Genomic DNA, 144,179 nt, shown 5'->3' with positions numbered 1-144,179 from the left:
CGAGGAGTTCGTGGAGTTGGTGCCGATGACAGATACAACGACAGCAGCTGATATTTTTACCGCACTCGTCGGCGCGCTGGACAGGGTCAGAGTGGACTGGTCCCGCGCTGTAAGCCTGGCTACAGATGGTGCGCCCTCAATGATCGGGAAAAAAGCAGGCGTTGTGACAAAGTTCAGAGAGAAAGTGCAATCTGCAAATGGAGGACGTGATTTTTTGACTTTTCACTGTATTTTGCACCAGGAGGCTTTGTGTTGCAAGTCATTAAAGATGGATAATGTCATGAAGGTGGTCATCCAAACTGTTAATTTCATCCGATCCAGAAGCCTGAATCACCGTCAGTTTGACAGCCTTCTCAGAGAGAAAGACCACATCTATGGCCTGCCATACCACACTGAGGTAAGATGGTTAAGCCGAGTTGCTGTGCTGAGGCGTTTCTTTGATTTACGAGAAGAATTGAACAGTTCATGGAAGAAAAGGGCAAACCAGTGTTAGAATTTTATTCTGCAGAATGGATGCAGGACCTTGCATTTATGGTGGATGTTACAGAGCACCTGAATAACTTGAACAAACAGCTGCAAGGGCGCAACAAAGTTGTCACGCAGTATTATGACAGCATACGTTCTTTCAAGTTGAAGCTGTCATTGTGGGAGACGCAACTTGCCGGTGGTGATGCAGCTCACTTCCCCTGTCTGAAAAATGTGTGCGCGACCCAACATGTGGCAGACGTGAAGCGGTTCAAAGATAAAATAACGGGACTGTTACGGGAGTTTGAGCAACGCTTTCAGATTTATGTTTATATGTTTTTATGTTGATGTGCTATTGTTTTTAATTGATTTTATTTTATTTGTATATTTAACCTATTCTTGACTCTGTGGTTCTTGCACTTGTTTGGGGAACAGGATTTCATTATTTTTATCTACATTTCTGCCTGAGAAATGACACCCTGATATAGTTCTGTGATCTATGATATACTTCTGTGAATCACTGAGGCATTGTGTGTTTGTGTGTTCTTTGTCCTCAGAACTTTCAAATAACTTGAGGTGTTTTATGATTAATAGTGATGTTGTGCTTTTGGACACTGTCCTCAGGCTCCAGCTTTATGTTTATATGTTTTTATGTTGATGTGCTATTGTTTTTAATTGTTTTTATTTTATTTGTATATTTAACCTATTCTTGACTCTGTGGTTCTTGCACTTGTTTGGGGAACAGGATTTCATTATTTTTATCTACATTTCTGCCTGAGAAATGACACCTGATATAGTTCTGTGATCTGTGAAACAGTTCTGTTAATCACTGAGGCATTGTGTGTTTGTGTGTTCTTTTTCTTTAGAATTTTCAAATAAACTTGACGTGTTTTATGATTAATAGTGATGTTGTGCTTGTACTATTTTGGACACACTGTCCTCAGGCTCCAGCTTTATGTTGTATGTTGATCGTATTAAAACAAAGAAAACAATCTGAAGTTGTTGTTTTTAAGTTATATATACCATGATTTTTCCGGTCCGGCCCACTTGGGAATAGATTTTCCTCCATGTGGCCCCTGAGCTAAAATGAGTTTGACACCCCTGCCTTACACAGACCATGTGAGAACCATGGAGAGTGTGTCTGAACTTCAGCCCAGATAGACCTTCCCTGACATCCCACAGGCTAATGGCCAGGACTCTCCCTTTCTCTCCCTCCCACTACTTCCCTCAGTTCCTCTCCCTTCCTCTCCTCTCCCTCCCATTGCCTCCCTCCCTCCGTCTCCCTCCATCGCTGCACCCTGGTAACGTCTCTCTCTCTCCCGGCACCACTTAGTGATGTGTGAGCACCAACAAAGGCCTCATTCATAGGCTGTTCACACTTGCACACACACGGCTCTAGTCAAAAGAAGAACATATTTAGGGAAAGGGGTGCCACACATAATTCTGACTCCGGTCATGTTGCCAGGAGGAGAATGTTGTTTAATCTACCTCTTAATATACTCTGATAAATGTACCCTGGCACTGTAGTGAAGTATTAACTACTGCCTTCTCTCTGCTCTGGGTCAACTGCAAACATAAGAGCTCCACTCAGTGTCTCTGTGTCCAGGCTTGGAGCTCTGCCACTCAGTGTCTCCGTGTCCAGGCTTGGAGCTCTGCCACTCAGTGTCTCTGTGTCCAGGCTTGGAGCTCTGCCACTCAGTGTCTCCGTGTCCAGGCTTGGAGCTCTGCCACTCAGTGTCTCTGTGTCCAGGCTTGGAGCTCTGCCACTCAGTGTCTCCGTGTCCAGGCTTGGAGCTCTGCCACTCAGTGTCTCCGTGTCCAGGCTTGGAGCTCTGCCACTCAGTGTCTCTGTGTCCAGGCTTGGAGCTCTGCCACTCAAGTGTCTCTGTGTCCAGGCTTGGAGCTCTGCCACTCAAGTGTCTCTGTGTCCAGGCTTGGAGCTCTGCCACTCAGTGTCTCCGTGTCCAGGCTTGGAGCTCTGCCACTCAGTGTCTCCGTGTCCAGGCTTGGAGCTCTGCCACTCAGTGTCTCCGTGTCCAGGCTTGGAGCTCTGCCACTCAGTGTCTCTGTGTCCAGGCTTGGAGCTCTGCCACTCAAGTGTCTCTGTGTCCAGGCTTGGAGCTCTGCCACTCAAGTGTCTCTGTGTCCAGGCTTGGAGCTCTGCCACTCAGTGTCTCTGTGTCCAGGCTTGGAGCTCTGCCACTCAGTGTCTCTGTGTCCAGGCTTGGAGCTCTGCCACTCAGTGTCTCTGTGTCCAGGCTTGGAGCTCTGCCACTCAGTGTATCTGTGTCCAGGCTTGGAGCTCTGCCACTCAGTGTCTCTGTGTCCAGGCTTGGAGCTCTGCCACTCAGTGTCTCTGTGTCCAGGCTTGGAGCTCTGCCACTCAAGTGTCTCTGTGTCCAGGCTTGGAGCTCTGCCACTCAAGTGTCTCTGTACAAGGCAAAGGCTAGCCATGTGCCACTACCTACCACAGAGCACTGGCATAAACAATTGGCTACATGCCAATATTCAAGCTAATATAGAACTTACAATACATGTCTAATACATTTCTTCATTCTAAGTGGTATGGTATGCCAGTGTGCATATTAAAATACAGATATTGTACACACCCGTGGAACAAATGCACCCAGGACGATACCAAAATAACCCAACGTGGTTACAGACAGAACAGAGAGGTCAATAACAGAAGCTGAGTCGGTATAAACGTGGCTGGGCTGGGCATAAGACTATAGTACTATTGACACAAGTCTGTTGAAAGCACATCATACACATGCCGTTTTAAACCTGCAGGGCTGAACTGAACAGTTTCAGGATAATTGCAGTTAAAAGCTTTTCAAAGCGTCTGGTCTGGGTGGTGGAACTTTTTCACCACGGAATTAACCGGCACTGCTCCACATTGTGATAGAATCACTGCAGTACCAAGTAGGGCTGTCCCCAACAAACAAACAAAAATCTTGGTCGACAGAATGTTGTCTGTTCTTTCGATCAATCGATTGGTCAAAATGTTAAAACATGTATTTTTCCATATATAGGCACACCTTATGTGTTTTAATAAAATCAATGCACCTGAGCTCAATTTTGAGTCTCATAGCAAAGGGTTTGAATACTTATGTAAATAAGGTATTTCTGTATTATTCTTTTTTATAAATTTGCTAACATTTCTAAAAACCTCTTTTTGCTTTGTCATTATGGGGTATTGTGTGTAGATTGATGAGGGGAAAAAACAATTTAACCCATTTTAGAATAAGGCTGTAATGTAACAAAATGTGAAAAAAGTCAAGGGGTCTGAATACTTTCCGAATATACTGTATGCATTGAGCTTGTCTAATGCTTTAAGCTCACTGTTTGATTAAATAAGACACAAATGACTCAAGAAGGAGTCAGAGATCAAGATAACCAGAAGAAGAAAAACAACTTAACCTGACCATCCTCCTCCCACTCCTACTGGCTTTCGCAGATTCTGGCTTTACGCTCCTGAAATAGGCTACACGAAGAGTCGGCAACCTTTCTCATGTGGAATGGCAATTTATCTTACCATTTCTACCGATCTGCGTGCCAGTTATGATTTTCATATGCACATTTTCGTGGAACAGTTTCATTTGATATATAGTCTTCGTATCTCAACTTTATATCCAAATTCTATCCAAATCTAAATGAAAATGATACAAACCTAAAAAGTACCTTCTATTGCCATTGCTAACTATGTAAAAATAGCCTATAAAGCCAACAAATAAAAACATTGTGGCCTGCAGGTAGAGAATAACCTGAGAAAAATAAATATTCTATAAATCACATTGTCTACGCATGGCCTGTCTGCAATGAACTTGAAACATTGCATCAACTATTAACTTGGTTCCGGCCTGAAGCCCGCGCTAGCAAACTGAGCTCAGGACAGACACAGCTGTAGGCTATTTGCGTAATCAGGTAGGCCTATTTTATGATGTTTTCACTGGATCAGAGCATAACTTTTTTCCCTTTCATGCTGAGTGGTTATCGAAAGGGAGAGAGCTGAAAATATTTTTCAAATACATTGAGGAACTATTGTCATTCTCAATGGATGTAAAAACAGACTTTGTTTGCTTGCTGTTTGAGGTGAAGAAAACATTACTTTGAGAAGCTCCACAGCTCATTAGTGGTGGTGCGTTAAGCCAATCAGAAATACTATCAGATCCCCAAATGGGCACATTTATATGCCTACATTTGCGCGCAGACCAGGTAGCCTATAGGCCTACTTCCATGCAGAATCAGGTGTGCGTCGTTACTCAACATTGACAGGAGCACTCCAAACAAAAGACAATGACTAAATTTGACAAAACTCGTAAGTGGAATGAAATAATCCAAAACTTAACTCCTGCTCCAATAGCATGCAATACATGAGGTTCTTAACCCTTGCTCCAATACATGAGGTTCTTAACCCCTGCTCCAATACAGGAGGTTCTTAACCCTTGCTCCAATACATGAGGTTCTTAACCCCTGCTCCAATACATGAGGTTCTTAACCTTTGCTCCAATAGCATGAGGTTGGTTCTTAACCCCTGCTCCAATAGCATGCAATACAGGAGGTTCTTAACCCCTGCTCCAATACAGGAGGTTCTCTTAACCCCTGCTCCAATACAATCTCTGTTGAGATTATTTCCTTTTTCATTTCTAGCCAGATGTAAAATGTTCCTGTTTTGACTAATTTAATAGAGTGGGGTAGGTCTGCTTTATACCAAATTAGCAAACCCCCTTAGTCTCTTCCTGTTTCACACCTGGTAGTTTGGTGGATGGGACTACCAGCTCTCTGTAACCTAGAGGGCAACTAGTGGGTCCATCTCCTCTATACCATGTTTCTTGTAGGATAACAATGTCTGGGTTCCTGCTTTGGTGAAGTCTGGGTTCCTGCTCAGACATTGTATATTCAGACCTTGTATATTCCAGGATGAGATAGTAAAAGCTTTGTGTTCCATAGTGTCTAATGTTGTTATTGGTGTGGTTTAGGCTCGGACCATTAGGTGTGAGCAGAACATGCTGAGGCAGGATGGCGGGTGTATTAGTGGGGGTTGGGCCTGTTGCTCTGCTCACGGCCTGGGGGGCTATATAGGGTGTGGCTAGTTTTTTTTTAGGTGGGGAAATCGACTGGTTGGGGTGGGGATGTGGCTGGCGGTGCTGTGGTCTGGGTCTAGGTCCTCTTGGTGTGGATCCTCTTGGTGCAGGTCCTCCGGGAGGGGGTCTCACAGTTCTGGGAGGGCTGTCTGTTGCTTTGTTGCTCCTGTGTGAGGTGCTGGAGCTGCTGTTGAGGGTGATGTCCTTCAGGGTCCTGGCAAAGGTGGGTACTGTTGCCTTGTATAGCTGGACCTTGACGAAGAGGGTTAGGGTTAGGGGGGGCAGGAGGGGGAGTCTGCTGGGTTGATGGATCCTGCCTCGTCTGTCTTGCTGTGCTCTTATAGCAGTGTGCCATGCCCAGGGATGGTCTGTGTGGAAAATTAAGTTGCTTACGTTCCCATTTTTGTAGTAGTCAGCAAAAAGTGTCTCTGGATTGTCCATGAGGAGCTTCTCTTTGTACTCTTTCCGTGCCATGTCATTTTTTATATTCAAGGGGTACTGCAAAGGGGGAAGGCATGGAGCAGGGGGGCAAAAATGCATCTGCATTTGGGTGGGGGAGCCAATCTTGAGAGAAAGTGAATGCCAGTTAGATACCGTCTGTAGAGGTGCTATCTTTATCAGCATCGTAAAAGCTGATAGTATTTCAACCACATAAAATATGCATACAAGCCAAACTGAAATCTTATCAGAAACATGTTGGGTCGTTTACACACCTTTCTATTTCTGTACAACCGGTCAAACTGATGTCCTTTAGAAATGTTGCACTGAAAAATTTTTTTTTTGCTATTGCATTTTCTCCCCGGTCCCTAAATGTCTTTGCTCTGCGAAAGAAGCAGAGATGACAGCGAAAACTTTACCAATGTCAACTAGATTGAAGCATTAATTCTATTGATTTATGACATTATTCTGATGAGCAAGGGCTTATTTAGTCTTCTAGGACAACATATATAATGACAGAAGAGAAGCTGCATGTATCTAATTATAGACAAGTTGACTAACAGATAGCCTACCAAAATGTCGGAAATTATAAGCAGAAACATATCTAGATCAGGCAAAAAAAAAACTGCACCCCCTGTCAAAAAAATAGTTCCGCCGTCTGACTAGCCTACAGCTAGTGGGTTGGGTGTGGGCCTCAGATTTTCACATAATTACATATAGTCGGGCGGTTGCGGATGGGTAATTAGCAATTGCGGGCGGGTGAACAAACAACTGACCTACGCACCACTAACACACACACACAATGCTCACCCCGTAGTAGAGGTTCTTGGCCAGTGTGTGGATCAGGACCATCGTCCCAGTGGCAGCAGAACCGTACATAAAGATGCATGTATAGAAGTCGTTGTACCTAAACAGAGGACAAAGGAAAAAAACTATATTTATGCAAAATGATATGACTTGTATTTCTATATATAATGACTATATTGTTAAAATAATAAAGCTGTCCTCTGACGTGTGTTGTGAGGGCAAGCCAATATATACACACAGAAAAAAGATTGATTTGATACGTCTACTTCCATATCTTCTCTTGTTATACTCTGGATATTTGTTATTTATGTCTAAAATGTTGAAACAAATGTTGTCTAAATGTTTGTCTAAATGTTGAAACTAAATGTCTAAATAAACTAGAAAATGTACATTTCTCTGTGTGTTTCAAGCGTTAATACCAGAACATGGATCGTCCCGTCAGCGACACGACCAAGGCTATGATGAGCACTGTCAGCAGAGTGACCAACCAGCTGAGGATGACCACCGCCGTAGCATAGGCCAGCTCCTTTACGTACCGACCTCCTGGGAAAGAGAGAGGGACATACAGTACACAGCTAGTCAGGGCATAGGCCAGCTCCTTTACGTACCGACCTCCTGGGAAAGAGAGAGGGACATACAGTACACAGCTAGTCAGGGCATAGGCCAGCTCCTTTACGTAACGACCTCCTGGGAAAGAGAGAGGGACATACAGTACACAGCTAGTCAGGGCATAGGCCAGCTCCTTTACGTACCGACCTCCTGGGAAAGAGAGAGGGACATACAGTACACAGCTAGTCAGGGCATAGGCCAGCTCCTTTACGTACCGACCTCCTGGGAAAGAGAGAGGGACATACAGTACACAGCTAGTCAGGGCATAGGCCAGCTCCTTTACGTACCCGACCTCCTGGGAAAGAGAGAGGACATACAGTACACAGCTAGTCAGGGCATAGGCCAGCTCCTTTGCGTAACGACCTCCTGGGAAAGAGAGAGGGACATACAGTACACAGCTAGTCAGGGCATCAGGCCAGCTCCTTTCGTAACGACCTCCTGGGAAAGAGAGAGGGACATACAGTACACAGCTAGTCAGGGCATAGGCCAGCTCCTTTACGTAACGACCTCCTGGGAAAGAGAGAGGGACATACAGTACACAGCTAGTCAGGGCATAGGCCAGCTCCTTTACGTACCGACCTCCTGGGAAAGAGAGAGGGACATACAGTACACAGCTAGTCAGGGCATAGGCCAGCTCCTTTACGTACCGACCTCCTGGGAAAGAGAGAGGGACATACAGTACACAGCTAGTCAGGGCATAGGCCAGCTCCTTTACGTACCGACCTCCTGGGAAAGAGAGAGGGACATACAGTACACAGCTAGTCAGGGCATAGGCCAGCTCCTTTACGTAACGACCTCCTGGGAAAGCGAGAGGGACATACAGTACACAGCTAGTCAGGGCATAGGCCAGCTCCTTTACGTACCGACCTCCTGGGAAAGAGAGAGGGACATACAGTACACAGCTAGTCAGGGCATAGGCCAGCTCCTTTACGTACCGACCTCCTGGGAAAGAGAGGGGGACATACAGTACACAGCTAGTCAGGGTTGGGGTCAATTCAGGAAGTCAACTGAAAATATATTTTCCTCCGGAGAAAGCCAATGAGGAAAATGTACATTAAGAATTAGAATTTCTGTTTACTTCCTGAATTGAAATGGAATTGACCCCAACTCTGCTGCACACAGATAGTCATTCATCCTTTAACACACTTCAGAGGAAAATATCCAATAAAGATCCCCCACATTACATTACCAAACCAACCTGCTCTGCTCTGACACTTAGGCCATATTAACCCTCATGGGAATTGGCCTATATGGATAGGGCTTAATAGAAATGTTTCTTACAGAAGAAATATGAAAAGCATGTATAAGCATGGTAGTAATTGGAAGGGAACAGTTTGGAGACTATTGGAAAATTGTTGAAGATACAACAGTTCACCTGACAAGACTGAATCCCAACATTACATAGAGGACAACAGTTCACCTGACAAGACTGAATCCCAACATTACATAGAGGACAACAGTTCACCTGACAAGACTGAATCCCAACATTACATAGAGGACAACAGTTCACCTGACAAGACTGGAATCCCAACATTACATAGAGGACAACAGTTCACCTGACAAGACTGAATCCCAACATTACATAGAGGACAACAGTTCACCTGACAAGACTGAATCCCAACATTACATAGAGGACAACAGTTCACCGGACACCAGACTGAATCCCAACATTACATAGAGGACAACAGTTCACCTGACAAGACTGAATCCCAACATTACATAGAGGACAACAGTTCACCTGACAAGACTGAATCCCAACATTACATAGAGGACAACAGTTCACCTGACAAGACTGAATCCCAACATTACATAGAGGACAACAGTTCACCTGACAAGACTGAATCCCAACATTACATAGAGGACAACAGTTCACCTGACAAGACTGAATCCCAACATTACATAGAGGACAACAGTTCACCTGACAAGACTGAATCCCAACATTACATAGAGGACAACAGTTCACCTGACAAGACTGAATCCCAACATTACATAGAGGACAACAGTTCACCTGACACCAGACTGAATCCCAACATTACATAGAGGACAACAGTTCACCTGACACCAGACTGAATCCCAACATTACATAGAGGACAACAGTTCACCTGACAAGACTGAATCCCAACATTACATAGAGGACAACAGTTCACCTGACACCAGACTGAATCCCAACATTACATAGAGGACAACAGTTCACCTGACAAGACTGAATCCCAACATTACATAGAGGACAACAGTTCACCTGACAAGACTGAATCCCAACATTACATAGAGGACAACAGTTCACCTGACACCAGACTGAATCCCAACATTACATAGAGGACAACAGTTCACCTGACAAGACTGAATCCCAACATTACATAGAGGACAACAGTTCACCTGACAAGACTGAATCCCAACATTACATAGAGGACAACAGTTCACCTGACAAGACTGAATCCCAACATTACATAGAGGACTAACAACAGTTCACCTGACAAGACTGAATCCCAACATTACATAGAGGACAACAGTTCACCGGACACCAGACTGAATCCCAACATTACATAGAGGACAACAGTTCACCTGACAAGACTGAATCCCAACATTACATAGAGGACAACAGCTCACCGGACACCAGACTGAATCCCAACATTACATAGAGGACAACAGTTCACCTGACAAGACTGAATCCCAACATTACATAGAGGACAACAGTTCACCTGACAAGACTGAATCCCAACATTACATAGAGGACAACAGTTCACCTGACAAGACTGAATCCCAACATTACACTGTTGATTTTATGTGCATTTTACATTTACTGTACTCTTTGCTGCATTTGTTGATAACGAAATCTGAAAATACTCTGGATACATTCAGTAACATGATAAGAATATTCCTGGAAAATGTGGGGTAGGTGCAACATAAGACAAAATAAATGAGGGTTTGAGTGAAAGGACTAACTGGTGTCTCCAAGTGGCCACACACCTCTCCAAAGTGTGCACAGTTCCTAAGTAATTTCAATGCACTTTTATGACTCAAAGAAGAGTCTTCAACTATAATGTGCTTTATTGAATTCTCCTAGCCGTGCTGTTGAGGAACTAGAGCAAGCACGCAGCCCTGCATCCCCGCCTTCACACAATTACTGTTGTTGTTTGCGCAATCCTAAAACGATCCATTATAAATCGCAATCTGGGTCAGGTCGCAATCTATGCTCATGATGCCACTTACCCACATTACTGGGATGGGAGCACTTTCTAAAAAGGTAGAGGAAGGTTGCCATGGCAGTCATGTAGTTGATGATGGTACCAACGCGGGCCGGGTACGCCACCACCACCATGCCAAGCAGGTCGAAGAACACCATGTTGCCATGACGATACTCAGACGAGTCTGCCAGCTCCTCAGACATCACCAGATGCTTCAGTACAGCCAGGATGTTGTCGCCTAGGGATACGGGAAGGAGGTGATGTAAAGTAAAGTGAAGTAAAATGTGATTTATTGTACCCACTGGTGTAAATTGGGTACAAAACAGGCCTCTCGTCCAGAATAGATTTAAGGTAGAATGAAAACGTAGTTTATTATGAGATTGAGAAGGCATTTCTAAAAAACCGTTACATTTGACATTATTCAGTCTAAAGGCTCTTTGACCTAACAGTTCATATCATGGACAATAGACAAGAGGGGTTTTTTCTGTTCAAATCCCAGCTGGATTATATTGCTGTCGTGCCCTCTAGAAGGCAATAGCCTGAATGGCTGCAGGGATTCGCTGGTATATTGAGTAGAGCAATTGCCTTCAATAGAAGCATTTTCTAAACAAACACAATATATCAATCATTAAACCAACAACAAACAGACAAAGGGACCAGTGGGAGGATGAGATGCATGAATGTGCTGCATTCTATGCCAAGACAACAACAATCCCTAAACAAATACAACACAAAAGGCAGTGATACATAAACACTATTGTGTTTGTCTAGCATAGCGTTTGTGGTAAAACTCAGCGCTGGGTCAGTTGTGCTGCCAGTCTGATGTCCCCTGCTGTCTGTGGGATATGAATGATCTCAGTATGCTGCAGAGCTGGGTTCAAATAATATTCAAAATCATTTAAAAATACTTTATCTGTGCTTGATTGAGCTTGCCTGGCTCAAATGGACCAATAGAAACATCCCAAAACTGCAAATCACACACATCTGGCACTCCATGCATGGTAGGCTAGACTAGAGCAAATGCTTAAAGTATTTTAAAGATTTCCAATAGTAACTGAACCAAGGTCTGGTATGCTGCTAATGCATCTCCCTCTCTCTGTTCGCTTGAAAACACGCAAAAGCAAATCAACAGCAGCCTAGCCTGATAAAATGGCCAGCCTTGCACAAAGCTCCATTGTTCCGTTTGATATCTCCACGGAGTCCGTTCTGCCCCCAGAATGTAAACATAAAGCATTGCTTTCATCTGGTCATTGGCTGCCTGGTAACCTGGAATCCAAACTGATTTATCTTTGTTTAAACTGAAACAGTGGTGAGCAACAGCTTTCAGTCTGATTTAAGCAGGCTATCTTGGCTGGTCCTCCGGGTTGGGGGAAACTAGGCCTTGTCATACTGAAATGATTTGGTGTTCTTAAGAGTTTCACTAATCCCCTCCACCCAGTCAGAGTTAAAGAATTACACTACAAATTGAGGAAGGAATAAGTGATTTGCTTCTAATTTTGAACCAGATTACAACCAGAACTAAGAGCATACATTTATAGTAGTTTTGGACCAGATTACAACCAGAACTAACTGCATGTATGTATAGTAGTTTTGAACCAGATTACAACCAGAACTAACAGCATTTATCTATAGTAGTTTTGGACCAGATTACAAACACAATTAACAGCATGTATCTATAGTAGTTTTGAACCAGATTACAACCAGAAGTGAGAGCATTAATCTAGTTTTGGACCAGATTACAACCAGAAGTGAGAGCATTAATCTAGTTTTGGACCAGATTACAACCAGAAGTGAGAGCATTAATCTAGTTTTGGACCAGATGTGAGGAGTGACAAAGGAGAAGATGAAGACAAATGACTTCTAAAACAGATCCTGGTCCATTTATCATTGTGGTAGTGGATAGACCAATACCTAGATATGGGGAAACACTCTTTTCACACCACTTCGATACCGAAGTGACTTTTTCGCAGCAAGTTAGGAGAACTTACGCAGCAGGTTAGGAGAATTAACGTAGCAGGTTAGGAGACTGAGGTTATGGTTTAGGTTAGCGAAAATTCTCTCCTAACCTGCTACGAAAATCACTTTGTATTGAAGCGGCGTGAAAAGAGTGTGTCCCTCTAAAGACAGGGATCATCACCTTCCTTCCTTCCCCATCTGTTCCTGCTCCATTTCCTTTCCTTCTACACCAGGGGTGTCAAACGTCCGGCCCGCGGGCCGGATCAGGCCCGCAAACGGGTTTAATCCGGCCCGCGAGATGATAAAAAAAAAATATATATAATAATAATAATAATAATAATAATAATAATAATTGTAAAGTATAAAAATGAGCTGTAATTTTTCAATAAAATAAACTGCTGTTCCAATTGCGTCCACTGGATGGCGCAATAGCAATTGTGTTAAGCAAGCAAACTGTTTATACCGGGGCAGAGCAAGTAGGTCAAGCACGTGCAGCCAATGAGCTACTTTGTTTTGCCCGCGATATTTATTACGGCTTCTACTTTTAACATTGTGCTTTGGCACCCTCATTGCCCCAATATGTCTCTGTCAAAAAAGAGAAAAGTGGACGCAGAGTGCAGAGTGTTCCAAGAAAAATGGTCATCCTATTTATTCACGGAATTGAATGGGAAAGCTGTATGTTTGGTGTGTTCAGAGCATGTTGCAGTGCTGAAAGAATATAACCTTCGTCGCCACTATGTGAGTCTTCATGCCGACAAATATGACAACTTTCAAGGACAGCGGAGATGAAAGAAGGTGAATGAACTGTTGGCGGGTCTGAAGAAACAGCAGTCTGTGTTTACTCACAGCCGAGACATCAGTGACGCTGCAGTGAAAGCTAGCTACCTCATTGCTAATGAAATCGCAGTGGCTTCAAAACCATTTAGTGAGGGTGAATTTGTAAAAACATGCATGATGAAGGCAGCGGAGATTGTGTACCCTGAAAAGCGGCAGGCTTTTGCAAATATCAGCCTGACAAGAAACACAGTTGCAGACAGGATTTCCGATCTTTCAGTGGATTTGGACAGCCAGTTGAAACAAAAAGTAAAGTCATTTATTGCGTTTTCGGTTGCAATTGATGAAAGCACGGACATTACAGATGTTTCACAACTGGCCATTTTCATCCGCGGAGTTGATGACACATTGACCGTCACCGAGGAGTTCGTGGAGTTGGTGCCGACGACAGATACAACGACAGCAGCTGATATTTTTACCGCACTCGTCGGCGCGCTGGACAGGGTCGGAGTGGACTGGTCCCGCGCTGTCAGCCTGGCTACAGATGGTGCGCCCTCAATGATCGGGAAAAAAGCAGGCGTTGTGACAAAGTTCAGAGAGAAAGTGCAATCTGCAAATGGAGGACGTGATTTTTGACTTTTCACTGTATTTTGCACAAGGGAGGCTTTGTGTTGCAAGTCATTAAAGATGGATAACGTCATGAAGGTGGTCATCCAAACTGTTAATTTCATCCGATCCAGAAGCCTGAATCACCGTCAGTTTGACAGCCTTCTCAGAGAGAAAGACCACATCTATGGCCTGCCATACCACACTGAGGTAAGATGGTTAAGCCGAGGTGCTGTGCTGAGGCGTTTCTTTGATTTACGAGAAGAAATTGAACAGTTCATGGAAGAAAAGGGCAAACCAGTGTTAGAATTTCATTCCGCAGAATGGATGCAGGACCTTGCATTTATGGTGGATGTTACAGAGCACCTGAATAACTTGAACAAACAGCTGCAAGGGCGCAACAAAGTTGTCACGCAGTATTATGACAGCATACGTTCTTTCAAGTTGAAGCTGTCATTGTGGGAGACGCAACTTGCCGGTGGTGATGCAGCTCACTTCCCCTGTCTGAAAAATGTGTGCGCGACCCAACATGTGGCAGACATGAAGCGGTTCAAAGATAAAATAACGGGACTGTTACGGGAGTTTGAGCAACGCTTTCAGATTTATGTTTATATGTTTTTATGTTGATGTGCTATTGTTTTTAATTGATTTTATTTTATTTGTATATTTAACCTATTCTTGACTCTGTGGTTCTTGCACTTGTTTGGGGAACAGGATTTCATTATTTTTATCTACATTTCTGGCTGAGAAATGACACCCTGATATAGTTCTGTGATCTGTGAAACAGTTCTGTTAATCACTGAGGCATTGTGTGTTTGTGTGTTCTTTTTCTTTAGAATTTTCAAATAAACTTGACGTGTTTTATGATTAATAGTGATGTTGTGCTTGTACTATTTTGGACACACTATCCTCAGGCTCCAGCTTTATGTTGTATGTTGATCGTATTAAAACAAAGAAAACAATCTGAAGTTGTTGTTTTTAAGTTATATATACACACCATGATTTTTCCGGTCCGGCCCACTTGGGAATAGATTTTCCTCCATGTGGCCCCTGAGCTAAAATGAGTTTGACACCCCTGTTCTACACCATACAGGGTTAGACTGCTATGTTGTTCAAAATAGCTCCTCAGGCAAGTCATATTTCATGCCTGTCTTAATGGGCTGCTTCTATTTTAGTGACTTTATTTTCACCACTACTGTTTATGCTACCTGGTAGTTCGAGGTAGAATCAGTAGAATGCTTGGTTGAGCAGTATGTGTGCTGCAGACAGTAAAGGTGTTTATGCTACCTTGGCGTGAAGGTTAGAGGAGAATGATTGTTGGTAGAGGTTGAGCAATGTGAGGTGTGCTATAGCCTACAGCAGATTGTGTTTACGCTACCAGGGAGTTAAGTGCTTGGTTGAGCAGTCATTTACATTAATGGATGAAATGTGGAGAGAGAGTAGGGAGCAGAGGGTGGCTACCTGGCTGCGTTAAGGACTAGGCGGTGTGTTGCAGCCCACAGTACAGTAGAGCTGTCATTGATAAATGAGATATGGAGAGAGAGTGACGCAAGGGAGCACAAAGAAGAGGAGAGGAGAGAAGAAGAGAAGGTTATGAGAGGTGTGGATTACTCGTCTGGCCTGAGCTGAGCGTTGGAGCGTGGAGAGGAGTGAAGATGGAGGGAGGTATGGCTTGCCTGTCTGATCTGGGGGCGAGCGTTAGTGACCTCACTCAGCCTCTGGCACATGGTCACGTGAGCCAGCAGAGCGTGGTGCTGCAGTGACCTGCTGGGTTCACCTTGGGAAGAAGGCGTAGCCCACTTCCTCTTGTTTAACCCCCACCAAAGAGGACCTGAGCTGAACTGTGCCAGCCAAGCAGCTGAGCTAGCCCAACACCACGGTACCAGTCTCCTCAAACTCCCAGTGAGACATGCATCACCTCCAGCCTCAGATTGGAGATGGAGAAAACGGCCCTCTTCCCACACACAGACAACATTCTCTGTTCACATCGGAGAAGCACCTCTATGGGGCCCATAGAACTTACCTGCCCTCTGGATGGAGTCAGTCAGTATTCTGTCGGATGTGTCGTACTTGGTGTGGTAGAGGAAGCCATTCTCAATGAAGGCCAAATCAATTCCTACAGAGGCACACAGAGAGGGACAAGACGGTCAGGTCAGTGAGATTAACAGTGCTCAGATAGGGGGAATGGAAATGAACTGTTAATCTAGAGTCCAATGAGAAACATACTGAAGGATGAACTCCGATAACTTTTAATAAAGTTTAATAAACATTAAATAAAGTGAAGGCAGTGGGCTAGGCAGCGGGCTAGGCAGTGGGCTAGGCAGTGGGCTAGGCAGTGGGCTAGGCAGTGGGCTGGGCAGTGGGCTGGGCAGTGGGCTAGGCAGTGGGCTAGGCAGTGGGCTAGGCAGTGGGCTAGGCAGTGGGCTAGTCTGCCAGTAGACATGACAGCATGGTGGAGATCTAAGAAGGCAGATAGTTGATACAGAAGTTTTACCCTACCTGGAATGTTTCCAAAGTCCCTGTAGATGCGGAAGTCCGTGTCAGAAGGGATCACACCGCTCTGGAAGACTTCCTGTCCCACCACCGAGGCAAAGGGATGTTTGGCAGCATGGACATATGCCTGGACCAACCAGGGGTTCTCAGGACCTGTGTGTTTGTGTGTGTGTGTGTGTGTGTGTGTGTGTGTGTGTTAATGAAGGAGAGCCAAGAGAGGAGGGACTCGTAAAAGATGTGGAAACATCACTTTAAATTTGTACATAGAGTCCACCCTTTAAAGGATTAGGGATGTCCCCGACTAAAGAACATTTTCGTCGACCGAAAGTCGTCTTTTCTTTCGACCAATATTTAATCGTGTATTTTTCCATATACACTACCGGTCAAAGGTTTTAGAACACCTACACATTCAAGGGTTTTTCTTTATTTTTACTATTTTCTACATTGTAGAATAATAGTGAAGACATCAAAACTATGAAATAACACATATGGAATAGGTTCTTCAAATAGCCACCCTTTGCCTTGATGACAGCTTTGCACACTCTTGGCATTCTCTCAACCAGCTTCACCTGGAATGCTTTTCCGAGTGGCGCAGTGGTCTAAGGCACTGCATCGCAGTGCTAGCTGTGCCACTAGAGATCCTGGTTCGAATCCAGGCTCTGTCGTAGCCGGCCGCGACCGGGAGACCCATGGGGCGGCGCACAATTGGCCCAGCGTTGTCCAGGGTAGGGGAGGGAATGGCCGGCAGGGATGTAGCTCAGTTGGTAGAGCATGGTGTTTGCAACGCCAGGGTTGTGGGTTCGATTCCAGTAAAAAAAATAAAAAATGTATGCACCAACTGTAAGTCGCTCTGGATAAGAGCGTCTGCTAAATGACTAAAATGTAAATGTAAATGTAAGGACTTCCCACATATGCTGAGCACTTGTTGGCTGCTTTTCCTTCACTCTGCCGTCCGACTCATCCCAAACCATCTCAATTGGGTTGAGGTCGGGGGATTGTGGAGGCCAGGTCATCTGATGCAGCACTCCATCACTCTCCTTCTTGGTAAAATAGCCCTTACACAGCCTGGAGGTGTGTTGGGTCATTGTCCTGTTGAAAAACAAATGATAGTGCCACTAAGCCCAAACCAGATGGGATGGCGTATCGCTGCAGAATGCTGTGGTAGCCATGCTGGTTAAGTGTGCCTTGAATTCTAAATAAATCACGGACAGTGTCACCAGCAAAGCAGCCCCACACCATCACACCTCCTCTTCCATGCTTCACGGCGGGAACCACACATGCAGAGATCATCCGTTCACCTACTCTGCATCTCACAAAGACACGGCGGTTGGAACCAAAAATCTCAAATTTAGACACATCAGACCAAGTCTTTTCTTCTTATTGGAGTCCTTTAGGAGTGGTTTCTTTGCAGCAATTCGATGACTGACCATGAAGGCCTGATTCACACAGTCTCCTCTGAACAGTTGATGTTGAGATGTGTCTGTGACTTGAACTCTGTGAAGCATTTATTTGGGCTGCAATCTGAGGTGCAGATAACTCTAATGAACTTATCCTCTGCAGCAGAGGTAACTCTGGGTCTTCCATTCCTGTGGCGGTCCTCATGAGAGACAGTTTCATCATAGTGCTTGATGGTTTTTGAGACTGCACTTGAAGAAACGTTCAAATTTCTTGCAATTTTCCGGATTGACTGACCTTCATGTCTTAAAGTAATGATGGACTGTCATTTCTCTTTGCTTATTTGAGCTGTTCTTACCATAATATGGACTTGGTCTTTTACCAAATAGGGCTATCTTCTGTATACCACCCCTACCTTGTCACAACACAACTGATTGGCTCAAATGCATTAAGGAAAGAAATTCCACAAATTAACTTTTAACAAGGCACACCTGTTAACTGAAATGCATTCCAGGTGACTACCTCATGAAGCTGGTTGAGAGAATGCCAAGAGTGTGCAAAGCTGTCATCAAGGCAAAGGGTGGCTACTTTGAAGAATCTCAAATATGAAATATATTTTGATTTCTTTAACACTTTTCTGGTTACTACATGATTGCATATGTGTTATTTCATAGTTTTGATGTCTTCACTCTTATTCTACAATGTAGAAAATAGTAAAATTAAAGAAAAACCCTTGAATGAGTAGGTGTGTTCAAACTTTTGACTGGTACTGTATATATATATTTGTTACTGCTTGACTAAAACAATCTCGGTCAACCAACAGCCTAACGACCAAACAATCGACCAGTTGACTAATTGGGGTCATCCTTATTCAAGCATAAGATATTCACATTTACAACAGCAGCCAGTTTCTCTCTGCAGCCAGTGAATTGCTTTTCCTGAAACACCCCTCTCTCCTCAAGATGACAATGTTGTGGGTCATTTGCATTTTACCAGGTGTTCCAGTATCGTGCATCACAGCTCTATTGTGTTCCCTGAGAGCCAGGAAGGATTGTTCAGCTGCTGACACAGACACCTAGATACATCTGTTCCATTGGCCTGGGTCCAGGTCCAATCACTGGTCTAAAACACAGAGTAGGTAGAAGTTGCCCCTAACCCCTACACAACAGATCTAGGATCAGATACTACTTTATTTATTCTCCTGATCAAGGATAGGTTTGGGAGTAGGTAAACTAATCTGATCCTAGATCTGTGGTGTAGGGGGCCTGAAACACCAACCCTTTGTCCCTACTACCACCTGTGTGTGTCTCCACCTACCTGTCTGAAACACCACCTCTTTGCCCCCCACCCCTGCAGCCTCCAGGTTGATGAAGGCCCGGACCTGCTTGGCCCAGGGATGCTGAGTGATGAAGCCATGACTTGCCTATAGAGAGAGAGAGAAGAGTGAAGAGAGAAGAGAGAGAGAGAGAGAGAGAGAGAGAGAGCGAGAGAAAGAAGAGTTTTAAAAAATATATTAAAACATTCCATATTACGTCATTTAATATCATTTTACAAGAACAAGCCACCCTTACACAAAATAGGAATAGCATTTATGATTCTGGCTGAAAATTAATGTGATTGTGTGAACTTCTTAGTTGACCTCCTAACCTCCTGTCCAGTGTTCTCTACTGTCCCCCAGTGTCTCTCTCTGTCTCTACTGTCCCCCAGTGTCTCTCTCTGTCACTACTGTCCCCCAGTGTCTCTCTCTGTCACTACTGTCCCCCAGTGTCTCTCTGTCACTACTGTCCCCCAGTGTCTCTCTCTGTCACTACTGTCCAGTGTCTCTCTCTGTCACTACTGTCCCCCCAGTGTCTCTCTGTCACTACTGTCCCCCAGTGTCTCTCTGTCACTACTGTCCCCCAGTGTCTCTCTCTGTCACTACTGTCCCCCAGTGTCTCTCTCTGTCACTACTGTCCCCCAGTGTCTCTCTGTCACTACTGTCCCCCAGTGTCTCTCTGTCACTACTGTCCCCCAGTGTCTCTCTCTGTCACTACTGTCCCCCAGTGTCTCTCTCTGTCACTACTGTCCTCCAGTGTCTCTCTGTCACTACTGTCCCCCAGTGTCTCTCTCTGTCTCTACAGTCCCCCAGTGTCTCTCTCTGTCACTACTGTCCCCCAGTGTCTCTCTGTCACTACTGTCCCCCAGTGTCTCTCTGTCACTACTGTCCCCCAGTGTCTCTCTGTCACTACTGTCCCCCAGTGTCTCTCTGTCACTACTGTCCCCCAGTGTCTCTCTCTGTCACTACTGTCCTCCAGTGTCTCTCTGTCACTACTGTCCCCCAGTGTCTCTCTCTGTCACTACTGTCCTCCAGTGTCTCTCTGTCACTACTGTCCCCCAGTGTCTCTCTCTGTCACTACTGTCCTCCAGTGTCTCTCTGTCACTACTGTCCCCCAGTGTCTCTCTCTGTCACTACTGTCCTCCAGTGTCTCTCTGTCACTACTGTCCCCCAGTGTCTCTCTCTGTCTCTACAGTCCCCCAGTGTCTCTCTCTGTCACTACAGTCCCCCAGTGTCTCTCTCTGTCACTACTGTCCCCCAGTGTCTCTCTGTCACTACTGTCCCCCAGTGTCTCTCTCTGTCACTACTGTCCCCCAGTGTCTCTCTGTCACTACAGTCCCCCAGTGTCTCTCTCTGTCACTACTGTCCCCCCAGTGTTCTCTCTGTCACTACTGTCCCCCAGTGTCTCTCTCTGTCACTACTGTCCTCCAGTGTCTCTCTGTCACTACTGTCCCCCAGTGTCTCTCTCTGTCACTACTGTCCTCCAGTGTCTCTCTGTCACTACTGTCCCCCAGTGTCTCTCTCTGTCACTACTGTCCTCCAGTGTCTCTCTGTCACTACTGTCCCCCAGTGTCTCTCTCTGTCTCTACAGTCCCCCAGTGTCTCTCTCTGTCACTACAGTCCCCCAGTGTCTCTCTGTCACTACTGTCCCCCAGTGTCTCTCTGTCACTACTGTCCCCCAGTGTCTCTCTGTCACTACAGTCCTCCAGTGTCTCTGTCACTACAGTCCCCCAGTGTCTCTCTCTGTCACTACTGTCCCCCAGTGTCTCTCTGTCACTACAGTCCCCCAGTGTCTCTCTCTGTCACTACTGTCCCCCAGTGTCTCTCTGTCACTACAGTCCCCCAGTGTCTCTCTCTGTCACTACTGTCCCCCAGTGTCTCTCTCTGTCTCTACAGTCCCCCAGTGTCTCTCTGTCACTACAGTCCTCCAGTGTCTCTCTGTCACTACAGTCCCCCAGTGTCTCTCTCTGTCACTACAGTCCTCCAGTGTCTCTCTGTCACTACAGTCCCCCAGTGTCTCTCTCTGTCACTACTGTCCCCCAGTGTCTCTCTGTCACTACAGTCCCCCAGTGTCTCTGTCACTACTGTCCCCCAGTGTCTCTCTCTGTCACTACAGTCCCCCAGTGTCCCTCTCTGTCACTACATTCCCCCAGTGTCTCTCTCTTTCACTACAGTCCCCCAGTGTCTCTCTGTCACTACTGTCCCCCAGTGTCTCTCTGTCACTACTGTCCTCCAGTGTCTCTCTGTCACTACATTCCCCCAGTGTCCCTCTCTGTCACTACATTCCCCCAGTGTCTCTCTCTTTCACTACAGTCCCCCAGTGTCTCTCTCTTTCACTACTGTCCCCCAGTGTCTCTCTCTGTCCAGTGTTCTCTACTGTCCTCCAGTGTCTCTCTCTGTCACTACAGTCCCCCAGTGTCTCTCTCTTTCACTACTGTCCCCCAGTGTCTCTCTCTGTCCAGTGTTCTCTACTGTCCCCCAGTGTCTCTCTCTGTCCAGTGTTCTCTACTGTCCTCCAGTGTCTCTCTCTTTCACTACAGTCCCCCAGTGTCTTTCACTACTGTCCCCCAGTGTCTCTCTCTGTCCAGTGTTCTCTACTGTCCCCCAGTGTCTCTATTTGTCCAGTGTTCTCTACTGTCCTCCAGTGTCTCTCTCTGTCACTACAGTCCCCCAGTGTCTCTCTCTTTCACTACAGTCCCCCAGTGTCTCTTTCACTACTGTCCCCCAGTGTCTCTCTCTGTCCAGTGTTCTCTACTGTCCTCCAATGTCTCTCTCTGTCCAGTGTTCTCTACTGTCCCCCAGGGTCTCTCTCTGTCCAGCGTTCACTACTATCCCCCAGGGTCTCTCTCACCTGCAGCACATTCTCCTCAGCTCCGTTGAAGAGGAACACAACCCCGTGTCGTAGAGGTGTGGAGAGGTTGGCCAGGGAGTGGAGCACCTCCAACATCACCGCACAGCTCACCGCATCGTCACTTGCACCTGTCACACACACAGGTGACATGGGGTCAGAGACTGAGAAAGGCTGGCACAGTAACACTGTGTGTGTGTGTGTAGTCTCATAAAACCATACGGGTGTATCTCTGAATATTGGTGAGCGAGATTAGTGTGAGCGAGATTAGTGTGTGTGACAGTTAATGCTCTGCTGAAATTCCTACCTGGAGGGCTGATTGCATAATCACACAGTGGGAGCAACAGTAATCACTTACTGCCTAACCATTACTGCCTAACCATCAGACAAGCTACACCAGGGGTGTCAAACTCATTTTAGCTCAGGGCCACATGGAGGAAAATCTATTCCCAAGTGGGCCGGACCGGAAAAATCATGGTATATATAACTTAAAAACAACAACTTCAGATTGTTTTCCTTGTTTTAATACGATCAACATACAACATAAAGCTGGAGCCTGAGGACAGTGTGTCCAAAATAGTACAAGCACAACATCACTATTAATCATAAAACACGTCAGTGACTAACAGAACTGTTTCACAGATCACAGAACTATATCAGGGTGTCATTTCTCAGGCAGAAATGTAGATAAAAATAATGAAATCCTGTTCCCCAAACAAGTGCAAGAACCACAGAGTCAAGAATAGGTTAAATATACAAATAAAATAAAAACAATTAAAAACAATAGCACACCAACATAAAAACATATAAACATAAAGCTGGAGCCTGAGGACAGTGTCCAAAAGCACAACATCACTATTAATCATAAAACACGTCAAGTTTATTTGAAAGTTCTGAGGACAAAGAACACACAAACACACAATGCCTCAGTGATTCACAGAAGTATATCACAGATCACAGAACTATATCAGGGTGTCATTTCTCAGGCAGAAATGTAGATAAAAATAATGAAATCCTGTTCCCCAAACAAGTGCAAGAACCACAGAGTCAAGAATAGGTTAAATATACAAATAAAATAAAAACAATTAAAAACAATAGCACACCAACATAAAAACATATAAACATAAAGCTGAAGCCTGAGGACAGTGTCCAAAAGCACAACATCACTATTAATCATAAAACACGTCAAGTTTATTTGAAAGTTCTGAGGACAAAGAACACACAAACACACAATGCCTCAGTGATTCACAGAAGTATATCACAGATCACAGAACTATATCAGGGTGTCATTTCTCAGGCAGAAATGTAGATAAAAATAATGAAATCCTGTTCCCCAAACAAGTGCAAGAACCACAGAGTCAAGAATAGGTTAAATATACAAATAAAATCAATTAAAAACAATAGCACACCAACATAAAAACATATAAACATAAATCTGAAAGCGTTGCTCAAACTCCCGTAACAGTCCCGTTATTTTATCTTTGAACCGCTTCATGTCTGCCACATGTTGGGTCGCGCACACATTTTTCAGACAGGGGAAGTGAGCTGCATCACCACCGGCAAGTTGAGTCTCCCACAATGACAGCTTCAACTTGAAAGAACGTATGCTGTCATAATACTGCGTGACAACTTTGTTGCGCCCTTGCAGCTGTTTGTTCAAGTTATTCAGGTGCTCTGTAACATCCACCATAAATGCAAGGTCCTGCATCCATTCTGCGGAATGAAATTCTAACACTGGTTTGCCCTTTTCTTCCATGAACTGTTCAATTTCTTCTCGTAAATCAAAGAAACGCCTCAGCACAGCACCTCGGCTTAACCATCTTACCTCAGTGTGGTATGGCAGGCCATAGATGTGGTCTTTCTCTCTGAGAAGGCTGTCAAACTGACGGTGATTCAGGCTTCTGGATCGGATGAAATTAACAGTTTGGATGACCACCTTCATGACGTTATCCATCTTTAATGACTTGCAACACAAAGCCTCCTGGCGACGAGTGCGGTAAAAATATCAGCTGCTGTCGCTGTATCTGTCATCGGCACCAACTCCACGAACTCCTCGGTGACGGTCAATGTGTCATCAACTCCGCGGATGAAAATGGCCAGTTGTGCAACATCTGTAATGTCCGTGCTTTCATCAATTGCAACCGAAAACGCAATAAATGACTTTACTTTTTGCTTCAACTGGCTGTCCAAATCCACTGAAAGATCGGAAATCCTGTCTGCAACTGTGTTTCTTGTCAGGCTAATATTTGCAAAAGCCTGCCGCTTTTCAAGGCACACAATCTCCGCTGCCTTCATCATGCATGTTTTTACAAATTCACCCTCACTAAATGGTTTTGAAGCCACTGCGATTTCATTAGCAATGAGGTAGCTAGCTTTCACTGCAGCGTCACTGATGTCTCGGCTGTGAGTAAACACAGACTGCTGTTTCTTCAGACCCGCCAACAGTTCATTCACCTTCTCTCATCTCCGCTGTCCTTGAAAGTTTCATATTTGTCGGCATGACTCCTTGCCTTTTTCAGCTCTTTTTCATTCAATTCTGAATAATAGATACCATTTTTCTTGGAACACTCTGCGTCCACTTTTTCTTTTTGCAGAGACATATTGGGGCAATGAGGGTGCCAAAGCACATATGTAAAAGTAGAGCCGTAATAATATCGCGGGCCAGTAGCTCATGGCTCACGTGCTTGACCTCCTGCCCCGTAACAGTTTGCTTGCTTAACACCTTCGCCATCCAGTACAGCGTTTTTTTCAGGCTTTATTCATCTCCGTTGCGGGCCGGACGTTTGACACCCCTGAGCTACACATTTACATTACATTTACATTTTAGTCATTTAGCAGACGCTCTCATCCAGAGCGACTTACAGTTAGTGCATACATTATTTTTATATTTTTCATACTGGCCCCCCGTGGGAATCGAACCCACAACCCTGGCGTTGCAAACACCATGCTCTACCAACTGAGCTACATCCCTGCCGGCCATTCCCTCCCCTACCCTGGATGACGCTGGGCCAAATTGTGCGCCGCCCCATGGGTCTCCTGGTCACGGCCGGCTACGACAGAGCCTGGATTCGAACCAGGATCTCTAGTGGCACAGCTAGCACTGCGATGCAGTGCCTTAGACCACTGCGCCACTCGGGGTAGGGGAGTACCTAACCATCAGACAAGCTACACAATGAGAGCAACAGTACCCTAATCACTGAGTCTACTTAGGCATTCAGAACCATTCATCAGAAAAGCTACTGCCTCCTTCAGCCCAGTGTCCCTACACTGCTGCACTCAGGGTATAATGTCCCTCTCATGCCAGGCTGGTTCAGTGGTTGGAGCTGTTGACTCGGGACCACATATCACCCGGCAGGGCGCAAGGTGCAGCTGTGCCGGTCTGGCCACTAACTCTCTCTCTCTGTTGCCTTCTACTGTTCTACTCTAAAGCTATCCCCATCTAATAAAAACTTTAAAAAACACAAAAGGAGGGTGGAATTCCACTTTCTGCCCCTCTAGGCCAGCCCCATTCCCCACTAGGCCAGCCCAATTCCCCACTAGGCCAGCCCCATTCCACCACTATCAGTAGGAAATCTCTCCACAGTTAACTGTGGCTGTTGTGTTAGCCACTGTCTCACTCTGCAGTGCAATATTGTTCTTGACTGTCAGTTATTCTATATAGGAAAGAAAAACATAACAAAAAACTATGAAGGAAGGAGGAAAAGCCAAAACAAGAAGTCGAGACCTGCCTAGAGGTTTCCTGTCCAGCAGGTTTTCTTTCTGATGGAGGTAGATACACACAGTAGAATGTGGGAAAGGCTAATCCACTCCTGAAGCCTCCAGGCCAACACTGAGTATTAACCAGGCCAATGTTTTTATTGGAAACCTGAAAACACCCAACAACTACAGCAGCTAATAAGGGATTGAGGAGGATGATGTTGATTGCACGCCTAGGAACGCTGCAGAGAGAACACCATTTACTTGGAGCCTAGGCTATACTTAGTATGGGAATATTTCTACTAAACGATATGCTATATATATATATATATATATATATATATATATATATATATATATATATATATATATATATATATAACCAGTGGGGAGAACAAGTATTTGATACACTGCCGATTTTGCAGGTTTTCCTACTTACAAAGCATGTAGAGGTCTGTAATTTTTATCATAGGTACACTTCAACTGTGAGAGACGGAATCTAAAAACATGACTTAGTACTTGGTGGCAAAACCCTTGTTGGCAATCACAGAGGTCAGACGTTTCTTGTAGTTGGCCACCACGTTTGCACACATCTCAGGAGGGATTTTGTCCCACTCCTCTTTGCAGATCTTCTCCAAGTCATTAAGGTTTCGAGGCTGACGTTTGGCAACTCGAACCTTCAGCTCCCTCCACAGATTTTCTATGGGATTAAGGTCTGGAGACTGGCTAGGCCACTCCAGGACCTTAATGTGCTTCTTCTTGAGCCACTCCTTTGTTGCCTTGGCCGTGTGTTTTGGGTCATTGTCATGCTGGAATACCCATCCACTACCCATTTTCAATGCCCTGGCTGAGAGAAGGAGGTTCTCACCCAAGTTAATATGCCATTTTATAATATGCCATTTTAGCAGACGCTTTTTATCCAAAGCGACTTACAGTCATGCGTGCATAATTATAAAAAAAACAATTGTGTATGGGTGGTCCCGGGGATCGAACCCACTACCTTGGCGTTACAAGCGCCGTGCTCTACCAGCTGAGCTACAGAGGACCACGTTAACGGTACATGGTCCCCGTCCATCGTCCCTTTGATGCGGTGAAGTTGTCCTGTCCCCTTAGCAGAAAAACACCCCCAAAGCAATGTTTCCACCTCCATGTTTGACGGTGGGGATGGTGTTCTTGGGGTCATAGGCAGCATTCCTCCTTCTCCAAACATGGCGAGTTGAGTTGATGTCAAAGAGCTCGATTTTGGTCTCATCTGACCACAACACCTTCACCCAGTTCTCCTCTGAATCATTCAGATGTTCATTGACAAACTTCAGACGGCCCTGTATATGTGCTTTCTTGAGCAGGGGGACCTTGCGGGCGCTGCAGGATTTCAGTCCTTCACGGCGTAGTGTGTTACCAATTGTTTTCTTGGTGACTATGGTCCCAGCTGCCTTGAGATCATTGACAAGATCCTCCCGTGTAGTTCTGGGCTGATTCCTCACCGTTCTCATGATCATTGCAACTCCACGAGGTGAGATCTTTCATGGAGCCCCAGGCCGAAGGAGATTGACAGTTATTTTGCGTTTCTTCCATTTGCGAATATTCGCACCAACTGTTGTCACCTTCTCACCAAGCTGCTTGGCGATGGTCTTGTAGCCCATTCCAGCCTTGTGTAGGTCTACAATCTTGTCCCTGACATCCTTGGAGAGCTCTTTGGTCTTGGCCATGGTGGAGAGTTTGGAATCTGATTGATTGATTGCTTCTGTGGACAGGTGTCTTTTATACAGGTAACAAACTGAGATTAGGAGCACTCCATTTAAGAGCGTGCTCCTAATCTCAGCTCGTTACCTGTATAAAAGACACCTGGGAGCCAGAAATCTTTCTGATTGAGAGGGGGTCAAATACTTATTTCCCTCATTAAAATGCAAATCAATTTATAACATTTTTGACATGCGTTTTTCTGGATTTTTTGTTGTTGTTATTCTGTCTCTCACCGTTCAAATAAACCTAACATTAAAATTATAGACTGATAATTTCTTTGTCAGTGGGCAAACGTACAAAATCAGCACGGGATCAAATACTTTTTTCCCCTCACTGTGTGTATGTGTGTGTGTGTGTGTATATATATATATATATATATATATATATATATATATATATATATATATATATATATATATATATATATATATAGGCTATATGCTACAGTATATCCTCCCGTCGAGTAAGAAGGGAGGGAGCGAGAGCGAGAGCGAGAGCAAGAGCGAGAGCGGGAGAGTAAAAGAGAAAGTGATATAGACAGAGAATAAGAGAGAGTGAGTGGGCCTGCGTAGCGGGCAGGCCATTCAAGCGAGGAGCCAGAGACATTGTGGCCTGTTCAGCTTGAACCAGACAGACTGGAGTGCCGTGCCACGACTAATGTAGTCAAAACACATTAGTCATGTTACCCTCAGCAATGTGTGTGTGTGAGTAGTATGTGTGTGTGTTATATCGACTGCGTATATTTATGTGAGTGCGTGGGCTCGTGTGTGTGTGTGTGTGTGTGTGTGTGCGCTAAACAGAGCATTCAGATGACCGTTACTTTCTCCCTGTTCACACACATTTCACCTTTGGGCCTTGCTTGAGCACAGAGAACACCCATCATGTGGGACAATGAACCTGATCATTCTCCTCTTCTGTTATGTTTCCCACAATGTGCATGTTTTGAATTCCTGAATGCAGCTTCCTCTGTCTGAGAGTATGTGGAAGCCAGGGAGGAGGGAAACATGCCAATGCCTGGGTTGTGTTTATTTTTCCTGCTCCCCATCCAATGTATTTAACACCTCTTCTGGTATCAATTTCCTGGTTTTAGGTACAGAACTTCATGTTCAAACTCCAGAGAACATTTATTTCTCTGCAGGTGTTACGGGGAATGAGTTACAGTTGGAGAACTGTATTTAGGCTTAATCTGAGATTCAGTCTGAAACTAGTCTTGGTTGGCAATTTGCACCATGTTGGACTGTAAGCTATAGCCTGTTTAGTCCTCTCTGCTTTCAGGGATATAATGACGGTGTAATTACATTTCATGGAGAGTAAAGGCGTCAGCATGCTTCAGTTCGGCTGGCGCATAGCCGAACTCGGCTAGCTGAACCGAACGGGTGCACTCGCATACTCCCTTAAAATACTGTCATTTGAAAAACGAGAAAAAAGCGGCAATAGTACTGTTTGTCCAATTTGAGACGCCGTAGCCAGTATACACTTCCTCAAAATAGTCAGAATGAATCTAAGATAACTCATTAACTTTGACATTTTTGCTGAGGAGATCTTAGTTGAGCAATTTTACATCTAACGAAGATGTTTGGTGCCGTATTCCTCAATGAAAAAATGTGCATGAAAATGAGTCGTCTCTCGTTGAATGACAACAAAGACTTTATTGAAGAATCCCTACTGTTGACCAATCACCGACGAAACATGCAGACGGCTTGTAGAGATTTTTTTTTATTTTTATGTAATGATTTTGCATTCACGTTACAGTATGAACTAATAGGACCTCCCCACCCAACTGTGGTTAAACTACAGTACACCACCACTCCTGTACTGTTGATGTCTTGACCTAAATAAAGAACATCTCTGTCAGAATCAGTCATACACTTGACCACTTGTGCCTTACATAACATGTCTTTTAGCTATTCTCTTCAGTAATGCAACTGTAACTAACAACACTACCACACAGGCCTGGTCATAGCTAGAGATAGTGATTGTATTAGGCCTGTTGTGTGTGAAAACCATGGTTGTGTTATCATGGTTGTGTGTGTGTGTGTGTGTGTGAATAATAAATCCTAAGATATAATAAAGACTAATTGGTTGTGTTGTGTTGTATTGTACCTGGACTGTTGGCCACAGAGTCAAAGTGGCAGTTGGCCAGCATGAGGTGCTGAGCCCCAGCCTTGGGCTCCAGGCGGACAGCGATGTTGCTGACCCTGTCGTAGTAGGAGGTGAACCCTCCCAGGAAGTCGATGCTGAAGGAGCCTGTGGGTCTCTGGACGTCCACAGTGACAGAGTGGGGTCCTGAAGCGCTGTCGGCCTTGATGTGCTCGATCTGCTCCAGCAGGAAATTTACTGTTAGGACCTCATTCTCCGGGCTGCCCGTGGGACGGGGACCGAAGCTGGTGATACGCTCCAGGTGCTTCCTGGTAGACAGGGAAAGGCATGCAGGGAGTGAGTCAGCAAATCGGTAGAGGCATATTAAGTATAGGCTAGGCCTACTATGTCCTTACATCTGCAGTTTCTATCAAGTTTCACTTCAATAATTTTGATAAAGTATGCTAAGTACGAACAGTTTCTAAAGTTGTGCTTTGCTTTCAGCAAGCACACCTAATAACTTCTAAATGTAGGCTAGGCCTAATATTATCATCCTTTTTGACCTGACGTATGTTAGTATTTGTTGTGCATAATAATATTAGTAGAGTTAAAACATTGCGAGGCAGCATGGCAATGTTTTGAAGTGGGATATGACTTCTTTCATCCTGTGCTGTTGACCTAGTCATATCAGTCCTGTACACTGTAGAGCCTGTTTAGTCGTTTCATTTTGGGGTTTTCAGTGGAAAAGCCTTTCCTGTTTCCTTTCCACTTTTTCTGTTTGAGAAAACTCTGGCAGCTACAATAAGATCCATCCCAATAAGGCTTTAGGTCATTTGACACCAGTGGGAAGTTGACACTCCAGAGGACCTATGTGGCTGTTTGACATTGAGGTAGCCTATGTAGACCCTCACCCCCACCCTTTCCCTAGCCTGGTCCCAGATCTGTTTGAGCCGTCTTGCCAACGCCTATGGTTATTCCCTAGCCTGGTCCCAGATCTGTTTGAGCCGTCTTGCCAACGCCTATGGTTATTCCCTAGCCTGGTCCCAGATCTGTTTGAGCCGTCTTGCCAACGCCTATGGTTATTCCCTAGCCTGGTCCCAGATCTGTTTGAGCCGTCTTGCCAACGTCTATGGTTATTCCCTAGCCTGGTCCCAGATCTGTTTGAGCCGTCTTGCCAACGCCTATGGTTCTTCCCTAGCCTGGTCCCAGATCTGTTTGAGCCGTCTTGCCAACGCCTATGGTTATTCCCTAGCCTGGTCCCAGATCTGTTTGAGCCGTCTTGACAACGCCTATGGTTATTCCCTAGCCTGGTCCCAGATCTGTTTGAGCCGTTTTGCCAACGCCTATGGTTATTCCCTAGCCTGGTCCCAGATCTGTTTGAGCCGTCTTGCCAACTCCTATGGTCATTACCTAGTCTGGTCCCAGATCTGTTTGAGCTGTCATGCCAACTCCTATGGTTATTCCCTAGCCTGGTCCCAGATCTGTTTGAGCTATCTTGCCAAAGCCTATGGTCATTGTCACGGCGCCAGAACAGTTTTGTTACCACAGGAGTTGGCAAGACAGCACAAACAGATTTGGAACCAGGCTACCACTTCCCTTCTGCCACTAAAAGCAGGAAGAAGTTTCCATGGACTGTATGGGTGTGGCTAGGTCAACTAGACTGTAGTGTCCTAATGACTCCAGGTGTTCCTTCCTGTATGTTTGCATTAGGGCTGCCCTAAGATTATATAGCCTACTGTATGTGTCCCATCTGACACATTCATCAGGCTTATGTCTTCTACTCTCTCCCTCTCTGTCTACCTAGTAGTCAAAAAGCAGGGTTTTATCAAATAAGCATACAGCTGCTCTCTGATTAACTGAAAAGCAGCCTTGTATATGTTTATTATGGGAATGGTGGAAATAAAATAAGTAGCTAATTTAGAAAATGGTGTTATGGTACAATTCTTCAATTTAGCCTATGTACAGGATCATTGGTCGATGTGTGTCTGTGATATCTCTTTCACTATTGACATGTTCAGACAGACTAAATCAGAGCCACAAACTGTCAAGAAACAATGGAGAAGCATTATTTTAAATGTCCTCCTTCACTCCCTCCTACTATCAACCGACCGTTAGCTACACCTGACATGGGTTACCTAGAATGACAACTAGTACCGGTGGCTTGTAGCGTAGCTAGGTGGGACCGACTGAGATAAATAACTAGAGGAAAGGTTAGTTCACACACCCGGGTCGTTAACGCCATATTGCAAACTGGAAGTGATCGCAATGGAATTAATAACATTAGGCTAATATCAGAGATACTATATATGCAACTTGTTGAGAATATAGCTAGCTACAATTCAATTGACAACAGTATCAACTTACCTTGCCCTGACAGCATTGAACTCGCCAGTAGATTTTCCAATGACTAGCTGCTGTAATGACAAATGAACGACTCCCCACAGCACCAGAATGAATACAGTCACCAGTGCCACTCCGACGCCTTCGTGTAGCAGATACAAGCTCACTTCAGGCTTCTTTTTCACTTCACTGCAGCCGTTGATTCCACATTGATCCTGAGAGTCATTCTTCTTTTCCGATGCATTGTTTTGCTTCCCGTATATGGCTTTTATTCTCCTAATAGTGGTGTCGCTCTCCATCTTTGCCACTGGTACACACTGAGGTATATACGAACCGCCAACACACCAGCAACCGTCGCTTCTGGAACACGGGACAGATCACGAGGAGGGACAAACTTCTCTCTCACATCTAGCAGAGGGGAAGAGGCGAAGCGAGAGAGATAACTGGGCCCAAGATCTGTCATCTCCAGCAGGTGGCGTTTTTTCGCTCACCAGACAGACGAGTTTTGTATGGATCTCAATGAGTGTCGAATTTGGTTAACAAAAAATGTAATGTCTTATTTGCTACCTGTGGCTTATTTGCTCGAATAGAAGTTTCGTAATGATTAGGTTGTTATGAGTGTACTGATATAAGTAGTACACGTTACATCCAGGCAACTTTGAGAAAAAACACTTTGGGTGTGCTCTCAGTCATTCGTAAATTCAGAGAGTTGTAAGATTGTCTGACCTCACAACCGCAGTCAAGCACCCAAACTAACTGGATAAAGTTGTCTAGCTTGCTAACGTTAGCTACTTCCCAACACAAATGAGAGAACACCTCACTCTGACCATTTTACTCGCCCTAGCAGAGCAGGCTAGGCTGTTTTCATCTAGAGCGTTAGTGACTGTACCTGTGCTGCTGGAAACAATTTAATAACGTTTTTTTTGCTGACGTTTATTGACGCCGGTCATATTCAATGAGTGTTGCGTGTTCGTAAATTCAACAGTTACCCTGTGTTCTGCCACACAAGAGTGCTCTGAAATCAGAGTAGATAACTAGAGTGAATTTAAGAATGCACCTATCGGAGTTGTGCCTGGTCGTCACTAGTTCCATCAGCCACAAATGTCATTCTAAACTTAACCTTATGCCTAACGCTAACCTTAAATTAAGATACTCGGCCACTCGGAATATTTGGTCAATATAATATACAGTGCATTCGGAAAGTATTTAGACCCCTTGACTTTTACCACATTTTGTTACATTACAGACTTCTTCTAAAATTGATTAAATTAACATTTTACTCATCAAGCTACACACAATACCCCATAATGACAAAGCGAAAACATGTTTTTAGAAATGTTTGCTAATTTATTAAAAATAAAAAACAGAAATACCTTATTTACAGTAAGTATTCAGACACTTTGCTATGAGACTCGAAATTGAGCTCAGGTGCATCCTGTTTCCATTGATCATCCTTGAGATGTTTCTATGACTTGATTGGAGTGCACCTGTGGTAAATTAAATTGATTGGACATGATTTGGAAAGGCACACACCTGTCTATATAAGGTCCCATAGCGGACAGTGCATGTCAGAGCCATGAGGTCGAAGGAATTGTATGTAGAGCTCCGAGACAGGATTGTGTCGAGGCACAGATCTAGGGAAGGGTACCAAAAAAATTCTGCAGCATTGATGGTCCCCAAGAACACAGTGGCCTCCATCATTCTTAAATGGAAGAACTTTGGAAGCACCAAGACTCTTTGTTGGTGCTGTCATCTTCAGGACAGGAATACCGGTTTACTTAACGGAGGAATAAACACACATGTTCATCGTTGGTGTTTTAACCAGAACGGGGGACTGCCCGTTTTTATTTTCGCACATGCGCAGTTGTACATCTCTCACTGTACCAGTGTAAGAACACAATTTAATAACATTAGTCTATATGCTAACACCCCCACTTGCTCTTATACTGTACAAGTCGTATTCAACCTAACTTTATCAACACATTTAGCTTACACAGTTATACATCTCACAAATGTCAGTTTTTATATTCCAAACATATATCCCAAGAATTTTTCATTTTTGAACTTCGTTACAGGTTTAGTCAAAACATCTGCAACCATGTCTGCCTTTGGACAATATTCAATACTTATTTTACCATCACTGAGTGCAGATCGAATGAAATGATATCTGATGTCGACATGTTTACATCTCTGACGACATACTGGGTTCTTTGACAGAGCAATTGCACCTTGGTTATCTTCAAAGATTGTTACTGGTGCATATTGGCACTCACTATCCATCTCGCCCAATAACTGTACAAGGTACAAACTTTCTTGTGTAGTAGCAGCCAGTGCCATGTACTCTGTTTCACATGTAGATAAAGCTACTGTTGGCTGCTTCTTAGACCTCCATGAAATAACAAGTCCACATTTAGTTAAACTAAAACAATACCCTGTTATGCTTCGTCTGTCACTTTGATCTGCTGCCCAATCAGCATCACTATATGCTACGAGGTTGAGTTTTTCCACCCCCTTTTTGTAACACAACTCCTGATTCATTGTCCCCTTCAAATACCTCAACACATGTTTAGCTGTTATCCAGTGTTGCTCTTTTGGTTCTGATAGGTATTGTGACAGCTTGCTGACAATCCAACTGATATCCGGTCTTGTACATGTCATCACATATATCAAGCTGCCTATCACGTCAGATACCTTTTTGAATCAATAGGTTCACCATCACCATCAAAGTTTTGTTTTTGTTCACATGGTGTTGACCTTGTTTTACAGTCTGACATACCAAACCTTTCCAGTATCTTGGTTATGTACCTTGTTTGGTTCATCTTTATTTTCCCTTCACTTTGTGTAAAATCAATGCCTAGGAAAGATCTTACATTTTTCACTTAACATTTCTTTTACACTTGTGAGTGAGTCACTATCACTAGCAGTGATAATTAGATCATCGACCCAAATTATCAAAATGATCCTGTTGCAGTTTGTTTGTTATAAACACAGTGATCAGCTGGGTTCTGTGTAAAACCATTTTCACTAAGGTGATCATGCAACATTTTGTTCCAGTTCCTTCCTGACTGTTTCAGGCCGTACAGTGACTTGTTCAGTTTGCAGACTAGTTGCTCACCTGTATCTGACCTGACTTCAAAACCCTCTGGTTGCTCCATGTACACTTCACAGTCAATAGGAGCATGTAGATATGCTGTTTTGACATCCATCTGATGTAACTCTAAGTCATACTGAGCTGCTAGCTGCATCAAACAGCGTACTGATGTGATATTTACAGTTGGAGAAAAAGTCTCCTTATAGTCTATTCCTGCCACTTGACTATACCCCTTTGCAACATATCTTGCCTTGTATGTCTCAGTCTCATCTGAATTGTTTTTGACCGCATAGACCCACCTGCCCCCCACTGCATTTTTACCCTCTGGCAGTGTGGTCAATGTGAATGTATCATTTTCCCTAAGGTAATCCATCTCCTCCTTCATAGCAGTTGCCCAAATCTCTGATTTTGGTGAAATCATTGCTTCTTTGAAGGTTTGTGGTGCATTGCACATTACTCTGTAGCAGTAGTCAACACTAGGTGGTATCTGGTCATCACACTTCACTTTACACTCATAGTCTTTTAAGTACTGGGGCTTCTTCCTCGCTCTGTCTGGATAGCGTGGACTCTGACTATCTGAAGTCTCGATTTGCACATCTTGTGTCTCTTCGAATTTTGATCTGCCATCTTGGCTTTTGGCATGGGGGATTCAAATCTCTCCCCATGAAGATCATCACTCATTTCCAAATCTGTCTGAGTTTGTCGTTCGACTACACCTTTTGTAACGAACTTGACTAATCAGTTTTTAAGAACTTTTCCAGTGTCTGGGTAGTAGACTAGGTATGCTGGACTATTTTTATCATACCCGACAAAAATACCCTTTTCACATCTTGAGTCCAACTTTTTCTTGTTCTGTCTGCATGCATAGCAAACAGATCCAAATTCTTTCATCTTTGAAAGATCAGGCTTTCTCCCAGTAAACATGTAGTGTGGAGTCTGTCCTACACGCTTACTGTAAAACCTATTGTGAATTACTGCAGCAGTCATTACAGCATATGTCCACAAGTTCTTTGGTAGGTTGCTCTCAAGTAGCATGCATCTTGCCATTTCAAACAGTGTTCTCCAATTGCTCTCAGCGGTCCCATTTTGATGGGGTGAGTAAGGGGCTGAAGTTTCATGTCTTATGGCATTCTTACTGAGCAATGACTGGAACTCTTTGGCTGTGAACTCTTTGGCTGTGAACGCCATTATCTGACCTGACACACTTTATTTCCCCCATAAGGGGCCACATCAGCAATAAACTTCTCAGTAGCTTTTACAGTATCACTCTTTGTTTTTAGGAAATACACAAAAACTGCCCCTGAATAATCATCCGTAAATGCTATAGTATATCTGAACCCATCTTTCGCCTCTGGCTCTATAGGGCCAGCCAAATCAGTGTGCACAAGCTCAAGAGCCTCTTTTGCCTTTTCATCAGGCTCTCTGTTTCTGCTCTGAACACATTTTCCCTGTGTGCAGATTTCACAGTTGAGGGTAGATTTGTCAATCTTACCTGTGATTTTCATTCCCTCTGTCACATTTTCTAACTTTGACACATCCTCAAAATTACAGTGGCCAAGAATTTTGTGCCATGTGTGAATATCATAGCACCCATGACATCCATCATCATTTTCATCACTTACAGTGTTAAGATAGTAAAGTCTGTCGTACTCCTCGATGTCAAAAGTGGTACCGTTCTTGTGGATGAGCTTGTTACACCCCTGTCGAAAGTTGACTGAAGCTCCGTTGGCTGTCGCTGCTTTAACAGAGAAAATGTCCTGTGGAAACGACGGCACGTACAGCGCCTTTGTCAGCGTTGTTTTCACCCGACGACCCGTGTTGTCTCTCAGGTAAACCTCCGCTGCACCTCTCCTCTCCGCGACACCATTCGTTCTTGTTCCGTCAGCCAGCTCCACGGAATGTTTTTCCAGTTTGAAAGTCTCGTCAAACTCCTTAAACTTCCCGATGTCCGTGACTATATGTGACGTTGCTCCCGTATCAACCATCAGCCCTTTCTGTTTCAGTCCACGAACCTGACAGTCACTTATTCTGAATGCAAATATGTGGCCTTCAGCATCTGTTGCTTGTTTCACATTGTCTCTTCTTTTTCGTCTGCAATTTGCGTCAGTATGAGTGGAGCTCTTGCAAAAACTACACCACTGTCTCCGTTCTCTGTGCTCTCCAGTAACGGTACATTCCCGGGCCTTGTGCCCTTTCTGGCCACAGTTGAAGCAGGTTATCTCTGTCCTTTTATCTCTTCCTCTTGGCCAGCTAACTTTAATGTTACTTGCCTTCATCACGTTGTCGTCAGTGGAAATGGCGCTAATCTTCTCTGTGCTCCTCAACTTGGTTTTGAACTTGCCAAAAGTTGTCGGCTCGTCACTCTGCGTTATGTGGATGGCAAACGGCATAAATGAGTCGGGCAAACCTTTCAGAATCATTGCAATCAACAGCCCGTCACTTAAAGTCTCTTCAGCATTCCTCAGTGCTGTAATAGCCGTCTCAGCACGAATGATCAAGTCCGTAACACTTTCATCAGCGGCTTTCTGAAGAGAAGTTAGCTCAGTGTAGAGGCTAATCACACGTGGCTTCCCTTTACCTGCATAATGTTCCCTCAATATCTTCAACGCTTTTCTCCCATCATCTGCTGCTTCTCTCATTATCAGGGAAAGACTTTTATCATCCAAAACCTGTATCAATTCGGCATAGGCTTCTTCATTTTTCTCTCTGTCTTCTTCATCTTCATCCACGCTCAATATGGTGGCCTTAAGCCCTAGCAAACGCAAGTGCCCCAAAAACGTAGTCTCCTCTTAGTTTTTTTCATCTCCGTCGAAACATAATCTATTCCATCGGCTTCCATGTTCCCTTCTGGGCCCATAACCTGTTGGTGCTGTCATCTTCAGGACAGGAATACCGGTTTACTTAACGGAGGAATAAACACACGTTCATCGTTGGTGTTTTAACCAGAACGGGGGAATGCCCTTTTTTATTTTCGCACATGCGCAGTTGTACATCTCTCATAGGGCATGACTGTACCAGTGTAAGAACACAATTTAATAACATTAGTCTATATGTTAACACTCTTCCTAGAGCTGGCTGCCTGGCCAAACTGAGCAATTGGGGGAGAAGGGCCTTTGTCAGGGAGGTGGCCAAGAATCCAATGGTCACTCTAACAGAGCTCCAGAGTTCCTCTGTGGAGATGGGACAACTTTCCAGAAGGACAACCATCTCTGCAGCACTCCACCAAATCAGGCCTTTATGGTAGAGTGGCCAGACGGAAGCCACTCCTCAGGAAAAGGCACATGACAGCCCGCTTGGAGTTTGCCAAAAGGCACCTAAAGCACTCTCAGACCATTAGAAACAAGATTCTCTGGTCTGATGAAACCAAGATTGAACTCTTTGGCCTGAATGCCAAGCGCCACATCTGGAGGAAACCTGGAACCATCCCTACGGTGAATCATGGTGGTGGCAGCATCATGCTGTGGGGATGTTTTTCAGCAGCAGGGACTAGATGACTAGTCAGGATCGAGGGAAAGATGAACGGAGCAAAGTACAGAGAGATCATTGATGAAAACCTGCTCCAGAGCGCTCAGGACCTCTGAATGTCCTTGAATGGCCCAGCCAGAGCCCGGACTTGAACCTGATCGAACATCTCTGGAGAGACTTGAAAATAGCTGTGCAGCAACGCTCCCCATCCACTGACAGAGCTTGAGAGGATCTGCAGAGAAGAATGGGAGAAACTCCCCAAATACAGGTGTGCCAAGCTTGTAGCATCATCCTCGAGGCTGTAATACCTGGAATAGTATAAAGTAATCCTTCTACCCCCCTCCCCCACCCCCCCATAAAAAAAAGAAAAAAAAAGTGGTTGTCCCACTGGCTATCATAAGTTGAATGCACCAATTTGTAAGTAGCTCTAGATAAGAGCGTCTGCTAAATGATGTAAATGTAATCGCTGCCAAAGGTGCTTCAACAAAGTACTGAGTAAAAGGTCTGAATACTTATGTAAATGTATATTTTAAGTTTGCTTCAGCTTGATGTCACGAACAGATGGCCGGACATTCTCCTTCAGGATTTTTTGGTAGACAGCAGAATTCATGGTTCCATTTATCACAGCAAGTCTTCCAGGTCCTGAAGCAGCAAACAGGGCCAGACCATCACACTACCACCATCATATTTTACTGTTGGTATGATGTTATTTTTCTGAAATGCGGTGTTACTTTTACACCAGATGTAATGGGACACACACCTCCCAAAAAATTCTACTTTTGTCTCTTCAGTCCACAGAGTATTTTCCCAAAGGTCTTGGGGGTCATCAAGATGTTTTCTGGCAAAAATGAGATGAGCCTTAATGTTCTTTTTACTCAGCAGTGGTTTTCGTCTTGGAACTCTGCCATGCAGGCCATTTTTGCCCAGTCTCTTTCTTATGGAGTCATGAACACTGGGCCTCATTCACCAACCGTTTTTACGAATTAATGTGTTCTTAAACCGCATTTACGCACTTTTAACGAAGATTCTGACATTCACTAATGTTCTTAGCTAAGAACAAAATCCACGCACACTCCAGAGCATTCTTACTCACATTTGAGTGATGAAAGTTGGCTCCAAATAATCGGTTACTGCATTTAATTTAATTCTACAGTCGTTTGTAATGATAGTATTTTACTCTAATGCATTTCTGATCATTTGTTGAAAAAAAAAATCATAGTATGCAAAGAAACACTAACACTGCAATTTACATCAGCAATGAAGCTGATTAAATCCTGCATTATGTGGTGATTGATCGTGCTATTTATAGGGCCAAAATGGGCCTGTTTCTGCACATCAGGCATGCTATCAAAATGGCACATCTATTGCTGCTTGACGACATTGCCGAGTGTGCTCTGAGAAGGGAACGCATCTTTGAGGATCACGTTGATTTATTTGCAGAGACTGACGAGTACTTGATCGGACGGTTTAGGCTTCCAAGACACGTTTTAATGGAGCTGTGTGATACTTTGGAGCCAGCGCTGCGGAGCCATACCCAACGGTCCAATCCCGTACCACCTCATGTGCAGGTACTCTCCACCTTGGGATTTTTAGCCACTTGGACATTTCAGCGGGAGTTAGCAGACCGGGTGGGGCATATCACAGCCATCCATCAGCCGCGCTCTCCCACGAGTTGTGGATGGAATAAATCAACTGGCCACACAATATATTTTATTCCCCTACACAGCGCAACAACAGCTGCCGGTCAAGGGAGGGTTCTACTCTATTGTGGGTCTGCACAACGTAATCGGGGCAATAGAATGCACTCAGGTGCGCATTAAGGCACCCTCACCAGACCCATTCCCATACCTCAACCGCAAGCAATATCACTCAATGTACAAGTCATCTGCGACTCCGACAACCATCTCTTGAACGTGGTCTCCCGCTTCCCAGGAGGTGCACATGACTTATATTTTGCAGAACAGTTCTGTGGGAATGCGCCTGGAACAAGGAGCTGCTGGAGACGCATGGCTCATTGGTAAGCATAGTTCAGTAATTTCAAATTCCAATTGTTGGTTTCAAAAGTGGGTTTCTTCATTAATGACTTGTTTCATTAGGATATCGGGGGTATGCCCTTGCGCCCTGGCTAATGACGCCACTAACAAACCCTTAGACGCACCAAGAGGCCTCTTATAACCAGGGGCACGCACGCACGCACCCGCTCCAGCATTGCGCGAACCATTGGTATTCTGAAGGGACGCTGGATGGGTTTGGACTCAGCAGGTGGTAAGCTGCTTTACAAGCCAGAGAAGGTGAGTAGCACTACTTGTTTCATTCAAGTTAGAAAAATGGAGAACATGTAGAATAATCTAATTCCAACAATTCATTTTAGTTTTTCTAGCTTTTGATCATCTTTACACCGTTTTTAGGTTTGCAGAATGATCATGGCCTGTTGTGTTACACAACATCGCTATGAAGCGTGGTGTTCCACTTCCACTTCAGCCACCACACCAGGATGTGCGTCCTGACCCATTACTGGGACCAGACAACCGACTTGGCGTGGAAGTCAGACATCATTTCTCGTTTTTGATTTGTCCTTTTAAATACCACAAATTAAACACATGAAATGACACAGGTTTCATTGCGCGTTCTTTATATTTCTAAATGTGTGTTTAGGTCTTTGAGTGTTTCTGATATTGTGGCCAGAGTAGAAGCGATTTCACAGAGACTTTGCGCAATCCTCTCCTGGTTAGCCAAGACCGCATCGGAGATGACACGTGCAGTTGGACCGGACCTGGGGGCACGTACAGAGGCAGGCCTACTGCAGGAAGGCCGAATGGTGTCAGGTTCCTCTTCAGAGGGGTTGCCTGGATTGGAGATCTGTAAATAACAAAACTGAAAGTAAAAAACAGTCACAGTGCACTGATTTTTTTGATGTTTCAGTTTGTTCAATATAGGCCTACTGCAAAAGCAATAGGATTTCAAACTGAATAAACTAGGAATTCAGGTGAGGACTCTTCAGTCACATAGGCCCACATTTGGTTTGACAAACTGGTGTAAAATTCCTTTCCAATGGTTTCACCGTTGCTTTCAGTTAAATTATGGCATGAAATTGTATACATTCAGAAAGACTTGCTTACCGTCTGATTCACTGGTGGGAGATGGCCTTGGAAGATATGAAGCTGTTGATATAGGGCCCTGGTCAGTGTCCAGTTGCTCTGCTGATGGCACACCTGAAAGTGCCGTCTCCAATAATGGCCCCGATGCGCTGGTCAATCTCAGATAACTCAGGGCCTGCATGCCCCCCTCCAGTGGTCAGCATGTCGCTTATGTTTGGCAATGGATTTTTTTGGTCTCTGATTTTAAGTCAAACCATTTCTTTTTTACATATTCAATTGAGCGACGTTCTCCTTCCATGCCTCCGTTTTGTTGATGGCTTTAAAACCACTGGAAACACTAAATATTATGCCCCGTTTGGCATTTACCTGTTGCAGTATAATTTATTTCAGAATTACTGAAGTTCCTTTTTCGTTTGGTGATCGGTGGACCACCACAGTCTGTGCGTCTTTCGGACATTCTCCAACTTTTCTTGCACACGGCCCTGAAGTGTCATGTCCTTATATGGGAATTTGCGGGGCGTTTTCTTATGCTAATTAGGAACAACTGGCACACGCTTTCAATTAAGACATACGATTCATCAAGCCTAAAACACAGGTGCGAACATTTGTTGTTTAAGAACATGTCATGAATCCGAAGTAGACTTTTCTTAGGGAGTTTATTAAGAACAAAGTTTAGAAAATTCTTAGGTAGATATTGGTGAATGAGGCCCACTGACCTTAACTGAGGCAAGTGAGGCCTGCAGCTCTTTGGATGTTGTGGGGTCTTTGACCTCTTGGATGAGTCATCGCTGCGCTCTTGTGGTAATTTTGGTCTGCCGGCCACTCCTGGGAAGGTTCACCACTGTTCCATGTTTTCGCCATTTGTGGATAATGGCTCTCACTGTGGTTCGCTGGAGTCCCAAAGCTTTAGAAATGGCTTTATAACGTTTCCCAGACTGATCGATCTCAATTACTTTCTTTCTCATTTGTTCCTGAATTTCTTTGGATCTGGGCATGATGTCTAGCTTTTGAGGATCTTTTGGTCTACTTCACTTTGTCAGGCAGGTCCTATTTAAGTGATTCCTTGATTGAGAACAGGTGTGGCAGTAATCAGGCCTGGGTGTGGCTAGAGGAATTGAACTCAGGTGTGATAAACCACAGTTGAGTTGTGTTATAACAGGGGGGGACAAACACTTTTTCACACAGGGCCATGTAGGTTTGGATTAGATTTTCCCTTAATAATAACAACCTTAATTTCAAAACTGCATTTTGTGTTTACTTGTGTTATTTTTGACTAATATTTACATTTGTTTGATCTGAAACATTTAAGTGTTACAAACATGCAAACAAATAACAAATCAGGAAGGGGGCAAACACTTTTTCACACTCACTGTAAATCTCTCTTGGACAAGGTGACTTTTATCAATATATTCGGCTCTATTTACTCTCAGATTCGAAAATGCTAATTAGCATCAAAGTAGACATCATGCAAGACTACAAATCCCTGCAAGCTCCTGCACATCATCTCTAACTGACACCTTTGCTAACAGGTATTGGTTCAATTTAAAACTTGCACAAGACAGTTCACAGAATTGTAAATTTAAAGAAATGTTGCCAATTCATTCATTACTAAATTTGGCTAACATTAGATAGTTAATCCAGAGATTCTTACCTTTGCCTCGATTTGGCAGTCTCGTCCAGATCATCATGGCATTTGTAGTTCTTTATGATAGCCACATTAGCAGCTAATTAGCATTTTTTTTTGGGGGGGGGGAATACAGACTAATATATTGATAAAAGTCACCTTGTCCTAGAGAGATTTACACGGTTATCAAAACGTCACGCCAGGGTAAGCCAATATGAAACACAGCCCTTATTTTAAGTGTTTCTAAAATCCCCTATGGGAAAAATGAATGGTGGAAAAACAATTGGAACCATTTCCTTGTTTGACCGCTAGGTTTTTATGGGTATTATGACTCATACTGTGGTACTCTATACACTCGTATCCCCCATGGACGGTTCGTATTAAAAAACATTGTCCATTCCGGCTGCAAAGGCGTCGATTTCCTCTTTAACTCGATTTAATAGCGAGGAGTAAAAACCTTTCTTCCACCTTCTCACCAATAAATTAAGAAATCGCGTTAAGGAGGAAATCGACGGCTTTACATCCTGAATGGAGAATTAATGTTTTATGTATGAATCAGTTCACGAGGGATACGTGCGTATAGCCGGCTGCATACATCGACCTTTGGACGGTAAGATGAAATGACTCAATATCGCCATCTGCCGGCCTTTGGGATAGGTTGAAATGTTTAAACTTTCCTACCTCATTTTATCTTTTTTTGTTGTTGCATTAAACTTAGTCATTTAGTCTTTTTTTAGCAGACGCTCTTATCCAGAGTGACTTACAGTAGCTGGTTACGTTCTTTTTTATTTGTAATTATATATTTTTTAAATTGTGCTAATTGCAATGGTTTACTATTTCATTTCACTAATATACAGGAAACTACCAAAATAAAGGAAACACCAACAGCTTCAATGCGCCTTGGCATAGATTCTACAAGTGTCTAGAAAACTATTGGAGGGATCTGACATCATTCTTCCACAAGAAATTCCATAATTTAGTGTTTTGTTGATGGTGGTGGAAAACGCTGTCTCAGGCGCCGCTCCAGAATCTCCCATAAGTCTTCAATTGAGTTGAGATCTGCGCGCTAAAACACACACACCCTTTAAACCCCCTATGCTCCTTTGAGACCCTTCTTTCAAAGTCACTGAGATCTCTTCTTCTAGCCATGGTAGCCAAAATAATGGGCAACTGGGCATTTGTATACATGACCCTAAACATGATGAGATGTTAATTGCTTAATTAACTCAGGAACCACACCTGTGTGGAAGCACCTGCTTTCAATATACTCTGTATCCCTCATTTACTCAAGCGTTTCCTTTATTTTGGCAGTTAACTGTAGATCTACAGTATGTGAACTGACTGTAAGGCAGAAGGTAGTCATATTGTGCACCCTACAGACCATTTATTGATACTGCAAGATCATCTACAGTAGGCCTACTGTCCAAAACAGGCAACAAATGAAAAGGATATTATTACACTATCAAGAACATCATACTGCGTTTCCACCACAATGCAGTAAAACATGTTATCTTATTCACAGGAATTATCATAGATTAGCATGACAAAGCAATGAGCACACAACAAGACATGGAGGAGAAAACCTACTTTGTGTTTTAATATGGATTTCTTTTTGCGCTCGCTCTTTTATTTATAAAGCATATTTTGGCACCGGACCCTTTCACAATCTAATTATCCACTGTAGGTAAGATGATGCATCTTTTTTATAGAAACGCAGACCAAACACTGACTGCCTTGATGGACAGGGCCATTCAGTTATTCTTTAAGGATTTTATAAAAAAGGTATAAAATTATGACATTTTCTAAATGATCAATTGTCTCTGGATTTACATAGCCTATGACCTATATTATGCTTGATGGAATAAGATATTGATCACTTTTCAAATCAATGTAGTTTATTGTATTAATTGCATTACTGCAAAGTAATAACACTACAGTGTATATATACATACAGTATAGGGTTAGGGTTAGAAATCACATCAATTATCTCTTCTGATGTGTTAGAAATTGCTTTGAAATGGAGTGTGAAATAAACGTGCACATTTTAGGGACAAATGCTGAATCTACCAGTCTCATACTTGACCAATGGATCACAGTCTGTAATTGATGTTGCTATTAACATGTAATAACCATATCCTACAGTTTATAGCCCAACGGCATTTGCCTCATGTTCCTCAGGTGTTGAAGTTAATGGATGGTTCAAAGAGATGCCTCACGGTGACTTCAATGTTTATTTTGCAATCTAGAAGACCCCATGTCAGGGCCGAAGAGTTAGTCGATTATTATTTTTATTTTTCACTATGTTTTCTGATTATAATTATTATTTTGTAGAATAAAATAACTACAATATCACTTAATCGGTTGACCTTTTATAGGCAGGCCTAATTGAAATGTAGAAAACTTTATAAAAATTTTTTTTAAAGCTTTTGTTTTTTGTTAGGCTACATTCAATCTTAATTGATCATTTGGTGAAGGAAGTATTATTCACTCAGTGTTTTCTTTTCTTTGTGCGCCACAGGGCAGCAGGCATAGCTCAGTTGGTCTTCATACAGCCCTTCTCATCCTTGGTGCTGGTATTTTAGGAGGGGAAGCGGGTACAAAATGATTAGGGGAAGATTAGTCCAGCACTTACATTTACATTTGAGTCATTTAGCAGACGCTCTTATCCAGAGCGACTTACAGTTAGTGAGTGCATACATTTTCCATACTAATGTCCAGGGTTGTTGGCTGGATAAAAAGGATGAAGTTCCTGAGGTGTGTGTAGCTGTACTTAAAGTGAATTTGATGTGAGAGATTAGTAGAGACAGGAAGTGGCTGGGACGATCCTGTTGGCCAGGTGCAGCAGGTAGACCTGTTTGTTGAGGAACTGCTAAGTGAATGGGGTGGAACAGCTTCAGGATGCTGGGTAGGTTGTTGTTCTGGGCCTCGTCCACCGCAGTCCAACCCCAGACGTCACGCTCCAGACGGGTGGCTCCGTAATCCAGCAGCCTGGACACCATGGTCCTCTCCCTCAGCTTGACTGCAATGTGCAGCGCTGTACGGCCGTTATAGTCACTCTGATTATAGTCACACTTGCATGGCCAAGGGTGCATATTTCAATAGTCTTAATAAATGGCTTCCTCTCTACTTTCCTTAATCTGTGGTGATCTGAAGAGAATAGGCCTAGGCTTTCACCTGGCCAGTTATTTCCGATGATTATATGTCTATGGTTCAGTTAAGATAAAGGAAACAAAGGGGGATAGCTGCATTGTGATGTACATCAACTTGGCGATGGGTTTAGGGGAGCTTCCACCACACTGGTTCCTTCAGAACAGATCTGAAAACTCAAGAAGATAAGCATATGTATGGGTTGCTTTCCCAGTGAGCACAAGACGTTGAAAATATTGATTTTTAACCTCTTTTCAACCCAAAAAAAATACAATGTTTTAATGTGTTTTGCTCATCGGTTTCGACAGGGCTTCTACAGTGGGGAAAAAAAGTATTTAGTCAGCCACCAATTGTGCAAGTTCTCCCACTTAAAAAGATGAGAGAGGCCTGTAATTTTCATCATAGGTACACGTCAACTATGACAGACAAAATGAGAAAAAAAAATCCGGAAAATCACATTGTAGGATTTTTTATGAATTTATTGGCATATGATGGTGGAAAATAAGTATTTGGTCAATAACAAAAGTTTCTCAATACTTTGTTATATACCGTTTGTTGGCAATGACACAGGTCAAACGTTTTCTGTAAGTCTTCACAAGGTTTTCACACACCGTTGCTGGTATTTTGGCCCATTCCTCCATGCAGATCTCCTCTAGAGCAGTGATGTTTTGGGGCTGTCGCTGGGCAACACAGACTTTCAACTCCCCTCCAAAGATTTTCTATGGGGTTGAGATCTGGAGACTGGCTAGGCCACTCCAGGACCTTGAAATGCTTCTTACGAAGCCACTCCTTCGTTGCCCGGGCGGTGTGTTTGGGATCATTGTCATGCTGAAAGACCCAGCCACGTTTCATCTTCAATGCCCTTGCTGATGGAAGGAGGGTTTCACTCAAAATCTCACGATACATGGCCCCATTCATTCTTTCCTTTACACGGATCAGTCGTCCTGGTCCCTTTGCAGAAAAACAGCCCCAAAGCATGATGTTTCCAACCCCATGCTTCACAGTAGGTATGGTGTTCTTTGGATGCAACTCAGCATTCTTTGTCCTCCAAACATGACGAGTTTAGTTTTTACCAAAAAGTTATATTTTGGTTTCATCTGACCATATGACATTCTCCCAATCCTCTTCTGGATAATCCAAATGCACTTCAGACGGGCCTGGACATGTACTGGCTTAAGCAGGGGGGACACGTCTCGCATTGCAGGATTTGAGTCCCTGGCGGCGTAGTGTGTTACTGATGGTTGGCTTTGTTACTTTGGTCCCAGCTCTCTGCAGGTCATTCACTAGGTCCCCCCGTGTGGTTCTGGGATTTTTGCTCACCGTTCTTGTGATCATTTTGACCCCACGGGGTGAGATCTTGCGTGGAGCCCCAGATCGAGGGAGATTATCAGTGGTCTTGTATGTCTTCCATTTCCTAATAATTGCTCCCACAGTTGATTTCTTCAAACCAAGCTGCTTACCTATTGCAGATTCAGTCTTCCCAGCCTGGTGCAGGTCTACAATTTAGTTTCTGGTGTCCTTTGACAGCTCTTTGGTCTTGGCCATTGTGAAATTTGGAGTGTGACTGTTTGAGGTTGTGGACAGGTGTCTTTATACTGATAACAAGTTCAAACAGGTGCCATTAATACAGGTAACGAGAGGAGGACAGAGGAGCCTCTTAAAGAAGAAGTTACATGTCTGTGAGAGCCAGAAATCTTGCTTGTTTGTAGGTGACCAAATACTTATTTTCCACCATAATTTGCAAATAAATTCATTAAAAATCCTACAATGTGATTTTCTGGATTATTTTTTCTCAATTTGTCTGTCATAGTTGACGTGTACCTATGATGAAAATTACAGGCCTCTCTCATCTTTTTAAGTGGGAGAACTTGCACAATTGGTGGCTGACTAAATACTTTTTTTCCCCACTGTACCTCCTGTTCCCCTTATTAATGTCCCTGTTGTGTTTTCTCTACCTCTCATGTTATTCTCCCCACAGATCCCAAGATCAGGGTCCCCGCCAGGATTCAGCGGAGGACAGTTCAGCGAGGGAGGAGCCGCAGCAGAAAACAAGATGGGCGTCAGTGACCTCCGACCTTTGGTAAGACACAGGATGTACTGGGGTGGGGGGGGGGGGGCAACGGTGGTCAGGGCCCGTATTCATAAAGCATCTCAGAGTAGGACTGCTGCTCTAGGATCGGTTTTTGCCTAGTAGATCATACTGAATAAGACTACATGGGCAGGGGGGCCCTTATCCCAGATCAGCATTCCTCTTGAGGTACCCTATGAATATGGTCCCAGAGCTCTCTTTTTTCAGAGTATTTGATATGTTTTATTGAATAGAGGTGTTTTCTTACGGTTTAAATCTCTATACAAACTTAGACAGAGAAGTGAGGAGAGAGTTTGTTTATGCCAAAGTAGTGGTGGAACCAGGATTCGATCCCATGATGCAGACATGGGCAGTTATGCGCTGGAAGGCAATGGTGTAACCAACCCCAGGCCACGATCGTTCTCTTATCATAGGATACTGCATTCCTCTGACTATACAGACAGCAACACAACCATGATTGATGATGATTACAGTAATGTTGACTACTGTGCACTGTAAAAGTATGAAAAATGTATGCACTCAATAAAAACTAAGTCGCTCTGGATAAGAGCGTCTGCAAAATGACTAAAATGTCAAATGTAAAACTAAATGTAATAAAGTAAGCAAGCTCAGTTTGGTTCGGTTTGGCACAATAATGTGAAAAGGGAAATAGTATTTCAATTATCAATGAGTGGCTATTCTGCCTGTTTCCTAAATGGTGTGTGTTTGACTTGATGTGTTTCAGGTTCCCAATGCCCCTCCTGCTTATGAGACGATATCATCAGGACCTCTACCTCCTCACCCTAATAACAACAGTCCTCTGTGGATAACCAAAAATGATGAAACTATGAACTTCCTGTGTTGTGTTATTTAAACACTACATCAATTACGAAAAAAGCTTTCGATGATGAAACTACTATTTGCACTCTATATTTACAATGACAGGATTTGGCATCTTTTAGTAATGTTTTTTTCTATCTTGTATTTTTGTGTGTATTTCTCAAAACTCTAGTTGTGTGTGTTATGGTGTTCCTCAGGCTATATTTCTGAAGGCTGCTCAGAGAACAAGACCCTTCTATCAATACTCGAACAACAGTAGGTTCATAGATTACCTCAAAGTTGTCAACAAATAAATACTCCATGTACTTAGGAAATTGCTTGTTCATTTGAGATAACCAACATAAACAAATGTGTAGCTGCAATTGAGAATCCATAGTAAGTTAAAAGACAATAACATCGGCTTGATCGTTGGCTTATTATTTCAACATGTACTTTTGAAAGGATTTTAAAATGATGGAATGGTTATCCCCTATACAATTCTACAGACACATTTCAATAGAGACAGTTTACCAAGGGTCTATTTGAAATTAACACCACAAAACCCCTATGGGAGGACAGTTTCACCGTTTATTTCCAAGCAGAATTGTCCACAGTTATCCAATGAAAATGTGCCCACTAAATATTTTGAAAAATCTATATGGTAGGAAAAATAAATAAATGTAATGTCAAAAAAAAAGAAGAATATGGGCTTCATCATTTCAATAAATCATTCAGAAGTTGCATTTCAATCGTGTGAAATGCCAGTTTATTTTCCAAATAGTTGATAGTGGAAATAAGAGAGAACCAATGTAATAACATTTGGACACTGATATGCCTCTTGAGTAGGCAATACATCGGAAGAGCGTGTACAACAGGTCAGAGGGAAAGTCCTAAGAGTGTGGTAGACAGAATAAAACAAGTGTTGTACCAATCTAAGGAATTAAATGGATATCATTTCAAAATGATCATTAAATGTCAATTAAATGTATTACAATCACATTAAAATCCATTTGTCTATCCTTCAAACCTAGCAATTTACAACATATTTATTACTGGCCTAGAAAAGGTTTAGCAAAAAACAAAATGTCCAAATTGACCTTCAAACTCTGTGAGAAGGAAACCCTAAAACGCTGTTTGCTTTAAGAAATAGAACAATTTCTTGAGCAATCTGTCAACTATAGAGTTTATCTAGCATCACTTAAAGCTGCAATATGTAACTTTTTGGGCGACCTGACCAAATTCACATAGAAAAGTGTGTTATAGATCTGTCATTCTTATTGAAAGCAAGTCTAAGAAGTGGTAGATCTGTTCTATGTGTGCTATTTCTATGCTTCCCGTTCTTAAGTTTGTTTTTGCATCTTTTACTTTCGGTTTTGTACACCAGCTTCAAAAACAGCTGATAATACAATATTTTTGGTTCTGGAAAAAATATTTTACAGCCGTTTAGATGGTACAATGATCCTCTAGTCTACACTATACTTGCTTGTTTTGCCACAAACTGAAATTAGGGGAACTATTAGAATTTACCAACCAGGAAATGGCGGAGCGATTTCTGCATAGTGCATCTTTAAACACACTCAGATATGCAAAGTATAAATACAGCTCAACCAGGCAGTTTCTCAACCAACTCCCGCCTTCTACCAAAAAGATACTAGAATGTTCTAGATGCAGTCCAGAACACAAAAGTTTGCTGGAATATGTGTCTGCTTCATTACATTTACATTTTAGTCATTTAGCAGACGCTCTTATCCAGAGCGACTTACAGTTAGTGAGTGCATACATTTTTTCATACTGGCCCCCCGTGGGAAACGAACCCACAACCCTGGCGTTGCAAGCGCCATGCTCTACCAACTGAGCTACACGGGGCCACATCACAGACAATGGTACTAGATTTCAGTCTCAGTCTTTCAGTCGATAGGTCCACTTCTGTCAGCCTGGGTAGGCATTGAGGGATTGTCAGTATTTACAGGAGGCAGGGGCAGCACTCTCCAAGTGGATTTCGGAGTTACAATCAACGTAGCCAAAGGCTCGTTAGCCACCTCTGGCAGGCCTGTGTTGGCGGTAGGGCCTCTAACAGTGTTTAAAACAGCACAATCAGGACTCACTAGTATATTGGTGGTGGGGCTGGTTGTTTGCACTGCTGATGCAGGCACCTGTAAAGGCTGCAAAGGGCGTTTGCCTAGGCCCAGTATCTGCTGCTGCCGAGGATTGGATAAAACAATGGGCATGCGGATAGTCTCTGCCGACATCACCGTCCTGATAGGTTGAGCAGGTGTCATGTTCACAGTGCTGTTGGATGGAGGCACAGTTGCCACAGGAGACGTTCTGCTACCGGAGGCACCCCCAAGGGGCGGTACGGTCACCACAGGTAGAGACTGCATCCTGGAGAAGGTGCTCCCGATCGGCGGAACAGCAATCGTCGGCAGGACCTGCGTCCGGGTGGAGAGCGCTCCCATAGGTTGCACGAATGACGTTAGTTGCTGTGTTGTGAGTGGTGCGTAGTTGATGCCAAGTCCCGTGTTCAAAGGGAGCTGCTTTGTTGGGCTCTGTGGAACTCCTGCTGTTTGAGCTGCGCTGGGACTTCCTTGTACGGAGGAGAGTGACAGGCCACCCATCCCTTCCGGTTCAGTTAAAGGTGGAGCTGCCACCACATCAGCTAGGCCAGTGAGTATGGTGGCCGGAGCAGGGAGCCGGTGTGAAACTTGTGGAGAACCGTTGGTGGTGGTGCTGGTGGCCGATAGTGGAGCTCGAATCTTCATCACCTGGCGAGGGACAGTGAGAGAGACAGGGAGAGAGGGTCCAACTTTCGCAGCGGACGGCGCTGCCAGGGTTAGTGATCTAAGTGCTGCTTGTTGAGGCTGGTGTGTCCCTGGTGGTGTGGCCATTCTGGGGCCTTGTGCAGGTGTGGCTAGCCCAGGTAACGTTGGCACTCGTGGGACACCAGTGGTTGGGCTCGCTCCCCTGGGACTAGGAGCTACCACAGGCACTGCAGGGCTGGAGATTATGAGGACATGCTGGCCAGGCCCAAGGCCTTGAGGAGGAACAACAAAACGGGTGTTGTTGAGCAGAATCTGAGAGCCGCCTGCAAGTGGAGCAGTGGTGTTGATGACAATCTTCTGTTGCACAGTGGTGGTGGTGGTGCTGGTGACAGGATTGGTATTATCAGCCGGCCGCACTGGAGTGGACTGCTGAGTGGATCTAGGGGCAATTGGAGACTGTGGAGTACTTATCATTTGAGCATGTGTGGTGACCCCGCTGACACAGAGACAGTTGTGAGACTGAGAAACCTGGGCCGGTGATGTGAGAGGGGATGTTTTGACAGGGCTTAGCGGTGTAGTGACCGGCACTGGTAGTTGTGGGTTGCTGGTAATTAAACCTTGGATTATCGAAGACCGTGGTTGCCCGGTTACCTTGCTTAGATTGGGGATCACAGAGGTTGAAGGGATGCCTTGTAGTTGAGATCCAGTCAGCCGCGTGGAAGAGGGCAAATGTGCAGTGCTAGTGACAATGTGAGACAACGTGGTTGCGAGAAGGTCTGCCTGTGAGCCAGACACAGATGTGCTTTTTAAAGTAGATTGTGCAAGTTTACTTGCCTGCTGTGGTAGCCTTATTGGAGATCCTGGAAGCAGATTGATGCGCTGGACCTTATTCAAGGCTCCAAAGTTAGCACTGCTGATAGCTTGACCAAAGTTGAGTCCGATCTTCATTGCTTCATTGGGTATTGACGTGGTCAGAGGTTGTGCCCCAGACACTGATGACACTACAATCTGTTTTGGAATGCTACTTGTTGCGTGGGATGCCTGGGCTGGTGATTGGCTGATGAACATCAACCTTTGCCCTGGAAGAGCGGAGGGAGCTGTGGTGGAAGTGACTTTGGTTGCGGCCATAGATGTGATGTTGGACGAGGGAGAGACCAGGATGAACTTAGTGTATGGGGACCTCTCATCCGGATCTACCCTTTTCAGAACAGGTTTAGTGACACACTGGACCAGAGACGTCTGGGTGGCGCCTGCTGAGTTACCAGGTTCAGTGACCATGCTTTTAGGTAGTTGTGAGTTCACAGCAACTGTAGATGAGACGTTGCAGCCCTGGTTTACAGCAACGGTAACAGCAGAGGCCGCTGTCTGATCTGTGGCCATTGGAATTCCGGCAGTGATCGAAGACTGGTGTGCAGTTGTTGAACTTGTGACAGTTGAAGACCGTAATGGTGACGGTCCTGATTGCGCCTGGGCTACAGTCAAGCTTGTGACCACTGGGACTGTGGAGGCAGCAGGTGGAGAGGTCTTGGACACCAGGAAGGCTTTGAACTGTGGAGAGATGGTGATGACCGGACTGGTGGGTAACGAACCAGATGTACTTTGGTCAGACGTCTGCACCTTGACCACTCCAGTGTTGCCCCCCCTAGTGGTGACTAGGATGGACTGCGAGTCCCTTATACACACAGTCTTCAGCTCTTGTTTAGGGTCAGGAGGTTTTCTGGGATCAGTAAAAGCTGGACTGGTAGGGTTGGATGGTGATCTATTTGGTCTAACATTTTGGGTAGTGCTACTCACTTTCGGACCAGGGATTTGGACAACCTTGTAGCCTGTTGTTAGAGAGGTTGTCTGCAACCTAGGGGAGTAGGTTGGAGAGGCTGTACCTCCCTTTAGCGGTGCCACTTGTTGTATGGGGATCCGGTTGTCATGACTTTGAGGCATGGTGAATCCAGAGCTGTGTGGTAGTGGAGTGGGTGCTTTGGAGGCTGGGACCTGGATTGTCCTTGGTTGCTGGGGGTGACTCTGACCCTCTGACTTTTGAATGAGCAAGTTCGAAGGAAGGATGACCACTTGCTGCTTATCCCCCGTTATCTGGTCCAGGATTGGCTGCACTGCGATTTTCACAGGGCTTCCAGCTTTCCTGACCAGACCCATGCCCTCGGGCATCTTGTAGACAACCTGTACGGGGGTCTTTGGTATGGGCTTGGTATGGGCCATCTGTGTGTGTTGAGGTGTTGTTGTTGGTTGCGGTAACTGTTGAGAGCTTTGTGGTAAAGAATGTTTAAATTTGGTAGCATGCAGGGAAGAAGAACAGGCTATGCTTTGTGCATGACCAACATGGCTGATAACACCTGGCTGATGATGAATTAAAGTCACTTTATTGCCAACACTCTTAGCCAGCAGGGTATGTAGCTGAATGGGCTTGTGGGTCCTTTGGACACCAGCCATCGGAGTAGTTATAACCACTGGGCTTGTTTCTCCAACCTTCTGTGGTGCTGGAGTCGCTTCCCTGGGTCTGTTTTCCACTTCAGCTTCAGGGGAAGTCGTCAGCTCGTCACTGCCGATCCTGCCTCTCTTAATAAGGCTTGGGTTCTCGTCTAAATCACTCTGCAGGCGCTTCAAGCCCCGAGTGGAAGGCCTGTGCTCGTTCAAGGTCAACATCTCTTGTCTGGTTACCACGGTGAAGCTGCCTCTCAATGCCTCCGTTCCAAACTGCCCAGAGTCCTCTGAAAACAAAGAGACACATTCAATGTATTTCAATCTGCCCTGACAACAATGATTTCAATGCAATTTATAACAAAGAGCCTACACAATATATGCTTTTCCATAATGTCTTACTGTACAGCACACACAAATAAAACACAATTTACCTCCCGCCCACAGGATCCTCTGAACTGTCTGATCCTGCTGTTGCTGTTCCTCCTCTTCAGTCAGTCTGGTGTTTTCAGTGAACGAGGTGCTTCTGTCCACATCCTCTGCCACCCATTCCTCTCTGACAAAGTTGTCATAGTCAGGGTGCTTTTTGAAGTCGTCATAATCCTTTTTCAAACGTAGCCTGTGGGGACAGATTACGTTAAAAAAGGCACTGAGGAGTCAGTGATGTGTTATGCTAGACATGTTTTGTAAACATAGCTTTATGATTTTATAACTGCCTTCAGGACGAGTGTTGATACCTGTTCCTATGGAAAGCCTTGACCAGTTTGGGTTCCCATGGGGAGAGCTCGTTGAGTAGCCTTATGAGAGTGATGTGCAGATCTTTCACGGCTTCTCTCCTGAAGCACCACCTTCCCTGTAAAACCAACAAAACACACAACGTCAAGAATAAACAAGCCCGATGGTTGAGAGCATTTACCACTGTATTTCGTATTCTCCCTCTCATAGTAGACAATCCATATAGTGGGGAAAAAAGTATTTAGTCAGCCACCAATTGTGCAAGTTCTCCCACTTAAAAAGATGAGAGAGGCCTGTAATTTTCATCATAGGTACACGTCAACTATGACAGACAAAATGAGAAAAGAAAATCCAGAAAATCACATAGCAGGAATTTTAATGAATTTATTTGCAAATTATGGTGGAAAATAAGTATTTGGTCAATAACAAACGTTTCTCAATACTTTGTTATATACCCTTTGTTGGCAATGACACAGGTCAAACGTTTTCTGTAAGTCTTCACAAGGTTTTCACACACTGTTGCTGGTATTTTGGCCCATTTTGGCCCAAAAGTTCTATTTTGGTTTCATCTGACCATATGACATTCTCCCAATCCTCTTCTGGATCATCCAAATGCCCTCTAGCAAACTTCAGACGGGCCTGGACATGTACTGGCTTAAGCAGGGGGACACGTCTGGCACTGCAGGATTTAAATCCCTGGCGGCGTAGTGTGTTACTGATGGTAGGCTTTGTTACTTTGGTCCCAGCTCTCTGCAGGTCATTCACTAGGTCCCCCCGTGTGGTTCTGGGATTTTTGCTCACCGTTCTTGTGATCATTTTGACCCCACGGGGTGAGATCTTGCGTGGAGCCCCAGATCGAGGGAGATTATCAGTGGTCTTGTATGTCTTCCATTTCCTAATAATTGCTCCCACAGTTGATTTCTTCAAACCAAGCTGCTTACCTATTGCAGATTCAGTCTTCCCAGCCTGGTGCAGGTCTACAATTTTGTTTCTGGTGTCCTTTGACAGCTCTTTGGTCTTGGCCATAGTGGAGTTTGGAGTGTGACTGTTTGAGGTTGTGGACAGGTGTCTTTTATACTGATAACAAGTTCAAACAGGTGCCATTAATACAGGTAACGAGTGGAGGACAGAGGAGCCTCTTAAAGAAGAAGTTACAGGTCTGTGAGAGCCAGGAATCTTGCTTGTTTGTAGGTGACCAAATACTTATTTTCCACCATAATTTGCAAATAAATTCATTAAAAATCCTACAATGTTTTTTTCTCAATTTGTCTGTCATAGTTGACGTGTACCTATGATGAAAATTACAGACCTCTCTCATCTTTTTAAGTGGGAGAACTTGCACAATTGGTGGCTGACTAAATACTTTTTTCCCCCCCACTGTATGTGTTCCTGCCATCATCATTTTTGAACCTGTATCGATGTAATCCTTCCATACTGTATGTAATAGTTATTTCTGTTCATAAATGTATTTTTGATACAGCACAATCAAAAGCCAAAAAATAAAATAAAAATGTATTTATTACTTTACTAACAGATGTCTTTTTGGTGCTCTCCAGCTCATCCAGCTCATCCTCTGTCCTGCTGATGAGTTCCCTCAGCTCCTCTAGACTAGTGCACACCAACTGAAGAGTGAGAGAGAGCGACGAATCAGCACACATGGATTCAAATTGCATATCAATTAATATTCCATATTTTGCATCAAAAACAAACAAACAAACAAACTGTGGGGTTTACCCTGAATGCAGGTTGAACTGAGAGTTGTGGTTTCCTGGACTCAAGCTTTTTTCCTGTGAAGGAAGAAGATTATTCTATAGAGTAATTCAGACATAAGTGGGGCAAAGCATTATAGATAAGATTACATCTCATTAGGGCTGACCCCGTTTAGTCGACCGAGATTTCTTTAGTCGAGCAGTTGCCATATATATATATATATATATATATATACACACACACACACACACACACACACATATTGGGGAGAACAGGTATTTGATACACTGCCGATTTTGCAGGTTTTCCTACTTACAAAGCATGTAGAGGTCTGTAATTTTTATCATAGGTACATTTCAACTGTGAGAGACGGAATCTAAAACAAAAATTCCAGAAAATCACATTGTATGATTTTTAAGTAATTAATTAGCATTTTATAATATAAATAATAATATGCCATTTAGCAGACGCTTTTATCCAAAGCGACTTACAGTCATGCGTGCATACATTTTTTTGTGTATGGGTGGTCCCGGGGATCGAACCCACTACCTTGGCGTTACAAGCGCCGTGCTCTACCATCCCTCCAAAGATTTTATTGTATGACATAAGTATTTGATACATCAGAAAAGGAAAACGTAATATTTGGTACAGAAACCTTTGTTTGCAATTACAGAGATCATACGTTTCCTGTAGGTCTTGACCAGGTTTGCACACACTGCAGCAGGGATTTTGGCCCACTCCTCCATACAGACCTTCTCCAGATCCTTCAGGTTTCGGGGCTGTCGCTGGGCAATATGGACTTTCAGCTCCCTCCAAAGATTTTCTATTGGGTTCAGGTCTGGAGAGGTGAGATCTTGCATGGAGCCCCAGACCGAGGGTGATTGACCGTCATCTTGAACTTCTTCCATTTTCTAATAATTGCGCCAACAGTTGTTGCCTTCTCACCAAGCTGCTTGCATATTGTCCTGTAGCCCATCCCAGTCTTGTGCAGGTCTACAATTTTATCCCTGATGTCCTTACACAGCTCTCTGGTCTTGGCCATTGTGGAGAGGTTGGAGTCTGTTTGATTGAGTGTGTGGACAGGTGTCTTTTATACAGGTAACGAGTTCAAATAGGTGCAGTTAATACAGGTAATGAGTGGAGAACAGGAGGGCTTCTTAAAGAAAAACTAACAGGTCTGTGAGAGCCGGAATTCTTACTGGTTGGTAGGTGATCAAATACTTATGTCATGCAATAAAATGCAAATGAATTACTTACAAATCATTCAATGTGATTTTCTGGATTTTTGTTTTAGATTCCGTCTCACAGTTGAAGTGTACCTATGATAAAAATTACAGACCTCTACATGCTTTGTAAGTAGGAAAACCTGCAAAATCGGCAGTGTATCAAATACTTGTTCTCCCCACTGTGTATATACAGTAGGAAGCATCTCAAGGTCCTGGAGTGGCCTAGCCAGTCTCCAGACCCGAACCCAATAGAAAATCTTTGGAGGGAGCTGAAAGTCCGTATTGCCCAGCGACAGCCCCGAAACCTGAAGGATCTGGAGAAGGTCTGTATGGAGGAGTGGGCCAAAATCCCTGCTGCAGTGTGTGCAAACCTGGTCAAGATCTACAGGAAACGTATGATCTCTGTAATTGCAAACAAAGGTTTCTGTACCAAATATTAAGTTCTGCTTTTCTGATGTATCAAATACTTATGTCATGCAATAAAATGCAAATTAATTACTTAAAAATCATACAATGTGATTTTCGTTTTAGATTCCGTCTCTCACAGTTGAAGTGTACCTATGATAAAAATTACAGACCTCTACATGCTTTGTAAGTAGGCAAACCTGCAAAATCGTCAGTGTATCAAATACTTGTTCTCCCCACTGTATATATATATATATATATATATACAGGTAAAAGTCAGTAAATTAGAATATTTTGAAAAACTTGATTTATTTCAGTAATTGCATTCAAAAGGTGTAACTTGTACATTATATTTATTCATTGCACACAGACTGATGCATTCAAATGTTTATTTCATTTAATTTTGATGATTTGAAGTGGCAACAAATGAAAATCCAAAATTCCGTGTGTCACAAAATTAGAATATTACTTAAGGCTAATACAAAAAGGGATTTTTTAGAAATGTTGGCCAACTGAAAAGTATGAAAATGAAAATATGAGCATGTACAATACTCAATACTTGGTTGGAGCTCCTTTTGCCTCAATTACTGCATTAATGCGGCGTGGCATGGAGTCGATGAGTTTCTGGCACTGCTCAGGTGTTATGAGAGCCCAGGTTGCTCTGATAGTGGCCTTCAACTCTTCTGCGTTGTTGGGTCTGGCATTCTGCATCTTCCTTTTTCACAATACCCCACAGATTTTCTATGGGGCTAAGGTCAGGGGAGTTGGCTGGCCAATTTAGAACAGAAATACCATGGTCCGTAAACCAGGCACGGGTAGATTTTGCGCTGTGTGCAGGCGCCAAGTCCTGTTGGAACCTGAAATCTCCATCTCCATAGAGCAGGTCAGCAGCAGGAAGCATGAAGTGCTCTAAAACTTGCTGGTAGACGGCTGCGTTGACCCTGGATCTCAGGAAACAGAGTGGACCGACACCAGCAGATGACATGGCACCCCAAACCATCACTGATGGTGGAAACTTTACACTAGACTTCAGGCAACGTGGATCCTGTGCCTCTCCTGTCTTCCTCCAGACTCTGGGACCTCGATTTCCAAAGGAAATGCAAAATTTGCTTTCGTCAGAAAACATGACTTTAGACCACTCAGCAGCAGTCCAGCTCTTTTTTTCCCTTAGCCCAGGTGAGACGCTTTTGCGCTGTTTCTTGGTCAACAGTGGCTTGACACGAGGTATGCGGCAGTTGAAACCCATGTCTTTCAAGCGTCTCTTGGTGGTGGATCTTGAAGCCCTGACTCCAGCAGCTGTCCACTCCTTGTGAATCTCCCCCACATTTTTGAATGGTTTTTTTCACAATCTTGACTAGGGCGCGGTGATCCCTATCGCTTGTACACTTTTTTCTGACCACAGTTTTTCCTTCCCTTTGCCTCTCTATTAATGTGTTTGGACACAGAGCTCTGAGAACAGCCAGCCTCTTCTGCAATAACCTTTTGTGTCTTTCCCTCCTTGTGCAATGTGTCGATGGTCGCCTTTTGGACAGCTGTCAAATCTGAAGTCTTCCCCATGTTTGTGTAGGCTTCAGAACTGGACTGAGAGACCATTTAAAGCCCTTTGCAGGTGTTTTGAGTTAATCAGCTGATTAGTTTGTGGCACCAGGTGTCTTCAAAATGTAACCCTTACACAATATTCTAATTTTGTGACACACGGAATTTTGGATTTTCATTTGTTGCCACTTCAAATCATCAAAATTAAATGAAATAAACATTTGAATGCATCAGTCTGTGTGCAATGAATAAATATAATGTACAAGTTACACCTTTTGAATGCAATTACTGAAATAAATCAAGTTTTTCAAAATATTCTAATTTACTGACTTTTACCTGTATATATATATTCACACAGTTGAAGTCGGAAGTTTACATACACCTTCCACAAGCTTCCCATAATAAGTTGGGTGAATTTTGGCCCATTCCTCCTGACAGAGATGGTGTAACAGTCAGGTTTGTAGGCCTCCTTGCTCGCACAAGCCTTTTCAGTTCTGCCCACAAATGTTCTATCGTTTTTCTTTAAGAAGCCCTCCTGTTCTCCACTCATTACCTGTATTAACTGCACCTATTTGAACTCGTTACCTGTATAAAAGACACCTGTCCACACACTCAATCAAACAGACTCCAACCTCTCCACAATGGCCAAGACCAGAGAGCTGTGTAAGGACATCAGGGATAAAATTGTAGACCTGCACAAGGCTGGGATGGGCTACAGGACAATAGGCAAGCAGCTTGGTGAGAAGGCAACAACTGTTGGCGCAATTATTAGCAAATGGAAGTAGTTCAAGATGACGGTCAATCACCCTCGTTCTGGGGCTCCATGCAAGATCTCACCTCGTGGGGCATCAATGATCATGAGGAAGGTGAGGGATCAGCCCAGAACTACACGGCAGGACCTGGTCAATGACCTGAAGAGAGCTGGGACCACAGTCTCAAAGAAAACCGTAACACACTACGCTGTCATGGATTAAAATCCTGCAGCGCACGCAAGGTCCCCCTGCTCAAGCCAGCGCATGTCCAGGCCCGTCTGAAGTTTGCCAATCACCATCTGGATGATCCAGAGGAGGAATGGGAGAAGGTCATGTGGTCTGATGAGACAAAAATAGAGCTTTTGGCCTTAAACTCCACTCCCCGTGTTTGGAGGAAGAAGAAGGATGAGTACAACCCCAAGAACACCATCCCAACCGTGAAGCATGGAGGTGGAAACATCATTCTTTGGGGATGCTTTTCTGCAAAAGGGACAGGACGACTGCACCGTATTGAGGGGAGGATGGATGGGGCCATGTATCGCGAGATCTTGGCCAACAACCTCCTTCCCTCAGTAAGAGCATTGAAGATGGTTCGTGGCTGGGTCTTCCAGCATGACAACGTCCCGAAACACACAGCCAGGGCAACTAAGGAGTGGCTCCGTAAGAAGCATCTCAAGGTCCTGGAGTGGCCTAGCCACTCTCCAGACCTGAACCCAATAGAAAATCTTTGGAGGGAGCTGAAAGTCCGTATTGCCCAGCGACAGCCCCGAAACCTGAAGGATCTGGAGAAGGTCTGTATGGAGGAGTGGGCCAAAATCCCTGCTGCAGTGTGTGCAAACCTGGTCAAGACCTACAGGAAACGTATGATCTCTGTAATTGCAAACAAAGGTTTCTGTACCAAATATTAAGTTATGCTTTTCTGATGTATCAAATACTTATGTCATGCAATAAAATGCAAATTAATTACTTAAAAATCATACAATGTGATTTTCTGGATTTTTGTTTTAGATTCCGTCTCTCACAGTTGAAATGTACCTATGATAAAAATTACAGACCTCTACATGCTTTGTAAGTAGGAAAACCTGCAAAATCGGCAGTGTATCAAATACTTGTTCTCCCCACTGTATCCACATACTTTTCCTTCCTCATGATACCATCTATTTTGTGAAGTGCACTAGTCCCTCCTGCAGCAAAGCACCCCCACAGCATGATGCTGCCACCCCCGTGCTTCACGGTTGGGATGATGTTCTTCGGCTTGCAAGCGACCCGCTTTTTCCTCCAAACATAACAATGGTCATTATGGCCAAACAGTTCGATTTTTGTTTCATCAGACCAGAGGACATTTCTCCAAAAAGTACGATATTTGTCCCCATGTGCAGTTGCAAACTGTAGTCTGGCTTTTTTATGGCTGTTTTGGAGCAGTGGCTTCTTCCTTGCTGAGCGGCCTTTCAGGTTATGTCGATATAGGACTCGTTTTACTGTGGACATCATTTGAGTCAATTGGAGGTGTACCTGTGGATATAGATACTTTGTACCTGTTTCCTCCAGCATCTTCACAAGGTCCTTTGCTGTAGTTCTGGGATTGATTTGCACTTTTTGCACCAAAGTACGTTCATCTCTAGGAGACAGAACGCATCTCCTTCCTGAGCGGTATGACGGCTGCGTGGTCCCATGGTGTTTATACTTGCGTATGATTGTTTGTAGAGATGAACGTGGTACCTTCAGGCGTTTGGAAATTGCTCCCACAGATGAACCAGACTTGGGAGCAAGGTCTCGGCTGATTTCTTTAGATTTTCCCATGATGTCAAGCAAAGAGGCACTGAGTTTGAAGGTAGGCCTTGAAATACATCCACAGGTACACCTCCAATTGACTCAAATGATGTCAATTAGCCTATCAGAAGCTTCTAAAGCTTCTATTCATTTTCTGGAATTTTCCAAGCTGTTTAAAAGGCACAGTCAACTTAGTGTATGTAAACTTCTGACCCACTGGAATTGTGATACAGTGAATTATAAGTGAAATAATCTGTGTGTAAAGAATTGTTGGAAAAATTACTTGTGTCATGCACAAAGTACATGTCCTAACTGACTTGCCAAAACTATAGTTTGTTAACAAGAAATGTGTGGAGTGGTTGAAAAACAAGTTTTAATGACTCCAACCTAAGCGTATGTAAACTTCCGACTTCAACTATATAGCAGTACCAGTCCAAAGTTTGGACACACCTACTCATTCAAGGGTTTTTCTTAATTTTTACTATTTTCTACATTGTAGAATAATAGTGAAGACAACAACATTATGAAATAACACATATGGAATCATGTAGTAAACAAAAAAAGTGTTAAACAAATCAAAATATATTTTATATTTGACATTCTTCAAATAGCCACCCTTTGCCTTGACAGCTTTGCACACTCTTGGCATTCTCTCAACCAGCTTCACCTGGAATGCTTTTCCAACAGTCTTGAAGGAGTTCCCACATATGCTGAGCACTTGTTGGCTGCTTTTCCTTCACTCTGCCGTCTGACTCATCCCAAACCATCTCAACTGGGTTGAGGTTGGGGGATTGTGGAGGTCATTTGATGCAGCACTCCATCACTCTCCTTCTTGGTAAAATAGCCCTTACACAGCCTGGAGGTGTGTTGGGTCATTGTCCTGTTGAAAAACAAATGATAGCCCCACTAAGCCAAAACCAGATGGGATGGCGTATCGCTGCAGAACGCTGTGGTAGCCATGCTGGTTAAGTGTGCCTTGAATTCTAAATAAATCACAGAGTGTCACCAGCAAAGCATCCCCACACCATATCATCTCCTCCATGCTTTACGATGTGAACTACACATGCAGAGATCATCCGTTCACCCACACCGCGTCTCACAAAGACACGGCGGTTGGAACCCAAAATCTCAAATTTGGACTCCAGACCAAAAGACACATTTCCACCAGTCTAATGTCCATTGCTCGTGTTTCTTGGCTCAAGCAGGTCTCTTCTTATTGGTGTCCTTCAGTAGTGGTTTCTTTGCAGAAATTCGACCATGAAGGCCTGATTCACACAGTCTCCTCTGAACAGTTGATGTTGAGATGTGTCTCTTACTTGAACTCTGTGAAGGCTTTATTTGGTCTGCAATTTCTGAGGCTGGTAAATCTAATGAACTTATCCTCTGCAGCAGAGGTAACACTGGGTCTTCCATTCCTGTGGCGGTCCTCATGAGAGACAGTTTCATGATAGCGCTTGATGGTTTTTGCGACTGCACTTGAAGAAAGTTCTTGAAATGTTCCGTATTGACTGACATTCATATCTTAAAATAATGACCTTCTTGATCCAAACCAGTCAGGTTTCAGGACTGGTCATTCAACTGAGACTGCTCTTCTCTGTGTCACGGAGGCTCTCCGCACTGCTAAAGCTAACTCTCTCTCCTCTGCTCTTGTCCTTCTAGACCTGTCTGCTGCCTTTGATACTGTGAACCATCAGATCCTCCTCTCCACCCTCTCCGAGCTGGGCATCTCCGGCGCGGCTCACTCCTGGATTGCGTCCCTACCTGACCGGTCGCTCCTACCAAGTGGCGTGGCGGAAGCTGTCTCCGCACCACGTGCTCTCACCACTGGTGTCCCCCAGGGCTCAGTTCTAGGCCCTCTCCTATTCTCCCTATACACCAAGTCACTTGGCTCTGTCATATCCTCACATGGCCTCTCCTATCATTGCTATGCTGACGATACACAACTAATCTTCTCTTTTCCCCCTTCTGATAACCAGATGCGAATCGCATCTCTGCATGTCTGGCAGACATATCAGTATGGATGACGGATCACCACCTCAAGCTGAACCCTGGCAAGACGGAGCTGCTCTTCCATCACGGTTGACAACTCCGTTGTGTCCTCCTCCCAGAGTGCGAAGAGCCTTGGCGTGACCCTGGACAACACCCTGTCGTTCTCCGCTAACATCAAGGCAGTGACCCGATCCTGCAGGTTCATGCTCTACAACATTCGGAGAGTACGACCCTGCCTTACAAAGGAAGCGGCACAGGTCCTAATCCAGGCACTTGTCATCTCCCGTCTGGATTACTGCAACTCGCTGTTGGCTGGCCTCCCTGCCTGTGCCATTAAACCCCTACAACTCATCCAGAATGCCGCAGCCCGTCTGGTGTTCAACCTTCCCAAGTTCTCTCACGTCACCCCCTCCTCCGCACACTCCACTGGCTTCCAGTTGAAGCTCGCATCCGTTACAAGACCATGGTGCTTGCCTATGGAGCAGTGAGGGGAACGGCACCTCCGTACCTTCGGGCTCTGATCAGTCCCTACACCCAAACGAGGGCATTGCGTTCATCCACCTCTGGCCTGCTGGCTCCCTTCCTCTGCGGAAGCATAGTTCCCGCTCAGCCCAGTCAAAACTGTTCGCTGCTCTGGCACCCCAATGGTGGAACAAGCTCCCTCACGACGCCAGGACAGCGGAGTCGCTCACCACCTTCCGGAGACATTTGAAACCCCACCTCTTTAAAGAATACCTGGGATAGGATAAAGTAATCCTTCCACCCCCCCAAAAAAAAAAAAAAAAGTTTAAAGTGGTTATCCCACTGGCTATAGGGTGAATGCACCAATTTGTAAGTCGCTCTGGATAAGAGCGTCTGCTAAATGACGTAAATGTGCCCTTGAGCAAGGCACTTAACCCTAATTGCTCCTGTAAGTCGCTCTGGATAAGAGCGTCTGCTAAATGACTAAAATGTAAATGTAAATGTGAATGATGGACTGTCATTTCTCTTTGCTTATTTGAGCTGTTCTTGCCATAATATGGACTTGGTCTTTTACCAAATAGGGCTATCTTCTGTATACCACTACTACCTTGTCACAACACAACTGATTGGCTCAAACGCATTAAGATGGAAAGAAATTCCACAAATTAACTTTTAACAAGGCATACATGTTAATTAAAATGCATTCCAGGTGACTACCTCATGAAGCTGGTTGACAGAATGCCAAGAGTGTGCAAAGCTGTCATCAAGGCAAAGGGTGGCTATTTGAAGAATCTCAAATATAAAATATATTTTGATTTGTTTAACACTTTTTTGGTTACTACATGATTCCATATGTGTTATTTCATAGTTTTGATGTCTTCACTATTATTCTATAGTAAAAATAAAGAAAAACCCTTGAATGAGTAGGTGTGTCCAAACTTTTCACTGGTAGTGTGTGAATGTACCCTACCGTTCAAAAGTTTGGGGTCACTTAGAAATGTCCTTGTTTTCGAAAGAAAAGCAATTTTTTTGTCCATTAAAATAACATCAAATTGATCAGAAATACAGTGTAGACATTGTTAATGTTGTAAATGGCTATTGTAGCTGGAAACGGCAGATTTTTAATGGAATATCTACATAGGCGTATAGAGGCCCATTATCAGCAACCATCAGTCGTTTCTTTGCAGAGTTGCAAAGAAAAAGCCATATCTCAGACTGGCCAATAAAAATAAAAGATTAAGATGGGCAGTCTGAGATATGGCTTTTTCTTTGCAACTCTTCCTAGAAGGTCAGCATCCCGGAGTCGCCTCTTCACTGTTGACGTTGAGACCGGTGTTTTGCGGGTACTATTTAATGAAGCTGCCAGTTGAGGACCTGTGAGGCGTCTGTTTCTCAAACTAGACACTAATGTATTTGTCCTCTTGCTCAGTTGTGCACCGGGGCCTCTCACTCCTCTTTCTATTCTGGTTAGAGCCAGTCTGCACTGTTCTGTGAAGGGAGTAGTACACAGCGTTATACGAGATCATCAGTTTCTTGGCAATTTCTCGCATAGAATAGCCTTCATTTCTCAGAACAAGAATAGACTGACGAGTTTCAGAAGAAAGTTATTTGTTTCTAGCCATTTTGAGCCTGTAATCGAACCCACAATTGCTGATGCTCCAGATACTCAACTAGTCTCAAGAAGGCCAGTTTTTTTGCTTCTTTAATCAGCCCAACAGTTTTCAGCTGTGCTAACATAATTGCAAAAGGGTTTTCTAATGATCAATTAGCCTTTTAAAATGATAAACTTGGATTAGCAAACACAATGTGCCATTGGAACACCGGACTGATGGTTGCTGATAATGGGCCTCTGTACGCCCATTATTTACAACATTAACAATGTCTACACTGTATTTCTGATCAATTTGATGTTATTTTAATGGACCAAAAAAATTGCTTTTCTTTCGAAAACAAGGACATTTGTAAGTGACCCCAAACTTTTGAACGGTAGTGTATATAACATGGTGTACAAGACACCTGTCTGATTGGCGCCTGTCTGAGTGGACTGATCCATTGTGGAGGCCGTGGGGATGGCACAGTCCATCACTCTAAGACGTGTGCTGCTGAAATTATATATGGTTATATTACATAAGAACAACGGTGCAACACTAATAAAAATAATATTATTCTATAACAAATGCGCTTTCTCCCACATTGGATAGTGGTCGTTGTCTGTAGTTCTGGAACACATCTGTGCGCTGTTGAATTAGCGCCTTTTCCTAGACCATGTTGCTATGTGCATAATAGCAAAGTGAACCAGCATATTGGTGTTGAGAACAATGCGGTGGAGGCTGCAGCAGAATGAGGAGATGAGAAAACAGCCCTCGCCTTATTGTCTAAAAAAAGTGAGGAGAGAGGAAACCCAAACTTAATTAGGTCTATAATCAAAAACCTCACTGTTAAATGGGCCTGGATTTATAAATCATCCATATACATCTACAGAAATAAGACAGATCATGCTACTGTTGCCTGTTTGAGTGTTTGTTTAATAGCCTGCTGATTCCATGAGCACCAACCTTCACGCAACGTCATGTCAAGTAAACAATTTCACAAATTAGTCTGTTTTTAATCTTTGCTGTGCTGTAATAAAGGCTTTATACTTTTCTTTCCGTTAGAACAGCTTCTCTGGTATTATTTATAATTTATTTAGTGTTGTTTACACTATTCCCAATTGTCAGAAAAACAATATTTATAATAATTATGCTCCTTTTTCCTTGATCTCCTTATTGGTATTATTACTATTATTATGAATATTATGATAATCATTATAATAATAAGTAAAGTCATTATCATTAGTAGGTTTAGTATAGCAACCTTGTATAACCACCATTGAGCTGTAGGCCTAAGAGCACATCCTGTTTAGTCTTAATACCGTAACTTACTTAGGCCTTTATTCCATTACTTATATACTGTAGGCTACTGTTTCAATCGATCATTCATTTGTTCATGTCATCACACAGCATACGAGTCATTCATGATTTGAAATGAAATCAAGCATTTTAGTTTGAAAATAAAATAAAGCGAGCATTGAATAATTAGCTTAAACAATAAATAAACCGTTCCATTTCGGAAATTGCGTTTACAAATGAATGCGACTGTTTTTAGTCTTTGCTGTAATAAAAGCTTAACAAAAAAACAGACGCTTATAATTTATTTAGTGTTGTTTACGTTGTTTCAAACGGTCAGGAAAATTATATTGTAATTATAATTTATTATATTGTAATCTAACAGCACCTATTTGGCACACTTCTTCTTGATCTAAAGTATTTTCCACAACTAGTCAAATGTATTCCCCCCATCTGACTTCCCCTTTATCTCCTGAGCAACCAGTAAACATTCCCCCGTTTTGAGTTTATTCGTCACGTCCTCTGCATCCATTTTGCTGTCACGTGTTCGGTGTTCGTTATAACCAATTTATTGATGTGATTATGATATGCTATAGGTCAGGGCCTGTTGGTCACGTGCATGCAATGCATACGTGTCACGTAAAGAGAGCAAGGGTTGAGGGAATAGGGAATGTTTTTCCTAAACAAATGAGGGATTTTGGTAACAAAACTTTTCAGTCAGAAATGGCTGTAATTATGTTGCAGCTTCAGCAACACGATAAACACTGAGCAATCAAATAAATTGCTGGTCGGACTCCCTCTAGTCATTTGTGTTTCTTAATTATTTAATCAAACAGTGTGCTTAAAGCATCAGACAAGCTCAGTGAATATAGTTGATTTGATTAAAACACAGGATGTGTCTATGGAAAAATACACGTTTAAAAATCGATTGCTCTAAAGAACAAATGACTCTTGGTCGACCAAGATTTTTTTGTTGTTGTTTGGGACAGCCCTACATCTCATCACTGAACAAGTGCCAAGTCTCTCGGCTGTGGTTTTACATAGGCCTAATTTAGCCTAACAAATGTCAAATATTGATTTAGAAGACAGGCATTCCTTTTCCTTACCCATTTTTCGTTTTTTCCTCTTGTCCTTTTTCTTGATGGTGGTCGCAGCTCTCCTGAGGGTGGATTTAGCTGCCTTGGCCTTACAGAGTGGGCTCCTGTCTGGTCTGCGCTGCCCACCTGTTGCACGTAGTTCCGTCTCTTTCTTCCTTTTCTTTTTCTTGGCCCAAATCCTGTCCATCCTATTCTCTGTCAAGTTCACCTTGCGGGGGTGGCCAGCACCAGAGGCTGACGTTATTGATTTCTTGTCCGTGGCACAACGGCAGCGATGATTGTCCTCCGACTTTGTCCCCATTTTGGAGAAACATTTTGGACAAGGTCTTTGTCCCTCAGTGAGTTTGTTCCTGTCCACTTTAACATGGACATCAGTCGGTCTCATGGGTACGGCTACACCAGGCCTGCTGGTTGCCTTAGCAGGGCGAGCAGGGGACTTCCCTGTATAGCAGTGTTCCCCCACACTGAGACGTGGCTCACATGACCCTGCGGACGACCCTGATGATACATTCGACCCCTCTTCCTGTTTCACCTGAAGTCTATTAGGCCTATATTCCAATTCCTGTGGCTCTTCCTTTACACTCCCTCTGCCCACAAAGTCCTTGATATGTGAAGAGAGTGCAGTAGAGCCAATGAGTCTGTTCTGATTAGTAGGCTTACAGTCCTCCTTATCACCCTCATCCTCCATCCCCCGCCCAGTTCCACCCCTGCTCCTGTCCCCGTTCTCCTCTTTAACCCTCCCACCACTCAGTCTGTCAGAACTAGGTTTCTCCTCAGACTCCTCCTCCATTGAAACCAGGTGCTCAGAGTCCTTCTGCTTGTCAGATTCCTCTGATAGCCCCTTGTCAGGCTCCACCCTCTTCACCCAGACAGCTGGTAAGGGGAAGTCAGAGGGCATGCTGGCACTCTGGCAGTAGATACGTAGGTCCGCCCCGCAGAAATGCGGAAAGTGTATGTAGGCATTCTCGTTCCCGTCGTAGCCCAGGATGGACTCTCGGCACTCGTGGATGGGCTGGCCCAGCACAGCGTCCTGCACGTCCTTCTGGGTCTCGTATATGTTGTCACACAGGCCTTTGAGCAGCCACACACGCTGGATGAAGGGTAAGAGATGGAAGGGGGTCTCCTCCAGGGGACTAACCACCCCGACTGTCCTGAAGAATTGATGGGATAGGCCCAGCTGCTCAGCCATCCACCCCTGGTCCTCCGCCGTACCCATAGCGTAGTACCAGCCTTGCACCTTCTGCCGGAGCTCGGACTCCCAGCGGCGGTAGGTGAGGGCTGGGCGACGGTGGAGCGTCCCCCTCCTCTGGGGCGGGCAGAGAAGTGAACTCATGATCTTGGAGAGGAAGACGCTGCAGCGAGGCATGAGGAGACACCGCTCCAGCTCAAAGAACACTATCTCTGGGAGGTTGAGAGCTGCCTGGGCCAGGCAGAGGAAGTGACCGATGGCAGGGAGTTCCCACATGGTCTTCAAGGGGGTCTGGATGGCCTGGGAGAGAAGACTGCGCTCCCACTCCTCCACCTCCTTGGCTGAGGTCTCCTCCGCCTCCTTCTTATCTAGCTCCCGCTGCCTACAATCAGAAATGAAGGATGAGTTTATCAAGCAGATGTAATACTAAACACAATCACAGCCACACACAGAATTAAATATTATTATCGAAAATGTTTAATGTAATTATAGTGTCACAGTTGTGGGGATAAAGTAGTCTATGGAATTTTCAAGTTTTTATTCTGACCACGGAGGGAGTCAGAACATAGAAAACCCAACATCTGCCTGGCCAGGCCTTAGCCTCAGGCACTGGAGCATTCCAGGGCGGCAGGTAGCTTAGTGGGTAAGAGCGTTGTGCCAGTAACCGAAAGGTCGCTGGTTCTAATCCCCGAGCCGACTAGGTGAAAAATCTGTCGATGTGCCCTTGAGCAAGGCACTTAACCCTAATTGCTCCTGTAAGTCGCTCTGGATAAGAGCGTCTGCTAAATGACAAAAAAAAAATAATAATTATAATATCTTACCTCTTCTCTTCCTTGACTCTCTGCTGCTCCTCCAGCCTGAGTGCCTGCACCATGATGGACTCATTTCCCCCCACTGTGATCGTGGCCAGGCTGCGAGGCACTGTCCTCCGTCTGGTAGAGGTGCCCACAGGCGCCCTCTCATCCTCGGTCCCCAAACGACCCATGGAGGTCACCGCCAGAGTGGTCTTCTCTCGCAGCGTCCTGGTTGGGTAGGTGGATACAGACACAGCATCATTGGGCTAGTTAGGGTCCCAGTCATTTCATCAAGGGTCCTGGATGAAACAGACACTACTGATGTGTGTCACTACTGACAATTGACGAATGAATCCATATCGTTGAATGTGTGCATTTAAAGTGTAAATGAATGTATGTATAATAGGTAGGCTATGTCATGAATACTTGAATGAATATATGTACCGTGCATTCGGAAAGTATTCAGACCCCTTGACTTTTTCCACATTGTTATGTTACAGCCTTATTCTAAAATTGATTAAATCGTTTTCCACCTCATCAATCTACACAATACCCCATAATGAAAAAGCGAAAACAGGTATTTAGAAAAATGTCCTAATTTATAAAAAACAGAAATAACTTATTTACATTAGTATTCAGACCCTTTGCTATGAGACTCGAAATTAAGCTCCGGTGCATTCTGTTTCCATAGATCATCCTTGAGATGTTTCTACAACTTGATTGGAGTCCACCTGTGGTAAATTCAATGGATTGGACATGATTTGGAAAGGCACACACCTGCCTATATAAAGGTCCCACAGTTGACAGTGCATGTCAGAGCAAAAACCAAGCCATTAGGTCGAAGGAATTGTCCGTAGAGCGCCAAGACGGGATTGTGTCGAGGCACAGATCTGGGGAAGGGTACCAAAAAATGTCTGCAGCATTGAAGGTCCCCAAGAACACAGTGGCCTCCATCATTCTTAAATGGAAGAAGCTTGGAACAACCAAGACTCTTCCAAGAGCTGGCCGCACGGCCAAACTGAGCAATCGGGGGAGAAGGGCCTCGGTCAGGGAGGTGACCAAGAACGCGATGGTCACTCTGACAGAGCACCAGATTTCCTCTGTGGAGATGGGAGAACCTTCCAGAAAGACAACCATTTCTGCAGCACTCCACCAATCAGGCCTTTATGGTAGTGGCCAGATGAATGCCACTCCTCAGTAAAAGGCACGACAGCCCGTTTGGAGTTTGCCAAAAGGCACCTAAAGGACTCTCAGACCATGAGAATCAAGATTCTCTGGTCTGATGAAACCAAGACTGAACTCTTTGGCCTGAACGCTAAGCGTCACGTCTGGAGGAAACCTGGCACCATCCCTACAGTGAAGCACGGTGGTGGCAGCATCATGCTGTGGGGATTTTTTTTCAGCGGGAGGGACTGGGAGACTAGTCAGGATCGAGGGAAAGATGAACGGAGCAAAGTACAGAGATCCTTGATGAAAACCTGCTCCAGAGCGCTCAGGACCCAAAAAGACTCAAGGCTGTAATCGCTGCCAAAGGTGCTTCGACAAAGTACTGAGTAAAGGGTCTGAATATTTATGTAAATGTAATATTTATATTATTATAATTTTGTGTATATATATATATATATATATATATATATATATAAAAACTGTTTTTGCTTTGCCATTATGGGGTGTATAAATAAGGCTGTAACGTAACACAATGTGGAAAAAGTCAAAGGGTCTGAATACTTTCCGAATGCAATGTACGTATGTAAGGCTTGCACTTGCTTACCTTGATAGCAGTGTCAACTTCTGCTCAAGCATTATTTCCAATTTCTGTGCCTGTTTAGAAATCCAGTGGTCGACCCCATGGTACCTATAGCAGTTCTCTAGCATTAGCCTGAAGTCTGCCACAAACTCTGTGATTGTTTCATACTCCCGGCTAACAAACTTCTCCTCCATCCTTCTGAAACACATGGAATTCTTGAGGAGACCCCCAACCCGGTCAGTGTGTTTTTCAAGGCTGATGGGGTGCAAGAAGGGAGTCATAATGCCTTTGTGCTTTTCCAGAAGAAAGCCATTAAATATCCTATAGGCCTGCTGTAACTCATAGCTACGGTCTTCTTCTACTGTAACTGTAGTAGGTATGCAGACCTCTGACAATGACAGTTCGTTTGAGATTTCAGGCACCCCATCATGTCTTAGTGCAGGATTACTAGTAGAACTACCGTGGGAAAGAACATGAACATTCTCCAGGGAGGTTCCGTTGCAGAGTCCTCCTTCGGTGACTAGGCGGCTGCGTTCAGTGCTGTGCCATTTGGAGTCTAATGATGATACAATGTGAACATTCTGATTCTGAGATCCTGAACCCAGTTCATTCTGACAGTCTCGGTTGAGAAAAAATAAATTACTATTGTGGCTGTCCTTTTTGTTGGACATGTCTTGCTGCTCCCCTGTGTCGTTTCGATGCACCTTGGATGGGTTACAAGTTTCAGTTTGGACTTTCATGTTGCTGGCTGCACTGTATTTCAATAAGAGGTAGCTAACATACTAGCTAACTGACTACTAAAAAAACCTGCCTCTTTTATTGGCCAACATTAGTACGCTTTGCTGCCATCTTTTTGACCAAATTATCCTGCACAATTGGCAGTGGATATATTATATCCTGCCAATTAGGGTCACATACATAACTTGGCTAGTCCTTCCTTGTTTTGACTCTTCAAAACATTCACCGGCACGTGCAAGAATGAGTTGACGTTACAGTGCTAACTAGTTAGCCAAACATTAGCTAGTACTAACAAGCTACTTATGATTTAGTTAACTTGACAGCATTGTGAGAGATATGTTATGAACGTTAGTTTGACAGCGAACATTATTCGTTGTTCATTAAGTTATAATAGGTGGTGATTATTTAGCTAATCCACCACAAACATCTAGCAAACTAATAAACAGCAGTCAAATTCACTGGCTAACCGGTAAGGCGGATTGCAAGCTAACGTTAGTTAGCTAGCTAACATAAGTTGACAAGAAACAAAGTGAAGTTCAAAATTAGCCATATAGCTATTACCTAGTCGAACTTTCTTTGATAAATTATCTGATGGGACTGGTTGTCTAGATTCGACAAATAGCTAACTCATTTTACAAGGCCATTACTCATACCTCACAATCAGCGCTTTAAGGTCGCGTCGGATACAAGCGGTACAAACTGCAAGTTAACTAGCCAACTTGTTAGCTAGCAGCTAGTTAGTGTGGCTGTGTCTCCTTCACAGCCTATCATTGAGCTCATGGTTTCCAGTCAGAGGCCTGCGTCTGCAGTGTCCGGAACAACGTTATCAGGGAACATGTTAGGCAACACAGCGATGAATCCTTGCTATGATGAGCCAACGAAACAAGTTTAGCTAGAAAGATAGATAGCTAACTGAGAAGATCCATCAATTCAGCAAGCTTGGTAGGTAGTTAGCTAGCTAGCCATAGTTAGCAGGTTAGCTAACAATTCATGTAAGTTAGCTAACTTCAACATTTCTACAATTAAATTAAACTAGCTAATGACAAAGTAACTCCATAAATCTAGCTAGACAACTTTCTAACTCAGCTGAACAGTCTACAAAGTTAGCTAGGTATCGAGTCCGTTACACCAGAGAGCCTATGCTAGCTAGCTAACAAAACATTCCCCGTTACGTTTCTTTGCAACGTCATGGGTGTGTGCACCCTGACGTAGTCGCGTGGCACATATTTTGATTTGGGTTTCATATCACAGAGGGGACTTTTATAAATTTTAAATTTTAGTCATTTAGCAGACGCTCTTATTAATTCCATTCCATTCACACTGTTAGGGACATTTTGTTGTCTGAAGAGATAGCCTTGAATTGTACATCTTGTCTCATACAATCATTGGTTCCTGTAGGTGCTGGGTAGAGACATGAGGGGTCGGTCATGACTCCCTCCTCAGACCTTTTGTAAGTTAAGATAGGAGACGGTGCCAGACACATGCAGGAACCAACCCTATGAACCATGCCTATGTAGCTTGTCTGTGTAAGCAGTATACAGTGGGGGAAAAAAGTATTTAGTCAGCCACCAATTGTGCAAGTTCTCCCACTTAAAAAGATGAGAGAGGCTTGTAATTTTCATCATAGGTACACGTAATAATAATAAATATAATATGCCATTTAGCAGACGCTTTTATCCAAAGCGACTTACAGTCATGCGTGCATACATTTTTGTGTATGGGTGGTCCCGGGGATCGAACCCACTACCCTGGCGTTACAAGCGCCGTACTCTACCAGCTGAGCTACAGAGGACAAATTGAGAAAAAAAATTCCAGAAAATCACATTGTAGGATTTTTAATGAATTTATTTGCAAATTATGGTGGAAAATAAGTATTTGGTCACCTACAAACAAGCAAGATTTCTGGCTCTCACAGACCTGTAACTTCTTCTTTAAGAGGCTCCTCTGTTCTCCACTCGTTACCTGTATTAATGGCACCTGTTTGAACTTGTTATCAGTATAAAAGACACCTGTCCACAACCTCAAACAGTCACACTCCAAACTCCACTATGGCCAAGACCAAAGAGCTGTCAAAGGACACCAGAAACAAAATTGTAGACCTGCACCAGGCTGGGAAGACTGAATCTGCAATAGGTAAGCAGCTTGGTTTGAAGAAATCAACTGTGGGAGCAATTATTAGGAAATGGAAGACATACAAGACCACTGATAATCTCCCTCGATCTGGGGCTCCACGCAAGATCTCACCCCGTGGGGTCAAAATGATCACAAGAACGGTGAGCAAAAATCCCAGAACCACACGGGGGGACCTAGTGAATGACCTGCAGAGAGCTGGGACCAAAGTAACAAAGCCTACCATCAGTAACACACTACGCCGCCAGGGACTCAAATCCTGCAGTGCCAGACGTGTCCCCCCTGCTTAAGCCAGTACATGTCCAGGCCCGTCTGAAGTTTGCTAGAGTGCATTTGGATGATCCAGAAGAGGATTGGGAGAATGTCATATGGTCAGATGAAACCAAAATAGAACTTTTTGGTAAAAACTCAACTCGTCGTGTTTGGAGGACAAAGAATGCTGAGTTGCATCCAAAGAACACCATACCTACTGTGAAGCATGGGGGTGGAAACATCATGCTTTGGGGCTGTTTTTCTGCAAAGGGACCAGGACGACTGATCCGTGTAAAGGAAAGAATGAATGGGGCCATGTATCGTGAGATTTTGAGTGAAAACCTCCTTCCATCAGCAAGGGCATTGAAGATGAAACGTGGCTGGGTCTTTCAGCATGACAATGATCCCAAACACACCGCCCGGGCAACGAAGGAGTGGCTTCGTAAGAAGCATTTCAAGGTCCTGGAGTGGCCTAGCCAGTCTCCAGATCTCAACCCCATAGAAAATCTTTGGAGGGAGTTGAAAGTCCGTGTTGCCCAGCGACAGCCCCAAAACATCACTGCTCTAGAGGAGATCTGCATGGAGGAATGGGCCAAAATACCAGCAACAGTGTGTGAAAACCTTGTGAAGACTTACAGAAAACGTTTGACCTGTGTCATTGCCAACAAAGGGTATATAACAAAGTATTGAGAAACTTTTGTTATTGACCAAATACTTATTTTCCACCATAATTTGCAAATAAATTCATTACAAATCCTACAATGTGATTTTCTGGATTTTTTTTCCTCATTTTGTCTGTCATAGTTGACGTGTACCTATGATGAAAATTACAGGCCTCTCTCATCTTTTTAAGTGGGAGAACTTGCACAATTGGTGGCTGTCTAAATACTTTTTTCCCCCACTGTATGGATCTGTTGGGGCGGTATGCAAGTTGGAGTGGGTCTAGGGTTTCTGGGATAATGGGGTTGATGTGAGCCATGACCAGCCTTTCAAAGCACTTCATGGCTACAGACATGAGTGCTACGGGTCGGTAGTCATTTAGGCAGGTTATCTTAGTGTTCTTGGGCACAGAGACTATGGTGATCTGCTTGAAACATGTTGGTATTACAGACTCAGTCAGGGATATGTTGAAAATGTCAGTGAAGACTCTTGCCAGTTGGTCAGCGCATGCTCGGAGTACACGTCCTGGTAATCCGTCTGGCCCTCCGGCCTTGTGAATGTTGACCTGCTTAAAAGTCTTACTCACATCGGCTACGGAGAGCGTGATCACATAGTCATCCGGAACAGCTGATGCTCTCATGCATGCTTCAGTGTTGCTTGCCTCGACGCGAGCATAGAAGTGATTTAGCTCATTTTGTAGGCTTGTGTCACTGGGCAGCTCGCGGCTGTGCTTCCCTTTGTAGTCTGAAATAGTTTGCAAGGCCTGCCACATCTGACGAGCGTCAGAGCCGGTGTAGTACGATTCAATCTTAGTCCTGTATTGACTCTTTGCCTGTTTGATGGTTCGTCGGAGGGCATAGCAGGATTTCTTATAAGCTTCCGGGTTAGAGTCCCTTGAAAGCAGCAGCTCTACCCTTTAGCTCAGTGTGGATGTTGCCTGTAATCCATGGCTTCTGGTTGGGTTATGTACGTACGGTCACTGTGGGGACGAAGTCATCGATGCACTTATTGATGAAGCCAGTGACTGATGTGGTGTAGTCCTCAATGCTATCGGAAGAATCCCGGAACATATTCTAGTCTGTGCTAGCAAAACAGTCCTGTAGCTTAGCATCTGCGTCATCTGACCACTTCCATATTAACCGAGTCACTGGTTCTTCCTGCTTTAGTTTTTGCTTATAAGCAGGAATCAGGAGGATAGAATTATGGTCAGATTTGCCAAATGGAGGGCAAGGGAGAGCTTTGTACGAGTCTCTGTGTGTGGAGTAAAGGTGGTCTAGAGTTTTTTTTCCCTCTGGTTGCACATTTAACATGCTGGTAGAAATGAGGTAGAACGGATTTAAGTTTCCCTGCATTAAAGTCCCCGGCTACTAGGAGTGCTGCCTCTGGATGAGCATTTTCCTGTTTACTTATGGCCGTATACAGCTCACTGAGTATAATCTTAGTGCCAGCATCGGTTTGTGGTGGTAAATAGACAGCTACGAAAAATATAGAAGAAAACTCTCTTGGTAAATAGTGTGGTCTACAGCTTATCATGAGATACTCTACCTCAGGCGAGCAAAACCTTGAGACTTCCTTAGTATTAGATTTCGTGCACCAGCTGTTGTTTACAAATATACACAGACCGCCACCCCTTGTCTTACCGGAGTCAGCCGTTCTATCCTGCCGATGTAGCGTATATCCCGCCAGCTCTATGGTATCCATGTCGTCGTTCAGCCACGACTCGGTGAAACATAAGATATTACAGTTTTTAATGTCCCATCTCCTCCTCTACTGCCATTCATTCCAATGACTGGTTTGGATTTCTCCCTGACCATTTGCACCCCATTCTGGAACTTTGAGAGTTCATGACATAGCCCCTCTAGTAATTTAATAGGATCTCTATGGTCACCCCCCTCCCCAGACAGGATATGAACATGGCAAAAATGTTTAGAATGACAGGAATCTAGCTGTAAAACTGAAGAAAATAAATTTCTCAGCTTCGTTGCGAAATGTGTAGAATAGCATGAGATTAGCTATAAAACTGCACATGTTCCTCTCTGCCCCATGGCAAAATGTGTAGAATTGCAGGAAATTTGCTTTAAAACAGTAACATTTTCTCTCAGCCTCATGGCAAAATGTGTAGAATAGCATGATATTAGCTATAAAACTGCACATTTTCTCTTTGCCCCATGCCAAAATGTGTAGAATTGTAGCAAGTTAGCCGTTTCCCCAAAATTAAAATAATTATTTGGGGTTGGGGGGGCTTTCTCAGACCTTGCGGGGGTCCCGTGAAACCGCGGTACGCCACTTAGATTAATCAGTTCATATAGGTTAGTGCTGGTTGACATCTGCAGAAGGCCTACCTGCACTGCACTGTAGGCTATTGTTCAGTATTCAGAGGCTCAGTGACTTTTGCAAGTTATATTTTATGCTGTCTATGATTCCACCACTAGATGTCGATAGAGACCCACAGTAGTAGTAGAGCAGAGCTCAATCAATTGGTCTTTGGTCCAATTTATTCTAGGCAGGGTCCACTTCCAATACAGACGATACAGGACAGGTGTGTTGGCCACACCCACAAATTGCCCACACCTGATGCCAATGTTGACCCGCCCATACATTTATATAAACCGTTCGTAGAGGTTGTGAATAGTTTAGGTAGAGTATTGCATTGAGAGAGCAAGTGGTAAAAGGAAGCGAGACGTGATCAATTGTTGTCATCATGTTTAGTATGGGCTGCATTTGTTCCTTTTTAAAAAATTCCATCTTCCCCCAACAGATACACAGATGACGCAATCTCTGTTGCACTCCACACTGCCCTCTCCCACCTGGACAAGAGGAACGCCTATGTGAGAATGCTGTTTTGGTATTTTATTAGGATCCCCATTAGCTGTTGCAAAAGCAGCAGCTACTCTTCCTGGGGTCCACATGAAACATGACATAATACAGAACATTAAATAGACAAGAACAGCTCAAGGACAGAACTACATCAATAAAAAATAAGCCACACGTAGCCTTCATATTGATACATACACACAAACTAGCTAGGTCAAATAGGGGCGAGGCGTTGTGCTGTGAGGTGTTGATTTCTGTTTTTTGAAACCAGGTTTGAGCAATATTAGATGGAACAGCGTTCCATGCAATAATGGCACTATATAATACTGTCCATTGATTACAGCTCAGCGTTCAACACCATTGTGCCCTCCAAGCTCATCACAACATTCCGGTCCCTGGGACTGAACACCTCCCTCTGCAACTGGATCCTGGACTTCTGACGGGCCACCCCAGATGGTGAGGGTAGGCAACAGTACATCTGCCAACCCTCAACAAGGGGGCCCCTCGGGGGTGCATGCTTAGTCCCCCCCTGTACTCCCTGTTCACCCTAGACTGTCATTAAGTTTGATGATGATGATAGGCCTGATCACTGATGACGATGATTCCGCCTATACGGAGGAGGTCGGTGACCTGGCAGTGTGGTGCCAGGGCAACGACCTCTCCCTCAACGTCAGAAAATCAAAGGAGCTGATCATGGACTACAGGAAACGGAGGGCCGAGCACGCCCACATCGACGGGGCTGTAGTGGAGCGGGTCGAGAGCTTAATGTTCCTCAGTGTCCACATCACTAAGGAATTAACATGGTCCACACACCAACACGTGAAGAAGGCATGACCACGCCTCTTCCCCCTCAGGAGGCTGAAAAGATTTGGCATGGGCCCTCAGATCCTCAACGTTCTACAGCTGCACCATTAAGAGCATCTTGATTGGCTGCATCACCGCTTTGTATGGCAACTGCTTGGCATCCGACCGCAAGGCGCTACAGAGGGTAGTACGTACGGCCCAGTACATCACTGGGGCTAAGCTCCCTGCCATCCAGGACATCTACACCAGGCAGTGTCAGAGGAAGGCCCTAAAAATTGTCCGACTCCAGCCACCCAAGTCATAGACTGTTCTCTCTGCTACAGCACGGCAAGCGGTACTGATGCACCAAGTCTGGCACCAACAGTACCCTGAACAGCTTCTACCCCCAAGCCATAAGACTGCTAAATAGTAAAACAAATAGCTACCTGGACTATCTGCATTGACCCGCTTTTGCACTAACTCTTTTGACTTGTCACAAAAAGCTACTGCTTATCTAGCCTGTTGCCTAGTCACTTTACCCCTACCTATACGTACATAGCTACCTCAATTACCTCATACCCCTGCACATCGACTCTGTACTGGTACCCTGTGTGTATAGCCAAGATATCATTCCTCATTGTGTATTTATTTCTTGTTATTTTTCTCTCTGAATTGTTGGAAGGGCCTGTAATAATTTCACTGTTGGTCTACTCCTGTTTACAAAGCATGTGACATAAAATGTGATTTGATTTAGACAAATATTTTGTAGATGTATTTTTTGAACTGTCTCGTTCTATTTATCAACCCAACTCTTTACAATGCAAGTCGGTGTAGCCTTTAATTTGACATTGAAGTTAGACATTCAATATCAATGCCTTAATTTGACAATGACCACTAGGTACGTTGCACATTCTAAAAAAAGGTGAGATATACCAGAGCTATGAGAGAAAGGAGATGGGAATCGCAATAGTCAATGAATGGGGAAACGTATAACGGCCCATCCAGCAGACTGTCGACCAATTGCGCTCACGTTTTTACTCGGTTGCTAATCGTCACGCCAGCCCTTCTAAAAGTTGAGAAACCTAACTATTTTCCTCAAGTATGTAATGCCCCGATTCCAAATCTATATGACATTACAGAGAACAAGTTCATTATTCCACATCTCGGAAAAGATTTGCAATGTTGTACTTCATGAAATTCTTCCTAATGTTGGATTTTTTAGCTAGCGCCCAATGACAAAGGTGCTTAAAGATGGGGGAATTAAGATATGACCTCATTGTTTTTAGCACTACCAACAGAGTTCTTAAACTATGGCGGCCAACTTGATCAAATGTGCCAGTCAATCTACTTTTTAGTATACTGTGCTTCGTTAATACAAAAGTATAACGGAGAGCAATGTACAATACGGCGAACTTAGCAAACAAGGCATTTTTCGTAAGTACATGGGGGCAACCATCTTTATGCACCTTCGCTATTGACTCCCATTCCCTACTTGAAGGAGAGCTTTCCTTGTCCCAGAATCGCCCAGAATGCACCGTGTGGCCCATTGACAACGCATGGGCAACGTACACAATGGGCGGTAATACGATTCCAATGGAGTATCTCTGGGTATACTGACATCCGTTGGCTGGGTTTCTTGTATTAGCATGCCCACAAAAAAGGGTCTTCACTAGTTACCCCAGCCACAAAGTCATAAACCCCGCCCATGTTTACAATTAATCTTCTTAAAATGTAATTATAAACCTTACCTTACCCACAACTTATGCCTAACCCTAAACTCAAATTAAGACCAAAAAGTACATTTTTGTTTTCATGAATTTTAACGATATATAAACAATTTTGACTTTGTGGCTGTGCTATCTATTGGAAACCACAAAAAATGGGCCCTGCGTCTTTAACGGCAAATTGTACTGAATTTTATTTCGCGAGATTTGCTTGGCGCCGTGACCCATGTGAGAGACACCTCCTGCAAGAATTATTCTCCCCTGCAGAGGAAAAGGCTATGGAGCGCTGAACGTTTTCACTGTTATTCCCCTTTCCCCCCAAGCCCGGTATTTGTTGTGATTAGATTTCTGTAACCTTTTTGGTGGCTATAGGGCGGTGGAACGATGTGGATTCAAATTCGGACCATAGACGGAAAGGAGACACGAACCATTGAGGATCTTTCCAGGCTGACCAAAATTGAGTCTCTGAGGCTGAAAATCCAAGAGATCTTCAATGTAAACCCCGGACAACAACGGTTATTCTATCGGGGCAAACAGGTAGATGTTATCTAACCTATGGCCATCGTAACAGTCGTTTGTTGTTTGTTTACGTTGCAGGATTAGGAGGCTGCTAACGTATTTAGAACCGGAGCTTCCTGTTTTGAAGGGAATTCGCCAACAGATCTTGCGCAAGAACCGAGAGGACGCACTCTGTCAGTGATATTAATGCGCTGCTGTTGTCCCCATTCATGCTTTATCTACTGTTGGATACATTGTTGCAAGGTTTTTTCAGTTGGCCTATATAAGATGCATTAGCCAACACTTGAGCTAGAGAGATGAGAAATGGCGTATACGTCGTGTCTTTTTCCAGATATTTAGTGTTTTCCACATGTTGGGAAGGCAATAGAAAATATCCCCTTATTAGAACCTCATTCAGATCCAATGACCAATTAGATATTTTCTGTTTTATTTTCTTTGATATTTTGGATAGGTGGGAATATTTGATATAATTACCCGGTAATAGTCTTAGATGCATTGCAAACAAGAATCAGCCACGTTTTCAAAAACATTTGGGATCTTTACTAATGTAGTTTCATTGCCTTTGATGTTCATGCGGCATGTGATTGTATGATGCATTTGTTTACGCTTAGGATGCGTTGCTCCACGTGCATTGCCATCCAGTGAAGTGCAGTGTTTACAGCCGCGCGCTACTGGTTTGACACACACTCAACGTCACAGCATAGTGAAGACGGTGGTTAGGTTTTCTAGTGAAAGATGCTACTGTCAGAGTTATCTAAGCATGATTACTTTGTTTCCCCATATTCTGCATGTACATGTAAATTCTAGAAGCTGAAGTGGATTCACACATTTTCTCTCATTAACATTACCTCTTTTACAATAGGACATTGATCAGTCAGTGCAACATTGTATTTTCTGAGACTTCATATAATTCCTTGTCATAATTTCAGTGTTTGTGAAGGTAATATGCTAGAATCCTCTGTATCTTTTTTAGGGCTCTGTTTCCAATGTAGTATTAATGACTAGTAGCCTGAGCGTTGTCAGAATAGGTGTACAACCACCTAATGACTCAAAATGCAGACAGTTAAGAAAAACACTGGCGATAAGGTTGGAGACATCCTGTGTAGGCCTACTGCCCATATAATGGCCATTAAGTCCTGTCCTGTGTGTGTCTAATCTAATTGTATTTGTCGGATGCTTCGTAAACAACAGGTGTAGACTAACAGTGAAATGCTTACATTTACATTTTAGTAATTTAGCAGACACTCTTATCCAGAGCGACTTACAGTTAGTGAGTGTATACATTTTTCATACTGGCCCCCAGTGGGAATTGAACCCACAACCCTGGCGTTGCACGCGCCATGCTCTACCAACTGAGCTACAGGAGGCCTACAGAATAAATAACTGAACAAATAATAACATGAGGAATAAATACACAATGAGTAATGATAACTTGGCTTTATACACAGGGTAAGTACCGAGTCGATGTGCAGGGGTACGAGGTAATTGAGGTAGATATCATTTACATTTACGTCATTTAGCAGACGCTCTTATCCAGAGCGACTTACAAATTGGTGCATTCACCTTATAGCCAGTGGGATAACCACTTTACAATATGTTTTTTTTTAATGTACATATAGTTGTACATATAGGTAGGGGTAAAGTGACTAGGCAACAGGATAGATAATAAACAGTAGCAGCAGCGTTTGTGATGAGTCAAAAGAGTTAGTGCAAAAAGGGTCAATGCAGATAGTCCGGGTAGCTATTTGGTTAACTATTTAACTATTTAGCAATCTTATGGCTTGGGGGTAGAAGGTGTGTGTGTGTGTGTGTGTGTGGCGCCCACTTCACAATTGGCGGTAATCTGAGTATTCAGATGTAGAATGCTGGGAGGAGGACGCTGTAGTCAGACAGTTAATCGTCTGAGCACTGTGTCCCTGCCTACTTCCCAAATGGCACCCTATTTCTTATGTAATGCACTACTTTTGACCACGGCCCATACATACTAGGTAGATAATAAGGTGTAATTTGGGACACACTCCCTGTGTGGGGAATATTAAAGTTGGAATAATGACTCAACGGGGCAGCCCATAACGAAAATACTGCCTTTCTATTATCATCATTTAATACACTTTAATCACATCATTTTAATCCAGTTATTTGATTGATCAAATACATTGTTTCCCTTTGAAGGCCCTTTAGCCATCCTTAAATCCTAGGCCCCACTTTTACATTTTAATCTGTAAATAGATCAACTAAAGCAGAATTGTGTCATTGAAAATAAATAGGTCGATCTTGTTTTCCCTGATGTTTGACACTACATGAAGGATTGAAATGGTTTTGTCTCTTGCTTGGGGAGGGATTTCATTCCCGCGGAAGTCGTTCGTTGCTGTATAATGTTGTGCAGTACAGCATGAGGTGTCGGCCATTTTGCATTTTTTGAATGAGGAATCCCTCCATGTGTTTGTCTGTGGAGAGGAAACATGGGACGTAGCCACGCCAAGCCTACTTTTTTTTTTTTGTGGGGAGCAAGCGACTAAGCAGGTTTCATTTATAAAGTTAATTTAAACTTGGTTAGCTTTGACAGGGGTGTTCAGTTGACAGCCCACCTATGTTTCATCACTGTGTGATTTATGCATGGCTGTCTGTTTCTAAGGAAACAATATGCTTTTCTCTTCCTGCATTTCCATACCTAGTGTTGAATTTTCCCACAATCCTTTTATTTATGCCTAGTTAATGATAATAATACATAATATATGTCATTTAGCAGACGCTTTTATCCAACGCGACTTAGTCATGCGTGCATACATTTTATGACGTACGGTTGGTCCCGGGAATCGAAACCACTATCCTGGCGTTGCAAGCACTATGCTCTACCAAATGAGCTGCAGAGGACCACAATATGTGCTAGGCTATGGTTTTGAGGGTTATAAGGCTTATTATACAAGAAGACCCTTGGTTTTCAGTGCTGATTTTGTGTAGTACTGTAGTAAAGTTGTATTGTAGTGCAATGTAGTGTAGGCCTAGTAGTACAGGAATGTACTGTAGTAAAGTTGTAATGTAGTAATGTAGTGTAGTACAGTACAGTAATGTAGTGTAGTAAAGTAGTAATGTAGTGTAGGCCTAGTAGTACAGGAATGTACTGTAGTAAAGTTGTAATGTAGTAATGTAGTGTAGTACAGTACAGTAATGTAGTGTAGTAAAGTAGTAATGTAGTGTAGGCCTAGTAGTACAGGAATGTACTGTAGTAAAGTTGTAATGTAGTGTAGTACAGTAGTGTAGGCCTAGTAGTACAGGAATGTACTGTAGTAAAGTTGTAATGTAGTAATGTAGTGTAGTACAGTACAGTAATGTAGTGTAGTAAAGTAGTAATGTAGTGTAGGCCTAGTAGTACAGGAATGTACTGTAGTAAAGTTGTAATGTAGTACAGTAATGTAGTGTAGTAATGTAGTGTAGGCCTAGTAGTACAGGAATGTACTGTAGTAAAGTTGTAATGTAGTACAGTAATGTAGTGTAGTAATGTAGTGTAGGCCTAGTAGTACAGGAATGTACTGTAGTAAAGTTGTAATGTAGTACAGTAATGTAGTGTAGTAATGTAGTGTAGGCCTAGTAGTACAGGAATGTACTGTAGTAAAGTTGTAATGTAGTGTAGTAATGTAGTGTAGGCCTAGTAGTACAGGAATGTACTGTAGTAAAGTTGTAATGTAGTGTAGGCCTAGTAGTACAGGAATGTACTGTAGTAAAGTTGTAATGTAGTGTAGGCCTAGTAGTACAGGAATGTAGTGTAGTAAAGTTGTAATGTAGTGTAGTACAGTACAGTAATGTAGTGTAGTAATGTAGTGTAGGCCTAGTAGTACAGGAATGTACTGTAGTAGGCTAGTCCTTTTATTTCCTCTGCCTCATAGGAAAGCAGTCAGGGTGGGTGGGGGATTTCCACGTGTGAAGAATGAGCCACTCACAGTACAGACTACCAAACACTGTTAGAATATGTTGCCGGAGGAGACTTGTTCAACTCATTCAATATCAAAATGGCGTCGTTTCAGCCCTAGTTCAAAGTACAGACTGACTCTGCCCTTGTGTTTGAATGATGGTCCATTTTACAATGCCACAGTGGTCTTGTAAGTCTGTGGTAAAGGAACCTCTCTGGTCTCTACAGTACCTGCCTAACAGTCACCCGCTTTCCCTTACATAGAAATAGTCACGTTGCCATTCTCTTTCAGATCAGAACATACTGTCTCGTCGTCACACTCAAGGCATGTGATTGGTTGGTTTTGAATTGTGCTCCCTGTCTATTGGTGAGTGAGCGTTGCTCAGAGTGTTTGTTTGAAGGTCAGGCAGTAGTATTTCACTTTTCGAGTTGTAATGACCATTCGGTGCCAAAAAAACACTTGTACGTCTGGCATGTTATAAATGCTCCCAAATGCGAGAAAAGACCGATCAACAACTATTTTTCATAAACACAAATACAAACGCAATGTTTTCAACACGACAGACTAAGAAACCGTGACACATTTTCTCTGTTGGAAAATCAGGGCATTTGTTCAGTTATCTTGTTATTGCTCAGAGGCATTGAGGGCTTTGTAAGAACTGGTTCCATCGTTGTCCAGGGTTTTGGGGGACAGGGATAAGAGTGAGCTGCAGTCAGCCATGCGTACAGGCACGCCTTGCTCTCTCCAGTTTAGGGCTGGGCTGGCAGAAGGTTTGGAGCCTGTCGTCTGACAGGGCTGAGGGCACTTGAATCCAGTTACTGTGAATCCAGTTTCACAGTGCTTCTTGCCTGCAGTGGATGCAGTTTAATAACCTGATGAAAGATGGTGTCCTTTCTGAGTTAAGAAATGAACAGTGTGCCATTAAGAAGTGGCAGTTGAGGTAGATCAATGTAGTCCATGGTCGTGTTCGTAAGGGCACACTGTAATAAGATGTTTCAAAGCATTTTCTAACAGAAAACGAAAAGTAGCATTTCTTATTGGACAAGTTCAGGTACTCCCTCTCCTTTTTCTTCCATTTTGTGCCTACTGAACACAGCCCAGTATTCTGTGAATCCTGTAGGTCAAAGGTCAAAGTAATTGTTAGGCTGTAGGAAGTGGTGTAGTTCAAAGTAATTGTTACGTTGTAGGAAGTGGTGTAGTTCAAAGTAATTGTTACGTTGTAGGAAGTGGTGAAGTTTTCTGAGAGAGGTCAGTGTGAAATGGGGAGTAGGAGGGAATCAATCCAAAGCTTTAGGCTTTTGTAGGCTTAGGTGCTGTTTTATGTAGCCCATCTTTTCTGCCCTCCTGCCCTTTCACCTAGTTTCTGTGGCATCTAAATTCTGTCAGATGGCTCTTGGTGAAGTACTGCTTGCCATATAGAAGACCTTACAGACACTGCGATAGGACAATGAATCCATTGACATATTTTGTTGGTAACCATGAACCTAGCTCTGGCTTTTATAAACAATAACATTCAAGTCTTTAAAGTCTGTTAGATGACTAATGTGATGTAGATGTTGAGCGGCTTCACTGCAAGTAGATTGTATGTTTTAAATATTCGATAAAAAAAAAAAAGTATTTAAAGAATGTTAAATGGAAATATTCTAGTCTAGTCCAAGCTTAGCAATTTTATGTTCAAATACCCTGCATGTGGATTTAGGCTAGTTATCACAGTATTCGCGCGGTCTAGTCTAGTTCTGTTGTTGGTGGTTCCTTCAGCGGCGACGCTACGTTGAAGCCTGTGTTTGATCATTTGAATAGCAGCTAGCTACAGGAACTGTGCCACAGTTGTTGGTAATGTAAGGTAATTGGGAGCACTTTCCTTTTCACTCTACCGGAACGGTTTGTCAAAAACGCAGGGTCCTGCTTTACGAACACAACGGCTAGAAAGAAACAAGGTTTGGGGGGAGAGGAGAGCAAGCCGCACCGAGCATGTATTTACTAGAGATGAAGAATGGAACCTGTTTGAGAAACAACGACTGTGTGATGTATAGATTAATAAATAAAGCAGTAGTTTGGGTACACACTAGACGGACAGTTCCATGTCAGTGTTTTGGGCTGCTTGGGGCCGGGGTGTTCGCTCTTGATTAGAAACGTGACCTATTTTTTCTTTTTTTTCTTATTGCTCCCCTCTTTGGCAGTCTAGCGGGCGAGGGGTGGGTTGGGCGGCGGGATGGGCTGTGGGGGATGGGCTACGAAGCAGGAGCACACTGTCTGGTTGAGCAGTGTGTGTGTGTGTTGGGCGTTTCCTAACTTATCCCAGAATTACTTTCTCCCCGCCAGGCTCTGACTGTGGCTCTCTAGACTCACTATCAGCCCCGCTGACTCTATAGACTAGTCTCTCACCACCAGCCCCACTAATTGGTATAGTTTTGCACCTTTTGATGCATTAGGGAAATCAATCGTCACACATACAACAGCCCTGACTCACTTATGAAAATACACACACACACACAGCTGTGCGTACACACAAAAACACCAAGTGCGTTTGGCACGTACGCACAAATACCTTCCCCAATTCTGATAGAGGTTGATCCCAGGTGGTCCAATCCACTTAATTGGCAGACACAGATAAACCCCACAAAAGTACCATGGTTATAATATAAATATTCTGTCATTTTAATTGCATTTACAGAGTACTTTTCTCTGTTGTGTTTAAAATCATTACGAGATGCCAAGTCATATCTGTCAGCAAGGATAGAATCTAATTGACTTTTCCAGGTTCGGCCTGGTGGTGTAGTGTTGCCCTCCTCTCCACCTGGAATAGATTAGGTTTCTGTTTCTTATCATAATGAACGGAACAGTCCAGCAATTGCCTATTCAAACAGTAAAGGAGACGTTCAATAATTACGTATTCAGAATAGGTTGTCCCAACCTTGCCAGGGCATAAGCAAAGCACATCCAATGCTGTTTTAGTCACTGTCTGATGAGAGCTGTGCTTGTAATGATTAGAATTGAGCTTTTCAAAGACAGTCCGGCTGACATGTCACCTCGGATAAGACAAACACAGAAATGAGTTTGACTGGGGAGAGGTGGTAATTGCGATCAATAACCAAATAATAACGGGAATAAACACTAGGGCCGTCCCCAAAAACAAAAAAATACAAAAAATCTTGGTCGACTGAAAGTCGTCGGTTCTTCCGACCAATCGATTGGTTGAAATGTTAAAATGGGTATTTTTCCATATATAGACACACCCTATGTGTTTTAATTAGATCAACTATATGCATTGAGCTTGTCTGATGCTTTAAGCTTACTTTTTTATGAAATAAGGCACAAATGACTCAAGAGGGAGCCAGATATCTAGATAACCAGAAGAACAAAACTCTCCTGAAGTTGCCGGTAATAGGCTACACGAGGAGTCGGCAACCCTTCTCATGTGGATTGCCAATTTATCTTACCATTTCTACCGATCTGCATGCCAGTTATGGTTTTCATATACACATTTTGGTGGAACAGTTGCATTTAATTTATAATAGCGTCTTCATATCTCAAAATCATTGTCATGTGGTTAATCAAAATTCTATCAAAATCTAAATGAAAATGATACAAACCAAAAAAGTAACTTCTATTGCCATTGCCAAGTATGTAAAAATAACCTACATAAAGCCAACAAATAAAAACATTGCAGCCTGCAGGTAGAAAATATCCTGATAAAAATAAATATCCTATAAATCACATTGGCTACACATGGCCTGTCTCCAAGGAACTTGAAACATTGTATTAACTATTAACTCAGAGCTTGAGGCGTCACTACATACCTCCTGGTTCGATTCCAGGCTGTATCACAACCGGCCGTGATTGGGAGTCCCATAGGGTGGCGCACAATTGGCCCAGCGTCGTCCGGGTTTGGCCGGTGTAGGCCGTCATTGTAAATAAGAATTTGTTCTTAACTGACTTGCCTAGTTAAATAAAGGTAAAATAAATAAAATAAAATAAAACTTGGGTCCAGCCGAAGCTTGCACTAGCGAACTTGCCACATTGTATGAAATATTCTGGGCCCTCAGAGTTTCCCCGTGCCAGTGAGCTCCGGACAGACACAGCTGTAGGCTATTTGCGCAAGGGATAAGAAGCAGTACTTGACTTGGGCAGGAGCTCACCGGAACTGAGTACCGGCACCTCAAATTTTCTACTGCTTGAGCTCCTGTTCCTCTTGTAGAATATTAGCTCAAAGGTATTGTGGAGCTCCTGCACCTAAATGAGGCGAAGAAAACATTACTTTGAGAAGTTCCACAGCTCCTTAGTGGTGGTGTGTTAAGGCAATCAGAAATACTCTCAGACATCCCCAAATGGGCACATGAATATACCTACATTTGCACGCAGGCCATGTAGCCTATAGGCCTATTTCTATGCGTAATCAGGTGTGCTTCCTCAACATTGACAGGAGCGCGCCAAACAAAATACATTTACATTTACATTTAAGTCATTTAGCAGACGCTCTTATCCAGAGCGACTTACAAATTGGTGCATTCAACTTAGGATAGCTAGTGGGACAACCACCCTTTTTTTTTTTTGGGGGGGAGGGGGGGTGTAGAAGGATTACTGTTATACTATTTCAGGTATTCCTTAAAGAGGTAGGGTTTCAAGTGTCTCCGGAAGGTGGTCAGTGACTCCGCTGTCCTGGCGTCGTGGGGGAGCTTGTTCCACCATTGGGGTGCCAGAGCAGCGAATAGCTTTGACTGGGCTGAGCGGGAACTGTGCTTCCGTAGAGGTAGGGGGGCTAGCAGGCCAGAGGTGGATGAACGTAGTGCCCTCGTTTAGGTGTAGGGTCTGATCAGAGCCTGAAGGTAAGGAGGTGCCGTTCCCCTCACAGCTCCGTAGGCAAGCACCATGGTTTTGTAGTAGATGCGAGCTTCAACTGGAAGCCAGTGGAGTGTGCGGAGGAGCGGGGTGACATGAGAGAACTTGGGAAGGTTGCACACCAGACAAAGACAATGACTAAATTGACAAAACTTGTAAATGGAATAAAATTAACCAAAACGTATTTCTCACAAGTGTTGCAGCATAGGTTGTGCGCTCTGCAAACAAAATGTCCACTCCGACAATGAGAACGGTAAAAGACTGGAATAATAATAATATGTTGAATGCATTAACAGAAATTACCATAACCAAACAAACATTGTAGATTAGGAATTAAAGGTAAAGGCACTACTGGTGATATATGTAAGGGGGAATTGATAGACACTGACAATCAAACGCAAACAATTCACACAATGAAGTTATGAAACAATGAATGTGCACAAATTGGCGGAAGAGAGCGCATTCTGGAGAGAGAAGTGCATTGTGCATCTGGGCGCTGCATGGTCAATCCGATGCACTGGTCATGCAGCATTTGGTGATACAGCCTCTGCAGAAGTCAGGGCATTTATACTTCTTGTGCTTTGCGGAGCAGTGCAGAGCTGTGGTGAAGGAAGTTGTCAAGGAAGTGAGCTTATGTTTATAGAGGATGTACCGCCCCCACCTACCGTCAACCAATCATGACAATGCGGAGCTATACAGAGCCCTCCGCATTGTTACAACATTTTGGAGGCTCATGGCGATGCAGTACAGAGCTCGATTTGGCCTCAGCATGCCTCCAGAGGCTCCGCAATTGCGTTACACCGTCCATATGGAGCCACCGACCACATTTTCGGATCAAGCATAAGTTGGCTTTTAGTCTAGGCCTCCGCAATGGATTAGTTCACTGAGATGGGCGCAAATATATATATATATATATATATATATTTTTTTTTGCTACTGCTCGACTAAATAAATCTGTCGACCAAACAATCGACCAGTTGACTAATTGGGGTCAGCCCTAATACACACACACACACAGTGGTTGTGCTACTGCCACCAGATATGGTCAATTTCGACTATGCCTTCAAATCAATCTTCCAGTTAAGTGTTTCAGATGCAGTGGCGGCTCCTGAAAAAATTCTCAGGGGGGGCAATTTTTCTGATGATTTAGGTGACCTACACACATTTAAAAAAATATATGTCCAGCAACAACATGAAGACAGGGGCAGCATATAAGTCAATACTGATATACACATTACTTGCTTCAAAAAGGCCTCATGGTTGAATTGGAAATATGTGCACCTGAGCATAATTCACAACAAGCAAGCAGGAGCTTTTGATAGAGGCTACTGAAAACATTGATGCAAGTTATTGGTAATAAGACATTTTTATAGACTTCCATATTCTGCCCTCTTGTATAGATTTGTGAAAATGAACAGTGATAGACATTTTGCCTGAAAACAGAATTTGAAAATAATTTCTAGAAAAGGTAAACACAGCTATCTGTATGGCTTTGTAAAAATGAACAACCATATTCTGGGCAATTGTATAGATTTGGAAATATGAACAACCATATTCTGGCCAATTGTATAGATTTGTAAAAATGAACAGATTTTTTTTTTATTTTACTTAAAAAAAAATGAAAAATAACTATTTTAAACAACATCAACTGTGAACTGATTTGGGCGTGTGTGTGTTAAAGAGACAGACAGGGAGGGACAAAGAGAGAGAGAGGCTACATTACTTGTACTGAAACTGTTCTAGCTTGCTGCATGATCAAATTCAGCTGATGCGCATAGCAATGCACGTAATAGGCATTCTTGAAATGCTCACGCACCTTTTGCTGCACACCAGCCTTCTCTCCCCTCATCACACTGGCTCCATCGTAAGCTTGCGCAATGAGTTTGACTTTCTCGTCGTCGGCAAAAAGACCGTTCAGTCTCTCCAAAAGCACACTGGCGATTGAGACTGAGGTTGATTCCGAGATGGGAAGGAACTCAAAAAAGCGCTCCTGCACTTTGTGGTTGCTATCTATGTACCTCAGCACAAGCACCAGCTGTGTCTGTGTAGAAATGTCTGTGGTCTCGTCAGCTTGGATAGCTATGAAGTTCGCCGACTTCACCTCCTCCACAATATGTTCCCTCATGACCGCTAGCATACACTCCAGTAGCTCGTTTTGAATGGTCTTTGATGTTCCCTTGAAAACTTTAGCATTTTTAAGATGGTCATCAAACACCTCATCTAATTGTGCCACAAAGTTGACAAGTCCAAGAAAAATACCAGGGTTGGTGGAGCCCTCAGTTTCATCTTTGCCTCGCAAAGCTAGCCATCTTGACAGTTGTACGTGAATTGATTGACGCTGCTACCCGCTCTTTTCTTAGTTATGTTCATGGTTACTTATGTTACGTATGACGAAAGCGCGTAAGTGCAAGCCCTCCCGGAACCCATAGAGATTGTATTGAAAGCTCTGATATTTGAAAAAAAATATATTTTACATGATAGTCTATGAGAGACTCCTGGGCGATTTTCAACCTGACTGAAATCGCCCCAAAAGGGGCCCAAAAGGGGCGGGGCCATTTGAAGCACGACTTTAGCCTGATTGGACATTTAGTGGCAGATCAGACGTCTAGATTAGAACACTGATAACTACTGTTGCCGTGATATAATTGATTAGAAAAAAAATCCCTTCCTTTTCCCGTTTGGCAGTGCGTCGCCCATATCGCCCTAATGAACACACCGCCCCTGTTCAGATGACTGTTCTGAGGTTTTACTGCAGATTTCTAATGATGGAGGATGATATTTCTCAATGGAAGAATAAGATTGATTGGAAGAAGGCTTTGGGACTCAATTTGTACTGCATTATGTTATTTAATTATTCACATAAGGAATATATAAAGTTCTGATTTATTACCCCTTCGTACACCAAGAGCGACATTTTGCTTAAGCAAATGGCAGTGAGCCAACTAACCATAACATTTCAAATAGACCGGATGGATGGCATATTATCCAATCGCCCCAAATATTTCACCATCTCTTAAATGTCTTAACACCAAATTTGTTGAAACATTTACAGTGCATTCGGAAAGTATTCAGACCCCTTGACTTATTCCACATTTTGTTACGTTACAGCCTTTTTATCAAATGGATTAAATCGTTTTTTCCCCTCATCAATCTACACACAATACCCCATAATGACAAAGCAAAAACAGGTTTTTAAGAAATTTAAAAAAAAAATACATTTTACATTTTTACATTTTAGTCATTTAGCAGACGCTCTTATCCAGAGCGACTTACAGTTAGTGAGTGTTTTTTTTATTTTATTTTATTTATTTTTTACTTGCCCTCTGTGGGTTTCAAGGTAAGGTAAAAAATAAATAAAAATAAAATGAAATATTACATTTGCGTAAGTATTCAGACCCTTTACTCAGTACTGTTGAATCACCATTGGCAGCAATTACAACCTTCTTTGGTATGACGCTACAATCTTGGCACACCTGTATTTGGGGAATTTCTCCCATTTTTCTCTGCTGATCCTCTCAAACTCTGTCAGGTTGGATGGGGAGCGTCGCTGCACAGCTATTTTCAGGTCTTTCCAGAGATGTTCGATCGGGTTCAAGTCTGGGCTCTGGCTGGGCCACTCAAGGACATTCAGAGACTTGTCCCGAAGCCACTCCTGCATTGTCTTGGCTGTGTGCTTAGGGTCGTTGTCCTGTTGGAAGGTGAACTTTCGCTCCAGTCTGAGGTCTTGAGCGCTCTGGAGCAGGTTTTCATCAAGGATCTCTCTGTACTTCGCTCCGTTCGTCTTTCCCTCGATCCTGACTAGTCTCCCAATCCCTGCCACTGAAAAACATCCCCACAGCATGATACTGCCACCACCATGCTTCACCGTAGGGATGGTGCCAGGTTTCCTCCAGACGTGACGCTTGTTTCTCATGGTCTGAGAGTCCTTTAGGTGCCTTTTGGCAAACTCCAAGCGGGCTGTCATGTGCCTTTTCCTGAGGAGTGGGTTCCGTCTGGCCACTCTACCATAAAGGCCTGATTGGTGGAGTGCAGAGATGGTAGTCCTTCTGGAAGGTTCTCCCATCTCCACAGAGGAACTCTGGAGCTCTGTCAGAGTTAACATCGGGTTCTTGGTCACCTCCCTGACCAAGGCCCTTCTCCTCCGATTGCTCAGTTTGGCCAGGCGGCCAGCTCTAGTAAGAGTCTTGGTGGTTCCAAACTTCTTCCATTTTAAGAATGATGGAGGCCACTGTGTTCTTGGGGACCTTCAATGCTGCAGACATTTTTTGGTACCCTTCCCCAGATCTGTGCCTCGACACAATCCTGTCTCGGCTCTACGGACAATTCCTTCGACCTCATGGCTGGGTTTTTGGTCTGACATGCACTGTTAACTGTGGGACCTTTATATAGACAGGTGTGTGCCTTTCCAAATCATGTCAAATCAATTGCATTTACCACAGGTGGACTCCAATCTAGTTGTAGAAACGTCTCAAGGATGATCAATGGAAACAGGATGCACCTGAGCTCAATTTCGAGTCTCATAGCAAAGGATCTGAATACTTATGTAAATAAGGTATTTCTGTTTTTTATTTGTAATACATTTGCAAAAATGTCTAAACCTGTTTTTGCTTTGTTATTATGCGGTATTGTGTGTACAATGTTGAGGGGGAAAAAATATTTAATCAATTTTAGAAAAAGGCTGTAACGTAACAAAATGTGGAAAAAGTCAAGTGGTCTGAATACTTTCAGAGTGCACTGTAGATAACGTTCAATATCATGGATACTAATTGGACCCGTGTTTGAGTATTTGTCTTGCTATAACCTAAGGAGCCTATAAAACGTCTTGATAGAAAGGGGATTGCTTAGCTCATGGCTGAAGAGGGATATTATGCGAATAGTCATTGACTCTCCAGTGAAAGGTCTAATGCAGATAATGTACGCTGTATTATGGGGTTCCATGCATAACATAAAATGGCCCTTTTCCCAACATAATAGATGAATTCAAGTCAGTGTGCCGCAGCCTGCCTAGTGTCCCTTTGTCCAGGATGGTTTCTGTCTAGGCCACCATAGAAATATAATTACTAGAACGGACATTCCATTCAAGTCGATGTTCTGTGATGGGTAGGAATTATTTTTCTATACTATGCTGTCAACTCCACACGGCAGACAGACAGACACATAGACACGGGGGGAGGGGGTCCTTTTGGTTGTCATAGCGACTTACACCCCCCCCCTTCTAAGATGTATTTATTTATTTATTTGAGGAAAACATGCAGTGAGAGAGATTTTGTGTTCATTTGTTCTACTGACTTCAGGAATGGATGTCGGGTTTTGGGGAGACAAATTAAAATGGAATATTCTTGTTCTCATTGTCACAACTAGGATACATTCTTTCATTTTGAGAGATGCTGGCCCCGCTGTAAAATGATTCCCTAGCCTTAGCCCCCTAGTGTCATAACAACTAGGACATTTGGCCCATGGACTGAGTAGATAGAAACCTGTCTGGTACAGGACAGGTGGTGCAGAGCTATTGATTCAGCCTGGAGGTGTAGTAGCTTTTCTTTGTTCAGGTCTCATAGCTTTGATTCTGAACGGTGTTGAGCATCAACACATTGTCCCTCCTCAGCCTTCTGCAGCAGCCGTGGAATTCAGTATTTTTGCCGTGCTCTTCGTTTGCCCTTGACAACGAGCTTGTGCTCGGCAGACGCTTCCGACGGCGAGTCAGTGACGCTATGCTGATTATTTAATATCGCGCAAATGTTGGCCAGTCCCAAAAATATATATAATAATAATATTTATTTAAGACCAAAATGGCTGCCTAACAGATCAATTTGGGTGTATATTTCAGATGCAAGATGGCCAGATACTGTTTGACTATCCCACAGCTGTTTTACCCATCTCAAGAGGAAAAACCTGAGAAGAAGAATTGCTGCCTATCTAACAGATCGATTTGTGTCTTTATTTTTCAGATGGAAGATGGCCATACACTGTATGACTACAACGTGGGTCTGAACGACATCGTCCAGCTGCTCATTCGTTCCCAAGCGGGGGACGCTCCAGACAGTCCCCTCATCCCTCCCTCCGTCATCTCCCCTGTCGTCAGCCCCAAGGAGTGTGACACAATGCCCATGTCCTGCAGTACAGCTCTGCCACCCAACACCACAACTGGTGCAACTACCACCCCCCCCCACTCTAAGCTTACCACCGTGGCCCCAACACCTACCCCCAAACCCACCACAGTCAACAACAACACAACCACCACTGGCAACACCAGAACTACCACCAACACCAGTACAACTGCCAGTAAGAAAATGAGTAACACCAGTAAACCCAATAACAACGGAGACAAGTCTTCTTCTGGTCCACCTGCACCGCTGGAGAAGCTCGACAACCAGCCTTCAACCTCTACACGTCCCTTCCTCATAGATGCGGGCATTGGGGTGTTCAAGGTAAGAGAAAGATAACTTGCTGGATTGTGGTACCATTTTCTCTCAGGTTGATTCATTTGTTGTGGTTTGTGTACTAAAGGCTGTGGGATAATACGATATAGAATAAGAATATAATTAAGCAAAAAGGCCCGAGGGGGTGTGGACGCAACGCGTCGTGCCTGGATATAGCCGTGGTATATTGGTCATATACCACAAACCCCTGAGGTGCCTTATTGCTATTATATATAAACTGGTTACCAACGTAATTAGAACAGTAATAAAAAAATATGTGTCATACTCGTGGAATACGGTCTGATATACCACAGCTTTCAGCCAATCAGCATTCAGGGCTCGAAACACCCGTGGTCCTCTGTAGCTCAGCTGGTAGAGCACGGCGCTTGTAACGCCAAGGTAGTGGGTTCGATCCCCGGGACCACCCATACACAAAAAAAATGTATGCACGCATGACTGTAAGTCGCTTTGGATAAAAGCGTCTGCTAAATGGCATATTATATTATTATATTATATAAAGTCTGATTTACCACAGCTTTCAGCTATTCAGCATTCAGGAACCAAATGACCTAGTTTATAATACCTTTTCGCTCCGGTCCCCCTTCCAGCATTGGGGAACATCCCACGCACCCCCTGCGTGCACCACGTCTTTTTCTAAGGGCACAAGCACTGTTCATGACACAAAGTGTTCACACCCATCTTGTTGGTGCAGAGAACATTTTGCAGGTTTGAAGCTCATTTTCTTGCAATTCTATACATTTAGCCATTTCTAATGTGTATTCATGTGATATTTGAATGACTCAAACATTACAACAAAATCTATGGGCTAAAAAATAGAGCTAAAAAATTTTAGCTGACATGGGCTAGTTGATCTGGACATTTGTATGGATGTATGGATGTATGGATGGATGGATGGATGGCTGGCATAACAAGAGGAAAGCTGATGATGCACTACCCAATTCCGAAATTGCACCTTGTGCATTCTACTATTACGACTTTCAATAGTAAGTTGAAAGCCGGCCGTACTGAGTTCCAAAACAAAAAAGAACCCGCTCCCCCTGTGCCTCCCCTGCCAATCCCTTGTGCCCCACAGTTTGAAAACCACTGATATAGAATAAGATTCTGTTCATTCAATAATGGATGAGAACCAGCTGAGCGACGCCCAACAGTAAGTATGCTTGTGTCTGGAAAGGTTTCAAGCCTGACTTTCTGTCCTCTACTGTAGCTCAGTTGGTTATATAGCATTCACAATTAAGGAGATACTGACATGTTATATAGAGAGCATTCACAATTTAGGAGATACTGACATATGTTTTGTCATTCATTTCCTTGATGTCACTGGCACGCCAACAGCAAGTCAAGCGGCCTCATTTCGCCACCTTTTCCCCTTTGCATTGCTGTGGTTTGGATCCGCATGCCTGTGGTAGTTTGAATTGGCAGCCGCCTCTCAACTCCCTCAGCGTACTGTGCTCAATCTCCATAGTGACCGGCCTAACCAGACACAGGGCTCTGGAGTGTTTAGCTACTGTAGCAGGTCCAGTGGTGTGGCTGTCTGTCTATCTGACTGGCTGTCTATCTGACTGGCTGTCTGTCTATCTGACTGGCTGTCTGTCTATCTGACTGGCTGTCTGTCTGTCTATCTGACTGGCTGTCTGTCTGTCTATCTGACTGGCTGTCTGTCTGTCTATCTGACTGGCTATCTGACTGGCTGTCTGTCTATCTGACTGGCTGTCTGTCTATCTGACTGGCTTGTGTGTGCATATCCCTACTCTCCCCGAGTCACCCTTGGAGAGTGGGGTCACAGCCAGGGGAGGTCTCCCCGAGTCTCCCTTGGAGAGTGGGGTCACAGCCAGGGGAGGTGGATATGTTGTTCTGGGCCCTTATCCACAAAGAGTCTCAGTAGGAGTGCTGCTATAGGATCCGCTTAGCCTTTCAGATCATAATGAATAGGATTTATATGGACAGGGGGGGGACATGGTCATACATCAGCACTCCTGCTCTGATAAGCATTTTGAATACAGGCCCTGTACTCAAGTCTCCCTGTTGAATGATGTCTGGACAGGACTGGACCTCATCTTTTACCTCATGGTATGTTGCTCTACAGATTTAATCTCCCCTTAGAATCAGATATCAGATTCTGAAAACCTTATTACCATGGAACAAATGGTTGCTAGGAATTTCTCTTGGTATTTTTTATTGTTCATAATCACTTACAGTAAACGGTAGAGCTGACACGTTTTGATAGACATGTCCTGTTAACAGTTAACACCAAAGCCAAGCTGCAGGGGAGCGTGGGCCTAGAAATGCCAAGCAGACCCACGCTAAGAGACACACTATACCCAGAGCTCAGCCCTGAGAGAGAGCCTGCTGCTGGCGAACCACAGCGGCTGTAAAAGATATGTGCTGGAACATGGACAGGACAGTCTCTTGGCCCGAAGCTTATAGCACCATCAAGGAGATGACTGCAGCTGTGTTTTCAGTTCCTGCAGGGATCACGTACACATACACTACATGGCCAAAACTATGGATCTCGCTTTGTGCACAGGGGCATTGTCATGCTGAAATAGGAAAGGGCCTTCCCCAAACTGTTACCACAAAGTTGGAAGCACAGAATTGTCTAGAATGTCATTATATGCTGTAGCATTAAGATTTCCCTTCACTGGAACTAAGGGGCCTAGCCTGAACCATGAAAAACAGCCCCAGACCATTATTCCTCCTCCACCAAACTTTGGCACTATTTGGCACTATGCATTCGGGCAGGTAGCATTCTCCTGGCATCCGCCAAACCCAGATTAGTCTGTCGGACTGCCAGATGGTGAAGCGTGATTCATCACTCCAGAGAACGCGTTTCCACTGCTCCAGAGTCCAATGGTGGTGAGCTTTACACCACTCCAGCCGACGCTTGGCATTGCACATGGTGTTCTTAGGCTTGTGTGCGGCTGCTCGGCCATGGAAACCCATTTCATGAAGCTCCCGACAAACAGTTATTGTGCTGACGTTGCTTCCGGAGTAACTTTGGAACTCGGTAGTGAGTGTTGCAACCAAGGACAGACGATTTTTACATGCTACGTGCTTCACCACTCGGCGGTCTTGTTCTGTGAGCTTGTGTGGTTTACCACTTTGCGGCTGAGCCGTTGTTGCTCCTAAACGTTTCCACTTCACAATAACAGCACTTACAGTTGACCGGGGAAGCTCTAGCAGGGCAGAGATTTGACAACTGACTTGTTGGAAAGGTGGCATCCTATGACGGTGCCACGTTGAAAGTCAGTGAGCTCTTCAGTACGGGCCATTCTACTGCCAATGTTTGTCTATGTAGATTGCATGGCTGTGTGCTCGATTTTATACACCTGTCAGCAACGGGTGTCGCTGAAATAGCCAAATCCACTAATTTGAAGGGGTGTCCACATTCTTTTGGCCTTGTAGTGTACTAACAGGATTACTTAAACACTCAAATGTACCGGTGTGCACTCTGACTCACTGTCTAATAAATGGCATATATTACTATATTATGACTAAGGATGGAGATGAGTAAGGAGATGACTGACCAGCAAACAGGTTTACTCAGTAGAGAAAACAGACAAGGTAAGCACACCCACACATAATGAACAGGATGTAGTATATGTACTGTATGTACGTAGTGTGAACAGGAAATAGTAGCTCTATGTAAACTTCAAGTGAACAGAAACGCCCAAAAAATCTGCCTCACTTTGATACTGCTACTGATCCGGAGTACAGTAGTAATGAACTCTAGTTCCTCTATTGAACGCTAATGTTTGTTCATTATCAATTGTAGCAGGTTACTGGTGTTATTGATGTGCTACTGATTTTGGTGCGACTTGTAGGTTAAGATTTTAAATGTACCGGTATTTCTCAAACCCAGTAGTTGGCATGTGGCCCAGAGGATGTCCCTGTCAATTAGCAGTCCCTGTGGGCCTGTAGAGATGAGCATGTCCGCTTTCACTATCCATCTCCCCTGGAGCTGATGACAGAACCACATAAAAACAGCAGCCTGACCGAAGGCTCGGTCTGATTCTTATGTAGATGTGAATTAATATGGAAGGGTACAAGCTTTGTCCTTATAAACAGGCTGGTGGGTTTTGGAGACTAGGCTTGGAGTCAATTCCATTTAAATTCAGGAATTAGAATTTTATTTACTTCCTGAATTGACCCCCAAACCCCAGTGTCCCTCCCAGCCTAACCCTAACTCAGCTCTTTTTCTCAAGGCCTTTACAACAATGTCTGATACTGTATATTCTGCATGTGTACAAGGCTGAGATCTGGATTGAGATGGCCTCTTGATGCGTCCTCAGTTTGTGTTATGATGCGTAATGTAGTAAGCTAATAGAGTTAGCCGCTCAGGGTGATGTCACTGTTCTGGAATGTTCATCATCAGTTCTGGAATCTTCATCAGCGAGTTCTTCAGAGAGTGTTTGTTGACAGAGGCAAAGGGGGGACAGAGAGAACCTCCATCCACTGTAGCCATGAAACACATTGAACATTGCTATGCTCAGAGGTCCCAGACAGCCTGTAGTTGGCCTTGCCCCTCCCTGTCTCCTAGCTCTATTATGCATGTGAGCTGCTCATGTCCCGTATACAGAGGCAAGGTGACGCATTTATAGCATAGTCAAAGGTGTTTAGCTAACACTGGAGACAGCGTGACTCTCTCATTTTGTCACTAATCATTAACTAACTTTTTCTCTTATCAAAACCTTCCATTGCCCATGTAACTCAGGATTCTTTTCAGCCACTTTGTTTGTTCATGATGTCAACAAAAGTAAACATTTCTTAACATTTCATCACTATCCTTGAAATGTCCCATGAGTCTGTTGCTTAGTTTACCCACAAACCTGTTATTGCTTTCATCAGTACTCCAAGCCAGCTGCACTCTGCACATCATTTATTTTTTATTTTTTATTGTATGTGCATTTTATTCATAGTTGAAAGGTAAACTAATTTTCTGTTATTTTTCCCCTTTCAGATAAACGAGTTGGTGGACTGCAGAGACATAAGCATCGGTGCCTGGTTTGAAGCCAGCATTGACAACGTGTTACGCACCCCAAAGGGACAGAACAGCACCAGTAAAGCAGCTCCTACAGCAGGGAAAGTTGGCAGGCCTAGCAAAAGGACTAACGGCAAGCTGGAGACAGAGCCAGGCCAAGGCCAAAGCCACCTCTCCTCCTCAGACAATAATAATAATAATAATAATGGGAATAATTCTTCTTCTGCATTGAACTCTGACAGTAGTGGGTCAGGGGCTGGGCCCTCCACCTCTCAAACAGACTATACCGTCACAGACAAAGAGAAGGAGGATGTGACGTATCATATCAGATATGATGAGTAAGTTGATGCACCTGGGAAAAACGAGCACGGCTTGTCAGTGTTTTCTGACCTACTAGGCTTGCTATCGCAGATTAATATTTTCCTTTTTGTTTGCTCACTGTTTTAGAAAGGTTTAATTAAGTTTGGTGGGGTTAACCAACTGTGAGTGGTGATGGATCCAACCAGGTAAGTAAGGAGTGTGTAGATTGGGGTGCTTGGGAGTTCAGGAAGAGGTGAGATTGCATGTTATGTATGAATGAATAAATAAATTAGTGATCTAAGCCATAAAAATGGCTGTATAACATGATATGCACTTACAGTATGTAGTGATGCACCATTAGATACAGAGGAGGAGAGATTACATGCCATATAAATCGCCATAGAGAGTAGCTATCAATCTCTTCAGCCATTGGCCATATTTCAATATGATCAGTGCTTGACTTGGACAGGAGCTCACCGGAGCTGACAACTGGCACCTCACATTTTTCTACTGCTTAAGCTCCTGGTTCTCTTATAGAATATTAGTTCAAAAGTATTGTGGAGCTCCTGCACCTAAATATACACAGTACTGGCACCCAAAATGAGTGCCGGCACCTATTTCAGTCCAAGCCATATAAATCGCCATATATCTACCATGATACTTCTTGATGTAGTGCTGCACCATTAGATACAGAGGAGGAGAGATTACATGCCATATAAATCGCCATATAAATTTGGAGTCATCTTTTTCTGGTGAATTCATTCATTCAGGAGTCGTTTCCATGGTAACCGCAGAGTTCTCGGGAGCGTTGCTCTAACCGCCCCATCTCCACATTCTAATTGCTGCCTAAAATTGAGCGGCACATCTAGCATGTCACATGGAGAGGTGCATGAGGCTCTTTGCTGTGTAAACCACATACACTGCTGTTGTAGAGGAGCTATCAATCTCTTCAGCCATTGGCCATATTTCAATATGATCAATGCTTGACTTGGACAGGAGCTCACCGGAGCTGACAAATGGCACCTCACATTTTTCTACTGCTTAAGCTCCTGGTTCTCTTATAGAATATTAGTTCAAAAGTATTGTGGAGCTCCTGCACCTAAATATACACAGTACTGGCACCCAAAATGAGTGCCGGCACCTATTTCAGTCCAAGCCATATAAATCGCCATATATCTACCATGATAATTCTTGATGTAGTGCTGCACCATTGGAGTTGATTTACAGTAGCTCCATCCTCTCATTTGACCTTTAACTCAGGAAACAAAAGCTCAGGCACTAATTGAAGAGAATACTATTTCCCCAATAGCCTTGGTGAGTCAGTCAAATGGAAGTCAAAGTGCAACAGGAAGTCATTTCCTGTCTCAGAGATCTGTTAGAAAAAAGAGATAAAAATCAATTTGTCTGCAGCGTTGATCCAGGATGATGGAGTATGTTTGTTTTTAGGACCGACGCATAACTTTAATTTACACACAGTTTCTAGGCATAGAGTAATAGCCAGATGAAACGGACAAGATATAGTTCCTTGTTTTGACAAAATTCTGGATACATTCTGTCAGTTTGGTAATCTGAGATGTTGAATTACGTTTTTACTATATTTACACAACTTCCATGGCCAATCTCTAAAAACAACATTGTCAGTAGTTGGTGTTTTTAGCTAAAACCGGGACAATGACTTCAGTTTTGCATGCAATCAAAGTAGTAAACATCTGCAACGTATTAACTCACGCAATTAAGCAGAAATCACCCTACATCCTGCTGGATGGTGAAAGTTCCCCTGTGGGGACGTGAACCCACAACCCTTCGGTTCAGAGCGAACAGAAAAGGGGGTCCAGTTGGGGCAGCTTGTTTAAAAACCACAGCCCCTGATTTCTCCCTCTCTGCCTGCAGCTTATAAGGGAATGTAGAATAGAGGTGGTGGTGGTGGGGGGGGGGCTGCTAAATAACATTTGGAGTCATCTTTTTCTGGTGAATTCATTCAGAAGGAGTCATTTCCATGGTAACCGCAGAGTTCTCGGGAGCGTTGCTCTAACCGCCCCATCTCCACATTCTAATTGCTGCCTAAAATTGAGCGGCACATCTAGCATGTCACATGGAGAGGTGCATGAGGCTCTTTGCTGTGTGAACCACATACACTGCTGTTGTAGAGGAGCTATCAATCTCTTCAGCCATTGGCCAAGCACTGAGTATGATGATGGGAAATAACAATGCATATTTCATATGACCCCAAGCCAAGCAGCTTTTTTTTCTCCTCTCTCTCTCTCTCTCTCTGACTCTGATTGGTAAACGGCACAATCTGCCTTCCCAGGTTTCTGCCTGTTTGTTAGAGCCCAGAGTGGAGGGTTTTTCTGTTCTCCTTTGTGTGGTTAGGCTGAGCTTCCCAAGGTTCTTGCTGTATAATTTGATGCAGAAAAACAGCTCCTTAGAAATGAAACCGCCTGTTTCACATGGAAATCTCAGACTAATTTCCAACAAAACCGTTGCCTCAAGATAGAGAATCCTCTGCATTTTTTGGCCTGTTTTTCCATATTAACAAGCGTCTCAGATCTGGCTTATGGTCCGTCTAGCATTTGGCCCAACCAATCCATCCAACCAGATAAAAACCTGGATAGCATAAATAATACAATTATCAGATGATATGGCTCTATAAAAAGACCAGAAGGAATATATTATAGTTAATTGCTGCAGAGGCCATGCTATGTTACCCCCCTCTAATTTAGCTGCATTAATTAAACCTGGTACTTAAATGTAAGAGAGATAATTCAGTGTATTTTCATTGTGTATTTCACTATTGCTAAAGGCAGACTGAGACCAAATGCCTGCAGGTCCATTGAATTATAAACTAATACCGCTGTAGCACGTGGTAACCTTTATTGCGTGAATAGATCCAGCCAGGTGGACTGCCTGCCCCACTGTCCTCTCCATGCACTTCACTTACTATCCTACCTCCTTGTTTTCTGATTTAAATGTGATTAAACAGATCTTGAAAAAAAAAAATAGTCTCCATTTAAATCCTCAATTACAAATGAACAGAGAGGTTAACAGAATGTGATAATTTCACCCGTGATGCTGCCATGGAGTAATTACGCTCAACTAAGAACAGCCTGGCGTGTGTGTGCGTGTGTGTGTGTGTGTGTGTGTGGGGCTCCTCATCTGAACCCAGAAACCCTATCAAACCATGCAGCTTATCTGACAGCCATGGGACTTCATAGTATATCCACGGAACGATATTGGTTTTCACATCTCTGTCTGGTTGTCTACGTATGATGTTAATCACACAGTCTCTCCAGTCAACTCTCTACATTCCAGATTCTAATTTCCAGATTCTACATTCCAGATTCTAATTTCCACAATCTAAAACCCAGATTCTAAATTGCATTCTAGAATCCCTGCTTCCTGCTCCTCTGTGTGGCCCATGTTGGGGGCGACCCGGGGTGGACTCTAGTCTGTTCCCTGTGTTGTTCCCCTCTCACTCTCTCCCTCGCCACAGGACCACCGTGTGCTAAACACTGACTTCTGTTCTGTTCTCCCCCTACGGAGCCTCCTGTTACCCTCACAGTGTCCCAGCACACTGACTTGTGTTCTGTTCTCCCCCTACGGAGGCTGCTGTTAATCCGTGCCTCTAGCCTGTTACCCTCACACAGTGTCCCAGCACACTGACGACTTGAAGCCATCACTGTGTCCAAGCGTTCTTCTCTAGTATCTACTCACCTATACACCAGTCATGCTGATGGACTGAATTGTAATATTAATTCTAGTAGAATGCATAAAATACATGCACTGACAGGAAACATTAGCATAGATGTGTTAGGAAGTGGGCCCCTATGCATGCTCTCTCTCTCTCTCACACACAAACACACACACACACACACACACACATGAACACACACACACACACACACACACACACGCATATGAACTCACACACACACGTAGAGGGTGTTGCTGTGAAACATATCCTGGTCTTTCTCTCTCCCTCTGTGTGTAAAGCATCGGCCCGATGGCTATAGAGGTTCACGGAGTGTGTGTGTGTGTGGGGTACCACGGATTGATATTCAGGACATGAACATGATTATGCAGGGAGCACATGCAGGGAGAGGAGAGAGAATGTGAGGGACAATCACAGACTGAGGAGGCCGAGGCTGCGTCCCAAATAGTACTCTATTCCCTTTATAGTGCACTACTTTTGGCCAGAGCCCTAATGCAGGTCCCCTTCTAGCTAGTAGCTTCATAGTACAGCCAGTGGCGGCTAAGCCTCCTCCCTATGCTAATGTGTGTACCCCAATCTTTCATCCATTCAATGGTCAAATATATATATGTTGAAATAACAGTCAGCTTCCTCTGGTCATGATTCTGTCACCCCACCACTGTCTCATTTCTATGATGGAGGATGGGCAGAGAATATTAGCACAAAATCCTACAAAAAACGACACACTTTTCTTATGGCGATACGTACTTGACAAACTCTTTCTACATCTCTAAGCCTGTTGAATTAGTCCCAGTCCACAGTGCATATTATATTTGGTATCTGAGTGCCTGCGTGTGTGAAATACCATTTTAACCAAAGAGACGAACCCAGACCCAGTTTTCCTTGCATGAAAAAGATTAGTCACTGCCCAAGGAGACCCCAAATACTGAGATGTAGTGCCGCCGTAGTGTAGGGGAGGGGTGCTCCCTCACTTTTTTTGAATTTGAGAATAAATGGAGCAGGTAAAAAATATTTCTGGAAAATGAATTCTGATAAATTCTAGATCAATTACAGTTGAAGTCAGAAGTTTATATACACCTTAGCCAAATACATTTAAACTCAGTTTTTCACAATTCCTGACATTTAATCCTAGTAAAAAATGTCCTGTCTTAGGTCAGTTAGGATCACCACTTTATTTTAAGAATGTGAAATGTCAGAATAATAGTAGAGAGAATGATTTATTTCAGCTTTTATTTCTTTCATCACATTCCCAGTGGGTCAGAAGTTTACATACACTCAATTAGTATTTGGTAGCATTGCCTTTAAATTGTTTAACTTGGGTCAAACGTTTCGGGTAGCCTTCCACAAGCTTCCCATGATAAATTGGGTGAATTTTGGCCCATTCCTCCTGACAGAGCTGGTGTAACTGAGTCAGGTTTGTAGGCCTCCTTGCTCGCACAAGCTTTTTCAGTTCTGCCCACAAATGTTCTATAGGATTGAGGTCAGGGCTTTGTGATGGCCACTCCAATACCTTGACTTTGTTGTCCTTAAGCCATTTTGCCACAACTTTGGAAGTATGCTTGGGGTCATTGTCCATTTGGAAGACTCATTTGCGACCAAGACTTTAACTTCCTGACTGATGTCTTGAGATGTTGCTTCAATATATCCACATAATTTTCCTTCCTCATGATGCCATCTATTTTGTGAAGTGCACCAGTCCCTCCTGCAGCAAAGCACCCCCACAGCATGATGCTGCCACCCCCGTGCTTCACGGTTGGGATGGTGTTCTTCGGCTTGCAAGCATTCCCCTTTTTCCTCCAAACATAACGATGGTCATTATGGCCAAACAGTTCTATTTTTGTTTTGTCAGACCAGAGGACATTTCTCCAAAAAGTACGATATTTGTCCCCATGTGCAGTTGCAAACCGTAGTCTGGCTTTTTTATGGCGGTTTTGGAGCAGTGGCTTCTTCCTTGCTGAGCGGCCTTTCAGGTTATGTCGATATAGGACTCGTTTTACTGTGGATATAGATAATTTTGTACCTGTTTCCTCCATCATCTTCACAAGGTCCTGTTATTCTGGGATTGATTTGCACTTTTCACACCAAAGTACGTTCATCTCTAGGAGACAGAACGCGTCTCCTTCCTGAGCGGTATGAAGGCTGCGTGGTCCCATGGTTTATACTTGCGTACTATTGTTTGTACAGATGAACGTGGTACATTCAGGCGTTTGGAAATTGCTCCCAAGGATGATCCAGACTTGTGGAGGTCTACAATTTCTTTTCTGAGGTCTTGGCTGATTTCTTTTGATTTTCCCATGATGTCAAGCAAAGAGGCACTGAGTTTGGAGGTAGGCCTTGAAATACATCCACAGGTACACCTCCAATTGACTCAAATGTTGTAAATTAGCCTATCAGAAGCTTCTAAAGCCATGACATCATTTTCTGGAATTTTCCAAGCTGTTTAAAGGCACAGTCAACTTAGTGTATGTAAACTTCTGACCCACTGGAATTGTGATACAGTGAATTATAAGCGCAGTGGAACCCAGAACGATATGTTGACCTCTTGGTTATGGTGAGGTCCTTTCAGTGCCACTGCGCAGGAGGGGTCCGCGGATCTGTTGATTTAAATGGAAACCGTAAAAGTTTTTTCATGATCTGTTTAATCACATTTAATCAGAAAACGAGGGAGGATAGTAAGTGAAGTGCATGGAGAGGACAGTGGGGGAGTAATTTACTAGCAGGCAAGATCTGTTGCCTACGCCTAATAGTCATACTCATCACATTATTATTATTATTATTATTATTATTATTATTATTATTATTATTATTACAAATAGAAGATTATCACTTCTCACAGTGGTGATCGTTTAGTAAAGTTAGATCAAAGCTGAATCAATGTCTCGCAAGATCACATAATGATTAATTTAGTATTATAAAATGCAATTTTACCCCGGTCCCCAGTGAAAGTTGCGCCCCTGGTGAAAACATTATAAATATGAAAATAGAATACAGTGTTTCAGAATGTGAGCTACCGCTTGCATGTCAATATCAGACTGGGAAGAATTTTAAGTTCGGAATCTCCACCTATCTGCAAGCATGACCAATGGCATAACACCTTATTGATATGTAAATTCAAACAACCAATAGGAATACATAAAGATGGAATACATAATTCTGCAGTGTCAGGTGGAAAGATAACCAACCCTGTTACACTTTGATTGAAACAAAATAGGCATAGAAGAAAGGCTTATAGTTTAACACCATCTGCTTTAATTCGCTCACGAAACAGTAATTCAAGAAGATTTAAACGCTTATTCCCATGAAACTGATTGAGATCAAGTGATTGGCAGTTTGGACATTTCCCCGCTAAAACGTGATTAATTATCATTCACAAATGGCAGTGATGATGGCCTATTTTGAAATGTGGTTTTTGTGTGGGCATGGGCAGATGTTGCAATTGGAGGATGCATTTTATGCATATTCTATTACATTTTTACATTTACATTTACGTCATTTAGCAGACGCTCTTATCCAGAGCGACTTACAAATTGGTGCATTCATTCACCTTATAGCCAGTGGGATAACCACTTTACAATGTTTTTTTAAATGTTTTTTTCTATGATGATATTCAATAGGCTACAAACTTCGATTGAGAAATGACATGATTATATTTTAAAAATTGTGCTCCCTCGCCTATAAAAATAGCAATACACCACTGCCCAAATAACATATTTCTGAATAAAAAATGTTAATGTGATTTTGCTATACGAAGAATAAATGTCAGATGTTGCATATACTTTACGAACATTTCAAGTGACTATGCTTAGCCAAAAAGGAATATTTTTCATAGAAAATGTCTTTGGACATTTTGCAGGCATTGAATTAGCCAAGCTTAAGCCAAGCAGTCCTGTCAATTCCCTTTGAGAGTCATTCGTTTTGGAGATTTACACTCCTGTAGATGCTTTACATAATGAATGCATTTTGGGGAAGATGTTATGTTGTTGAGGAGGATAAAGATCATTTTCTTTCCTCTCCCTAGTTACCCTGAGAACGGCGTGGTGGAGATGTGTGGCGGTAACGTGCGGCCGCGGGCTCGGACCCTACTCAGGTGGGACCAGCTCACGGTAGGCCTGGTTGTCATGGTGAACTACAACATAGAGATCCCTGAGGAGAGGGGCTTCTGGTTCGACGCTGAGATTACAGCACTCAATGAGATCTCCAGGACCAACAAGGAGGTCCGCATCAAGATCCTGCTGGGGTAAGAGAGAGCTGGGGTAGAGGACATGCTGGGGTAGAGGACATGCTGGGGTAACAGAGATCTGGGGTAAGAGAGAGCTGTGGTGGGACAGTTTCCGTTGGGAAAGTCTTCTTCTCTTTTCTAGGTCAGATGATTATGCCAGTTATGTAACTTAGATATTTCTGCTTACATAAATTAAGAGGACTTTCTCTCTTTCTGAATAGTCTGGCTGAGTGGGTGTAGAGAACATTCCCTGTGGAGCTCTGATGGACTGATGAACACATTCTCTCTCCCCCTCCCTCCTCTCTTCCCAGAGGGCCAGGGGACGTCATCCCAGACTGTAAGCTGTTGTTTCTGGATGAGATCTATCAGATTGAGAAGATTGGAGCACACTCGCTGTCTGCTGTAGATGGACAGTTCAAACGTAGGCCTCCGCACTCTCATACCAATACTAGTCTACAGCCAATCAGGGCTGAGATGGAGCATACCATAGCCAATCAGGGCTGAGATGGGGCATACCACAGCCAATCAGGCCTGAGATAGGTATACCTAGCATACCAGCTGTTCTAGAAGGGCCGTGGTCAAGGGGGTACTTCAGAGAAGTAACTTGAAATTGTTTTAATCAATTACCCTCAAATTGATACATTTCAAATCCTTCTTATATAGCATTCTGCATATCCAATTTAAATGGCAAGATGTACATGGATTATTGGCATCAATACATGCATGTGTGTTTGTGGTGTGTGTGGGCTTATGGGTATTTTTGTTTTTGTTTTGTTCGCCTGTGTGTGTGTGTGCCAATTCTTTGCATATGTATTTGTGCGTCTGTGTGTGTGTGAGTGTGTGCACACCGGTGTGTGTGTATGTGTTTACATGTGCGTCTGTGTGTGTCTGTCTGTGCGCTGGGATGGATCCAGGGAAGAGCGGGCCGGAGTGTAAGCACTGCAAGGCGGACCCCGAGTCGGAGTGCAGGTTCTGCTCGTGCTGTGTGTGCGGAGGGAAGCAGGACGCCCATATGCAGCTGCTGTGTGATGAGTGTAACATGGCCTTCCATATATACTGTCTCAACCCACCACTAGCCACCATACCTGACGACGAGGACTGGTGAGCTCTGACCTGGTCCTCCCAGACCACCTGGGGGTGCTATACTCACACAGGATGACCCTATGGGCTCTGGTGAAATGTAGTGCACTATATAGGGAATAGGCTGCCATTTAGGACGTAGACAGAGACAGACCAATAGACCGGTCATCTGATGGCTGGTGGAGCAAGTATGATGCATGATGTCATTGATTATAATGATTGATGAACATGCATTGTGAGTGTAATAGTCCATTTACATGTTAGTGATGACTGATATAGATATGCCTTTAGCCATATGAATAAGTTCCACATTCTATATTTTCTTTGGGTGCCAGTCCAGATTTCTCTCTCATAGATGTCTTAGTAACACACTGTCCATACAAGAGACACTGACACCAACAGTATACTACCAGTAGTAGTTTCTCTCCTGTCCATATAATACCACCTTACATTGACTTCCTGTATTGATCATGATCTGACAGGGCAGTAGACCAGTAAGGGAGTTATGGTTCTTGTGTTGTGCTTGGCAGGTACTGTCCCACCTGTAAGAACGACACCAGTGAGGTGGTTAAGGCCGGGGAGAAGCTGAAGGCCAGTAAGAAGAAAGCCAAGATGCCCTCGGCCCATACAGAGAGCCAGAGGGACTGGGGCAAGGTGAGACAGACAGGGTCTACAACACTAACCCCTCGGCCCATACAGAGAGCCAGAGGGACTGGGGCAAGGTGAGACAGACAGGGTCTACAACACTAACCCCTCGGCCCATACAGAGAGCCAGAGGGACTGGGGCAAGGTGAGACAGACAGGGTCTACAACACTAACCCCTCGGCCCATACAGAGAGCCAGAGGGACTGGGGCAAGGTGAGACAGACAGGGTCTACAACACTAACCCCTCGGCCCATACAGAGAGCCAGAGGGACTGGGGCAAGGTGAGACAGACAGGGTCTACAACACTAACCCCTCGGCCCATACAGAGAGCCAGAGGGACTGGGGCAAGGTGAGACAGACAGGGTCTACAACACTAACCCCTCGGCCCATACAGAGAGCCAGAGGGACTGGGGCAAGGTGAGACAGACAGGGTCTACAACACTAACCCCTCGGCCCATACAGAGAGCCAGAGGGACTGGGGCAAGGTGAGACAGACGGGGTCTACAACACTAACCCCTCGGCCCATACAGAGAGCCAGAGGGACTGGGGCAAGGTGAGACAGACAGGGTCTACAACACTAACCCCTCGGCCCATACAGAGAGCCAGAGGGACTGGGGCAAGGTGAGACAGACAGGGTCTACAACACTAACCCCTCGGCCCATACAGAGAGCCAGAGGGACTGGGGCAAGGTGAGACAGACACGAAGGTTGTGTCCCAAATGGCACCCTATTCCCTACATAGTTCACTACTTTTGAAAAAAGACGCTATGTAGGGAATAGGCTTAGGCTGCATGCCATTTGGGATGCAGCCTAAGATTTTCTAATGACAAGGGTCACACCAGGGGGTTGGGGCCAATTCCATTTCAATTCAGTAAGTAAGTAAACGTATTGATTTTCAGTGTCAGCAGAATTTTAATGGAATTGATCCCAACCCTGGGTCAGATCGGGTCATGGGCATTGGCAGAATCACTATTTGTGGTTATCAAAATTCTAGAGGGGGAACTGGAGAGAGAATTTGGAATTTGAAACGATTCTTCGAATTTGTTCTCTGCTTGTCAAGTACTCTAGCTAAACTGTGTGGGGTGACTTAATTAGTTTGACTCAATGTATATTTCAACGGAAGAAAGAGGAGATATCTTGGCCTGGACTGGAGCTCATATTTTAATGCCTCACTCAGAAGGAAGACCTACTTGGTTGTTTTGGCAGCAGACAGAATGAGTGAGACACACACACACACGGGTGGCAGACAGAACTGTCATTGTCTAGCGCTTGGTGCTGCTAACAGAAGCCGTTGGCCTGTTGAGTCACACAGTGTTAGCAGAACAAAGTAGATGTCTTGTTCACGGCTTGGTAGCAGAGTTACTGAGTGCTCCTGAAGGAGTCAATTGGCAGCAGGTAGCAGTGGCCAAGCTTTGGCATGTTCATTATTCACCAAATGTGAAGAAAACGGACTGAGACCGGGATGACTGCCGTTTTATGTACAATGGCGCCGGAGGGGATGGCTGCCGTTTTATGGACTCTAAACCAACCGTGTGTGTTTTTTCGCATTGTTTGTAACTTATTTAGTACATAATGTTGCTGCTACCGTCTCTTATGACCGAAAAGAGCTTCTGGACATCAGAACAGCGATTACTCACCTTGAGCTGGACTAATCATTTTTATTTTATGAGTCGGACGAGAGGGATTTGCTCCAGACACCCGACAGGGCCCTCATCCCCGTCATTCGCAGTAGAAAGAAAAGGAAATATCGCAGAAGGAGATCGGGGTGCCTGGTAAGGAGCCGGCGACGAGTGGCTAATCTGCCTTTGCCATCGATACTATTGGCCAACTTACAATCGCTTGATAATAAAATGGACGAACTACAGGCACGAATATCATACCAACGGGATATTAAAAACTGTAATATCTTATGTTTCACCGAGTCGTGGCTGAACGATGACATGAATAACATACAGCTGGCGGGTTATACACTGTATCGGCAGGATAGAACAGCAGCCTCTGGTAAGACAAGGGGTGGCGGTCTATGTATATTTGTAAACAACAGCTGGTGCACGATATCTAAGGAAGTCTCTAGGTTTTGCTCGCCTGAGGTAGAGTATCACATGATAAGCTGTAGACCACACTATTTACCAAGAGAGTTTTCATCTATATTCTTCGTAGCTGTCTATCTACCACCGCAAACCGATGCTGGCAGTAAGACCGCACTCAATTAACTGTATACGGCCATAAGCAAACAGGAAAACGCTCATCCAGAGGTGGCGCTCCTAGTGGCCGGGGACTTTAATGCAGGGAAACTTACATCCGTTTTACCTCATTTCTACCAGCATGTTAAATGTGCAACCAGAGGGGAAAAAACCTCTAGACCACCTTTACTCCACACACAGAGACGCATACAAAGCTCTCCCTCGCCCTCCATTTGGCAAATCTGACCATAATTCTATCCTCCTGATTCCTGCTTACAAGCTAAAACTAAAGCAGGAAGCACCAGTGACTCGGTCAATAAAAAAGTGGTCAGATGAAGCAGATGCTAAGCTACAGGACTGTTTTGCTAGCACAGACTGGAATATGTTCCGGGATTCTTCCGATGGCATTGAGGAGTACACCACATCAGTCACTGGCTTCATCAATAAGTGCATCGATGACGTCGTCCCCACAGTGACTGTACTTACATACCCCAACCAGAAGCCATGGATTACAGGCAACATCCGCACTGAGCTAAACGGTAGAGCTGCCGCTTTCAAGGAGTGGGACTCTAACCTGGAAGCTTATAAGAAATCCCGCTATGCCCTCCAACGAACCATCAAACAGGCAAAGCGTCAATACAGGACTAAGATTGAATCGTACTACACCGGCTCTGATGCTCGTCGGATGTGGCAGGGCTTGCAAACAATTACAGACTACAAAGGGAAGCACAGCCGCGAGCTGCCCAGTGACACGAGCCTACCAGACGAGCTAAATTACTTCTATGCTCGCTTCGAGGAAAGTAACACTGAAACATGCATGAGAGCATCAGCTGTTCCGGACGACTGTGTGATCACGCTCTCCGATGCAAGTAAGACCTTTAAACAGGTCAACATTCACAAGGCCGCAGGGCCAGATGGATTACCAGGACATGTACTCCGAGCATGCGCTGACCCACTGGCAAGTGTCTTCACTGACATTTTCAACCTCTCCCTGTCTGAGTCTGTAATACCAACATGTTTCAAGCAGACCACCATAGTCCCTGTGCCCACTAAGATAACCTGCCTAAATGACTACCGACCCGTAGCACACGCGTCTGTAGCCATGAAGTGCTTTGAAAGCCTGGTCATGGCTCACATCAACACCATTATCCCAGAAACCCTAGACCCAACAGATCCACAGATGATGCAATCTCAATTGTGCTCCACAATGCCCTTTCACACCTGGACAAAAGGAACACTTATGTGAGAATGCTATTCATTGACTACAGCTCAGCGTTCAACATCATAGTGCCCTCAAAGCTCATCAGTAAGCTAAGGACCCTGGGACTAAACACCTCCCTCTGCAACTGGATCCTGGACATCCTGACGGGCCGCCCCCAGGTGGTAAGGGAAGGTAACAACACATCCGCCACGTTGATCCTCAACACGGGGGCCCCTCAGGGGTGCGTGCTCATTCCCCTCCTGTACTCCCTGTTCACTCATGACTGCATGGCCAGGCACGACTCCAGCACCATCATTAAGTTTGCCGATGACACAACAGTGGTAGGCCTGATCACCGACAACGACGAGACAGCCTATAGGGAGGAGGTCAGAGACCTGGCCATGTGGTGCCAGGACAACAACCTCTCCCTCAACGTGATCAAGAAAAAGGAGATGATTGTGGACTACAGGAAAAAGAAGAGGACCCCATTCTCATCGACGGGGCTGTAGTGGAGCAGGATGAGAGCTTCAGGTTCCTTGGTGTCCACATCACCAACAAACTAACATGGTCCAAGCACACCAAGACAGTCGTGAAGAGGGCACGACAAAACCTATTCCCCCTAAGGAGACTGAAAAGATTTGGCATGAGTCCTCAGATCCTCAAAAGGTTCTACAGCTGCACCGTCGAGAGCATCCTGACTGGTTGCATCACTGCCTGGTATGGCAACTGCTCGGCCTCCGACCGCAAGGCACTACAGTACATCACTGGGGCCAAGCTTCCTGCCATCCAGGACCTCTATACCAGGTGGTGTCAGAGGAAGGTCCTAAAAATTGTCAGACTCCAGCCGCCACCCTAGTCATAGACTGTTCTCTCTGCTACCGCACGGCAAGCGGTACCGGAGCGCCAAGTCTAGGTCCAAGAGGCTTCTAAACAGCTTCTACGCCCAAGCCATAAGAATCCTGAAGATCTAATGAAAGGGCTACCCAGAGTATTTGCATTGCCCCCCCCCCCCCTTTTTACGCTGCTGCTACTCTCTGTTTATTATCTATGCATAGTCACTTTAATAACTCTACCTACATGTACATATTACCTCGACTAATCGGTGCCCCCGCACATTGACTCGGTACCGGTACCTCCTGTATATAGCCTCGCTATTGTTAGTTTTACTGCTGCTCTTTAATTATTTGTTACTTTTATTTCGTATTATTTTATATAGTATTTTTTATTTTTGTAAAAAAAATGTGGGGGGGTATTCTTTCTTAAAACCGCATTGTTGGTTAAGGGCTTGTAAGTAAGCATTTCACTGTAAGGTGTTGTTGTGTTTGGCACATGTGACAAATAAAAGTTGATTTGATTTGATTGACTACCTGGACTTGTCCATTAAGAACCACTCATTTTCGTTTTCCGTTGTAAAATGTTTTGCGACAGTGTGCTCTACTGAACACAACCCAGGCACAGTGTGCCCTGCTGAACAATACTCTGTAGTTTGCAATGAAAACTAAAATGAGTATTATTTCTTATTGGACAAGTCCAGGTTGTGCCTTCCCATTTTACTCAGTAGTCTTCCGTTTGGTGCCTACTGAACATGCCCCAGGCCCACAGTAAGGGCCTCTCTGCTCTCACTAAGAGGTGTGTTATTCTGTGTTTGCTAACTCCCTCTCACGCTGTGAGGCGATGGTAACAATGCCATCTAAAATGTTTTGCTACAATGTGCCCTACTGAACACAACCCAGGCCCAGGTAATACAGACAGGCCATCAGTAAAGGCGTCTCTGACTAAGCTACAGTGTTGGCTGTCTCCCTCTCACACTGTGAGGCGATGGTAACAACGCTATTTAAAATGATTCAGCAGAGTGAAGTTATTTTCCTGGAACCAAACTAGGGGAAAATAACTAAGCCCATTGTTTCCCAGAAATACCCCATGGATGCGTCCCAAACGGGACCCTATTCCCTATGTAGTGCACTACTTTTGATCAGGGCCCATAGGGTTCTGGTCAAAAGTAGTGCACTATAAAGGAAATTTGGTGCTATTTGGAACGCATAGAATGCTAATTGAAAACAGCCTATTCTGTACATTAGTATGTATTTATGTGATAAACCTAAAAAAAATGTGACTCATAGTTTGGTAATGTTATGAGAAAGAAAGACTGAGGAATGAATCAAATTGTCCCAACACTTTAAAAAACATTTCCAGCCCGGAAAATGGATTATTGTTATGCATACAATGCTATTCAGGTCTGATTACGCTATATGGTAGTTAAAGCATCTAGTAGGAAGTCCTTGGTTTATGGAATGTGTGTGTGGTCCAACATGTGAAAACATGCTAGCTAAAGCATGCATGAATAAGTCCTTCTCCTGAATGCCATGTTGATGTTGTTACAGGGTATGGCCTGTGTGGGGCGCACTAAGGAATGTACCATCGTCCCCTCCAACCATTACGGGCCTGTACCTGGGGTTCCCGTGGGAACAACATGGAAGTTCCGCGTTCAGGTGAGCCAATAGGAACAAGGTTTGGTACCATGCGACCATATGACCATACAGGTGGAGTGATACAGGTTAGGTGATTACTCACAAACTCGGAGAGAACAGAGAAAATTTTATATTTTCAAATCATGAAGATGTTGAATCTGAAAATATAGTTATTTTCAGTTAACTTTAGAGGTTCATAGTTTTCAAATCTGATATTCTGACACTAAGGATTTGTTTACATAGCCAGTATCACATCTATCACACCATAATTCCTCCCCTCTCTCTTTCTCATATCACCCATCCTGACTCTCACCCTCTCCTGTTCACGCCATCTCTCCTGTTCACTCCATCTCTCCTGTTCACTCCATCTCTCCTGTTCACTCCATCTCTCTAACTTCTCCCTTCCTGTGTTCCAAGGTGAGCGAGGCGGGAGTGCACAGGCCCCACGTGGGAGGTATCCACGGCCGCAGTAACGACGGCTCCTATTCGCTGGTGCTGGCTGGGGGCTTCGAAGATGAAGTGGTGGGTGTCTTTCTTTTTTGTTGTTGATGTCTGTTTTTTGTTGTTGATGTCCGTTGTTTGAGCTAAGCAATCTAGGAGCGTGGGAGCGTAGGAGAGAAGAGAGGTGGAGGGAGATCGCTGTCTTTCTCCCTATGTTTTTCCTGCTCTCGCTTCCTCTGTCTGGCAAGACCCTCTTTGATGCCCCATGCTTTTTGCTCTGGCCCTTTTAGCATGGTAGACACCGGAGGAGGGTCGACGGGGGGAGGATGGTAGTCTACCCATCTGTCTGGTTCTCACACAGCTGTAGTCTGTCTATCTATCTCTTTCGCCCCTCTCCTTCTCTCCCTCTAACGCGTTTGACTTTCTTCGAGGATGTTCACTGTACAGCATAGCTCTGGAGAGTGCATTAATGGCACTATGATGAATGTTTTCACATTAGCTAGGTTTCCATCCAATTGGCGACAGATTTTCATGTGGAAAAAAATCAGTGAGTGATGACGTAGTGCACACAAAATGTACTTTTTCCGCTTAGGTTTTCATGCACCAAATAAACATCGAAAGTTATATGTGTTTCCATTGCATTTTCAACTCTACCAATAGTTTTGTCACAGAAACTGTTGCGTTAAATAGCAAATGTGCCTACTCTGGTCTTGGCGCTCCGTAGCCAACATCTTGCAGATACAGTACAGGTAGGCTGTTCGGGTAAGCTAGGCTACATTTCCACCACCTTTTCTCGCAATTAATTTTAGACACAAATATCCTACCAAGTCATTTATAAAATTTGACCGAAACTTCCTGTCTCCATCACAGCTGTCATGATTTTAAAAAAAATACGGTATGACTTTACTCGCATTAAAAACTGTGGATGGAAACGTGGTTTATGACTTATTTGGAGGAGGGATTTTGATGATATTTTGATTCGAATTACATCTATGTTGATTTAGCTGTGCGCCTCGGGCTGTCATATAAGAGATTTCCACTTACTCAGCAAAGAATGACAAGGATAAGCTAGTATGTGCAGGGGCAGTATTTTTTAAGAGGTGTGTGTGTGTGTGTGTGTGTCTCCTTTTAACCCTCTGACCTCCACCATGACCCCTCAGGACAGGGGAGATGAGTTCACCTACACAGGCAGTGGAGGTCGCGACCTTTCAGGGAACAAGCGCATCGGGGAGCATTCCTTTGACCAGACCCTGACCCACTATAACAGGTACAGTAAACAAACAAACAAAGTACTGTACCACCTGACCTGTTTCTCTCCCTGACATTTCAAATAGATACCTTTTTTCAGTATCAGACCTTTTTTGGTCATCCCACACCAAAAACATCAACACACAATTATAACACAGATACATTATTTGACTGGTTTCGGAACATGCACTAGTTCTAGTCATTAACCCTTGACCTCTCAGGGCCCTGGCGCTGAACTGCGACGCCCCCATCAACGACAAGGACGGGGCGGAATCCAGGAACTGGCGTGCGGGGAAGCCGGTGAGGGTGGTGCGGAGCTCCAAAGGCCGACGCATCAGCAAGTACGCTCCGGAGGAGGGCAACCGCTACGATGGCATCTACAAGGTACACTAGCTAGGACACAAACCATATAATTATTAGAAAACACAAACTCCCCAAGACCACGGCAGTTTGACTGGTACATTCAATATGGCCGCCGGTTCACCCATAATGTAATGTTGACTTGAATGGGAATGTCCGTTCTAGTCACTCTACACAAACACCCTGATTAACTCAATGTCCATACTAGCACAGTACTTAGAATGCATGTCCTATACATGTCTTCATTCTAAGTAGTATGCTAGCTAGTTTGGATATTGGAACGGAGCCGCCTGGCTGCCTCTCAGGAACATAGACTGGACCCGGTCCTTTTGGACCCTGTATGCATATACTTAGTCTCTTTTAGTCCCTTGTGACAAAATAAAAAAATGAATTACAAATATAATACAAACAGTCAAAATAAATTGGGTGCAGATATCAGAGGGGCTGGTCCTCATTATGAGTCATGCCTTTTGAACACATCTTGATTTCCCCAGATAGACCAGGCCAGCACGGTAATCACAACCCACGTGGTTTCAGAGATGTTGCATCTCAAACAAGACAAGATGAGGAAATAAATGTAATTTTTTTAGATGAATCCCTGATTACCACAAATCGAATCACATTTTTTGTACTGTTCCTGTCTCACCATAAACTCCTATAAGTTACATTTTAGTCATTTAGCAGACGCTCTTATCCAGAGCGACTTACAGTTAGTGAGTGCATACATTTTCATAGTTAGACAGTATCAACATCAATGGGGAATCATGTGCTCATAGAATGATATAATTACTAGAACGGACATTCCCAAGTCTGTTCTGTGGATGGTCAGTCATTCTATTTCTGTGTGTCTCTCAGGTGGTGAAGTACTGGCCAGAGAAAGGGAAGTGTGGTTTCCTGGTGTGGAGGTACCTGCTGCGGAGGGATGATCTGGAGCCCGCTCCCTGGACACCTGAGGGCCTGGAGCGCATCCAGACACTGGGCCTGGCTGTGCAGGTGAGGGTTTACGGTGCTGTTTTATATGACATTATGACCGTATGAGAGGACGGGTGTTTGGTTATGACTGCTGTTTCAGTGGCGGTCTCTTTTATGTCTCAATTGAATGTATTAACTGAATGTAAAACCGACCAGCCTCTCCATTGTGTGTAGTTCTGTGTCCTTGGTTTGTTAAATTTGATATTGTCGTCTGTCCGACTTTCTCTGTGTGCTTCTACTACGGTATCCTCTTGGCTATCGTTGTGCATTATGAGTTGGTTATAATGCATTGTAATACTTACCGATGTTTTCATTTGCCTGTCTCTGTGCATCTACTCTACAGTATCCCCCTGGTCGCCATTTTGTTTTCATCTGTCTCTGTGCATCTACTCTACACTATTCCCCTAGTCGCCATTTTGTTTTCATCTGTCTCTGTGCATCTACTCTACAGGATCCTCCTGGTCGCCATTTTGTTTTCATCTGTCTCTGTGCATCTACTCTACAGTATCCCCCTGGTCGCCATTTTGTTTTCATCTGTCTCTGTGCATCTATTCTACAGTATCCCCCTGGTCGCCATTTTGTTTTCATCGGTCTCTGTGCATCTACTCTACAGTATCCCCCTGGTCGCCATTTTGTTTTCATTTGTCTCTCTTTGCCTCTACAGTATCCTCCAGGCTACGTGGAGGCCATGGCCAACAAGACCAAGAAGGAGGCTAACGCCCGGCCAGGGTCCACCAGGAGCAAGAAGCACCATGGACGAGGCCGGCCGCGGCTACAACCCCTGGAGAAGAAGGTGAAGAAGGGGGAGGAGGAGGAAGAGATGCCCATGGAGGTTACAGACCAGCCACAGAGCAACGGTAGTCAGAACACTCCCAAGGACAAGGAGACAGGTACCTGTTGAGACACAGCTAGGGATATAGGCCAGAGACAGAAGAGAGATGTGTTTTTACCTTTGTGTGTACAGTTTATATCTTGTGCACTGCTATGTACGCATGGGCGGAATTGCCGCTAGGGAAAGGGGGGACATTTCCAATAGATATAAAACTAGATATGCCAAGGCGTTTCGTGGGTGTTTTTAAAGGTGTCAAATAAAATGTTACCCATATTTGAATAGAAACGATATGTGTACATGCATCTGTAAACAATGTGTGTGTTGGTATGCGTCTCTCAGAGGTGTGTAAGGAGTCGGCGGAGCCCCGAGCCAAGCGTCAGAAGATGGAGGAGTCGTTCCAGCTGACAGAGCAGCAGCAAAGCCTCATAAAGGAAGACCAACCCAACAGAAAGAACTGGGACGAGGCCATGGGACACCTCAAGGAGGGGCCGGTACGTAAAGGTCACGATGCGACATGACATGGCACAACAAGGCACAAACAGCATCTAAACTAACACAACAGCAGCTCACAACTCCGTCACCTTAATGAACTATATACATCCAATATTACACCGACACACAGTTCTGATGTAAGACTAATATTACTGGAACAGTTATGATGTATGTGAAGCTGCGGTTTCCATGGTGATGTCTGTACCTGTACTTCCTGTCTCTTTGTCTTTAGAACTTCCTGAGGAAGGTGGAACAGACGTTCATGTGTGTCTGCTGCCAGGAGCTGGCCTACCAGCCCATCACCACCGTCTGTACACACAATGTGTGCAAGGTTGGTGTCCACAAGCACTGTGTGTGTGTGTGTGTCGGTTCAAGGTTTCACCTGAATCTGCTGTTTAAATGTAATGATTGTTGTCTGATTGTGGTTTCATGATTTCATACACATGAAGGTCAGGTTTAGAATAAGTAATGACTGTATGGCACTGTACAGTTAAGGAGTTGTGTTGTTCTTTGACCTCTGACTGACTGGCGTTCTCTCTGTCTGTTCCTGGTCCACCCCAGACCTGTCTCCAGCGGTCATTCCGTGCTGAGGTGTACACCTGCCCTGCCTGTCGCCACGACCTGGGGAAGGACTACGTCATGGTCCTAAACAAGACTCTACAGCTGCTGCTGGACCAGTTCTTCCCTGGCTACAGCAAGGGCCGATGAGGACAGACACCTGCACTCACACAAGCAGTTACACACAGACCCATGATGCATTCACACAAACATAGGCATACACACACTTATTCATACATTGGTACATAGTACACACACACACACACCCTCCATCTCCTAGGCAGCAGGGACTGACCCCACCTGTTGGACTTGTACTGTCCCCATTTACGTCACCAGCCTGAAGTCATCCAAGCCCCAGGAGAGCCTGGAGCACCATGCCCCTACACCCCCATTTGGTTCCCATCCCTGGGTAACAACAACCCCTAACCCCCCAATGAGTTCCCTCTCTCCCTAGCCTTCCACGTCCCCAGTCCCCAGAACTCATCAGTTCATCGCCATCTACCTGTCCATGTAAGGAACAGCCAGAGAGGATGCTAATGCTAACCATAGCCATGTAGAGAATAATGTATCTGATGCTAATGCTACTTAGCCTCCAATGGGAGGGTGCCTGAGGTCAGCAGCACCTACAGGGGTCAGGGATTACCACCCAGGAGAGGGGGTTGATGGGAAATGTAGTGTACAATGTTAAAGGTTATTTCTTTGTTACTGGTCCATTTGAAGTTTAGACACAAACTGATTCATTCTTTTAAAGGCCCAGTGCAGTCAAAAACGTGATTTTCCTGTTTTATATATATTTCCACACTGAGGTTGAAATAATACTGTGAAATTGTGAAACTTATGATAATGCCCTTTTAGTGTAAGAGCTGTTTGAAAAGAATGCCTGAAATTTCAGCCTGTTTTGGTTGAATGGAGTTTTGGCCTTCCATGGTGACATCACCATGTGGTAAATGAGTTAATAGACCAATAAGAGTTCCAAATCTCTCTGCCAATAACAGCAAATGTTTCGTTTTCCCTTCTGCACTCAGACCACTCCCAGACAGTCCTAGCAAAGTTCTTGCTTGAGAAATTGCCCTTTGCTAAGGAGCTATTTTTGATTATTTTAATTGAAAACGATCACAGTAAGGGATTTGGTTGTAGCCTTGTACGAACCACCCTGGTCTCGTTTCCCTACACAGATATCCAGGATGGTTTGTACGAGACTAGCTTAATTGTTACCCAGAAATGATTTGAATATTGAGATAAAAACAGCTGCATTGGACCTTTTTAAAGATGTATGCCTGTTCCTTTTCTCCTCTCAGTTCCTTTTCTCCTCTCAGTTCCTTGTCTGTCTGTTTTTTTTGTGGTGAAGTCCTTTTCTTTCAAATATTTCAGGATTTCTTTTTTTAAAGACATGCAAAATGCAAAATATTTTAAATAATGCTATGGTCTTTAAAGCAGCAAACTGTGATGTGTATTACTTCCTTCCTACCCACCGCTCAAATAGCTTATATACAAAACAGAAATGTTCTCCTGCATCGACTGGCAAGCTAATAGTGTCCTTCTTTGTGAGCTTCTCTTCGTCCCCCGCCCCTAGGGTTGCAAGATTCCGGTAACTTTCCGAAGTTCCCAGGTTTCTAGAAATCCTGGTTGAAAGATTCACGGAATCAGGGGGGAGTAAGCAGGAAATCAGGACACCTTCAATAGGGATTTCTGCAAAACCTTTGGGAAAGTTTTGCAACCCTACCTGCCCCCCAGTCTTGTACCCTACCGACCCCTACCGTGGACTACAGTACTAACAGTTCTTTAGACGTCAAGTGGACGCTTCGCTTCAGCATTAATGTTCTCTGTTTTTATTGTACTCGTTGAAAAGAAAATATGTTGAAAAGAAAAAAAGTGATGTCTATAATTTCCTATACTACTACAACGTATGCCATTTTTCTATCATTTTAGTTACCTATTCTATGTTAATCATTAGTTATTTTTGTGGCGATCTTTACCTGCTGCTGTGTCAGCCTGAATGAAGAGTTTCATTGCTTCATATTGTGATCTGAAATTTTATACATGGTATAATAATACTTGATATGTACCTAATTAAATATTTTGATTCCAGAAAACAACTTGCCTGTTCAGTTTCCTTCACATTAGAGGATAGTGGTCTTCTGCTTAGCCTGGTCCCAGTCCTGTTTTGTGCTGCAGACCAGTGTTTCCCAACTCCAGTCCTCGAGTACCCCCAACAGCACGAGTTGTTGTATCCCCGGACAAGCACACCTGATTCAACTGGTCTACTAATCATCAAGCCCTCAATGAGTTGAATCAGGTGAGTTTGTCTGGGGCTACAACAACAATGTGTTCTGTTGGGGGTACTGGAGGACTGGAGTTGGTAAACACTGCTGTAGACAACGACCATAGGTGTTGGCAAGCAGGTATCAACAGATCTGGGACCAGGCTTCCACTGGCCTCACCTGTAACATTGGTTTCAGTCTCAATATGGGCCTCAGTATGGGCCTTCCTGTTTTGATCTAAGACCCAAGCAAAAGGACAGTGGAAGGAGATCTGTCTATTTAGGTACGGTATGAAGAGGCTCGTCTCTCTATACATTACTTAAGTAATGTAGGAGTCAGAGAATGATTATGTATAGGGGGCCTCCTTTTACACCCAAATCAACTACCTACTGAGCTGCTAAGTAGAACCGGGTCTTGTACCTACTGAGCTGATTAGAGCTGGGTCCTGTACCTACTACCTACTGAGCTGATTAGTAGAGCCGGGTCCTGTACCTACTACCTTCTGAGCTGATTAGTAGAGCCGGGTCCTGTACCTACTACCTACTGAGCTGATTAGTAGAGCCGGGTCCTGTACCTACTACCTACTGAGCTGACTTTAGTAGAGCCGGGTCCTGTACCTACTACCTACTGAGCTGATTAGTAGAGCCGGGTCCTGTACCTACTACCTACTGAGCTGACTTTAGTAGAGCCGGGTGCTGTACCTACTACCTACTGAGCTGATTAGAAGAGCCGGGTGCTGTACCTACTGAGCTGATTAGTAGAGCCGGGTCCTGTACCTACTACCTACTGAGCTGAGCTGATTAGTAGAGCCGGGTGCTGTACCTACTACCTACTGAGCTGATTAGTAGAGCCGGGTCCTGTACCTACTACCTACTGAGCTGAGCTGATTAGTAGAGCCGGGTGCTGTACCTACTACCTACTGAGCTGATTAGTAGAGCCGGGTCCTGTACCTACTACCTACTGAGCTGATTAGTAGAGCCGGGTCCTGTACCTACTACCTACTGAGCTGATTAGTAGAGCCGGGTCCTGTACCTACTACCTACTGAGCTGATTAGTAGAGCCGGGTGCTGTACCTACTGAGCTGATTAGTAGAGCCGGGTCCTGTACCTACTGAGCTGATTAGTAGAGCCGGGTCCTGTACCTACTACCTACTGAGCTGATTAGTAGAGCCGGGTCCTGTACCTACTACCTACTGAGCTGATTAGTAGAGCCGGGTCCTGTACCTACTACCTACTGAGCTGATGAGTAGAGCCGGGTGCTGTACCTACTACCTACTGAGCTGATTAGTAGAGCCGGGTCCTGTACCTACTACCTACTGAGCTGATTAGTAGAGCCGGGTCCTGTACCTACTACCTACTGAGCTGATTAGTAGAGCCGGGTCCTGTACCTACTACCTACTGAGCTGATTAGTAGAGCCGGGTCCTGTACCTACTACCTACTGAGCTGATAAGAAGAGCCGGGTGCTGTACCTACTACCTACTGAGCTGATTAGTAGAGCCGGGTCCTGTACCTACTACCTACTGAGCTGATTAGTAGAGCCGGGTCCTGTACCTACTACCTACTGAGCTTATTAGTAGAGCCGGGTCCTGTACCTACTACGAGCTGATTAGTAGAGCCGGGTCCTGTACCTACTACCTACTGAGCTGATTAGTAGAGCCGGGTCCTGTACCTACTACCTACTGAGCTGATTAGTAGAGCCGGGTGCTGTACCTACTACCTACTGAGCTGATTAGTAGAGCCGGGTCCTGTACCTACTACCTACTGAGCTGATTAGTAGAGCCGGGTCCTGTACCTACTACCTACTGAGCTGATTAGTAGAGCCGGGTCCTGTACCTACTGAGCTGATTAGTAGAGCCGGGTCCTGTACCTACTACCTACTGAGCTGATTAGTAGAGCCGGGTCCTGTACCTACTACCTACTGAGCTGATTAGTAGAGCCGGGTCCTGTACCTACTACCTACTGAGCTGATTAGTAGAGCCGGGTGCTGTACCTACTGAGCTGATTAGTAGAGCCGGGTCCTGTACCTACTACCTACTGAGCTGATTAGTAGAGCCGGGTCCTGTACCTACTACCTACTGAGCTGATTAGTAGAGCCGGGTCCTGTACCTACTGAGCTGATTAGTAGAGCCGGGTCCTGTACCTACTACCTACTGAGCTGATTAGTAGAGCCGGGTCCTGTACCTACTACCTACTGAGCTGATTAGTAGAGCCGGGTCCTGTACCTACTGAGCTGATTAGTAGAGCCGGGTCCTGTACCTACTACCTACTGAGCTGATTAGTAGAGCCGGGTGCTGTACCTACTACCTACTGAGCTGATTAGTAGAGCTGGGTCCTGTACCTACTACCTACTGAGCTGATTAGTAGAGCCGGGTCCTGTACCTACTACCTACTGAGCTGATTAGTAGAGCCGGGTCCTGTACCTACTACCTACTGAGCTGATTAGTAGAGCCGGGTGCTGTACCTACTACCTACTGAGCTGATAAGAAGAGCCGGGTGCTGTGCCTACTACCTACTGAGCTGATTAGTAGAGCCGGGTGCTGTGCTATGGCCTGTAAATATTGCTGCGCTGATCTTGCATTCTGGAATGTGAGATGTGTGCTATGCCACTGCAACGTTTCTGTTATAAAACCAGGTAGAGAGAACCCCATAGAGATTAGAAGGCCACTGTCTGACTGACTTAAAGGCACTGCATTGTCAATCTGCTGTCTGCATTGGCCATGTGATATGGCCTCTGCAGAAGTCAGGGCATTCATACTTTTTGGGCTTCGCCGAGCTGTTGTGAAGGAAGTCGTCAAGGAAGTGAGTTTTTGTTTATACAGGACCTCCCGCCCCCACCTACAGTCAAACAATCATGTAAATGCGAAGCTATATAAAACATTTGAGAGGCGCCCGGCGATGCGGTACGGACCTCAATTTGGCCTCTGGAGGCTCCGCAATTGCGTCACACCATCCATACGGCGCATCCGACCACATTTCGGATCAAGCATAAATTGCAGCCAGGTTGTCTTTAGTGTAGAGAGGATTTAGTTCACCCCTGGATTCTGCATGTGAAACCAATGCCATACATACAAAATGGTACAGGTTATAACAGAACAGGGAATATCCTGGTGGTTGGCGTCATGAAGGATGGAGCGTTCCCTGATGGTGAGCAGCGTTTTATAACTGACCTATTTGGCTTACTCTGCAAACATTACTAGGACTGCAGTCCTATTCTCTACTCTTCTCCAGAAGTGTGCACAACTCCCACCCCATGCATTTAAATGCATTGGATTGGTGCAAGCATGGCTGGAGGGTGTTTACACCAGGGGTGTCAAACGTCCGGCCCGCGGGCCGGATCAGGCCCGCAAACGGGTTTAATCCGGCCCGCGAGATGATTTTGAAAAAAACAAAACAAAAAAAACAAAACAAAAATAAAAAATTGTAAAGTTTAAAAATGCGCTGCAATTTTTCAATAAAATAAACTGCTGTTCCAATTGCGTCCACTGGATGGCGCAATAGCAATTGTGTTAAGCAAGCAAACTGTTTATACCGGGGCAGAGCAAGTAGGTCAAGCACGTGCAGCCAATGAGCTACTTTGTTTTGCCCGCGATATTTATTACGGCTTCTACTTTTAACATTATGTGCTTTGGCACCCTCATTGCCCCAATATGTCTCTGTCAAAAAAGAGAAAAGTGGACGCAGAGTGTTCCAAGAAAAATGGTCATCCTATTTATTCACGGAATTGAATGGGAAGGCTGTATGTTTGGTGTGTTTAGAGCATGTTGCAGTGCTGAAAGAATATAACCTTCGTCGCCACTGTGAGTCTTCATGCCGACAAATATGACAACTTTCAAGGACAGCGGAGATGAGAGAAGGTGAATGAACTGTTGGCGGGTCTGAAGAAACAGCAGTCTGTGTTTACTCACAGCCGAGACATCAGTGACGCTGCAGTGAAAGCTAGCTACCTCATTGCTAATGAAATCGCAGTGGCTTCAAAACCATTTAGTGAGGGTGAATTTGTAAAAACATGCATGATGAAGGCAGCGGAGATTGTGTGCCCTGAAAAGCGGCAGGCTTTTGCAAATATCAGCCTGACAAGAAACACAGTTGCAGACAGGATTTCCGATCTTTCAGTGGATTTGGACAGCCAGTTGAAGCAAAAGTAAAGTCATTTATTGCGTTTTCGGTTGCAATTGATGAAAGCACGGACATTACAGATGTTGCACAACTGGCCATTTTCATCCGCGGAGTTGATGACACATTGACCGTCACCGAGGAGTTCGTGGAGTTGGTGCCGATGAGAGATACAAAGACAGCAGCTGATATTTTTACCGCACTCGTCGGCGCGCTGGACAGGGTCGGAGTGGACTGGTCCCGCGCTGTCAGCCTGGCTACAGATGGTGCGCCCTCAATGATCGGGAAAAAAGCAGGCGTTGTGACAAAGTTCAGAGAGAAAGTGCAATCTGCAAATGGAGGATGTGATTTTTTGACTTTTCACTGTATTTTGCACCAGGAGGCTTTGTGTTGCAAGTCATTAAAGATGGATAACGTCATGAAGGTGGTCATCCAAACTGTTAATTTCATCCGATCCAGAAGCCTGAATCACCGTCAGTTTGACAGCCTTCTCAGAGAGAAAGACCACATCTATGGGCTGCCATACCACACTGAGGTAAGATGGTTAAACCGAGGTGCTGTGCTGAGGCGTTTCTTTGATTTACGAGAAGAAATTGAACAGTTCATGGAAGAAAAGGGCAAACCAGTGTTAGAATTTCATTCCGCAGAATGGATGCAGGACCTTGCATTTGTGGTGGATGTTACAGAGCACCTGAATAACTTGAACAAACAGCTGCAAGGGCGCAACAAAGTTGTCACGCAGTATTATGACAGCATACGTTCTTTCAAGTTGAAGCTGTCATTGTGGGAGACGCAACTTGCCGGTGGTGATGCAGCTCACTTCCCCTGTCTGAAAAATGTGTGCGCGACCCAACATGTGGCAGACATGAAGCGGTTCAAAGATAAAATAACGGGACTGTTACGGGAGTTTGAGCAACGCTTTCAGATTTATGTTTATATGTTTTTATGTTGATGTGCTATTGTTTTTAATTGATTTTATTTGTATATTTAACCTATTCTTGACTCTGTGGTTCGTGCACTTGTTTGGGGAACAGGATTTCATTATTTCTACATTTCTGCCTGAGAAATGACACCCTGATCTAGTTCTGTGATAAACTTATGTGAATCACTGAGGCATTGTGTGTTTGTGTGTTCTTTGTCCTCAGAACTTTCAAATAACTTGGTGTTTTATGATTAATAGTGATGTTGTGCTTTTGGACACTGTCCTCAGGCTCCAGCTTTATGTTTATATGTTGATGTGCTATTGTTTTTAATTGATTTTATTTGTATATTTAACCTATTCTTGACTCTGTGGTTCTTGCACTTGTTTGGGGAACAGGATTTCATTATTTTTATCTACATTTCTGCCTGAGAAATGACACCCTGATATACTTCTGTGATCTGTAAACATTCTTTAATCACTGAGGCATTGTGTGTTGTGTGTCTTTTTCTTTAGAATTTTCAAATAAACTTGACGTGTTTTATGATTAATAGTGATGTTGTGCTTGTACTATTTTGGACACACTGTCCTCAGGCTCCAGCTTTATGTTGATCGTATTAAAACAAAGAAAACAATCTGAAGTTGTTGTTTTTAAGTTATATATACCATGATTTTTCCGGTCCGGCCCACTTGGGAATAGATTTTCCTCCATGTGGCCCCTGAGCTAAAATGAGTTTGACACCCCTGTTCTACACCATGTTCCTCACACCAGTCCATTGCTTTTAAATCCACGAAGGGGAGTGTACGAGTGCAAAGGGTAGAAAAGCGGTGTGCAGGCAGCCGTAGAATCCAGAACGCACCCATGAATTCAATCAATTGAAGATCAGGGAAACTAGCATTGCTAGTTCTCGCAATGTTCACACGTAACGTATCTGAGCTGAACACTGTTTATTCTGTCACAACTCCACAATCTGTTCCTACTGTATCATGGCTTTGCAGAAATACTGACGCGTCAGTAACTAGTGTACCCTCGTGGTAAATGTCTAAAACAAGAACCAGTGCATCCTTGCCCTGAGACACAGCTACAGACTGGCTGCCACAGCCGTCTTCAACCGCGCTCCATGCAAACAGGCCACATACGGTGTCATGATGAGATTGGCATTTCTTACTTTTATTGTCACAGAAGCACAATAGGTACCACTATGCAAGGTGAACACCAAACTTATAAACCATTTTGAAAAACAAAACAAAAAGTTAAAAGGAATGCAAGTCCAAATATCCCATAAGACATCACAACAAATTTATCCAAAAACAATGCTACAATAATGGTCAGGTATACACGAGACAGAAAAGCAAAAGCTCTTTGGATTTTTCTTCTTCCTCTTTTTTAGCTTTGTACCAACTCACCCATCATATTACTTGATATTTATCGCAAATGCAGCCAAACCAGTCACACAAAACAGCATTCACCTGTGCTCTCCAACACACACTGCTAGTCTAAAGAGCTATCCAGCCATGAAGTACCAATATTGGGGCGGTTTTTGCTTAAAATAAACGTTTACACACATTGTTACAACATTTTCAGAGGATTGAGTGCTTTTATATCAAACTTATTCTATCAAAACAATTGTCAGATTAAAGGTGGGGTTGACATTGTAAAAAAAAAAAAAAAAAACGCAGCCAAAGAAATAAAAGCTTATATTGAATATAGCCAATTAAATGAAAGCTTATGCTTTTATTTCAATGGCTATATAAGGTATATCTTAGCCAATCAAATTAAAAGTTGGGAGTACCCAAGCGTAAACCTGATGACCTGTTTTTGTACATTCAGAAATAACGACAAATCCATATTTCTAGGAACAAAAAATAGCAACAATAGACAATTGATTGATGATAGTTATGAGAATTGCAATATGCTCAAAGTCCTTAAAAACATGGTTCCCTCTGACATGTTGGAACAAAATACCAATGAAACCTAAATGAAGAATTTAACAAAGGGATAAAAGATAGAGATAAATATCAGCCAAGCTGTGAAACTGGGGGATACATATCTAAACTAATCATCCGCTTCCTTTGACACAAAAGCATGGAAGGCTGTAAGCACTTGGGTCGGGTGGTGGATTGGCTGGGGTACAGGAGGGTAGGAGGTTGGGTAGGGGGCAGGGGTTAGCCTGGATCCAAACTGAAATTGCTCCCTTTCACAACTGCTTCCCTTTACAATTGTGGTCATCACAGTCTGGCTTTCAGACTTGAGTCTGGCTGAACCATCTCTTCATTGAAACTGTTAGTGAGACAACAGTGAAAACAGCACAGTTTTCATTATTTGGGATACAGGCTAGGCAGGGCTCAGAGGGCTCTTCCAGAAAGCAGGCTCAATGTGTTACTTAGACAACTAACTGTCATAACTAAACGTTCTGAATTCATTTAATCTTTCCTAGAAATATAGACTTTGTATGACTGACTTGACAACCAACAAACCCATATTGAAGTTAAGCTTTTCTAAAATTAGCTGGCTAAATTGATGATGTTGCTTCCTGGAACGCCCCACAGGGGTCAGAGCTAATCCTCGTCGGAGGAAGAGTCCCTGTCGAAGTTGTAGGCCATGAAGAAAACGTCAGGTCGAGGTGGGACAACGGCATGGCCCGGTTTCACTATCTCAAAGCCCAGAAAGCTGAATGTGCGCACAAGTTTAGCTGTGGAGAGAAACACGTATTATAAATAACATCAAAACAATATGACCTTTGTCAATATAGTTGTTGGACTTCCTTGACTTATTCCTTTTAGTTCCTAGTGAGCAAACGATCCCCCAAACAGTGATTGGACAAAAATCGGCAGTTGGGATGTGCTTCTCTATTGAAAGTGTGGGTTTGGTGTATGAATATGTTTTTAAAATAGGGCTGTTATACGTACCACGATCATCTCTGTTCTTGTAAAAGCAGACGAACACGCGGGCAACTTTAAGATGTTCTTCCGCATACCCCAAAAGAGCCGCAAAACTGTCGAGAGAGGTTTACTTGGATGACATGAGATTAAACACCATTTGTAAGATTTGCACCACCCCACCCTGACCTCTCCCTCAGTCACACACACAGTCCTCTCCTCGGGGAGCGAGTCCAAAGGTATCAATGTTTCCGTTAGCCGGTAATAGCCGGATAAATAAAATTGACACCAGCCAATTGTCCAGGAGAAGAAGAAGAAATCCCATTGTGAAATAATGTTTTTTAGCCTCTTCATTGATGGAAATACCAGTCCATGGAAATACATTTGACTGGTCATACTTATCCGTCTATAGGTTCATTTGCAGAATTTAGTGGAATTAAACTGTCCCCAAATTAATACAGTTGGTTCAGAGTTCGTTTTGATATTTCAACCTGCGTGTCCTGATCGAGTCTGGTGTGTGCTCAACATGAAATCAAAATCAACAAATGAAAATCAACGTGCGCGAGCGGTGTGGTCAGCATGTTATTCTGCAAAGTGCACATCAGAATTTGGTAAGAAGGACCACATATCGTTGCATCCTCGACTTGCATGCTCTGTTCTTTCATGTTCTGTTAATATTAATTGCCATAATCTAAATGAGATTTCTGTCATTCTGAGCACCGTGGGTGGACGCCAATGCATATGGGCCCGGTAAATTTCTCAAATGTCCAGTAAATTAAAATGTTGCCGATCAAATTTCCAGGGTCACATTTTCCTAAAAGAAACCCTGATAGGCATCTCCACATACAGAGCGCCTCCCCCTCCCCACCACGCTCTCTGTCCTCACCTTTCTTTGCTGCCCTCAGGGAGGGGGTCTATGGGTATCTCCACATAGAGAGCATTCCTGCTCAGCACCGCATCCCAGTGGATCACCTTGGAAACGGTGAGGCGGCTCTGGAAGTGGAGTATCCCGGGGCGACCGTTCCCCGCCGGCTCCTCTGTCACCGTCAAGTCCTGGAAAAACAATATGGAAGGAAAGAGGGAACGTTAATGATTAAAAACAACTCCTTGGACAACTTAATGGTTGTGTTCACTAGAGCACACTGTTTCAATAGAAAGGCAATATCTGTGTTGTTATCGGACAAGTTCAGGCAGTACCTCACTATATGCAAAGTTTTTTTTTACTGGGTGGGTCACCATTGAAACCAGGGTTTCATTTGCAAGGGAGCCCTGTGAACATCAACATACAATATATAATAAATAAATAAACACAAGATTAATCAAAACAAACACATCACCTCCCTTAAACTCAATCTAAACTGTCCAATGGAGACCAGCAAGTCTAATTTCAAGGTGGCCTGAAGGAACCAGCCAGTCCAGAGAGTGGTTCTGAAAATTACTCCAGTATTAACTGGAGATCCAGCAATTTTCAGAACTGCTCTCTGGACTGGCTGGTTCTGAAGGTCCCGCGGGTCTCCACTGACCTGGGGGGAAATTATTTTAGCTTTTATGCCCCCAGCTCATGGAATAGCCTTCCAAGAAGGGCTTGGTAGAGTTTGCGGTCAAACAAATAATTACTAATGAATCATAGTCAGTAGAGGGTGACGGGACCTGTCCTATGCAGTACAGTACCAGCATGCAACTGTCGTTTGTACTCTGTCGGTCAGCCTGCACACTGCCATAGGACATGGTAGTATAGTAGGACTCCATAGCGGAGAGAGAGTGAGCCTGCATGTCTTTGTGTTGTGTTGTACAGCCGCTTCTATTACTGTACACAGATAGCTAACAGAACCATAATAGGATGTGGCATCACCATGAAAACAAGAGTTCCTCTCTCATTCCTTCCTGAAATGTCAAGTTTGTTTTGAACGCCGAGTGAACAACAATGACCTGCGTGTAGTTGTTGCCTGCTTTGTTTTGTATTGGTGTTCTTGTATGTGTTCCAAAATGGCACCCTATTCCTTATATAGGGCTCTGGTCAAAAGTAGTGCACTATAAACCCTTCCAAAAAAGACTGCAGTCAGAGTAGAGTATAACTGCAGTACACGGCAGTATAACTGAAGTATTCTGCAAATACTGCATTCAAAATAACAGTTATTTTTACAGCAGTAGTGTCAACTCCTGTGTTAGTTGACCCCATAATGAAAGCTAAGCACCAGATTACAGGATATGTAACAATGAAACCTGGAGAATAGAAGTGTTAACAAAACACAGAGAAGTGAAATTAGCAGCTGTTTAGTCCCCCCCCCCCCCCACCCCACGAATAGATTTCACAATATCAAGTCTCCAGTGACCAAGTAGCCTATTCACTTCCATCAGAACATAGTATGACAAACACATACTAGCTATAGCCCTGTGTACGTCATTCAGAGTACGATGTATGAGACTACAAACGTAGGGCGGCAGGTAGCCTAGCAGGTAAGAGCGTTGGGCCAGTAACCGAAAGGGCGCTGGTTCGAATCCCTGAGCCGACTAGGTGGGGGGAAATCTGTCGATGTGCCCTTGAGAAAGGCATGTAACCCTAATTGCTCCTGTAAGTTGCTCTGGATAAGAGCGTCTGCTAAATTACTAAAATATAAGTTGTAATAAGATCGTTCCTTTATAGATGTGTATACGATCATATTTGGGAGTAGAAAACGTTATTATCCACAAGGGGAAATTGGTTTTGCAACTGAAAATATATCTTCATTATCTTCAATAATATCTCTTTGTAGTATGTGACGAGTGTGCTTGATGCCGTGGTGCACTATGTAAGCATTGCATTTAACAAGCAGGTAGTGTATGTGAGGGTTGATGTACTCACGGAGTGGAGCGGCCGAGCTGAAGAAGCGTGATCCCGTTGACCATTACCTCGCCCACCTGGGATCTTCAGGGGTGGGAGAGGAGCATCAGGAACACCACAGAGGCCCCGGACCACAGGAACTACTACAATGCAGGGACAGGCTGGCCACACACACAGAGAGAGAGAGAGAAGAGAGAGAGGTTAGGACCACAGGTACCACTTCAATGCAGGAACAGGCTAGAAAGGAAGAGGGAGAAACAGAGGTTCATTCACGCTAACATTTGCATTTCATTGCCACCGGTTCTCCATTGCATCTCAAAATGTATTTCTATACTCAAAGGAAGCAGAGCCTAGACACCCAACAGAAACACATTGACGTCTGTTCCTAGGCAACAACACAGCATAGGGGGTGGGGCTGGTTTTGATCACGTTCTCATTATTACTACACATCCTATGTAAGATGCACTGCCGTTGGGTTTTCTTTATTGTCCCCCACGATGAAAATGGGTGATGGGACTGTGGATCAGTCTCCGTCCATCCGCTAGTCACACGTGATATCTCAGACAGCACTGGCTCGATTTTGACGAAATTTGGGTGAATGACGAGTCTTGCCATAGAGATCCGGCATTTACAAAATTACACTGATTGGCCCAAGGTGGGCGCTATAGTAATTAACTGACATTTGTGAGTCGCACCAGAGAGGAGGAAGAGAAGCGAGAGGGATAACTGAGCCCAAAACCTGTCTTCTCCAGCAGGTGGCGTTATTTCTTTGGATTAGCTAAAAAGGTACCCAGGCTAACTGACTCCCATTTTTGAAGACATTTATTGTTTGAGCGGCCACTTGAGTATCTGGTCAATATAATGGATAATATGTGGTCACACGATAACTAAAATGTGTTAGTCACACGCAATTGGCCCAAGGGGGCGGGTGCTGCATCATTCGTGGGGGACGGCATGTTTCCTCTTACCTTGTTATAAACTGCCAAAGTGCTCCATTCTGCCATGTGTATTTGTGTAAATAAAACCTTTGCCTATGTATGGTTGGAATAGTGATGTGGTTTAAAACCGTTTCAATGCAACAATAGGACTTCCAAATCTCAGATACTGTTACATGAATCTTACACTAAAATAAATAAACTTGGCAACACAAATGTAACAGGCTGGCTACTGGCTGACTAGCTAACAGGACAGGAGTGAATTAGTAGGACAGGCTAAGGGGCAGCCAGGGATGCTGGAGTGGGTGTCTAAAAACAATGAGTGCGCTAAAAAGCTTACAGGCTCACAGCAGTGAGATGGACCAGTAAAGTGGAAGCAAAATACAGCTTTTGTGTGATTCTAAACCTCCCATCAAAAGCGGTACTATATTTTTTTGTATGCGATATAGCATCAGCTCTTCCTTCATAATTGTGATTAGATTTGGGGCATTATTAAGCACATCATATCATGCCACAGAAGGCCCAGATCTCCTGTTTAAGCGGAACGTATTAATCCATGGCAAAACAAGATCAACAAACATATCCTTCATCATATGTCAGTAAACGTTAATTAATTGGTCAACGCCACAGGGGGTTGCATAATCCCCTTCAGGGAACATCTGAGGAGGCTGCATTGAATCACGACAGGAAGGCACCACAATGAGGAAAAACGTGCAATCCAAACTGCGTATCTGCCTGATGACCTATGATCAAAACTGTATGACCCTAAAACCTGATAATGATCGCTAGAAGTCAAAAATATAAGTAGACTACCACATGGAATAATGAATTCATCCCATGTAGATATTTAACTGTTTAATTTATTCATAGGGGTTGGTAGCCAGCAGATCCGGCCCGCTTGCTTACAGCTGCACTAGTCAGGCAAGTCTCCTGTTTGGAAAACACCACGGAGCCGGAACAAGATATGGCTCGGAAAAAGTACCTCAATCCAGAGATGAGAAATGCGTTGTAATCCGAATTTTCCCATTAACCAAACTGTTACACTGAGAAGATTGAATGGAAAACTGTCACAGCAGCCATTTTGGAATGGCAGCGTAAGCCAATCAGCTCTGTTGTTCAATGCGACATGCCATTCCATAATGTCTGCTGTGGTTACTACTATCTAGCACGAGGTCAAAAGCATTCAATCTTCTCAGTGTAACAGTTGGGATAATGGGACAATTCGCAGTACAACGCAGCAGGTAGCTTAGTGGTTAAGGGCGTTGTGCCAGTAGCCGAAAGGTCGCTGGTTCTAATCCCCAAACCGACTAGGTGAAAAATCTGTCGATGTGCCCTTGAGCAAGGCACTTAACCCTATTTGCTCCTGTAAGTTGCTCTGGATAAGAGCGTCTGCTAAATGACTAAAATGTAAATGTTAATTTCTCATCCCTGGATTGAGGTAGGTTTTCTGAGGCATACACTACATGGCAAAATGTGGACACCTGCTCATTGAACATCTCATTCCAAAATCATGGGCATTAATATGGAGTTGGTCCCCCCTTTGCTGCTATAACAGCCTCCACTCTTCTGGGAAGGCTTTCCACTAGATGTTGGAACACTGCTGTGGGGACTTGCTTCCATTCAGCCACAAGAGCATTAGTGAGGTCTGGCACTGATGTTGGGCGATTAGGCCTGGCTCGCAGTCAGCGTTTCAATTCATCCCAAAGGTGTTCGATGGGGTCGAGGTCAGGGCTCTGTGCAGGCCAGTCAAGTTCTTCCACACCGATTTCTGAACAGACCTTGCTTTCTGCATGGGGGCATTGTCATGCTGAAACAGGAAAGGGCCTTCCCCAAACGGTTGTCACAAAGTTAGAAGCACAGAATCGTCTAGAATGTCATTATATGCTGCAGCGTTAAGATTATCCTTCACTGGAACTAAGGGGCATAGCCCAAACCATGAAAAACAGCCCCAGATCATTTTTCCTCCACCAAACTTTACAGTTAGCACTATGCATTGGGGCAGGTAGCGTTCTCCTGGCATCCGCCAAACCCAGATTCGTTCGTCGGACTGCCAGATGGTGAAGCGTGATTCATCACTCCAGAGAACGCGTTTCCACCCCTTCAGCTGACGCTTAGCATTGCGCATGGTGATCTTAGGCTTGTGTGCAGCTGCTCGGCCTTGGAAACCCATTACATTAAGCTCCCGACTAACAGTTATTGTGCTAACGTTGCTCCCAGAGGCAGTTTGGACCTCGATAGTGAGTGTTGCAAACGAGGACAGACTAAATTTACATGATACGTGCTTCCGTGGTCCCGTTCTGTGAGCTTGTGTGGCCTACCACTTTGCGGCTGAGCCGTTGTCGCGCCTATAAGTTTCCACTTCACCATAACAGCACTTACAGTTGACCGGGACAGCTCTAGCAGGGCAGAAATGTGACAAACTGAAAGTCACTGATATCTTCAGTAAGGCCATTCTAGTGCCAATGTTTGTCTATGGAGATTGCATGGCTGTGTGCTCGATTTTATACACCTGTCATCAACAGGTGTGGCTGAAATAGCCGAATCCACTAATTTGAAGGGGTGTCCACATACTTTTGTATATATAGTGTATCTCTCGGGTGCTCCTTGGTGTCAATCTAAACCGGAAGCCTGTCAGACCCTAGTCTAAATGTAAGCAAGTGGGTCGGATCTTCTCACTAACTCAACAATACTGGGACATTATGATGCCAAATTACAACAATGATGGGTGTATCATTTTGAGGGAAGAATAGTATAATGGTGTAATGTTACAATGGAAACGTAAAAGCGTTTGTGACGTCAAGATGGAGAAACGACTATTGTTGCATCACTGAGGCCTTATTATTAAATAATCAATTGTGATGTGGTTAAATTTTTTACATTTACATTTTAGTCATTTAGCAGACGCTCTTATCCAGAGCGACTTAGTGAGTGCATTCATATTTATTTCTTCATACTGGCCCCCCGTGGGAATCGAACCCACAACCATGGTGTTGCAAACGCCATGCTCTACCAACTGAGCTACATCCCTTAGAGACAAACATAACAATCATGGATGCAGATTCCCTCATTACAATGGAAAGGGAACAAATGCATTTTTTCTGTTTTTGAAGTTCAACCGTGAAACGACGAGCCATTCTAATGGGTTTCACTTTGGGCCTTTTAACTCGTTCACCAGCCAACTAGCTACCTGACAATGCTAATGCTATAGCTACTATATGTGTTCAGGTGGAAAGATAGCTAGGTACTATACCAACGTCAACAATCTAACGTTAACTAATCTTATCTAGCTACAAACGAGGTGTCATTGGCAATCATTGAGACATAGAAAACCCTAACCATTTATTTCTGCTGTGTGTAAAGTGATGATAAAGTTATAGCGTCTCCCTCAAATATATTGATAACGTAACTAACCGTTAGCCTCTGTTAGATAAGTGACGTAGCTAAATTAGTTTAGCACAATACTAAAGGAAGATGACTAACCTGAAACAATTTAATTATTCTTTCCAAATTAATTCTGGATATTTTTCATAGATTACTTAGATAACCAGTTGTGGACTATGTGGGTATTTTATGACATAGTAAATTAAATCCCAGTTTATATTCGCAGCTACTTCCTCGTCACTGAAAAAAATGGTTAGCTACCATCCCCCACTTGACTTTGCTGTTTTCTCAGTCTCCACTTACTTGCCAATCATGTCACAAATACTATTACTTAAATCCGCCATGGTAGTATAGCACTGTGGTTTTCCTTCTTTCTCGCGAGCAAAGCAATGACTGTTTAAGATCCGCTGGAGGTTGGATTTTACCATCCGGCCTCGGGTAGAGACACGACGGGCTTCTGACTGCTCACTGCAATGGTCGGCTGAGGAATAAAGCCCGATCGGTGCTGAACTCAAGCTAAATGAGCCTGGAGCTACGTAGGGGGAAACAAGCGATACGTAGCTAGCTAGCCTGGGGTGAAGATAGCTACGTGGGGCGTCTTCTGTGCAAGTGGAAAAGTACCAAGGCTAGCGAACTAACAACAAAGACCGACCGACAGACAGACAATAGGGCTGATAGTTGTGACCAATGTAAGAAAAGTTGAAATCTGAAGCCCCTATGCAACATTATAATGCAAGTTTAAATTGAAATGTACCGAATTGAATAAAGGAACACAGTGGGAATTAAATGGGTGAATTAATCTAGGCCTTATTCATGTTATTGTCCATTTAAACTTTAGTACAGTACATATGTGTAGGTTTGACATTTTTTAATCTAGCCTTCCCTACAATATAAAATACCACTTTCACTTTGCCAGTGATTTAAAGTACTTAAGTAAAAATACTTTAAAGTACTACTTAAGTAGTTTTTTCGGGTATCAGTAATTTACTTTACTATTTATCTTTTTGACAACTTTTACGTCACTACATTCCTAAAGAAAATAATGTACTTTTTACTCATACATTTTCCCTGACACCCAAAAGTACTTAGCAGGACAAGAAAATTGTCCAATTCACGCACTTATCAAGAGAACATCCCTGGTCATCCCTACTGCCCCTGATCTGGCGGACTCACTAAACACAAATGCTTCGTTTGTGAATTATGTCTGAGTGATGGAGTGTGCCCCTGGCTATCTATAAATAAATAAAAAACAAGAATAGTGCCATCTGGTTTTCTTAAAATAAGGAATTTGAAATGATTTATACTTTTACTTTTGATACTTAAGTATGTTTTAGCAATTACATTTACTTTTGATACTTAAGTATATTTAAAACCAAATACTTTTAGACTTTTACTCTAGTAGTATTTTACTGGGTGACTCACTTTTACTTGAGTAATTTTCTATCAAGGTATCTTTATTTTTACTCAAGTATGACAAATTGGGTACTTTTTCCACCACTTCATTTTGCCATAAAAACATTTCTCCATGAACCCAACAGTGGACTGGAGAGACTGCAATAGGCTAGAGGCACATTCTCGGCAAGCAGGTTAATCTTTTTGGGATGAGGATATAGCCTTGGCTTGTTTACCTGGCTATAAATCTCTCTCTCTCGCTCCTCTCTCTCTCTCTGTCTGTCTGTCTGATAAGCTTTAGCTTTAAGGAGTAGCTATTTATCTTGAATGCTATTACCAGGGACAAAGTAAGGTGATGTCCCAAATGGCACCCCATTTCCTATTCACTAGGTGCCATTTGGATTGGAATGTAGCACAAGTCTGTGTTTGAGTTGACCCCAGTGACCTTTTACCTTGGAGTTCAACATAACTTTCATACATAACTCAGTTGAATGGTGACAAAGCAACTGTCTGGACCTTATACCAGTTGCCACAACCATTCTGGACTCTGCCATTATGATGTATGGTACCGGTAGACAGTCTCATATTGGAATGTGAAGCCTATTGAGAGAAATACAGCAACATGAATTCATCCGTTAGGCTGATTCGTTTCCTTGAATTGTCTATAGCCCCCCCCCCAATTCAAAATGCCAGACTATACAAACTGAACCTCGGCAAGACGGAGCTGCTCTTCCTCCCGGGGAAGGACTGCCCGCTCCATGATCTCGCCATTACGGTTGACAACTCCATTGTGTCCTCCTCCCAGAGTGCAAAGAACCTTGGCGTGACCCTGGACATTACCCTGTCGTTCTCCGCTAACATCAAAGCGGTGACCCGATTCTGCAGGTTCATGCTCTACAACATTCGCAGAGCACGACCCTACTTTACACAGAAAGCGGCACAGGTCCTAATCCAGGCACTTGTCATCTCCCGTCTGGATTACTGCAACACGCTGTTGTCTGGGCTCCCTGCCTGTGCCATTAAACCCCTACAACTCATCCAGAATGCCGCAGCCCGTCTGGTGTTCAACCTTCCCAAGTTCTCTCATGTCACCCCGCTCCTCCGCACACTCCACTGGCTTACAGTTGAGGCTCGTATCTACTACAAGACCATGGTGCTTGCCTACGGAGCTGTGAGGGGAACGGCACGTCCTTACCTTCAGGCTCTGATCAGACCCTACACCCAAACGAGGGCACTACGTTCATCCACCTCTGGCCTGCTAGCTCCCCTACCTCTATGGAAGCACAGTTCCCGCTCAGCCCAGTCAAAGCTATTTGCTGCTCTGGCACCCCAATGGTGGAACAAGCTCCCCCACGACGCCAGGACAGCGGAGTCACTGACCACCTTCCGGAGACACTTGAAGCCCTACCTCTTTAAGGAATACCTGGAATAGTATAAAAGTAATCCTTCTTCCCCCACCCACCATAAAAATAATAAATAAAAAACAAGTGGTTGTCCTACTTGCTATCATAAGTTGAATGCACCAATTTGTAAGTCGCTCTGGATAAGAGCGTCTGCTAAATGATGTAAATGTAAATGTATTATCATTATAGTCTGGCATGAACTGGATTGTGTCCCAAATGGCACCCAATTCCCTATATAGTGCAATCCTTTTGACCAGAGCCCTATGAATAGTGTACACTTGTGTAAAAATGTATGCACACATGACTGTAAGTCGCTTTGGATAAAAGCGTCTGCTAAATGGCATATTATTATATTATTATTATTAACTGCTGAAGGGCCTACATGTAATACGTCCCTTTGACCACTAGGTGTCATCCTTGCATAACAAACACCTGTAACAGGTTTGATGTGTTCTGGCTACATTAATTTTTTACATTTACATTTTTAGTCATTTAGCAGACGCTCTTATCCAGAACGACTTACAGTTAGTGAGTGCATACTTTCTTTCTTCTTTTTTTTTTCATACTGGCCCCCCGTGGGAAACGAACCCACAACCCTGGTGTTGCAAACGCCATGCTCTACCAACTGAGCTACATCCCTGCCGGCCATTCCCTCCCCTACCCTGGATAACGCTGGGCCAATTGTGCGACATTTTCATGTCAGTTATGTTCTATGAAGCCATTTGTTTTGTATTTGAGCAATGGATTACATTGTCACTCACAACCAGCCCTAATTGGATCCCCTACAGACATCTCAGAGGCTGGCTGATGTGGTAAACCACTGTCTCTCCATCTCAGTGTGGCTTCGCTTATTGTCAAAATAGACTCAGTGGTGCAGAGGGCTAGTACAGGCTTGTTTTGGTTTTCACCTGTGTAACCACTCCAAAAATCCCTCTGTACTGCAGTCAA

The 144,179-nt window shown here is 44.0% G+C and overlaps 3 protein-coding genes, 1 long non-coding RNA gene and 1 pseudogene across 7 annotated transcripts in view; 1 reads left to right on the top strand and 4 right to left on the bottom strand.

Moving 5' to 3' along the window:
- LOC121573442 (endoplasmic reticulum metallopeptidase 1) overlaps positions 1-32,226 on the bottom strand; it is a 57,265-nt gene extending 25,039 nt beyond the window's left edge. The window contains exons 1-9 of the mRNA XM_041885446.2: positions 31,858-32,226; positions 29,518-29,822; positions 21,979-22,106; positions 19,130-19,235; positions 16,424-16,570; positions 15,948-16,040; positions 10,614-10,826; positions 7,214-7,337; positions 6,798-6,894 (exon numbers count right to left, since the gene is read on the bottom strand). Coding sequence (XP_041741380.1) covers positions 6,798-6,894; positions 7,214-7,337; positions 10,614-10,826; positions 15,948-16,040; positions 16,424-16,570; positions 19,130-19,235; positions 21,979-22,106; positions 29,518-29,822; positions 31,858-32,132 — 1,488 coding nt within the window. The 5' untranslated portion in view covers positions 32,133-32,226. The remainder of the gene's footprint in view (positions 1-6,797; positions 6,895-7,213; positions 7,338-10,613; positions 10,827-15,947; positions 16,041-16,423; positions 16,571-19,129; positions 19,236-21,978; positions 22,107-29,517; positions 29,823-31,857) is intronic.
- Positions 32,227-50,945: 18,719 nt separating this feature from the next.
- LOC121573441 (uncharacterized protein KIAA2026) lies at positions 50,946-74,520 on the bottom strand. Of its 2 annotated transcripts, none has more exons than XM_041885444.2 (8): positions 72,659-74,520; positions 70,915-71,115; positions 68,914-70,475; positions 56,807-56,859; positions 56,596-56,694; positions 55,075-55,190; positions 54,772-54,956; positions 50,946-54,627 (listed from the first exon to the last, which is right to left on the bottom strand). In XM_041885444.2, exons 1-8 carry the CDS (start codon positions 73,372-73,374, stop codon positions 51,053-51,055), a joined length of 6,507 nt encoding a protein of 2,168 aa, XP_041741378.2. In that variant the 5' UTR covers positions 73,375-74,520; the 3' UTR covers positions 50,946-51,052. The 2 variants fall into 2 exon arrangements, with proteins under 2 accessions (XP_041741378.2, XP_041741379.2); XM_041885445.2 differs by having other exon boundaries at positions 56,605-56,694.
- Positions 74,521-81,942: 7,422 nt separating this feature from the next.
- LOC121573440 (E3 ubiquitin-protein ligase UHRF2-like) lies at positions 81,943-123,326 on the top strand. Its single transcript, XM_041885442.2, has 16 exons — positions 81,943-82,272; positions 96,950-97,429; positions 102,399-102,757; positions 110,447-110,665; positions 110,959-111,068; positions 111,562-111,748; positions 112,258-112,381; positions 118,137-118,244; positions 118,641-118,745; positions 119,825-119,931; positions 120,134-120,296; positions 121,128-121,265; positions 121,909-122,134; positions 122,416-122,567; positions 122,801-122,899; positions 123,130-123,326. The coding sequence occupies exons 1-16, from the start codon at positions 82,120-82,122 to the stop codon at positions 123,274-123,276; spliced, it is 2,877 nt and encodes a 958-aa protein (XP_041741376.2). The 5' UTR covers positions 81,943-82,119; the 3' UTR covers positions 123,277-123,326.
- Positions 123,327-126,089: 2,763 nt separating this feature from the next.
- On the bottom strand, positions 126,090-128,134 carry LOC121574299. Of its 3 annotated transcripts, XR_006661442.1 has the most exons (6): positions 127,849-128,134; positions 127,378-127,609; positions 127,221-127,343; positions 127,023-127,186; positions 126,495-126,945; positions 126,090-126,426 (listed from the first exon to the last, which is right to left on the bottom strand). It is a non-coding gene; the product is annotated as an uncharacterized LOC121574299 (long non-coding RNA). The 3 variants fall into 3 exon arrangements; XR_006661441.1 differs by having other exon boundaries at positions 127,023-127,343; positions 127,808-128,134; XR_006661440.1 differs by having other exon boundaries at positions 127,023-127,343.
- Positions 128,135-131,569: 3,435 nt separating this feature from the next.
- Positions 131,570-141,045, bottom strand: LOC121573439 (annotated as a pseudogene).
- Between the last annotated feature and the right edge of the window lie 3,134 nt (positions 141,046-144,179).

Source organism: Coregonus clupeaformis, chromosome 9 (assembly GCF_020615455.1).
Source record: "Coregonus clupeaformis isolate EN_2021a chromosome 9, ASM2061545v1, whole genome shotgun sequence".
Classification (NCBI taxonomy): domain Eukaryota; kingdom Metazoa; phylum Chordata; class Actinopteri; order Salmoniformes; family Salmonidae; genus Coregonus; species Coregonus clupeaformis.
Note: the sequence above shows the minus strand (reverse complement) of the source record. Positions and strands in the feature narration are given on the sequence as shown.

Excerpts from the sequence above, each read along its gene's own strand:
- LOC121573441 (XM_041885444.2), bottom strand. The coding sequence starts at position 73,374 with ATGAAAGTCCAAACTGAAACTTGTAACCCATCCAAGGTGCATCGAAAC. Across the intron at positions 71,116-72,658 it reads AAGTTGACACTGCTATCAAG|GACGCTGCGAGAGAAGACCA; the intron begins GTAAGCAAGTGC and ends CTACCCAACCAG. Across the intron at positions 70,476-70,914 it reads AGAGTCAAGGAAGAGAAGAG|GCAGCGGGAGCTAGATAAGA; the intron begins GTAAGATATTAT and ends TTCTGATTGTAG.
- LOC121573440 (XM_041885442.2), top strand. The coding sequence starts at position 82,120 with ATGTGGATTCAAATTCGGACCATAGACGGAAAGGAGACACGAACCATT. Across the intron at positions 110,666-110,958 it reads CGCATCAAGATCCTGCTGGG|AGGGCCAGGGGACGTCATCC; the intron begins GTAAGAGAGAGC and ends CTCTCTTCCCAG. Across the intron at positions 121,266-121,908 it reads CACTGGGCCTGGCTGTGCAG|TATCCTCCAGGCTACGTGGA; the intron begins GTGAGGGTTTAC and ends TTGCCTCTACAG.